The following is a 144,179-nucleotide window of genomic DNA, read 5'->3' as shown; positions in this document are numbered from 1 at the left end:
TCCTGTCTCTCTGTGTCTCTCTGTGTGTATGTTTAGTCAAGTCAACCAGCGTGTTTTTCCCCATACTCCTTTTCTATTCTCTTTTTATAGTCCTCCCAGTTCTGACCCCAGCCTGACTCTGGACTACTTTCCTTCCTGCCCTTTGGTACCTATTGGACTCTGATCTGGTTTTGACCTTTTTGCCTGTCCACGACCATTCTCTTGCCTAGCCCTTTGGATTAATAAACATTGTAAGACTCCAACCATCTGCCTCCTGTGTCTGCATCTGGGTCTCGCCTTGATAAATAATTTGGTCCCTTTCCCCCTCAGAACTTAGCCTACTGTTCTGACTTGGCGGTGCACATGTAGCCTATAGCCTGTTTTAAAGAAATGTCATCATTGAATATTGTAAGAGCTTTCTTTGTCTGCTTATATGTCCCCTTTATTTATTCTACGGTTCTGACTTGGTGTACAGGCAGAATACTGTATGAACGGCCCATGTTCTGAATTCTGTCGCTGTACATTTCAAAGGGGCTGAACAAATAGTTATATGGACTACGTCCATCTTAGCTCACTCATTAATGTCTTAATCGAAATTACGGATTGCCTCTTATCCGCTCATTGTTCCCTTATGCCCTAGTTTGTACATCTCAATTGTTACAGGCCTATTGCTTATAGAGGTCTATCTCATTAGTATCTTTTTCATCATTTTAGGCAATGTTGGAAGGATTTCATTGTTTTGCTTACTTTGTGTATTATAATTAGCTCATGTGCATTTCTTGACGAGGAGGAGATACTATATAATGTTGTTGGGTCTGTAACCATGTTTATCAGGGACAGTCTCTTCTCTTTGAAATATTTGTTCAGGAAAGTTCTTATCGACTTACACAAATCCACAAGAAGTCAGTAGTATCCACATTTGTTTAAGCAAGTCAGCCATATCAGCTATGGTTTTTGAAAAGGCAGTAAATCAGGATGAATGAACTGTTTCGCTGCCAGACAAGGCTCCGCTGATAGCCAGGTGTAGCGGTGGTAAGGATTCACTCCATGGTGCTGAAAGGAAAGCTCTATGTAGGACCTAACAGTTTGTGGGCACCGTTTCTCACTGTTATAGTACAATTCATGTATTGTTTAGTGTTGTGATGTGTAGTGGCTTTGCTGGCACTTTGAATCTTGTTGGCCCACCAAGATTTAAAGTGCATTTGGAAAGTATTCAGACCCCATGACTTTTTCCACATATTGTTACGTTACAGCCTTATTTCTAAAATGTATTAAATAAAACATGTTCCTCATCAATCTACACACAATAAATCAAATCAAATTGTATTTGTCACATACACGTGTTTATCAGATGTTATTGCGGGTGTAGCGAAATGCTTGTGTTTCTAGCTCCGACAGTGCTGTAATATCTAAGAGTAATACCTAACAATTTCACAACAATACACACAAATCTAAAGGAATGGAATTAAGAAGATATAAATATTGGGTGCGAGGCCTCGCAGTCATGGGTGAACAGGGAGTACACAATACCCCATAATGACAAAGCAAAACCAGGTTTTAATTGTTTTTGCGTATTAAAAAAATAAACTTATTTACACAAGTATCCACATTTTGTCATTATGGGGTATTGTGTGTAGATTGATGGGGAATAAAACAAATTCAATCAATTTTAGAATAAGGCTGTAACGTAACAAAATGTGGAAAAAGTCAAGGGGTCTGAATACTTTCCGAATGCACTGTACATGCTCAAATCGCCACTGGGTAGAGCAGATCTTTTTGGGATGCCGATGCTCCTCATTCTGGAAGAGCTGCTTGTCTAGGTAACATGCTGTTACTTTAGCTCTGCCAGTGCCATGTACAGTATGTAGATGCATGAGTTTAAGGGTATTTTGACCCTTTTTTTGTTGTTGTTGTAAATATAACCTCTAGATACAGTCTTATAATAAAAATAATGTGCACCTGGATCTCTGACTCCATCTCAACTGTTGATCCTCCACACCAACTAAATAGGCACACAAACAGTCAGAGAAACGTTCAAACTTTATTTGAGTTGGTTTATAAAGGAACAGTATTACCGTAAAAGATGCTTATAAAAACCGAAGCAAATAAAGAACAAACAAATACAATTTCCGATAATGGCTGTGTGGTTAATACTCATTAAATCCTTGCTTTATTCTAAAAAATTACTTTATTACAACATAAAGCTTTTCATAGAACTGTGTCAGTAAAATGTAGGGCATCTATCAGAGGGAAGAGTGGACAGTAATTAAAATATACTTTGAGACAAAATTAATATCATTGATAAGTACAGTAATGGCATCGTCACCATGGTCAAATCTTTTGCATGCTACTCACTCACTCTAGCCTTTTTCACCCCAAAATAATTATGACCACTGTGAGAAATGTAAATTCTACTTCGATAATGGAATTGACTTAATAAACAAGCTTGTCTGGAGTTGTTTTATTTTCTAACATCCTGCTGCACAAACCTGCCAGTTTCATTCTTAACGACTTCAAAAATGAAATGTACTTCATGCAGGTATCATACGCAAGGGAGCTAGCACCATTCTTCATATAAAGTCTGTTGATGACAAAAGTCTAAGAAGGCTTATGGTTGTGAGATGGTTGAGATGGAAATAATGCTGAGTTCAAGAGTTGATATGGGTTCCTAAGAGCGCAGGGATTTTCTGCCCCAATTCCAAACCAACCATTCCTTCCATTCCGAAGACTTTGTTAAGTCACCTCGTGCATCTGAAATATTTGTATTGGTATCAGCAATGTGGTAATAGCCACACCTAGCTCTCTGGTAGGCTTGGTGGAGTTTCCATCATATTGCGTACACCTATGCAGTCCTTTTCGTTTTACGAAGGGGACTCATAAAGGACATAGGGGTAGTGATGTGGGACAGGTTCATTTAGACCACAGAGTCAACACTCAACCAGACATCCCTATAATGACTCACCTGTCCTGCAGTGTACTCAATCAGATGAAAAGTTCAAATCATTGCAGGTAGAAATATTACTTATAGAACTACAGTCGTTCCCAAGTCCCGAGTCTACAGGCAATCCAACGTGGTGTCAGGGAAATTGGTATGAATCTGTATGTAAATCTGTGACACTCAATTCAGTATGATACATTACGTTACATTACGAATAAAATAGTGGTCGTACAATATCATACGTCTTGGAGGACATATAGTATTGCAAGTCTTTGTCTGAGACCACGTTGCTTGTTGCACTGTAACAACAAAGGACAATTACAGGGACAATTTAAATTGGTGGTTACGGGAACTAACTACAAAGGTTAGGAGAACTAAAATGACAAATGTTAGGTGAATTTACATAGCAGGTGAATTGGGTTAACTTTAGAATAAGGGTTAGCTAAAATGCCGTCGCGACTCGAACATGCAACCTTTGGATTGCTAGACTGTAGGGATCATACCTCTTGGAGGTGCTCAGAACTACACAATTATATTCTGTGCGGCTCTGATGCCAGGCTGGGCAATCATATCTATTCTACACAATACATTTCTATCTGAACATTCTGTAACGTTTGCACCCTCCTGAACAGACCCCAGGTAGTCCTTAGCTGATGGAATATGAATGGAATTGCAAACAGACCAGCTGTTGTTGAAAATATTATGGGTGGATTTATAAGTTGTTTTGCCAATAATAGTCAATAAACAATGATTGAGAACTGACATGATACATTATGGAGATGAGATCACTGAACACCATTAGCGTGCTGAGGCCTGTTTAAAACCAACAAGAGACTTGGGCTTACAGATGACCCCGCACATTGAATGCAATGGCATCCTAGATAGCTACAATGTGGAGCCCGGAACATATCTGGCGAAAAGTCCATCGGTTTACCTGTTTCCAATAATCCTTTTACTGAATTCACATCTACAATCCATACCTCCTTGTCCATCCTTCTGGATTGTCCAAAGTGTGGATATCTTTAAAGAAACCATCTGAACCAAACCGGCACCAGACTTCACCTGTGATAGACAGTGCTCAAGACGAGCCACTGCATATCCTACCACTGTCTGTCTACCACACCTGGGGTTATGTGCCGGTGTGGAGGAAAGTTTATTTACAGATCCACACATTATACAATCCAAATGAACGGACAAGGAGTTACTGATTATAGATATGCCTCAGTGATAGGATTTTCACAGAATATGTTCTGGGTTCTGTATTATAGCGTTCTAGGACGACATTGCAATTCATTGCATCCTATGTAGGGCTACAAGAGACCTTCAAGCCCAGGATATCCCAACAACAGATTCAGATCGATGTGCTTTGGGGAGGACAGTAGGAATGTAAGAGGTTATGCTTGACTGACCCTGTGTCTCAGTACTCTTTCCTTGTCTCCTTTCCTTCAAGATCACCCTATTGCCTTTACCTGTTAAGCCATTTCAGATCTCTGGTCAATGAGGAAAGGAAACTCTTGAAGTGTACTGGGACATGGTATGGAATTTAAAAGTTCCACTTGATGTCCCAGTATTGAGGTGTTTCCTTTGTTGTTTGTGATTCCTCTTCAGCAAGCTGCTGGCTTCCTGTGGTTAGTGATGTTACTCCTACTGTCTGTGCCGTGCTTCCTGCCCCTGAAAGGAAACCCCCAGCACAAAGTTGAAAATAAGGACTTCTGACAAATCTGTTGGATAAAAATGTAGTGTCATTTGTTCACCACTTTCACACATCTATCTTGTTCCTCCTACATAATCTCCGGAGTGAGAACTCCGTCGGATTTAGACACTAGTCTTCTGGGTTGGCTTCGCCTGCTGCTATGGCATTGCCTTGACTTAGGACGGGACTCAGTGAAAGGCACATTTCGACAAGGGCACAACACTGTCAACATTGCGCCTTCTACAGGCAATTCCCTGACAGTCGTGTAGACTGCACTCACAGTAAACGCTGCGAGTGTTGGCTCAAGCGTAAACTACCTTTCGAGTGCAGTGTGCTTGTCGACAATGCGACTTTTGATTGAATCCCAATGACAGATCTTATCTTCCAGAGCTAAAGCAGATTCAGCAACTCCCCACTACAGAACAACAACTGACGTTCCGGTTAAAATCCCCGTCTCCACTCTTAAGCATCTCCTTAATTCATCGAAAGAATCAGTGACACTCGTGTCCTAAATCATGATTCTTCAGTACTTCATTCTTGCTGACAGTCTGTACGAGAGATGAACTGTATCTCAACAACTGTTTTTGAGTCATATTTAGCCATATCAGAACTGCAATGGAAGATGGTCACGAATTAGAGATAAGTGGGTGAGTCATAGAACTGTTCATACCAGGGATGCAGAGGATCTGGGGCTCCTCCCACTTGCCACCCGGCAGGCACACGACCAGAGGGTTTCGTCTCTGCTGGAAGCCCTGGGCACAGTAGTAGCGCACAACGGCGTCTGTCTCGTACCTCTGGCGAATCTTGCCAAACGCGGATGCGTTCCGGACTTTGGGGGGAGGGCCACATGAAGCTGTGGGAGGAGTTACGAAGACTGTAGGTGATAATTGTCACGTTCCTGACCTATTTTTATGTTATTTTGATTATGTTTAGTTGGTCAGGGCGTGAGTTGGGGTGGGCATTGTATGTTGTGTGTGTTTTGGTTAGTCTATGGGTGTTGTATGTGTATGGGATAGAGTAGTTGTATTTATGTTTAGTATAGTTGTCTAGCTGTGTCTATGTTGGGTATAGTTGTCTAGGAAAGTCTATGGTTGCCTGAAGGGGTTCCCAATTAGAGACAGCTGGTTTCTGTTGTCTCTGATTGGGAGCCATATTTAGGGTAGCCATAGGCTTTAGTTTGTTGTGGGGAATTGTCTATGTCTGAACGTTTGTAGCATGTGTGTGTGCACTACGTTTATTAGCTTCACGGTCGTTTATTGTTTTGGTAGTTTGTAAGTGTTTTGTTTCGTTTTGCCTTCTATAATAAAAGAAGATGTCTTATTTTTCACACGCTGCGTTTTGGTCCTCCGTCTCTCACTTTGACGATCGTGACAGAATTCCCCACCATCATCGGATCAAGCAGCGTGTGCAACAACAACAGGACCCACCTACACTGGACTATTGGAATTGGGAGGAAATTCTGGACCGTGAAATACCAGGAGAATATAAACGCCCCAAAGCTGAGCTGGAGGCAGCGAAGGCAGAGAGGCGGAGATATGAGGAGGCAGCAAGGAGACGTGGCTGGAAGCCTGAGAAGCCCGTGAGTACTACCCAAACATTTCTTGGGGGGAGGCTAAGAGGTAGTGGGCCAAGGGCAGGTAGGAGACCTGCGCCCACTTCCCAGGCTAACCGTGGAGAGCGGGAGTACGGGCAGACGCCGTGTTACGCAGTAGAGCGCACGGTGTCTCCTGTACGGGTGCATAGCCCAGTGCGGGTTATTCCACCTCCCCGCACTGGTAGGGCTAGATTGGGCATTGAGCCAAATGTCATGAAGCCGGCCCTACATATCTGGCCACCAGTACGTCTTCTTGGGCCGGCTTACATGGCACCAGCCTTAGGCATGGTGTCCCCGGTTCGCCTACATAGACCGGTGCGGGTTATTTCACCTCCCCGCACTGGTCGGGCGACGGGGAGCATTCAACCAGGTAAGGTTGGGCAGGCTCGGTGCTCAAGGGAGCCAGTACGCCTGCACGGTCCGGTATTTCCGGCGCCACCTCCCCGCCCCAGCCTAGTACCACCAGTGCCTACACCACGCACCAGGCTTCCAGTGCGTTTTCAGAGCCCTGTTCCTCCTCCACGCACTCTCCCTATGGTGCGTGTCTCTAGCCCGGTACCTCCAGTTCCGGCACCACGCACTAAGCCACCTGTGCGTCTCCTGAGTCCTGTACACACTGTTATTTCTCCCCGCACTCGTCCTGAGGTGCGTGCCATCAGTCCGGTACCACGCACCAGGCATATAGTGCGCCTTGAGAACTCAGTGTGCCCTGTTGTTGTTCCCCGCACTAGCCTGAAGGTGCGTGTCCTTAGTCCGGTACCTCCAGTTTCGGCACCACGCACCAGGCCTACAGTGCGTCTCAGCCAGCCATGAGCGTCCAGAGCCGTCAGCCAGCCATGAGCGTCCAGAGCCGTCAGCCAGCCATGAGCGTCCAGAGCCGTCAGCCAGCCAGGATCCGCCAGAGCCTTCCGTCAGCCAGGAGCCGCTAGAGCCTTCCGCCAGACCGGATCAGCCAGAGCCTTCCGCCAGACCGGATCAGCCAGAGCCTTCCGCCAGACCGGATCAGCCAGAGCCTTCCGCCAGCCATGACCAGCCAGAGCCGTCAGCCAGCCATGACCAGCCAGAGCCGTCAGCCAGCCATGACCAGCCAGAGCCGTCAGCCAGCCATGACCAGCCAGAGCCAGCCAGCCAGGATCCGCCAGCCAGTCCGGAGCTGCCGTCCCTCAGTCCGGAGCTGCCGTCCCTCAGCCCGGAGCTGCCGTCCCTCAGCCCGGAGCTGCCGTCCCTCAGCCCGGAGCTGCCGTCCCTCAGCCCGGAGCTGTCGTCCCTCATCCCGGTGTTGCCCCTTATCCCGGTGCTGCCCCTTATCCCGATGCTGCCCCTTCAGTTAGGTGGGTTTAGTTGGAGGGTGGTCATTGGGGGGGGGATACGGAAGCGGGGAGTGACTATGGTGGTGTGGGGACAGCGTCCAGAGCCGGAGCCACCACCGTGGACAGATGCCCACCCAGACCCTCCCCTAGACTTTTGGTGGTGCGTTCGGAGTACGCACCTTGAGGGGGGGGTTATGTCACGTTCCTGACCTATTTTTATGTTATTTTGATTATGTTTAGTTGGTCAGGGCGTGAGTTGGGGTGGGCATTGTATGTTGTGTGTGTTTTGGTTAGTCTATGGGTGTTGTATGTGTATGGGATAGAGTAGTTGTATTTATGTTTAGTATAGTTGTCTAGCTGTGTCTATGTTGGGTATAGTTGTCTAGGAAAGTCTATGGTTGCCTGAAGGGGTTCCCAATTAGAGACAGCTGGTTTCTGTTGTCTCTGATTGGGAGCCATATTTAGGGTAGCCATAGGCTTTAGTTTGTTGTGGGGAATTGTCTATGTCTGAACGTTTGTAGCATGTGTGTGTGCACTACGTTTATTAGCTTCACGGTCGTTTATTGTTTTGGTAGTTTGTAAGTGTTTTGTTTCGTTTTGCCTTCTATAATAAAAGAAGATGTCTTATTTTTCACACGCTGCGTTTTGGTCCTCCGTCTCTCACTTTGACGATCGTGACAATAATGTATTTTAAATCGAAAATAAAGTCGTGAAAAGTTGAAAGATTATTTGTCCGATGGACACATTCAATACAGTTTCGGGCAGGACAATAGTTTGGGACTGTATTGAATGTGTGCATTAAACATCTACGACTACTTCTATAGTCCTCTAAGTTACATCAATGTAATCTATTGCATAGAGGTAGTTACAGGTACAGTAGGTAAAGGAACTTGTCGATTGGTGCTTGTTTGTAGTAACATCATGTCTATTACTTACAGGTGCCTTTCTTGCAGGTGTAGGCCAGGTGGTAGTTGCAGGGCACGTCGCTCCAGCGCCCAGAATCATGCCATACCATCACCACACAGTCCTCTCCAGACAGGAAGTAACTGTCAGGCTGGCCCCTGTACCAGTTCTCATAGAGCTGTGAAGACAAGGTGAGAGACACAGAGCTGTAGTATTTTATAAGCATGGGAGATAACGTCTTGTGTTTCCTTTAGTCTTTGTAGCTGCATGTCATCCTGTGGACAGGTTTTGACCCAGTACTTTTTCTCTGTCAAACTAATCTGGACTCACCAATGGGTTGCCATCGGACCAGTGGAAATCCCCCTCGATGGTCTTGTCGTTCAGTCCAGTCCACTGATACTCCTTAAAGTTATCTGCGGATAGAATAATACATTTGATTTGCTTTTCAAGCAGTAGGCCTATCGCTTCTCCAACAAGTTATACAGTAGGTCTTTGTCTTTGTGCTTCCACTGCTAATATCAACAACTCTGCCAGGGTTTGTATTGCCAAATGACTGGGTTTGAATTGGAGGTAATATGGCCACGTAGTTTAGAACATGCTGAAGCTGCCCACAGCACTTCCATTGTTATTTTGCTAACGTCAGCAGTTGGTGACAGTGGCTGAGTACAGTTTGTCACTCTGGTTGAAGGTAAGTGTGCATGTAACTTATTTAGTACTTTTGGTGAACTACCTCACCCAGATTACCATTAGCATGTAGCACTTCCGCCCAGCAGGGTCAATGGCATGACATTTGTCCTTCCTATGCTAATAAATAGCACACGTAAAACCTTGAGAGCTAGCTATTGTCTTTCCGATGTATTAATGTGCAGTCAACTGGTACACTATGCTAACAAATGAAGTAGCCTATCAATGAAAGAGGAAAGGGGGTGTATGAAGTTTGGTGGCTTGCTGTCACTACTTCCAGCGTACTGTTAATGAAGTCCTTCTCTTCAGGTGTCATGATTGATGCCAGGTGGCCCCCCACCATGCGACAGTGCTGTTCCGCCACCTCCCAGCTCAGCCGCTGGTTGAAGTGCTTGTAGCAGTTCCCGTGGAACTTCTGCCAGCCCACCTCACACTGCTCCAGATCTAAAAGACAGAACAGAAGGGAGGGAGGGATTTTATTAATTCATTTGAATGATTAAGAGGGAAAGGTAAGATTTGTTGAGCTTTTCTGACCATTGAACAAGAAATAAAGAGAAGGGTTGGTTTTGAAAAACAATGAGGTGATCCGAACGAAACTACCTTAAAGACCTTGGCCGGGATTCAATCTAAGACGCATTGTCGACAAGTGCAATGGACTTGACTTTTGAAGGATATTGTTTAAGCTGGAGCCGACATTCAAGTTGACATGAATGTGATCTCCGCGAAGGTCAGGAAAATGGCCTTTGATTGAATCTTTGCCTTACATTTTCCCCTGATTCACGGAGCAGATGGATCCATGAGGTTCATCCATCTAAAGAACACTTCTCATCTCACCTTCTTTCCATCTCTATTTTCTCATCCCTAAATCTGTGTGACAGGAACACAGTGGCATAGCAAGCAGGTCTCAGAGAAAAGCCTGCGTCAGACAGAACTGAAGGGGGACAATTGTTCCAAAAGCAAGGTTTTGTCCTCTTTGAACAAGGTGGGTCTTTGAGTTTGACAGGCTCCTAAAGCCACAGTGTGTAAGATATCCATTTTATTGATTTTGAGTTAGTTATTAATAGACTAGTTCTACAAAACTAGTTATAATAACAAAACAATGAAGGACCTCTTACTTCCTTTTACTTCTTTTATTGGGAAGATGACTGGAACGTGGCTCCACTCATCAGAGCCTGACTTATTCTGCTTTAGTACATACAAACCCCAAAGTCTTTTTTACTGAATGTGGTAATGCATTACTCGGGGATTATAACACTGCTTGATAGCACTCTTACAATTATAGAGGTACTGTAACAGCCGAATGAGAAGCTCACCTGTCTGACAGAGGTCACCTCCATAGCTGGGCAAACAGAGGCATTCGGTGCTCCCGCCCATCTCAACGCAGGTGCCGCCGTTGGCACAGGGGTCCTCCAGACAGGCATCTGAAACACAGCAAGAGGCCAGTCCTGACAGCTCTGATAACCATATGCAGTATGTCTAATAATGTAGTAATACTACTAGTAAATAATAAAGTTGTACTGTTGTACAAATAATAGGTAATATCATACAATTATAGCCTAGTGTGTAGAAGGCAGTGACGGCAGTAGCAGCCAAGAGGAGAAAGAAAACAAAGTTGGTTAAAATATGAATATGATGATAAAAGAGCTGAAGATAGAGGAGTTTAGAGATTATGTAAAGAAAAAGCAAGGTTGGTAAAGGTCTGTAATTCCTGCCCGAATGATGTTCCATTAACTCAGTTTGACCATAGTCCTTGTCATGTTCGCTGAAGATATCACTGTAACCTTGAATGATTCCCACACTATTCTCCAGGTCAAGTACTTGTTAACCCTCAGGGTAATTTCGCTCTCTTCTGGTGAGGATGAGTCATTTCTATCACATCTACAATTATGCTGATTTCAGTGTTGCACTAATTAGAAATGTAGTGATGGTGATGGTGATGTGATATAGAGGGCAAGGGAATTTGTAGTACTGTCTTTATCTGCAATTGATTGCCTAAAATGAACCTGTCATGATGTTTTCCATTGGTTAAACTTTTGCATGTATCTCTGTGTAGATGTAGTTATATTTTGGTCCGGAACATATTACCAAAGTACGGTGTTAAGTTGGCTGACAATTGTAAAAATGAACTAAGACACATTATGGATGCCTCATACCTTATAGTGGTATTTCTGCAATCTACTGTAAATGTAACCTGGGCAGGAACCAGAAGTGAGAGAGTGAGACTTAGACATCAGACCATTTGGGATGAAATTATAAGAACACCAAATATAATCTAATTGAAAGTATCACTTCGCCTCTTGTGTCAGACTGGATGGAGCACACACATGTATAAGACAAGAATACCTCCCTGTTCTCCTTTCCTTTAGTACCCTCCAAGCTCATCATTAAGCTCGGGGCCCTGGGTCTGAACCCTGCCCTGTGCAACTGGGCCCTGGACTTCCTGACGGACTGCCCCCAGGTGGTGAAGGAGGAAAAACAACACCTCCACTTCGCTGATCCTCAACACAGAGGCCCCACAAGGGTGTGTGCTCAGCCCCCTCCTGTACTCCGTTTACCCATGACTGCGTGGCCACGCACGCCTCCAACTCAATCATCAATCATCAGGTCTGACGAGGCAGCCTACAGGGAGGAGGTGAGGGTCTTGGGAGAGTAGTGCCAGGAAAATAACCTCTCACTCAACATCAACAAAACAAAGGAGCTGATCGTGTACTCCAGGAAACAGCAGAAGGAAATGGTGGAAAACTTGGCGTACACATCAATGTGTTCCTCCCTGTAGGCAGCCTACAGGCATGAGTTCCTCGGCGTACACATCAATGACAATCTGAAATGGTCCACCCACACAGACAGTGTAGTGAAGAAGGCGCAACAGCGCCTCTTCAACCTCATGAGGCTGAAGAAATGTGTCTTGGCCCCTAAAACCCTGACAAACTTTTACAGATGCACAATTGACAGCATTCTGTCGGGCTGTATCACCGCCTGGTACGGCAACTGCACCGCCCACAACCGCAGGGCTCTCCAGAGGGTGGTGCGGTCTGCCCTACGCATCACCGGGGACAAACTACTTGCCCTCCAGGACACTTACAGCACCCTATGCCACAGGAAGGCAAAAAAGATAATCAAGGACATCAACCACCAGATCCACGGCCTGTTCACTCCGTTATCATCCAGAAGGCGAGGCCAGTACAGGTGCATCAAAGCTGGGACCGAGAGACTGAAAAAACGCATATATCAGACTGTTAAATAGCCATCACTAGCCGGCTTCCACCCGGTTATGCAACCCTGCACCTTAAGGCTGCTGCCCTATATACATAGACTTGGAATCACTGGCCATTGAAATGATGGAAGACTATTCACTTAAAAAAATAATGTTTACATACTGCTTTACTCATCTAATATGTATATACCTTATTCTGTTATACTGTATTTTAGTCAACGCCACTTCGACATTGCTAGATCGAATATTTATATATTTCTTAATTCAATTCTTTAACGGTTACATTTGTGTGTATTGTTGTGAATTGTTTTTAGATACCACCGCACTGTTGGAGCTAGGAACACAAGCATTTAGCTACACCCGCAATAACATCTGCTAAATATGTGAAAGTGACCAATAAAATGTGATTTGATTTTGCTTAACATGCAGTCAGCCAGTAGATGGCACCAAAGTTCATATATTGAGTTGATACAACACTCACAAGACGTGTAGAGTGCCTTCAGACCCCTTGACCTTTTCCACATTTTGTTACGTTACAGCCTTATTCTTAAATGGATTAAAAAAAATATCCTCAGCAATCTACCCACAATACCCCATAATGACAAAGCGAAAACCGTTTTTTGGGAAATACCTTATTTACTTAAGTATTCAGACCCTTTGCTATGAGACTCGAAATTGAGCTCAGGTGCATCCTGTTTCCATTGATCATCCTTGAGATGTTTCTACAACTTGATTGGTGTCCACCTGTGGTAAATTCAATTGATTGGATATGATTTGGAAAGGCACACACCTGTCTATGTAAGGTCCCACAATTGGCAGTGCATGTCAGAGCAAAAACAAAGCCATGAGGTCAAAGGAATTGTCCGTAGAGCTCCGAGACAGGATTGTGTTGAAACACAGATCTGGGGAAGGGTACCAAAAAATGTCTGCAGCATTGAAGGTCCCCAAGAACATGGAAGAAGTTTGGAACCACCAAGACTCTTCCTAGAGCTGGCTGCCCGGCCAAAATGAGCAATCGGGGGAGAAGGGCCTTGGTCAGGGAGGTGACCAAGAACCCGATGGTCACTCTGACAGAGCTCCGGAGTTCCTCTGTGGAGATAGGAAAATCTTCCAGAAGGACAACCATCTCTGCAGCACTCCACCAATCAGACCTTTATGCCACTCCTCAGTAAAAGGCAATTGACAGCTCGCTTGGAGTTTGCCAAAAGGCACCTAAAGACTCTCAGACCACGAGAAACAAGATTCTCTGGTCTAATGAAACCAAGATTGAACTCTTTGGCCTGAATGCCAAGCATCACTTCTGGAGGAAACCTGGCACCATCCCTATGGTGAAGCATGGTGGTGGCAGCATCATGCTGTGGGGATGTTTTTCAGCAGCAGGGACTGGGAGACTAGTCAGGATTGAGGCAAAGATGAACAGAGCGAAGTATAGAGAGATTCTTGATGAAAACCTGCTCCAAAGCGCTCAGGACCTCAGACTGGAGCGAAGGTTCACCTTCCAACAGGACAACGACCCTAAGCACACAGCCAAGACAGCGCATGAGTGTCTTCGGGACAAGTCTCTGAATGTCCTTGAGAGGCCCAGCCAGAGCCCGGATTTGAACCCGATCGAACATCTCTGGAGAGACCTGAAAATAACTAACAGTACAGCAACACTTCCCATCCAAGCTGATAGAGCTTGAGAGGATCTGCAGAGAAGAATGGGAGAAACTCCCCAAATACAGGTGTGCTAAGCTTGTAGCATCATACCCAAGTAACTCGAGGCTGTAATCACTGCCAAAGGTGCTTCAACAAAGTACTGAGTAAAGGGTCTGAATAATAATAAATGTGATATTTCAGTTTGACATTTTTGATAAATTAGCAACATTTCTAAAAGCGTGTTTTTGCTTTGTCATGATGGGGTATTGTGTGTAGATTGATTAGGGAAAAAACCAGTTAACACATTTTAGAAGAAGCCTTTAACCTACCAAAATGTGGAAAATGTCAAGTGGTCTGAATTCTTTCCGAAGGCACTGTAACTGGCTTCACCTGTGTTACGAAAGCTTGAGGTAGAAATTGTCCTTAACTACAATTGTAGGATCAGATTACCCAACCCCCGATTTTAACCATTGTGCGGATAAAAAAATATAAGATGCTGTGTCAGTAGTTAGGGCAACTTCTACCTAATCTGTCAGGAAAGTAAAGCACCAGTGAGTAAACCAAAAATTAAAGGTCATGTCCTCTAATTTCGATTTTCACCTTTAATGGTTACGTCTCTGTGTAAAAGCACATTTACTAAAATGAGACAGCAAATGTAGCATTTTATACAATTCAGTTCAAGTTATCCAACAGGCTGGTTTATGGTCTGTTGGTTTAATGGTTTTATGACTTGTGCCATCCTGTATGAGTTCATTCCTTAGAGGAGAAAGCACACATGTTTAAAGAACAACCAATGCTGTTAGCTGTGCTTGTGAGATGCTGATTCTGACTCTCTATCTATACAATCACAATCTGCAAAGACCCATTTTAGATTAGATGACATGGAACTAATCATGTCACTCTGATGTCACTTAAGCGTCAAACAATAAACCAGCCTCAATAGTTTCCCTTTTCCACTAAGCAACTCTTACTCATTACAAATGTTTAACATTTTCGGGAAAAACTATGATCAGACTGCCATCTAGGAGGTCATTGTCATTATTCAAATGGTACGTCCTGTTATACTGGGAGATTGATGGCATTACATACATTTGTACCTCAATTAACATCACAAATATTCTGATAGATGTCATTTAGATATCTACAAGACACATTCCATTATTGTGGTTATAAAAGTGACATTCTGTGCTATACAATCTACTATAGACTAACTCAATAGCTGCTGAGTTAGTTTAAAAAAGGTGCTGATGTTTTGTAATCGGGATGCTATCCCTCTATTAAATCAATATTATCTGTAATCTTTACCAATAAAATGTCAGTGGTGTTGCATTTGGGAATCAGTGCTGTTACATTCCGAGTTAGTGGCGTTACAATGCAAGGACAAATGTTTGTCCGTTTGAATAACACAGTTTTTTTTCCATTTGGAATTGTGCTCAAATTAATATGGGCCCCTGGTAAGAGGAAATTGACTGTCTGAATGCTGAAACATTCAAGACGGTGAAGTTGCAAGTTGAACATCAGTCTTACAGGAAGAATAGGAGGAGACAAACAAGCATTGCAATTCTCTTTCATAGAAATGGTGTGTCCGGGCAATACAGTACTTCACAGAAGTCAATCTTTGAGTGAAAAAAAACATGATGCACAGCAAGACTGGTTTGTTTGACAAATGGTAAAAGGGAGTTGTCCCATATATCTGTCAATGACGAGAAGCAGGGTGCTCTTTATCTGGGAGGGAAGGGAAGGAGGGTGAGTGGGCTGCTGAGACAAACAGTGAGACAGACGAAGAGGAGCCGTTGAGAGGCTGGTGGTTTGCAGAAAGTAGTGCAAGGCAGCTTGGGGTGGGAGTGGCCAGGGTTTAGTACATCACGGTGCCGAGCAGCAAGAGGAGGGTGGTTAGGCTGGTTAGGGTGGCTCTAGTGTTACCTGAAATCTTCCTGGCACTGCCCACGGCAGCCCTCTCATTGGGCAACATGAGCAGGGTGGGTGGCTGGGTGAGGCCGAATTCCAGATCCAACCGGCCCTGATCCACGGGGGGCATAAGAGCCGTCACCCTCTCCGGCTCAGATATTTCTGGGGGACCTTGTGTCGTGGAGGTGGTGGGGCTCCAGGTCCGTGTGGCCCACTCTGTGGAGGTGGTGGGGCTCCAGGTCCGTGTGGCCCACTCTGTGGAGGTGTACATGGTGGATGTGGACATGGTGGCTGCGGTGGGACCCGTACTTGAGGTGGACAAGGAGTCTGACCCAAACAGATCAGGTTCTTCTGAGGAGTCTGGAAGATCTGTCTGGGAAGAGGTGGAAAGGGGTTCCCCGCTGTATTCAAGGTCGTCCTGAGAATCTTGGGGTGCAGAGGTGGTGCGGTGCAGATCCCAGCTGGATGTTTGCGACTCAAGGGGGAAGACGGTAACTTTTTCTTCCAGGGATGGTTCATCGGTGCTTGGCTCATGTCCACTTCCGTCTTCTTCAGGGTCCGTGGTTGTGGGATCCATCTCTATTCTGGACATTGTCGTTGTTTGATAGCCCATAGTGGTAAACTCGACGGGCAGCTGGGAGGTGGTGGAGAGGTCTGGAGACTCGGTAGTGGCTATGCCCTCTCCAGACCCCAGGTGCTCCTCATCAGACTCCCCTGGTGCCAGTTCCACTTCTCCTGAAGGTACCAATCTCTCTGGAATGACGATACCCTCAAAATCTAGATTGGTGCGGCCTTCCGGCCTAGTGGAGGAAGTTCCCTGCGAGGTTACTTGTGGATGGCCTACTGTGGAGTACACATCCAGTCCCAGCTCCTCAGAATGATCCGGTCCAGATAAGATGCTGCTTGAATGCATAACTCCTGTCTGCTCCTCACTGGGGATGCTGGTGACTCCAGGGGTGGCAGACATGTGAGTGGTGAAGGAGGAGAGGAGGAGGAGGAGGAGGAGGAGGAGGAGGAGGAGGAGGTGGGGGATCTGTCTGTATGGATTTCCTGGTGGACACCTAGTTCTATCTCTGTAAAGAAAGTACAATAAATATTTTGTTGCATGATTATCAAGTGCTACACGGCTCCACAATGACAAAGTAAATAGAGTTAGGAGTAACATCATGTCATGTATCATAAAGCTATAGCCCTAAGTACTTTAGGAATTGGCTGCCACATTGGCCATACCTTGGGACACATCTCCAGATCCATCCAGGGGCGACCACACTGAGGTTGCCTTTGCGTGGGGGGAGAGGGTAGACCATGCTGGGCGGGGATCAAGCTCTCCCGGGGACTCGGTCGAGATGGATGTCTCCTCAGGCTCTCCCACGATCATCTCTTTGTGTCTTCTCTCTGTGGCACGGCCACGTGCCTCGGTAGCATTCTCAATGGGTTCAAAGGCCATTGTGGTAGTCTCTTTTGTATTCTCCCGATGACTCTGGTTACCTCCTGTTGTGCTGTAGTTGGCTTCCACTTGATCCAACTCGAGATTGGTCTCTGGCATCGGCTGGAAGTGCTTGGAAGATCCTGACTGTTGGTAGTCAGGTTCCTCCGGGTTCATCTCTGGCATCGGCTGGTAATGTCTGTGTGGCTCGTAGGACGGCTCTGGGAATTCTGGGGTTGTTTCCAGCACTAGCTGGTAGAGACTGGAATTGCCTTCGTGGAGAGAGTCTAGCACACTGGACGTGCTGGGTAGTGAAGTAGATGGAAGGGAGGTATAGTCTCCTTCGTGGAAGAAGTCTGGCTCACTGGAGGTGTTGGGTAGTGAACTAGAATTCTGGGAGTGATAGTTTCCTTCATGGAGGGAGTCTGGCTCACTGGAGGTGTTGGGTAGTGAAGTAGAATTCTGGGAGTGATAGTCTCCTTCGTGGAGGGAGTCTGGCTCACTGGAGGTGTTGGGTAGTGAAGTAGAATTCTGGGAGTGATAGTCTCCTTCGTGGAGGGAGTCTGGCTCACTGGAGGTGCTGGGTAGTGAACTAGAATTCTGGGAGTGATTGTTTCCTTCGTGGAGGGAGTCTGGCTCACTGGAGGTGTTGGGTAGTGAACTAGAGTTCTGGGAGTGATAGTTTCCTTCGTGGAGGGAGTCTGGCTCACTGGAGGTGTTGGGTAGTGAAGTAGAATTCTGGGAGTGATAGTCTCCTTCGTGGAGGGAGTCTGGCTCACTGGAGGTGTTGGTTAGTGAAGTAGAATTCTGGGAGTGATAGTTTCCTTCGTGGAGGGAGTCTGGCTCACTGGAGGTGTTGGGTAGTGAAGTAGAATTCTGGGAGTGATAGTCTCCTTCGTGGAGGGAGTCTGGCTCACTGGAGGTGCTGGGTATGGAACTAGAATTCTGGGAGTGATAGTCTCCTTCGTGGAGGGAGTCTGGCTCACTGGAGGTGTTGGGTAGTGAAGTTGAATTCTGGGAGTGATAGTCTCCTTCGTGGCGGGAGTCTGGCTCACTGGAGGTGCTGGGTATGGAACTAGAATTCTGGGAGTGATAGTCTCCTTTGTGGAGGGAGTCTGGCTCACTGGAGGTGTTGGGTAGTGAAGTAGAATTCTGGGAGTGATAGTCTCTTTCGTGGAGGGAGTCTGGCTCACTGGAGGTGTTGGGTAGTGAAGTAGAATTCTGGGAGTGATAGTCTCTTTCGTGGAGGGAGTCTGGCTCACTGGAGGTGCTGGGTAGTGAAGTTGAATTCTGGGAGTGATAGTCTCCTTCGTGGAGGGAGTCTGGCTTACTGGAGGTGCTGGGTATGGAACTAGAATTCTGGGAGTGATAGTCTCTTTCGTGGAGGGAGTCTGACTCACTGGAGGTGCTGGGTATGGGACTAGAATTCTGGGAGTGATAGTCTCTTTCGTGGAGAGATTCTGGCTCACTGGAGGTGCTGGGTAGTGAAGTAGAATGCTGGGAGTAATAGTCTTCTTCGTGGAGGGAGTCTGGCTCACTGGAGGTGTTGGGTAGTGAAATAGCATGCTGGGAGTGGTAGTTTTCTTCTACAGGAAGTGAAGTCTCGTCAAAGGGCTGGAGAATGTCCTGGGAAGAGGCTGTATGGGTGAGGGGGACCTCTGTGCTTGACAGGGCAGTAGGGGGAGTCCCCTGCAGGTCCTCCTGAGCAGGAGCCGACTGGAAGACAGGGAGGGATTCCAGTACACTCTGGGCCTCTCGTTCCACTTGCTCGGTATCCTGGCTCAGATGGAGCTCCTCAGCAGGCTCCATAAGAACGACAATATCTTGTCCGATGTCCTCTGGCTCAGTGGCCATGTAGTCCATGGGGGCATCAGTGTGAGGATTCCCAATACCTGAGAAGAACAGGGGTTAGACAGGGGACTCAGAGAGATAGTTTTATCTCCATTCATATGACAAACACCTTCTCTGCATAACATCACAACAGAATCGCCGGAAGCATGCAATCCGACAAATCTCTGGCAATACTAAAACTATCTATTTTACAATGAATTAGTCCAGTACAATACTCAGACCTCTGAAACAGTAAACATCATGGCGGCTGGATGATTCAGGGAAGCCTGTCTGGTTGCTGTAGCGATACAGAGTCTTGACCCCTGCCTGAGGCCCTCCACAGCGCTCCCTAGGGATGATGATGGGGTACCGCACACTGCCATCAGACAGCCAGCCAGGGTTGCAGCTGTCCAAACCCTTGCTCCATGCAACGTACAGCTGCCCTGTGGTAGCCAGCTCTGCCTCTTCCTTCTCGCAGTAAGCCCGAGCCTCGTCCAATGACAGCTGCTGAGGGGCAGAGCCATGGAACACCTCCCCTACACAAAAGGGTCACGTGTTAGACCCCTAATGGGAATTAGATTCCAGACGCTTGTCCTAGATCCTTCATTTCCCTGCAGTATCTGGAAAAACACAAAAGGCTGGACACGTGGGAGAATGAGACCTTGGTTGGGAAATTGACTTTGAATATGTTACACATAAAAAAAGGTATTGTAACTGTCCTTGGAGGGAAAGTGCTGTCAATGTCTAAAGTGTATGCTGTTTAAATACTAATGATCTGACTCATCTAAAGTGTGTACTCTGTCTACTAGCTAAAAACCTTCCATACCTGTAACTTAAAGGGATAGTTCAACAAAATTACAAAATTATATATGGGTTTCCTTGCCCTGTAAGTAGTCTATGGTCAAGGTATGACAATGACAAGCAATCCATGCTTTAGTTTAGTTTCCCTGGGACTGTTACCACATGCTAACGTTTTAGCATTTGTGGCACAAATCCCATTCAAGAAATGGGACCGATATTAGCATTTTTCGCACATCATGTCCAAATAATCCGAAAGCATCTACAATTGTGAAGCTCACAAAGTCATTTATAGATGATTTGAACATGATGCGTGAAAAATGCTAATATCGGTCCCATGACTTGAATCGTGCCACAAATGCTGAATGCTAAAACGTTAGCATGTGGAAACAGTACCAGGGAAACGAAATAAAAGTATGGATTGCTGTCATACCTTGTTCATAGACTGTTTGCAGGGTAAGGAACCAATATGTTATTTTGTAATTTGGGTGAACTATCCCTTTAAGGAGACCTAACAGTCATTTGATAGAGTGCCTTCAGAACACATGATAATATATGACGACAAAGCATCTGAATTGACAAATTTACATAGAAGACTACACTGAGTGTACAAAACATTAGGAACACCTTCCTAATATTGAGTTGCATCCTCCTTTTGCCCTCAGAACAGACTCAATTTGTCAGGGCATGGACTCTACAAGGTGTTGAACACGTTCCACAGGGATGCTGGCCCATGTTGACTCCAATAATTCCCACAGTTGTGTCAAGTTAGCTGGATGTCCTTTGGGTGGTGGACCATTCTTGATGCACAGGGGAAACTGTTGAGCATGGAAAACCCAGCAGCATTGCAGTTCTTGACACACTCAAACTGGTGTGTCTGGCACCTACTACGATTCCCCATTCAAGTGCACTTAAATCTTTTGTCTTGTCCATTCACCCTCAGAATGGCACACATACACAATCCATGCCTCATTGGCATCAAGGCTTAAAAATCCTTCTTTAACCTGTCTCCTCCCCTTCATCTACACTGATTTAAGTGGATTTATCAAGTGACATCAATAAGGGATCATAGCTTTCACCTTGATTCACCTGGTCAGTCTATGTCATGGAAAGAGCAGGTGTCCTTAATATTTTGTCCTTTATGATTTTTGATGCAATGTCACAGACTTACAAACATACGTTATTGCTCTGTAGAATCACATTTACATCCTTTTTTACAGGGAGCTTTTCACACTGACTTTTTACGATAAGCTATTCACAAGTTGTTGTTTTTTACCATCAATATGCTCCACATAACAATACACATCAAACAGCTCCTCTGATTCCAGTGTCCCATAGTTCCTCAATCCCGGGCGGCCATCCATGTCACCATAGCAACCTTCCCGGGGAACTTGGATTGGATATCTGCAGAATAGGTGCAAGAACTGAAAATATTAGTATTTCCTGTGAATAGAAAGCATTGTACAGACTAACTCTGACAGGTGACGGGCCTCAGTCATTGTTGTATAATCTGTTAGCAAGATTTTTTGTGTTGGAAACATGGACCAAATGCAGTCCCAATCTTACACATGTAAGCCATGACAATACACATGAGGAAATCTAGCATATTTAACACCAGGACTAGAGTGAGCAGGAGGAGGATTCAGCTCCCGTCAGGTCAAAACACATTCTGCCAGAAAAGGGCAACAGCTTCTGCGTGAAATAGTATTACATACAACACAGTGGGCCAAATTCAAAGCCCCAGTAGCCTATTAGACGTGTGAATTAGCTCACTGCTGTGGGTTGTCATTCTATAACCTTGGCACCTGAGCACTTTCTCGTTAACAACTCAGGTAGTCAAAACAAAGTCTAGCAACTTTAAGAAATGTGTCTTTGTATTATAGGTCATGTTGTGGATACTGGGGTTTACCTGACAGATTGGTCAGCGAGCCAGCCTGCGTCACATTGCTCATAGCCATCGTAATAGGCTGCCAGAAGCTGGTCGGGAGTGGCGATGTGTGCCCCAATGCCCTCGCATGCCCTCTGGGCCTCACTGAACGAAAATGCATAGCGGCCAGAGGCGTGTCTGTAGTGGAAGACCACACCTATATGCACACGCGTGTGCACAAACAGAAACATAGACACACAGAGAAATACAGACAGGCTTAGATACACAATATGTGGTAAAAACTGCAAGACAAATAAAAAAACTCACAAAAATTCACAACGACTCCTACAACCTCTGTTACCTTTGACCTTTATCTGTGTGAAATCACTGGCGTCATCCAGGCCTTGCTGCACCTCGCAGCGGTAGTGCCCCGTGTCGCTTGAGCGCAGCTCCCCCAACCAGAGGGAGAGGTCCTCAGGCGAGTCTGCAAAGTTGACCAGGGAGGCTCGTTCTCTGTAGGCCTCATTGACCTTCACCCTTTGACCCCGCGCCACCAGGATCTCTGTCTCCTCCTGCTCCCCCTCATGCAACACGCTCCACTTGATCCGGGGCGGGATGGGGGGCGAGGAGGATGAGGGGGGCCCAGGTGACAGGGACACCAGACAGGTGATTGTGATGGAGCCGCCCAGGTGTGCAGCGGAGATGGGGGTTGTCTTGGAGATGGTGACCTGGAGTTGACGGTTGTTGTCTAGGTCAGGAAGGAGAGGCACAGTCAGTAAACAATGCTACTGAGTAAGTGGCTGGCTATTGACCTCTAGTGGTGGTGGTGAATAATGCATTTTGGGGACAATCTTCAAGATTTTGCAGCAATTTTTATATTCCACGGATGAGTTCCGTGATTCCATGATCACGGAATGGCAGAAAACCAAATACTTTAATCAGGTACGTGTTGAATATATAGAAATATAAATTATACACAATTTATGTTTATCTTAACTATCTCCAAACTCAAGCATAACAGCAACAATTATGCAGCAATTACTACACAGCAACTGAGGCTTTAAATTCTAGTTCATGAGGACCACAGGGCTGCTAAGGTTATTTCTTTGTCTCTGCGTCCAGTATGAAGGAAGTTAGAGGTAGTTTCGCATGCCAATGCTAACTAGCATTAGCACAATGACTGGAAGTCTACAGGAACAGCTTTGACTGTAAGTCTACAGGAACAGTTAGCATACTGCTAGTTAGCAATCAGGCTAACACTAGTTAGCAACTTCTTTCAAACTGCACGCAGAGACATAAAAATGGTATCCACAAGTTCATTTGACTCTGGGGAAGTACATAAAGGAGAAAATCCCGAAGTATCGCTTTAAAATAATAACCTGATCTCAAAATAAAATGTTTAATGCAATGGATTGCCATCTCATATAATAATAGTCCATCAAAAGACACTTTAGAAGATTTGTACCTTCTGAGTATCCTGTTTGGGCGGGGAAAGCCATGGTCAGGTGGCAAACTGCGCACAGAAGGGGGAGGAACCTTACTGGTCTGTGGAGGAGAGGTAGTGAGAGTGAGATGGGGGGAAAATGGGACATATTCCATATACACCCTATGGCAAATGCACCTTGTTTGTACCGCATCGAAGAAACAATCTCTACTTCGCCAATTGGTTACAATATTCTTTTTAAAGCTTATTTTACTCCTACATTATTTACCCTCTATGATTTGAGTATACATAAGGACAGAGGGGTCAAAATGTAATGAATGATGAGTTTTAAAATGTTAGATCAATGCCAGAGGGTAAACAAGTAGATTGAAGGAGATAAACAGGGTCAAACAGATCGATGGAGAGCTGAGAGCGAGAAGGAGCAGAGAGGGGGATATGTGGTGAAACAGAGGATGATGAGATTCAAAGTGGAGTTGATGAAGAGATTAGGGGAAAGCACACGAGGAAAACATTTGTGGGGGAGGACAGAACATTTACCATTTATGGGAATAAAGTAAAGACTAAACGGTCACAATTAAATTAAATAAAAAGATCAGGGGCTTTGAAAGCCTAATACAGGACACAGAGGCATGGGAGGAGCAGTAGCTCAGCCCCCAAAAAGTAGTAAATCCACATCTGACCGGAAGCGATTCATCACCTCCACGAGCAAATTACATGTCTGCATAGCCCAGGGCTGCCTGCCAGTGCTCCTTCGCCAGTCTGGCCCTGTTATTAGCTCAGCAGGCATGGCAGGCCGCTCTCACTGACCTCACACGAACTCACAGAGTCGGCCACGATGGAAAGGGGGGGACCATAAACGTCTACATCACACAAATAAGGGCAGAAGCATTTTTGAGTGAGTACGTTTCAGGAAAGTTAACTGAACAAAGCTTTTACTTTCACCTCACACAAAAGACAGCAGAAGAAGCCTAATTTTTGCCTTCTTTTAATGTTTTTCTAAATACTTTTCAGGCCCTTTTCAGAAGGACAGGGCAACAAACTTTACTACATACTTTTGAGTACGTTTCAGATCCTTCTCCAAAAGGGTATGATTTTACCTTTTGCTTCACATAAATTAAAACAATTACATTTTGTGTGCCTTGACCACCAGTTTAGTCACCTATAAAATGATGATTTCACTCATTATAACATCATTAAGTCATCCCCGTTTTTCTTATATTGCCTAGTTTGCTGCCGTTTGGCTTAGCTGGTCGTAAAAACCTCTCTTCCATCAATGATGAAGATAGAATCTCAATTGGTTTGCTCAACTCCTTGCGACCTCTCCTCTGTCCTCCCCTCTTTTTAAAAAAGGTCAAAGGTAATCAAGCAGAGAACGGGAGGAAACGTGTAAACAAATCCATCTCTTTGAAATGAGACCTTCTTCACTAGCGCTTGACGTTTAAAGGTGTGGTAACCCAAAATAAATGTATGAAGTAGTAAAAACACATTTAGCTAGTTGTGCTAGAGATTTTATAGATACAAGGATAAGTAGCGTATCATTTTTAAATTGGTGCATGCGCAACAGCTTATTCAAAGGGGGTGTGGCAGACTTTTTTTTTAAATGTTCAGCGGAGAATACGTAGAGGACGCACTTCGCAAGAGGAGGCTACTGAGGTGAGGAGGACACTCCTGTGTTCGCCTACTAACGAACTGACACTCCTCGACCACTCAACGGGTTTCCTGGTCATGGAGGAGAGGAGGACGGAGGAATCTCCCTGAACGTTTTGACTGGTAGCCTTAGTGGAGTTGCCAACAAATGGACGTTATCAAGGTAACACTCCATCTTAACCCCACCTTCACATTTACTGGACTGGTTGAACAGTGCAGAAGAGAACCTCCCCTGACAGTTCTTTATTATTGTCAAGACCAGAATGTGGGGGATCTTGTTTCAGGCGTTTCTTTTATGCCTGGCTACGTTAGGTTAGCTCAGGGTTTCCCAAACTCGATCCTGCCCCCCCCCCCCCCACACAGTGGACAATTAAGTCACTTTGACTGCAGACACTGTTTTAGAGACAAGCAGAGTCTGTTAGCTGCCCCAAAAACACAGCCCTGCTCACATTAAATGAAGAAGGTCCTCTCATCAAAATACATATAAATACTGTGTGTGTGTGTGTGTGTGTGTGTGTGTGTGTGTGTGTGTGTGTGTGTGTGTGTGTGTGTGTGTGTGTGTGTGTGTGTGTGTTCATGTTGGGGGAGTTCACTCCTATCCAGCTGGCTTGGCTCAGGCTTTTTTTGTCATTCTATGTGACTGAAATTCTAATAATCAAGCACCAGTTGCACCAATCCACCTCCAACTCAGTTTCACAGAGCTTACTACTAGCCTACTAAATGACCCCCAGACACCCTCAAAACAGAGCCACGTTCATTCGTTTGACCAAGGGCGACCTAGTACATACAGTGCATTCGAAAAGTATTCAGACCCCTTGACATTTTCCACATTTTATTAAGTTACAGCCTTATTCTAAAATTGATTAAATTGTTTTTTCCCCCCTCATCAATCTACACACAATACCCCTTAATGACAAAGCAAAACGTAAAAATGACATTTACATAAGTATCCAGACCCTTTACTCAGTACTTTGTTGAAGCACCTTTGGCAGCGATTACAGCCTCAAGTCTTTTTGAGTATGATGCTACAAGCTTGGCACACCTGTATTTGGGGAGTTTCTCCCATTCTTCTCTGCAGATCCTCTCAAGCTCTGTCAGGTTGGATGGGGAGCATTGCTGCACAGTTATTTTCAGGTCTTTCCAGAGATGTTTGATCGGGTTCAAGTCCGGGCTCTGGCTGGGCCACTCAAGGACATTCAGAAAACGTGTCCCGAAGCCACTCCTGCATTGTCTTAGCTTTGTGCTTAGGGTCATTGTCCTGTTGGAAGGGGAACTTTTGCCCCAGTCTGAGGTCCTGAGCACTTTGGAGCAGGTTTTCATCAAAGATCTTTCTGTACTTTGCTCCGTTCATCTTTCCCTTGATCCCGACTAGTCTCCAAGTCCCTGCCATGGAAAAACATCCCAACAGCATGATGCTCCCAGTTCTGACCTTTCTGCCTGTCCTGACCCTGTACCTACCTGACTCTGATTTGGATTTTCCACGCTGTTTAAAGGCACAGTCAACTTAGTGTATGTAAACTTCTGACCCACTGGAATTGTGAATTACAGTGAATTATTACAGTGAATTATAAGTGAAATAATCTGCCTGTAAACAATTGTTGGAAAAATCACTTGTGTCATGCACAAAGTAGATGTTCTAACTGACATGCCAAAACTATAGTTTGTTAACAAGAAATTTGTGGAGTGGTTGAACATTGAGTTTTAATGACTCCAACCTAAGTGTATGTAAACATCTGATTTCAACTGTAGTATCTGCGCATGTACGGGTGTGCTTCACGGGACCAAAACAGCAGATAAGTTTAGCCTCACGCGTCAACGCTGGAGTCGCTCGCAATTGAGTCAATTGCAGCACACAGATCGTTCATCTATGCTTTTTTTTTTTTCAACCTTACTCTCATCATTGCTGTTACTGTATATCAAATCCAGTCAAAGGACTCCAAACACAGTGCAAACAAACAGACACAAGTGTCGTATAAAACGACACCATGCCTTGTGGTGGAATAAATGTTGTTTGTATTCGCGCCAGCTGGGTTAGCTCCACAGACAGGCAGCCATTAATATTCTTGACTGGAAAACGTCGGACAAAAGGCGAGCGGCGCGCGAGTGGACAGCTGCACACTGTGTTTCACTTTATACCCATTCTCTTACAAAAGTCCACATTGGAAAATTACAGGACAAGAGACACTGGCCCGTTTTCTTTATTTTATGGAAAAAGAAGCCAACAGATACTAGGAATCACTTAAAACGGGACTTGAAGAAAAGCAATGACCACATGAAGAGGACACTAACCAAGGGCGTCTCAAACTGTATCCTTGTTACACGAGTATCCATAAACACAGGTTTGTGTTCGTCCTAATGGCGACAGACTGATGACGGTGAATGAAATGGCCGTCAAGCCTGATTCTTTGGTGCCCCTCTAGGCCACATCTTTCAGAAAGAACGTCCTTGACCAGTTATTGTGCCGTCAGCTTTTCTGCTCTTTTTAATTAAGAAAACAGTGAATAGAACTCAAGCGTGGCCCAGAGACGCCACCAACAGCACTGCCATGTCCAGAAAAAGCTGCCTGTGCAATATCCTCAAGTACATGACACAGTACAAAATAGGGCACTTTCAACCAGTTCTTAAAGCGTAAATCATTGTCCACAGACTCTGAGACGTGTTAGTACTGCATCCCATTGTGACATAGCTACGCCGCTCTGAGACCATCATCCACCGGGGGGGATGCACTGTCCGAATGCGCACCTTCCTAAAATTCCCAACCAACGTGGCTCCATGTACGCGTCCTTTTTTCATTTGAATGTGTTGACCGTTGAAGAAAATTGCATGAGCCGCGTGGAAAATTTGAAAGCCAACGGTCCATTATTGTAGAACACATGGTTTGGACCATGATGGACGCTTTATGCAGACACAAAAAGACAGGCACAATGCAAGTAAACCGCTTATGTAGCTGTTGAGGAGTAATTGTGGGGACTTTGAAAATAGGTTATCACAACCCATGCTGCACTTTATTAGGATATCAAACACTTGTACTGTACAAGAGCCATATCAAGGTCAAATCACATAAACAGCTACAAGCTCTGGGTGTTACAGCACTGACACTTGCAACCATTTTAGTGAGGTTACCTTTTCTGTCACTTCATTTCAAGGTTGCTTAATGGAGTGTTAAGTTTAGACATAATCTTACTCTCCCTCCTTACCTCCTGCTCTCCACTTCCATCAGTATTTGTTCAGGCCCATTCACTTATATGGACACCTCTCACTTTTCTGCTTATGCTCCCACTCCCCATCCCCCCGCTCTTCTCCCCCTATATACCGTGTCCATTACTGAACTGAACTAAAGGAGCCCACAGTCCCCGAGGCTGCGTGGTAAAAGCCAGAGAAACAGAGTGCACTCAGAGCGTCCTGCTCTCGCCTCCTGCAGGGTGGGATGAAAGACAAAAAGGTGCATGATGTCCTGGTTTCCCGGATGAGAAGACTGAGGAGACTGTGTCACAGGGAAAGCAGAGGATTTTAGCAGTCTCTGCACGGCCTAGCAACGGCACAACATCCACATGTTGTTTTATAGAAAATTACAAAAGGAATGTTCTGGCCCAGATACACAAGAGAAGGTTGGCCGCTTGTTTTTAATTCTCTCAGCTCTTAGTCTCTTCATCACTGGTCTAACCTCCGTAACCCTAGTTCATTCGTCTAACTGCCCCTTTATCAATGAATACAGAAGGCTAGTTCAAGTTCCTTTTTTAAAATACTACCTCTGAATCTTCCCTACAACCTTGTCTGTTAAAGGGATAGTTCACCCACATTACTTATTTGTTTCCTTACTCTGAAACAAAAATCCACACTTTGGGTTCAAAGGAAACAATGTAATTTGGGTGAACTATCCCTTTAACAACCATGTAGACCTCAGATAGGGTTTTGCTTGTTCCTCAAACCTGCTTCCTCAAATTCATAAATCACTCATATCTGTTAACATTTAAAAAAAAGTCCCTTCGGGGAAATTTACTCTCCCAACTCCCCCAACTTACGGCCGCATCGTAACTTGAAAATTGTGTGTGTGCTGTAATTCGAACTTTCATGTAAATCAAGTATTGATGTCAATGGGAGATTGATGTCATTGACTTGGAAATCTCTAGTCAGGATTATTCTATGTTCTTTGGGCTGGACTGGAGATTCAATAGAGATTGTAAATGCTAATAGATCTATTGAGTTTATCCATCTATCCTTCCATTTCATTTAGCCATCAAAAAGTGTGTGAATCACACAACCACCCCACTATTGAAATTTAAGCTTCTTGGGTGGGAAACGGTTGGTTGAAAATGTCATTTGATTGAACCCAGAGTCTATCAGAAAGTGTCTTCAAATAAACTAAAAAAGCATTGAAATTGAATTGACCCCAACTCTGGTTTCAACATAGTTGTACAACCTACCAGTGGTTGATGAACTCTTCAGAAGTTCACATTCACAACCAATAGTGGCAATAACATTTGTTTTTCAAGACTGTATCTCTCAAAAATATCTTGGGGGGTGGGTGTTCTACTGTAATGTGGGATATAGACAACAACCTTTGTAGCAACAAAGTACACAAGCTAGCGGTAGTAACAAGTAATATACGCCCACAGTGTCACCAGCCGTTTGAAACCATATCTGGCATCATAGGTTGGCTAAAATGTGCCCTGAAGTTCAATATTGTTAATAGTTTGGTAGTTATTAGCTAGAATCATATTGGTTCCACTAGATTAAAGTTCCTAAGCAGTGCCGCAGGGGTCAAAACCCATCATGTGAATAAGCAACGACTCTCTTTAGAAAAGAGTTCCTGTTAAAATGAAATATCACCACGGTTTTGTCCCGTCACAGTTGCTACTTATTAGGCTTTAAGGTCCAAAGCAGGCATTTTTATTTCTGGGTAAGAATGAAGTACCTTACTGTGAGTGTTTTCAATAAAAATTCTCAAAAAGAAACAAAAATAATTTTGCTAAGACTGTCTGGGAGTGGTCTGAGTGGGGAGTGGAAAACTGAAAACTAGCTGTTATTGGCAGAGAGGTTTGGAGCTGTCTTTCTTATTGTTCTATTGATGATGTCACCAGGCAGGCCAAAACTCCATCCCACCAAAACAGGCAAAAATTTCAGGCAGTCTTTTCAAACAGCTCTTATACTAAAAGGGCATTATCATCCTTTTCACAATTTCACAGTATTATTCCAACCTCATAGTGTGGAAATATATATAAAACACAGCAAAATCACGTTTTTGGCTGCACCAAAGACTGACGCTTATAGCCTGTGATGCCAAAGGCAACATGTCCACTAAGAGACTACATTAGAGAGGGGGACAGAGAGAGAGGGGGGGGGGGGTGAAATAGAGAGCTCACAGGGAGGAGAAATCCCACTGGGCACAGACGTCAATTCAACGTCTATTCCTACAATTTCAATGAAGTTACGTGGAAACAAAGTTGATTCAACCAGTGTGCGCCCAGTGGGAATAGACAGAGTGGGAGAAAGAGGAAGGAAAAGTAAAGAAGAAAGACAGTGAGAGAGGCGTTATTTATGACCCTGTCTAAACTGACAGTACTAGGAGTGGTACTGTACTAGAGGACAGCAAAAACGAAAGTGGTGAAGGAAAGTTATTTTGTGCTTTAATGGATGGATAGAATAGAGATTTTAGTGGTTTAATATATATATATATATATATATATATATATATATATATATTTTATATATGATTTGGTAAAATATTTTATTTGGCGTTTACTACTATTGCCACTAGAAACACATTGAATAATACATAAATGTAAAGAAAAATACAGTAAATCATAAGGAATAAGCTTTTTAAGTGTCAGGAAATATTTTGCATTTTTTTTGGACACATATTTAACCCCTTACTTTTGTTGGCACAAACTACCTCCATACTTCCATTAACTTGTATGAACACCATAGTATTCCCGAGAGTCTCATCTTTCCATAGAGTGGTCACTTTAGTTTCTAGGCCGAACCCTTTTGTATGCTACAGATTTTATTCGTGAGAAGACTGATTTTTGGACATCTCATGGTCTGACAAATACCACTGTATCTTGGCCACCTTCCACCACAGATGCGGAAGGCTGACATAGGTGGATGTGGTCATTGAGACGCAGCCCATGTACACAAAAAACATATCTCTAGTTTAAACTGATGGATTTTAATGGGGATTTTTAAAAATTATGTCACTTAGATTGACGCACGGGTGCGTCAATAGACTCTTAAGGGTTAAACCAACCATGGGCGGAAGGTGTCTCCTACTAAATAATACTGCTGATGAAAGTGCGTATTTATGTGGAAATACAGTTTATGGAACATCTTGCAAAGCTCTGTAGTGTTAAACTTTAAGCTACAAAGCAAAGTTAAAGATGCATCAGTCAAAAGACAATGCAGAGAGATTGTGAAATGAAAAGTTATGCTACTGGATTTATTCTCAATCTGATGAAAAGAGGTTCAAATTACGCATCCGATTTTCACTGTAGAATAAGAAACGTGGAACATTATTCTTTAGAAAAAAACATTCTGAGTGCGCAGGTGAGTTTAAAAGAAATACGACCCTAATCGGTCTAATCCTGCTTGTAGCCCTATTATAGGCCATGTAAATAAGAGTAGGCTAAATTCAGGACCACCGGGGAAGGAAAGCAATGAGAGGAAATAAAGAAAACTGCATGTCACACATAAGTGCAGGCTATATATATACTCTGACAAAGCCAACTATAACTTTCTGCCCTCATTTAAACGCCATCGGTCCAAACTTGTTAGGCTAAATTATCAATAAAACGTCACCTACCGCATTATTTTGACAAACATTTCGATTAATGGTTGTCCAATCCTGGATTTTATAATATTTTTTGGGTTGAAAGGATGGGAAGTCTTTTCGGCATCGGCTCCCTCACTTGGTGCAGTGCGCGCGGGATATTGCGACGTTCAATACTGTACCCAAGAATACTGGGAACTCTATGCAGGTATGGGACGCGTACGTCCGACCGGCTGAAAAGGACAGGGAGAAAAGAGAGCGTTTGAGACAGTGAGGGCAAATATGAAATCTTGAACTGCCCACTTTTTTCATTCAACTAAGAGGATGGAGGATCAATGTGTCCGTCTAAAGCGATGGGGTAAAAGTGGGATGGGATGACACATGGCAATGCAGTTGAACTGTTTGAGCGACGTCGCAACGTAGGCTTATTCGTGACGTTTAATGACGTGTAATGGAAAGTATAAGACATGGTTTTATTGCAAGGGTACAATATAAGAGGAATTCCGTGGGTAGAGAGGAGAGACGAAGGGGGAGAGTGCGTCAGTCAGTGCAGCAATCGGATAAATTGCTGATGCTGCAGGTAAGCAACGAGAGAGAATAGACTAGAGTCGCAGAGAGCATGCAAAGAAGGCAAGATGCAGCCTATGAAAAATGATTTATTGAATATAATGTATGCCTGCAGGTAACCATGAATAATGCATTTACAATAAGTGTATAATGCATTTCAATTGGTTTATTTTGGTCAATGAACATTATACAAATTATTTCGAAATTCCAGATGTGTATATTTAATTATGTGAACGTAGGATTATTTCAATCAAAATCAGTACACACAATGTTTATGTACACAAAAGTTGACAAAGACCTTTGAACTTCACAAAGTTCCTCTTCTGCTAATGATTTCTGAAAGTGTATCAATGACAACATTGTCTTCTTAACCCCAAAGAGCAGTACGCAAAGCAAGCACACATAGTGAGGCATCCCATCCTTAGGGTTAAACTGTGAGTGGATGGTGCTTTGTAGATGTCCTCTGCCATGGCAGAAGTGGCGAGACACAGAGGAATTTGACACTGATGAGACATTGCTGGGACTGTTTAGGCGGGAAATGGCAAAGCAGAAAGGGCTAGGTCGTGTTCATTATGCTTCAAACAGAAGAAACGGACTGAAACAGGGAGAGAATACCTGGAATTGTCCAATAAGAAACATTGCAAAACATGATAAGGCTGTTTTGCTGGCTATGTATGGGATTATTTTTAAAAGCCCAGAAAAAGGTGCCATTTCTGTGGTGAAATTTCAGCCTCTCTCACTTTTAATCAGACAACCTGCCCAGCCCAGAATTATCCTGAGTGGAGTCACACTTTTCCCCCATCCTTTGCCAACCACAGCTGATTAAACCCTTTGCGTTCTAAAATGAAGATCTTGATTGGTTGATTACTGGAGTCAGGTGGGTTAGCTGAGGCTGGGGCAAAAGTGTGACACCAATCAGGACCCGAGGACTGGAGTTGCCCATCCATGAACTAGGCTGTTCAGATTTAGCCAATCTCACGGGACTCAGACTCAACCTTAACAACAACAACATCCCAAATGTTGAAGGCTGTTGTTTCCAGGATTTGAGGGCCTTAAGGATCCACCCCTTTTTAAAAAATTTTGACTAAAATGACAAATCTAACTACCTATAGCTCAGGACCTGAAGCAAGCATGTGCATATTATTGATACCATTTGAAAGGAAACACTTTGAAGTTTGTGGAAATGTGAAAGGAATGTAGGAGAATATAACACATTGGAAAGGTTAAAAGATAAAACAAAGAAAAAAACAAGAGTTTTTTTTGTTGTTGTTCCATCTTCTTTGAAATGTAAGAGAAAGGCTATAATGTATTATTCCAGCCCAGGCGCAATTTAGATGTTGGCCACTAGATGGCAGCAGTGTATGTGCAAAGTTTTAGCCTGATCCAATGAACCATTGCATTTCTGTTCAAAATTTTGTATCAAGACTGCCCAAATGTGCCTAATTGGTTTATTAATACATTTTCAAGTTCATAGCTGTGCACTCTTCTCAAACAATAGCATGGTATTCTTTCACTGTAATAGCTACTGTAAATTGGACAATGCAGTTAGATTAACAAGAATGTAAATTAGATTAACAAGAATGTAAGCTTTCTGCCAATATCAGATATGTCTATGTCCTTCGGAAATGTTCTTGTTTCTTCATGCAAATCACATTAGCCCACGTTAGCTCAACCGTCCCGCGGGGGACCCACCGATCCTGCATAGGATAACCCTTTCACCTCCCACTGGGCACAGATGTCAATTCAACGTCTATTCCACATTGGTTCGATGTAATTTCATTGAAATGACTTGGAAACAACATTGATTCAACCAGTGCGTCTCCAGTGGGCTGACTGCAGGAATGCTTGGTTCATCCAGTGGGTGAAGAACAATAGCCAGGCATCCCGCGTGGCGCAGTGGTCTAAGGCACTGCATCGTAGTGCTGGCTGTGCCACCAGAGATTCTGGGTTCGAGCCCAGGCTCTTTTGCAGCCGGCCGTGACCGGGAGGTACATGGGGCGACGCACAATTGGCCCAGCGTCGCCCGGGATAGGGTGTGTTTGGCCGGCAGGGATATCCTTGTCTCATCGTGCACTAGTGACTCCTGTGGTGGGCTGGGCGCAGTGCACGCTGACCAGGTCGCCAGGTGTACGGTGTTTCCTCTGACACATTAGTGCGGCTGGCTTCCGGGTTGGATGTGTGGTTGTGTCAAGAAGCAGCGCGGCTAGGTTGGGTTGTGTTTCGGAGGACGCATGGCTCTCAACCTTCGACTCTCCTGAGTCCGTACAGGAGTTGTAGCGATGAGACAAGACTGTAACTACTACCAATTGGATACCACAAAATTGGGAAGAAAAAAGGGGTAAAAATTATTATTAAAAAAAAATAAGAACAATAGCCAGACAAGTTATTTATGCTTGGATGATCAAAGCGGCAATAAACTGTTGGACCTCGACATTCTATTGGGTAGACATAGGCTTCTTCTGCTTCATCTCCACCACTTCCTTGGTCCTCCTCACCCTGATGGTGTCCTTTATCTACCTGAGATGGCAGGTGGTACCTCTTCCTGGCTTATCTCCATGACACCAAGAGGAGGAACAGGTGCACACCTCATCAGTACGGCGCCTTTGTCTCAAACACCCAAGATGAGCTCAGAGTTCTGAGGGAGAGTTAGAGGAAGAGCAAGGCTGGAGACTGTCTGTACCATCGGGACTTCAAGACAGGTAGTTGTGTGTGTGTTTGTGTGTGTGTGTGGGGGGAGGGGGGGTCTTCATTTATCGGAAAACAAGTATTTACCTGCTTGTAATTAACCCATTGGTTGTAATCAGTTAATATAATGTCTTCTCAACCAGAAAAGCAGTTTACAACCAGAAAATGATGGTATAAATGTTACCTGCTGGGTGATTCACCTAGCTACAGTGGTTCCTCCTTTAAAAGTTGCGAGCTTGCACCGCGGGACTTCGAGGTAACCAGCGTCACGGCTTCATTGCTCCAGACCACCACAAGGGGGAGTTAGAGCACTCATTATGCATTTGGGTCCCAAGGTTTTTATATGACCAATCATATCGAGTGGTTCCAATGACGAATTTTGACGCGAGCCACAGTTGCCTTCGTGGCGTTCTTCAACAAAGATGGCTGACAAAACATTACGGTGGAGCCAGATGTAAGTTGTTATAACATCATAACGAGTCAAGCAAAACATGTACAATTGAGAGGAATATGTTAGTAAATGTAGAGACAAACAAATATTTTTTGGTCATAAAGTTAATTTACGAAAATCCCTATTTAGCAAGTTATCTGACGAGCTAACATTAGCCAGCCAGCTAGTGTTAGGAGAATGGATTTGTAATTCGTGTTGTTTAATGTTTTAGGCACTCCTGACAAAACCAGCAAACCAGGCTGTCGTCTTGTGAAACAGTGGATGTAAAGAATCTAGCTTGCTAAAGCATTTACTGCAAATTGAATGTACAATTGTGGAAGCTTTCCTTGCAATGCAGCTGAAGTAACATAGCTAGTTAACTATTTACTTGCTTATTGTGTAGTGGAGGATAAAAATAACTGTATGCCTATGGATGTGTAGCTAGCTACAGTATGTAGCCAATCTGTGTATCGTCCCTAAAACATTAGGTTCTGAACTAATATTCATACCAATCTATGAACCTCAGCTATCATAGTTGTTGTATCAACTTCAAGTCTGAATGGCATTAATGAAGCTTATGGATAGAGTAGAATATAATAACTTTATTGTGGATGCAAGTCCTATACACATGTACTGTAGTTATTACCACGCATGAGATTCCCACATTGTAGCCTGTACATTGAATATATTCACTGATCATGTACTCTTCCTTGGCAAACAAAGGTACGGTTCAGGTATGGATCTCTGAGACATAATTTTTCAGTCATATCAAACTCCATTATTTGAATGATTCGGTGTCTGCATGTATGTATTACAATTATACACTTCAACAGTGTTTACCACTCCTGCTCCTGGGACATCAATGATTACACATTGTAACTATGCAAAATACTAGAAACATGATTGATTTGTAATTCATATATACAGAAAAAGAACTACGCATATCGAACTCACTTCATCTGCATTATTCTGAGGACACAGAATAGTATTTCAATGAGATACTTCATTTCAACCAGTGGAGAATGTGCAAAGCTTTATTGAAAGAAGTTCATTATCCAGGTGTTATAAATACATAAATGCATTATAATTATGATAATTGTAATAGGAAACAATGGGAAGACCGCAGAGTTCCAATATTCTTTTTGTTGTTTACATTTTGTTGTTTACATTTTAACTATAAAACAACGTGAGCAGGTCTCACTGCCAACAATAGCGAAGCAGGCATTGTGACGTTGAACAATAACCTGGGAATAGAACGTTCGGAAGGCGAGTTGGTGCCACGGTGCTCAATAAAACTAATAGGAGCTGGCAGGGTGAACAATGCACTAATATAAGGCCTGTTTTTTCACGATTACTTCAAAACGACGGCAAGCACCTGGGAAATATGGTCATATTATGAAACTGGGCTCCACGGCGGATAAAATGAACTTTTTTCAGGCTGCTTACCACTCTCTCCCAAAATACATCATCCAGGAGGATCCTCTTGATGGGGCTGTCCATATCGGCAGACTGTGATATGGCCATTTCTTGGAGAGACTCCTTCCCCTACAGAAGACTGTCAAACATGATGACAACATCACCCCAACGGGTGTTGCTGGGCAGCTTCAATGTGGTGCTCTTATTCTTCACACTTTGCTTGGTGAGGTACATTGCTGCAATAACTTGATGACCCTTCACATACCTAGCCATTTCCTTGTCTCTCTTGTAGAGTGTATCCATTGTTTTCAGTGCCATGATGTCCTTGAGGAGCAGATTCAATGCATGAGCAGCACAGCCAATGGGTGTGATGTGAAGGCAGGACTCCTCCACTTTAGACCAAGCAGCCTTCATGTTCGCAGCATTGTCTGTCACCAGTGCAAATACCTTCTGTGGTCCAAGGTCATTGATGACTGCCTTCAGCTCATCTGCAATGTAGAGACCGGAGCGTCTGTTGTCCCTTGTGTCTATGCTCTTGTAGAATACTGGTTGAGGGGTGGAGATGATGTAGTTAATTATTCCTTGCCCACGAACATTCGACCACCCATCAGAGATGATTGCAATACAGTCTGCTTTCTCTATGATTTGCTTGACCTTCACTTGAACTCTGTTGAACTCTGCATCCAGCAAATGAGTAGATAAAGCATGTCTGGTTGGAGGAGTGTATGCTGGGCGAAGAACATTCAGAAATCTCTTCCAATTCACAGCTCGAGCAAGACATTCATCAGCATTTCTCTGACTATGTTCCTCCATTGAGTCAAAAAAACTCTGATTCCAAGAGGACCATGAGCTGTTGCTATCGATAAGGTGTCTGATTCATCATTTTCACCTTGAATAGAAGTAGAGGGACTTTTGTCAGAGGTTGCTTGTTGTGAGCGCTGAGGGAACTTTATGTACAGTCGTGGCCAAAAGTTTTGAGAATGACACAAATATTAATTTTCACAAAGTCTGCTGCCTCAGTTTGTATAATGGCAATTTGCATATACTCCAGAATGTTATGAAGAGTGATCAGATTAATTGCAATTAATTGCAAAGTCCCTCTTTGCCATGCAAATGAACTGAATCCTAAAAAAACATTTCCACTGCATTTCAGCCCTGCCATAAAAGGACCAGCTGACATCATGTCAGTGATTCTCTCGTTAACACAGGTGTGAGTGTTGACGAGAACAAGGCTGGAGATCACTCTGTCATGCTGATTGAGTGCGAATAACAGACTGGAAGCTTCAAAAGGAGGGTGGTGCTTGGAATCATTGTTCTTCCTCTGTCAACCATGGTTACCTGCAAGGAAACACGTGCCGTCATCATTGCATTGCACAAAAAGGGCTTCACAGGGAAGGATATTGCTGCCAGTAAGATTGCACCTAAATCAACCATTTGTCGGATCATAAAGAATTTCAAGGAGAGCGGTTCAATTGTTGTAAAGAAGGCTTCAGTGCGCCCAAGAAAATCCAGCAAGTGTCAGAACCGTCTCCTAAAGTTGATTCAGCTGCGGGATGGGGCACCACCAGTACAGAGCTTGCTCAGGAATGGCAGCAGGCAGGTGTGAGTGCAACTGCACGCACAGTGAGGCAAAGACTTTTGGAGTATGGCCTGGTGTCAAGATAGGCAGCAAAGAAGCCACTTCTCTCCAGGAAAAACACCAGGGAGAGACTGATATTCTGCAAAAGGTACAGGGATTGGACTGCTGAGGACTGGGGTAAAGTCATTTTCTCTGATGAATCCCCTTTCCGATTGTTTGGGGCGTCCGGAAAAAAAGCTTGTCCAGAGAAGATAAGGTGAGCGCTACCATCAGTCCTGTGTCATGCCAACAGTAAAGCATCCTGAGACCATTCATGTGTGGGGTTGCTTCTCAGCCAAGGGAGTGGGCTCACTGACAATTTTGCCTAAGAACACAGCCATGAATAAAGAATGGTACCAACACATCCTCCGAGAGCAACTTCTCCTAACCATCCAGGAACAGTTTGGTGACGAACAATGCCCTTTCCAGCATGATGGAGCACCTTGCCATAAGGCAAAAGTGATAACTAAGTGGCTCGGGGAACAAAACATCGATATTTTGGGTCCATGGCCAGGAAACTCCCCAGACCTTAATCCCATTGAGAACTTGTGGTCAATCCTCAAGAGGCGGGTGGACAACAAAACCCCACAAATTCTGACAAACTCCAAGCATTGATTATGCAAGAATGGGCTGCCATCAGTCAGGATGTGGCCCAGAAGTTAATTGACAGCATGCTAGGGCGGATTGCAGAGGTCTTGAAAAAGAAGGGTCAACACTGCCAATGTTGACTCTTTGCATCAACTTAATGTAATTGTCAATAAAAGCCTTTGACCCTTATGAAATGCTTGTAATTATACAGTACGTCAGTATTCCATAGTAACATCTGACAAAAATATCTAAAGACACTGAAGCAGCAAACTTTGTGGAAATTAATATTTGTGTCATTCTCAAAAATGTTGGCCACGACTGTACTTGGATGATTCTGCATCTTTGTTGCATTCTTCACGTATGATTTGGCACAGTATTTGCAAATGTACACAGCTTTTCCTTCTACATTAGCTGCAGTGAAATGTCTCCACACATCAGATAGTGCCCATGGCATTTTCCTGTAAAGATTAGATTTTTTTTGTCAAAAAACAACAAAATACAATTCCATGTACAGATAAATAGTTAAGCAGTTAGATTAAACAACTCCTTTGTAAAATAAATGTTTTAAAATTAAACATATGGAAACAGGTGAATTAACACTCCTCAGTTAGCAGGCTCAAGCAAGCTAAAACCCACATGGTAGCAAAAACTAACTAGCAGAAATTGTTAACAAGTTAGAAATTATTTAAACACACTTTGCTGTAGGCTACTATTTACTAGTTAGCCTATCATGTATGTCATATAAAATATATTCACCCCACCCAGTACTGTAATCAAAACTTACCAGAAAGCATGTAGTCCTTGGCTCAGACAGTGTAGTAGTGTGGGCTCAATAGCATCTCATTAGTGTGCAAGATCTTGAGAATCAGCTGTACATGTGTTGGAACAGTGCACTGCACATGTGATGGAAGAATGCACTGTGCATGCAGAGGGTTGCAATTAGATTGATTTGGGGATAGTTTAACCAAAATATGCCACAAGACCTAGAATTGCCTTATGTGTATCCCACAAAAAAGGTTCACTGTTTTAAGCGAACTTTTTTGATGAATTTAAGCAAAATTACAAAATTCCCTGGCTTAACTTCCCATGGAAATTTACCGGAAAGTTTCCGACCCTTTGCAACCCTAAGCGTGATTCATCACCCCAGAGAACATGTTTCCAATGCTCCAGAGTCCAATGGCGGCGAGCTTTACACCACTCCAGCCGACGCTTGGCATTGGGCATGGTGATCTTAGGCTTGTGTGTGGCTGCTCGGCCATGGAAACCCAATTATTGTACTGATGTTGCTTCCAGGGGCAGTTTGGAATTCATTAGTGAGTGTTGCAACCGAGGACAGACGATTTTTTACGCGCTACACACTTAAGCACTAGGCGGTCCCGTTCTGTGAGCTTGTGTGGCCTACCACTTCGTGGCAGAGCCGTTGTTGCTTCTAGACATTTCCACTTCACAGCACTTACAGTTGACCGAGGCAGCTCTAGCAGGGCAGAAATGTGACGATCTTACTTGTTGGAAAGGTGGCATCCTATGATGGTGCCACGTTGAAAGTCACTGAGCTCTTCAGTAAGGCCATTCTACTGCCAATGTTTGTCTATAGAGATTGCATGGCTGTGTGCCCGATGTTATAAGGACAGAGGCGTTTTCCTTTTGAGGACCTGGCTGGTCTTTCAGGCATCCAGGTGGACGACTAAATACACATTGAACGAGGGTGATTGGTGGTCCTAAAGCACAAGACTATTTGTGCCACGTCTCAGAGTGAAAAAGCTTTGAGAATTATTATGTTAAGAAATAAGCAGTTTCTTAGCTTACATGAGGCCCAATGAATGTGCCCAGAAAAAACTGCCACTGTGAATTAATTCAGTTTCAATTCGTGACCAATAATAACCAAATACCCTTCGGTGAGGGAAGCCACGTTAAATGGATCCGACCAAACAAAACCAGATGCATTCCTCAGTTATAATATAAACATTTTCTGACATGCAAGTAACCATAGCCAGTGGAGGCTGCTGAGGGGAGGACGGCTCATAATAATGGCTGGAACACAGCGAATGGAATGGCATCAAACACATGGAAACCATGTGTTTGATACCATTCCACCTATTCCGATCCAGCCATTACGACGAGCCCGTTCTCCCCAATTAAGGTCCCACCAACTTCCTGTGCTATAGACACACAGAAACCATCATCTGGTAGCACACAGGTCATTAAGTGACTCATGGGCGTGATTTCAAATGCGGTTCAACATTGCTTCAGAAATATGCTGGAACTCCTTGAAACAAATAACCTACAATCAGTAGGTAGACAAACATTTTACTTAATCCATGCCTACAGGTGGGATGCATTTGTTTTCCATGGACAGGCAGGGTTACCCAAGTATATCACCTAAATTAGAAGGAACCGAGTTGTGTATATTCGAAGTCTGTAATTTAGCCCATCTGAGTCACTCTCAGCGGTCTTATTTAACTGTTACAGTTCCTGCTTATTTACCACATAAAGGAAAATACAGGGTGGCATATTTTATAGGTCACTTTTATCATTACTGTGCAGGCTCAAAGATGGGTTGTTGGGAAATGTTTTTTCATTTGTAATGACAATTAAATATTGAGAATTCCAGATAGGGAGAATTTTCTGTCATCGTTCGTACAATATGTCCCTCCCTATACGTTTGCTTTGGTAATGTAAGTTATTGCAGTATCCATGCCAATATAGCTTCTTCAGTTGAATTCAGAAAGAGCGACAGAGATCTCACAACACACAGGCAAGAGTTCTGTCTGCTATAGGCCTCCTCTGACTCTCCATATTCCTACGCTGCGATCCATAATGCACTCACACGACAGTGGGAAAAGAGGCCAGCTGTTAAGTCATTTTCCCCATTCATTCCTTCCCTTTTAAAGAAACCACAAAGCCAGACTTTTAGCTGACTCGCTGTTCTTTTTCCTTGGATGCAAATAGCGGTGGAAAACTGGATAACCGGGAAAAACCTGGGCAAATAACTGTGCTTGTCTCACTTACAGTAAGAAGCTGACTGCTCTGGCCAAACCTCTGGCTAGTCATACTCCCAGAAGATGATGGCAATTCATTGGCCAAGGGAGGATATGGATGACCATGAATGAGGTAATGATGTATTTATATGACACGTGACACATCATTTCTCTTGTCTCACCGGCTAGCGGTGATAATAGTTTCTCCTGCAGTTGGAAACCTAGGAAGCACTTTTCCCTGGGAGGATATGGAAACCAGTGAATATAACATGTCAGCTGTGGTGTTTGGAAGAATAATATACATTAGGGTTATGAGGGTTTATAGCCACACACACGTCTGGTTGATCCTGAGAGTCAAACAGAAGATGATTCATGGCAGACCACCCCGATAGCATAGCAAACTGTGGCACAAAAAGTGTGCATGTGTGCAGTCTGCATGTGATGTATTCCTTTGTTCATAGTGCAGAGTATGGCTACAGAGAAAATGGGATATTTTAAAGTGGACAGACAAGACAAGCTAGGCATTTAATCAAAGACACACACGCATGAAAATTGACAAGTTAATAACCAAGAAGACACACAGAAAGCCACTTGACAAAAAGGGAGGGAGTATAATGCAAATTATAATGTGAGTTCTGGAGACGGGATGTCTTTAGGTGAGGTTTGGCAGGAGGGTTTCTTTATGAGCTTCAACTAATCTAAGCATCACCTGGATCTACAGTATACATTTATGAAATGGATGCATCCATATTACCTTTGCAGCTGCTATTTTAAATTATGTAAATAGTCAAGCAGGATGTCACAGTATCTAGGTTTCCATCCAATTTGCGATAGATTTGCATGCGAATATTCGAAAATCCGCATAAAGAAAATATGCGCAATTTCCCACCAATGGTGTTTCCACCAAACGGACTTGTTGCAGATAAAAATCTGTGCGTGATGACGTAATGTACACAATGTACTTTTTCATGTAACGAATAAAAATCTAATGTTCAATGTGTTTTCCATAGCATTTTCAACTCAACGGATAGTTTTGTCACAACGTCTGTTGCGTTAAATTGCGAATGTGCCTACTCTGGTTTTGACATCTACGCTCTAGCCAATAGCTCGCAGATACAGTTCGGGTAGGTTGGTCTTCATGATGAGGTTATTAAAGAGCAATAATATTTTTATTTGTCAAACGGCAGTCAAGCATCATTCATCATGTCACCAGAATAAGACCCTCGATATGTATTGAAAAGCAGCACCAAGATCCCCTTGCACTTTCACAACCCTGTGAAGTGCGTCATAACTTATTTTCTCTGTAGCCTAATAAACGACATGGTTTCTGAGTCTTATTGGGAGCACCACACACCATGTCATCACGTGACTCCCAAGTATACTTCCATATGATCTTTGATATGATGGTTAATATATCCATATTTCTGCATGAAGGCGTTTCCACAGCCATTTCTTGCATAATTAATTTTACCAACACAAAAAGATCCCACCATATCATACGAACAAATTATCTGTTGGCATTTATAAAATTGTACCGAAACTTCCTGTTTCCATCACAGCTGTCCTGACTTGTTTTATATGGTATGATTTTATTCACATAAAAACTGTGGATGGAAATGGACTTATGAAGACTGCTTTTCAGTTGACTAAGGAAAACAGTAGGTTTTCCTCTATTGACCGACAGAATATGATTAATCAATTGTAAATCCTGGTTTTTCAACAGTTCAGTACATCACTATTGTTTTTTATGGGGCTTTCCCCTTCTTGGCCATCATCTAAAACTTGGAGTGTTTTGTGCACCACCTTGTGGTAAGAAGTTTGAATAACGTCACACATATCCAACTTCCCATAGAGGTGACGGTATTTTATTTATTTTTATTTATTTCACCTTTATTTAACCAGGTAGGCAAATTGAGAACACGTTCTCATTTACAATTGCGACCTGGTCAAGATAAAGCAAAGCAGTTCGACACATACAACAACACATAGTTACACATGGAGTAAAACAAACATACAGTCAATAATACAGTGAAAAATAAGTCTATATACAATGTGAGCAAGTGAGGTGAGATAAGGGAGGTGAAGGCAAACAAAATATATATATAAATAAATAAAAATATAAAAAGGCCATGGTGGCGAAATAAATACAATATAGCAAGTAAAAAAAAAAAACACTGGAATTGTTGGTTTGCAGTGTAAGAAAGTGTAAAGTAGAGATAGAAATAATGGGGTGCAAAGGAGCAAAATAAATAAATAAATACAGTAGGTAAAGAGGTAGTTGTTTGGGCTAAATTATAGATGGGCTATGTACAGGTGCAGTAATCTATGAGCTGCTCTGACAGCTGGTGCTTAAAGCTAGTGAGGGAGATAAGTGTTTCCAGTTTCAGAGATTTTTGTAGTTCGTTCCAGTCATTGGCAGCAGAGAACTGGAAGGAGAGGCGGCCAAAGGAAGAATTGGTTTTGGGGGTGACCAGAGAGATATACCTGCTGGAGCGCGTGCTACAGGTAGGTGCTGCTATGGTGACCAGCGAGCTGAGATAAGGGGGGACTTTACCTAGCAGGGTCTTGTAGATGACCTGGAGCCAGTGGGTTATATAAGTGGTATATAAAACGACACACCCTAGTCCAGGGCTCTCCAACCCTGTTCCTGGAGAGCTACCCTCCTGTAGGTTTTCAATCCAACCCCAGTTGTAACTAAACTAATTAAACTTGTCAACCAGCTAATTATTTGAATCAGGTGTGCTAGATTAGGGTTGGAGTGAACCTACAGGACAGTAGTTCTCCAGGAACAGGGTTGGAGAGTCCTGCTAGTCAAATGAGGCAAGTGTGGGCCTATTGAGAAGACTTCCCGCTCCATGCCACTCCCTAGCTAGGGATTTACTTCTGGAGTTTCTTCATTACTTGGTCCTTCGCCTCTTTCCTCCAGACAGATTGGAAAGAGAGACACAGACATTTGTCTTAAAGTTTAACATGGCTAAAGGCCATTATTACACCCTGGCCCCAGAAGTATAATATATCTATTTTTAACATATAATAAATGGCCAAAATGGCTGTGAGCTTTCCCAAGATGAGTAATGACTTAAGGTATTTTCTGCTTCAGCCTCCCAGACCCTTTTACAAGAGGCTGGCAGCTTATTTTTTTCCCCTGCCGCTGCGTTTGCTTTGGCTCGACCATTAGAGCCTTGACATCTTTGTTAACTCTGATTTCAGACCGTCTGTCAAATTCGGAGCTCTCTATCAGTCAAACTGTCCCTCAAATGCCAAGTTCTGCCCTGCAAAGTAAACCCCTGTTTAAAAAGATTTAGTTAGTTGCTGATTGTGCAGTTTTGGTAACAACGAGACGTCATTACAGCTTCACACATATTCATCTAAGTCTCAGCCGTAGGTTTGCTTAGGGATGCTTTGACAAGACCACTTGTTCAACATCTGAATGGATAACTAAAGTAGACAATTCTACAACAAGTGCAGATGTAGCATTTACAGCGTTGTACATCCTCAATTTGTAGCACAGAAACATGAGGCTTATTTCTGTTGTTCATTTTTGATTTCCCATTATCTAGGAAAACGTCAAGTCAAATCAAGAACAGGATTGTGTATTGCTTAGACACATATTCATGACATGAATACGAATCAAAACATGTAAGACAAACTCTGAAAGCATCATGAATATTGAATTCTGCTGAATGTCTGCCTGAAACAGGATCAGTAATCCAGTTTCATATCTGTGTGCATATGATGGTTCCCATCACGTTACTGTACTCCCTCAACCTGTTTCCACTGATATCCATCTAGACTGAGCGATGTGGAACTGGTAACATGTCTTTAACACACAGATATAGGCCTACAGTAAGTCCATAAAGAGCAGTCAGTCATTTTTTCTCCCGTTGTGACCAATGTGGAAATAAGAAGGGGGGGGGAGACCATGGATGCAATTCCCCAACCCAACCCGTGGCTGTGTGGCCCAGACACCAGAGGGTCTCGCCCCTCAGTACCAGTAAGTCTTCCGGTTCCTCCTGGGCTCTTCGATGCCCAGCTTCTCCATCACCTCCTCCTCCAGAGTCTTGAGGGGGGGCGTGTAAGTCTTTTCCAGTGTGTCCTCCGGACTAGTGTCCGTCTGGGATGGCAGACATCAACCAAAAAAGGGGATTCCAAAATTAGGGGTGTCAATTCAGAAGGAAGGGTGTGTATGTATACTTACACTGAGTATACAAGCATGTAGCTGACCCAACTCACCTACAGTGCCTTCAGAAAGTATTCACACCCCTTGACTTAATCCACATTTTTTTTGTTTTACAGACTGAATTTAAAATTGATCAAATTAAGATTTTTTTTGTCATTGGCCTACACACAATATAGCATAATGTCAAAGTGGAAGTATGAGTGAGTCAATAAGTATTCAACCCCTTTGTTATGGCAAACCTGAATAAATTCAGGAGTAGAAATGTGCTTTAAAAGTCACATAAGTTTTATGGACTCACTGTGTTTAACATGCCTCAGTCAAACAGTGAATTTCAAACAGATTCAACCACAAAGATCAGGTAGGACTTCCTCCCAGACCGCCCTAGCAAAATTCTAGCTTGAGAAATGTTTTTTTGCTAAAAAGCAATTTTTTTTTATTTTTGACAATTGTAATGGAAAAATATTACAGAAAGGTACTAAATTGTTACCCAGAAATGATTTGATATTGAGATCTGCAGTTGCTACATGAATTGTTTTACTTATAAATTACCCATTGAACAATATAATTTATTAATCCCTCATGATCTTAGTTCAACAGTCCCATCAGAACCCAAAATATAGCTTGTGTTCTGCTTTTCTACTCACTCATCCTGACCCTAATTTTTGACAAGCTTGACTCTCAACCTCAATCCATCTAGATTTCTTTGCGCTTCCTCTAGCCTCTGGTTCCTCCCTCCCCATACGCACACTCACCGTTCTACTGCTGCGGTACGATGCCATCTCTGCGCTGGAACACTGGTTTGGGGACAATGCGGCCCGTCCTGAGGGAGACGCGCACCTTCTCCCCCTCCTCTGTGAACCTCCACTCCACCTCGGTCGGTTTCCTGATGGAGCAACAGACAGGAGTCAGGCTTGGTATCAAACTCAGTACTAAAGTAGTCGGGATCAGTCAGGGTTAGGATCAAAGAATTCACTAACTATTTAAATACAATAGAAATGTGGATACATCTGTGGACAAAAATCCTACTTATTGCACCTTTAAATCCAAGCCCTGCACATAAAATCAACTGAAAATCGAAACTCTGAGCATGGAGTGGTTCTGGATAGCTACTGGGTGAGCAGGCTGTTGTTCCGCTCTTAGCGGGGCAGTCGTTTCAAATTTGCATGGGTGTTTTCTACACCACCCTGTGGTAAAGGTTTGAATAACATGAAATATTCAAAATTAATCCCTGGTAACTGAATAATTTGTTTAATACTGGGCTGTTACCAAAGCCTGCACACCCAGCAACTATCTAGGAACAGGGTTGGTAACCATGGGCTTAGAACAATGTTAGAATCTGAACTTCCCCATACTGCTCTGGGACTCACCTGTCAGTGGGGTCGACGAGTGAGATGTCTCGGAGTAGGAGGGGAGCCTCACTGGCAATGTAGGTCCCCGGGTAATCTGCAGATTTCCCAATGTACCTGAAATGCCAAGATTGAGAGATAGTGGGTTCATTTGATCTATTCAAACATTGCAGAGATAACGGCACTGTCCGCTGTCCCTGTAACACAGCCTGACACTTTTTTATATTATTAAGAGTGGGGTTCAACATAAAAAATGCAGTGTTTGTTAACGGAAACATGCCATACTTGTTTATCATCATAGGCCAAAACATGACAATGGATTGTCACTTTTGCCACAAAACCACAGTTATAACAAGCCTGGGCCCGGTTTCCCAAAGGTATCTTCAGGCTAAGTTCATAGTTAGAACCATAGGATCCTATGCTTCTAACGACGAACTTAGCCTGAAGATACCTTTGGGAAACCGGGCCCAGGCTTGTTATAACTGGGGCTTTATGGCAATCTCACCAAGTCACTCCTGGTTCTAACAACGAACTTAGCCATAAGATGCCTTTGAGAAACCGGGCCCTGGTCTTTGCTTTTGCAACTGTAGCTTGGCCTGTGAAGCTATTGAGAGGGCTACACAGGTTCAAAGACAGTGCACTAGAAACTAGTATGATAAAAATGTTAGAAGGAAGCCCATTAAGCAATTGAACTGGGCATTTATGAAGCTCCTCTTTGGTAGTCAGGACAGTATTCTAAAATGCAAAGATAAAATAAATAGGTGACTGTGCAACAACAACCATAGCTGGCACTATCTGTACCCTGTATCAGCTGGCACTATCTGTACCCTGTATCAGCTGGCACTATCTGTACCCTGTATCAGTGTATCAACTGGGTTATACAGTATATATGTTTACAGAATAGTATACAATTGTTGGGTGCTTATACTGAATTTAGTGTATGCATGTGTTCTCTTATGGAAGTGACAAAAAATACCCTCTCTTACAACCATGACTGGGATTCTTACCGTGGTCAGCCCGTCCAGGATGACCCAGTTTCTGTGTCTGAAGACCTGGGCCACTTTGCCCTGTTTTCCTTTGTCCTTCCCAGAGAGGATCTCAACCTGGTCATGTCTCCTGGAGATCAACATACTTTGGTGCGAAAAGTGCAAATCAATCCCAGAACAACAGCAAAGAACCTTGTGAAGATGCTGGAGGAAACAGGTAAAAAGGTATCTATATCCACAGTAAAACGAGTCCTATAACGACATAACCTGAAAGGCCGCTCAGCAAGGAAGAACTTTTTGGAGAAATGTCCTCTGGTCTGATGAAACAAAAGTTGAACTGTTTGGCCATAATGACCATCGTTATGTTTGGAGGAAAAAGGGGGAGGCTTGCAAGCCGAATAACACCATCCCAACCGTGAAGCACGGGGGAGGCAGCATCATGTTGTGGGGGTGCTTTGCTGCAGGAGGGACTGGTGCACTTCACAAAATAGATGGCATCATGAGGATGGAAAATTATCTGGATATATTGAAGCAACATCTCAAGATATCAGTCAGGAAGTTAAAGCTTGGTCGCAAATGGGTCTTCCAAATGGACAATGACCCCAAGCATACTTCCAAAGATGTGGCAAAATGGCTTAAGGACAACAAAGTCAAGGTATTGGAGTGGCCATCACAAAGCCCTGGCCTCATTCCCATAGAACATTTGTGGGCAGAACTGAAAAAGCGTGTGCGAGCAAGGAGGCCTACAAACCTGACACAGTTACACCAGCTCTGTCAGGAGGAATGGGCCAAAATTCACCCAATTTATTGTTGGAAGCTTGTGGAAGGCTACCCGAAACATTTGACCCAAGTTAAACAATTTTAAAGGCAATGCTACCAAATATTGATTGAGTGTATGTAAACTTCTGACCCACTGTGAATGTGATGAAAGAAATAAAAGCTGAAATAAATCATTCTCTCTACTATTATTCTGACATTTCACATTCTTAAAATAAGTGGTGATCCTAACTGACCTAAGACAGGGAATTTTTACTAGGATTAAATGTCAGGAATTGTGAAAAACTGAGTTTAAATGTATTTGGCTAAGGTGTATGTAAACTTCCGACTTCAACTGTACATTTACATTCTAGACAAGTCTATGCTTCCAAGTTTGTGGCAACAGTTTGTGGAAGGCCCTTTCCTGTTTCAGCATGACAATGCCCTCGTGCACAAAGCGAGGTCCATACAGAAATGGTTTGTCGAGATTGGTGTGGAAGAACTTGATTGGCCTGCACAGAGCCCTGACTTCAACCCCATCGAACACCTTTGAGATGAATAGGAACGCCGACTGCGAGCCAGGCCTAGCTGCCCAACATCAATGCCCGACCTCACTAATGCTCTTGTGGCTAAATGGAAGCAAGTCCCTGCAGCAATGTTCCAACATCTAGTGGAAAACCTTCCCAGAAGAGTGGAGGCTGTTATAGCAGCAAATGGGGACCAACTCCATATTAATGGCCATGATTTTGGAATGAGATGTTCAATGAGCAGGTGTCCACATTATTTTGGTTATGTAGTGTATTTACCTCATTCATGGAATGACAGGAACACTTTAAATTTTCCATTCATTTAAATTAATGAAGTGTGTGACTATGTCAAATGTGTTACTAAAGTCTGGCATGGATATGGCCATATTATGAATCCAAAAAGGTGTAATGTGAACTCATCCCCCCCCCCTAAAAAAAGAAAATACATGTAGCGTAGCCGCAAAGGTCCTGGCATGTGTACAATACATACAGTGGGGAGAACAAGTATTTGATACACTGTCAATTTTGTAGGTTTTCCTACTTACAAAGCATGTAGAGGTCTGTAATTTTTATCATGGGTACACTTCAACTGTGAGAGATGGAATCTAAAACAAAAATCCAGAAAATCACATTGTATGATTTTTAAGTAATTAATTTGCATTTTATTGCATGACATAAGTATTTGATCACCTACCAACCAGTAAGAATTCCGGCTCTCACAGACCTGTTAGTTTTTCTTTGAGAAGCCCTCCTGTTCTCCACTCATTACCTGTATTAACTCCACCTGTTTGAACTCGTTACCTGTATAAAAGACACCTGTCCACACACTCAATCAAACAGACTCCAACCTCTCCACAATGGCCAAGACCAGAGAGCTGTGTAAGGACATCAGGGATAAAATTGTAGACCTGCACAAGGCTGGGATGGGCTACAGGACAATAGAAAAACAGCTTGGTGAGAAGGCAACAACTGTTGGCGCAATTATTAGAAAATGGAAGGAGTTCAAGATGACGGTCAATCACCCTCGGTCTGGGGCTCCATGCAAGATCTCACCTCGTGGGGCATCAATGATCATGAAGAAGGTGAGGGATCAGCCCAGAACTACACGGCAGGACCTGGTCAATGACCTGAAGAGAGCTGGGACCACAGTCTCAAAGAAAACCATTAGTAACACACTACGCCGTCATGGATTAAAATCCTGCAGTGCACGCAAGGTCCCCCTGCTCAAGCCAGTGCATGTCCAGGCCCGTCTGAAGTTTGCCAATGACCATCTGGATGATCCAGAGGAGGAATGGGAGAAGGTCATGTGGTCTGATGAGACAAAAATAGAGCTTTTTGGTCTAAACCACTCGCCGTGTTTGGAGGAAGAAGAAGGATGAGTACAACCCCAAGAACACCATCCCAACCGTGAAGCATGGAGGTGGAAACATCATTCTTTGGGGATGCTTTTCTGCAAAGGGGACAGGACGACTGCACTGTATTGAGGGGAGGATGGATGGGGCCATGTATCGCGAGATCTTGGCCAACAAACCTCCTTCCCTCAGTAAGAGCATTGAAGATGGGTCGTGGCTGGGACTTCCAGCATGACAACGACCCGAAACACACAGCCAGGGCAACTAAGGAGTGGCTCCGTAAGAAGCATTTCAAGGTCCTGGAGTGGCCTAGACAGTCTCCAGACCTGAACCCAATAGAAAATCTTTGGAGGGAGCTGAAAGTCTGTATTGCCCAGCGACAGCCCCGAAACCTGAAGGATCTGGAGAAGGTCTGTATGGAGGAGTGGGCCAAAATCCCTGCTGCAGTGTGTGCAAACCTGGTCAAGAACTACAGGAAACGTATGAACGCTGTAATTGCAAACAAAGGTTTCTGTACCAAATATTAAGTTCTGCTTTTCTGATGTATCAAATACTTATGTCATGCAATAAAATGCAAATTAAATACTTAAAAATTATACAATGTGATTTTCTGGATTTTTGTTTTAGATTCTGTCTCTCACAGTTGAAGTGTACCTATGATAAAAATTACAGACTTCTACATGCTTTGTAAGTAGGAAAACCTGCAAAATCGGCGGTGTATCAAATACTTGTTGTCCCCACTGTACATTAGAATTATAATGAATGAAGCACAAAGCCTAGAGTCTTATTTCCATTGTGATCCTTTTATTTAATGCTATTTAAATATTCAAATGTCCAGTCGAAGCCATTCAGCACTGGAAGCTGTTCGACAACTGTATCCACACAATTTGCCCAGTTTGTGACTTTTCATTTCATACTTTGATTATTGGCTGGTTTGACAGTTTGATATTGAATATATCCAACTTACTGATTTCACTATCTTGAGCCTCATGTCATGTCCCATGTTTAACCATCAAAATACAACTGACAAAATGAACTAGATCGTTACTTTGCTGTAATGATCACACGAAAACTAGATTGTTTTATATGTGTGTCAATGCTTTACGTTTTATGAGAACTAGTTTTTCCAATAGTCAGTCGTTTCAGGTCCCCACTGGATTCCTCTGTAAAGATCCAGAGAAGAGTGTTGGGGATCGAGAACTTGTCGTTTGTGGCCTCTACTGCACATTCTGCAAACAATGTAATATCTTCCAGGTGTTTACAGCATTTTCAGGAGAACAGTCCCTGAGGACAGCCCGTCTGCTCATACTCCTCTTCAGGGCAGTCCATTTTAGAATCTCTGCTTGCCCTCACACAGAATCCAGACTGTATGGTTTCCCTTTCTTCAGTCAACAACTCGTACATTTTTCCACTCACTATCGGGATGATAACCTCTGCCACCTTGAGCCTAGCAGCGGGCATGCCTGTTGCAGGTTAGACAAAAGTAATCTTGCTTAGTTGGGCTGATGCTTTGCTGCAAAGAATTGATTGTTAACCTTTTGAAAATACTTAAGTCACAGTGAATTGTCTCTCCTCTGTAAATCTACAGAATCAATTTTCAGGTATTGAGTGAGACAATAGATTGTAACACCCCAGTGCTCACAGCAGTCTCATGTCCCTGTGAAAATACAAACATACACAGAGTTAATGATATCTTGTGTGTGAGACAGTTATTACCAGGCATCCTTAGTCTATCTATTGATGTTATTTTCTTCTAAGTATCATGATAAAACACACATGGTTAATGTCAGTGCAGATTACTGAATATTACCTACTATACATCTAGTTTGAATCACTTTGTGATGATGGCAAGATTCCAAGACTAATGCTAAACTGGTGTCTGTTGAGTGGCTGTTTGTGTGTAGTGGTCGCCACCCAGTGGACAAACGGGAAAACTTCATAAATTACCTACCTACAGGATATGGAGCCAGTTCAGTTGACAGACTAGTCTATTACATCAAGTTACTGATGAAAAGCAATCTGATCATGTTGAGTCCAGTCATCTTATCAGTTCATTGTAGCAAGCCATAACATGTATCCATCAAGCCCATCTAAGTACCTTTTTGCATATGGTACTGAGGCTGCGTTTAAACAGGCCTACAAATTGATACATGGTCAGTCTTTTGACTATGAAGACTTACGGAACACAAGCATATCTTTGTTAAAAAACTGTTTCACAACACAGCACAATGGCCAATTTATATGGAGAACAGCCTGGAGCCATTTTCTGTTAAATCCTACTCAACGAAGCTTACATTAATAGCATAATACTGTGAAGCTTTCAAATGCGTTAATGAGATTTACGGTAGGCCTAAATTCAACAAATGACACAGATTTTGGTTTTGGACAAATTGAACTGTTTATTTGCAACATTAGAACAGTAAGATACGATTGTATAAAAATAAAGACAACTTATTTTAAAAAAGTGGTTTGTGATCTGTACCAAAGACAATAAGTACCATATTTGTTTAACTATTAGTCTTCCTCATCTAAAGCAGCTTAAAATGAACCACCTTTCATCTGTTTTCAATCTACGAATAGCTGTCTAGCAAAAAACATGTTTGTTTTCATCCAAAATGCAATTTTGGCAATTTCACAGTTTTCAAAGTGATTTTCAGATTTCTGTCCAGTTAATACACTGACAACAAATTAACAAAACTAAAAGTCTCTAAACACCAGAATAATCTTGTTTGTTCTGGAAGAGATAAGCCTACAGTGTCAAATCAACATCATGTTCTCATGGCTTCACAGACTGCAGGATTTCCCAAAAATGTGCGTTTGGGTGAGAGAAAAAGAAAAGCAAGTTGGAAACACTTGAAGTCATTGGCAGCACATTCAATAGAATGATAAAAAGAAACTGGCAAAAAATAAATAAGAGTGGAAAAAGCCGTGCTCCGTAACTTTCGCTGACGCTGCAGAGTAAGAAAGTGGTTTACAATGTAGACCTGATGCTACAAAAACACTGTTCGAACAGAAAAGGCTGTTTTTGTGTTCTTCGCGATATGCATCCACACTGCCTGGGATTTGAGTGGACACATTAGTTAATAGTTAAGAACCAATTCAGTTTTTTTGGTGGCAGTGTAGAGACAGTCCTTCATGTACATTCGATACATCGGCTTTCTTGGCTCTTTCATTAAATACACAAAAACAGTCTAGTCGATTGATCCTCAAATCAAAAGTATATACAGCACAATATAATACACAATATTACATAAGAGCAGTGAGAGTGATGTTTATCAGTCTGCCCATTTGATTCACACAGGCTGGTATCGTACCAGAATAAAACAGTGTCCTTTTAGTTGAGTTACCACAGTCTATCAGGCCAAACAGTCTTTCTCCCCGCCATGACAGTCCACACAATTCAGAGTGCTGCAGTTAGCCGTGTTGATGTAAAATCCCATGGCTCAGAGCGACCATGTAAAAGCTTCATTGCTCTCAGGAAGAGTGGATATGATACTGTCAATAGTCAGGGTGCGATACGGTTGACTGTGCTCAGATAGGGGTGTTTGGCAGATGCCCGTTGGAGCCCTTAGGCGTGCCGTTACACACAACCCCATTGGCTTGGCCATTGTGAGCCGCCTGCCCTTCCCGCTTGCCGTTGCTGCGCGGTGACTGACCCCCCCGGAGGGCCTCCCGCTCCTGATGGCCACCCCTCTCCAAGTCCCTCCCTGGGGCGTTGGCTTGGGGCGCCGTCCTACTGCGGCAGCGCTGCCTCATGCCGTACAGCGCAATGGTTAGCAGGATGCTAACGCAGCATGCTAGCAGTACAGATACCACCACCAGCTCCTTCAGGTAGGTTTGCCCCATTGCCAGCTGCAGCCTGTCCCCTCCCAGCGACTTCACCTCAGTCTCCTCCGACTGCTCCACCCAGAAGGTAAAGTTCCTGCTGGTCCGCCTTGTGGTGGCCTGAGTCTCACTTGACGGCGCGGTGGGCTTTGGCTCGGTCTGCTTGGGCCACGTCAAGGGCGGGGTGAGCCATCCTCCTGAGCCGGCCTGGGTGATTCGGGGGAGGGCCCGGATGGTTGGGGGGAGGGCCTGGGTGGTTGGGGGGAGGGCCGGGCTCTGGGGGCGGGTGGGCGTCACGCCAGGGGCAGTGGCCTGGGTGGTGGGGCTGCTCTTCTGCTTTACCTGGTAGATGGCCAGGTTCTGCTGGAAGCCGTTCTCTGTGGAGAGACACAGGTAGTGGCCCAGGGTGGTGGGCGTGGCCAGGAAGTTCAGGCTTCCGTCCTCCAGCTGCAGGTAGATCTCCGGGGAGAGGCGGCTGTTGGGTCGCTCCCAGTGGCGGTGGGCCAGGCTCGAGGTCTCTGGACACTGCAGTCGCACCACCTCATTCAGGGACACCAACACCAGCTCGCCTGGGGGAAAGGAGTCTAACAGAATTCAGGAGTCACTGACTGAGGCCCAAGTTCAGATCGAGCCAGATGCTAGTTATGACAGACAGCGGCTAGCCCACACACATACAATGCAGTGTGTATCCATCTATAGACTAGTCTGGCAGATAGATAATAGGATAAGCATGGAGATGTTTGTCTACAAAGTTCCCTGTAAGCATGAGGGCTGTTTACACTAGTGATTCTCACCTGCGTTTCCTTTGTGCAGTCCAAATCTGGATCTGGGCATCATGGGCGACACACACGCCTCCTGCACATTCCCTCCATCCACATCCTGGCCTCTGTAGAAGAGGAGATAAACACTGTCAGTGTGTGCATTTTTTTTTTTTTTTTTTACGTGTGTGTACAGTGCATTCGGAAAGTATTCAGACCCCTTGACTTTTTTCCACATTTTGTTTCTTTACAGCCTTATTTTAAAATTGATTAAAATTGTGTTTTTTCCCATCTACACACAATACCCAATAATGACAAACCAAAAACATGTTTTTTGAAAATGCAAAAATACAAAACTGGAATATTACATTTACATAAGTATTCAGACCGTTTACTCAGTACTTTGTACCTTTCCAAATCATGTCCAATCAATTGAATTTACTACTGGTGGACTCCAATCAAGTTGTATGGAAGCTACAATCTGCAATATTAAAGCTGATCTCGAGGATGATCAATGGAAACAGGATGCACCTGAGCTCAATTTCAAGTCTCATAGCAAAGGAATACTTACGTGAATAAAGTATGTTTTTATTTTTTTATTAATACACTTGCAAAAATTTCTAGAAAACTATTTAGGCTGTCGTCATTATGGGGTATTGTGTGTAGCAGAACGACAGATTTGTACCTTGTCAGCTCGGGGATTCGATCTCGCAACCTTCCGGGTTACTGGCCCAATGCTCTAACTACTAGGCTACCTGCCGCCCCAAATGGAGATTGCATGGCTGTGTGCTCGATTTTATACACCGGTCAGCAACGGGCGTGGCTAAAATAGCCGAATCCACTAATTTGAAGGTGTGTCCACGTACTTTTGAATACATAGTGTATGTATTCTACCTATACCCTAAATAATTACCCATTTAAATGTTATTCTGTTTTTTCTTAAATATTATGTGCCGGTTTTCAAGAAACATTAATCCTACTCCTGTACTAAGAAGCATGTTCAATGGAGATTATCCATTTAAAGCGCTTGTGTGTCAGGGAATCCAGCCCTGAAAGAAATAAATGAATTCCATAAAATCTAAAAATGTAACAGCCTTTATCCAAAAGTAATTTCTTACACCCGGCTCTACGCAAGTTGTATATTACTCTTGCCATGGTACATTCTTTAAATCCTACAGTGTATTGGCGTTGTGCCTGCTGGGTGGAGTGGTTGTAATGGAACGTGATGAGGTGTGACACTCACACGTTGTCCTGGATGCTGGTTGCATCGGTACAGACTTTGTTGGAGGGGTCCCAGCCACAGAAAGGATCCCGGGACAGCACACACTCAGCACAGCTCCTGTAGTAGGAGCAGTTGGAGACCGGGACCCTCACCACACCTTCGGATGAGCCCACAAACACCACACCCTGTGGGGGTGAAGGATAGCATTAGTCCTAAGTTGCTAATGTTAGTGTACAGCAGGTCACCAACCTTTTCTGAGTTTTGAGTCCAAAAGCAAGCCGAGATCTCCCGCCCAGATTGATTTATATTTTAAACGTTCGTTTTTATTTTGCTGGATTAATAGCCTGCACCTAATGGGTCAGTCTAAAGGTAGGGAGGGCGTGAGCAGCGGTGAGGCTGCCTCTCCCGTGACTCACCTTCCCTCCACTCTCTCTTCCTCCGCTGAGAAAAGAGGATAGTCTTCCAGCTGATGGCGAAACTCATGTCGCACTGTATTAATTCTGCCTCAAGCAGCATTTCATGTTACTCCTAACAAAGACAAGCCGCTAATATTAACAAGGCAAGCCTATCGGAGCACTTTGCTGTACTCATTCATTGCAGCTGCAGTGCTGGTTGTACAGCAGTAAGTGGAAGTAGAGGGCTTATATATATTTTTTTATTACTTATAAAAACCGCAGCTTTTTGCTGTATTCATTGAGTCTCCAGCTGGTCATGATTTTAAAAGTTTTGAAATCTCACAATATCAATTTTGTTGTGTGTCCAAAGCTTATTTTTACAGTCTATGGCTCGAGGAAACTGTGCAGACATGGTGATCTGAGCTATCTGATTGGCCAGCGGTAGGCCTGTAAGTGCACTTGATTTGCTCTCTGGGCCTGCCGGGTAGGCGGAGATCTACCATCAGACACATGAAATGCTTCAAAATGGGAACACTTTCCTTCCCGGCATTAGGGCTGCTGATTGAAGTGCACCTACCACCAACAGCACAAAAATAAAGAAATAAAACAATACTTTTTTTGGAAAGCAAGAGTATTGTTTTTTACAGAAATGTTTGGTGTTCGACTAGGAATGCTTTGGAGATCAACCAAGTTGGTGACCACTGGTGTACAGCTATGGCAAACAACATACGGGGATATGGATAGAAACATGTTAGCATTAGTATACACTTACATGAACAAGTGTACAAACTGATTTATTGGGTAGTAATTACGAGAAGGATTAATTGAGGCAAATTTTAACAGTTAGTCTTGGTTGAAGTGTGTTGCTCTCAACACTGGGGTTGTGGGTCTGGTCACGTACTGAATATAAGCACTTCTTCAACCGATAAAAGTGTCTGCTAAATAACCATATTTCGGTTCAGTCAGAGAACAAAGATTCTCTGCGACGTGTGTTGTGACCCCTGCCTGACATGTACAGTACATTATGTCTTAGCTACATAAATAAGTGATGATTTCAACAGACAGCACACGCATGCTGAACTAGAACCATACTGCACACACAAGCTGAACCATACTGCACACACGCATGCTGAACTAGAACCATACTGCACACACAAGCTGAACCATACTGCACACACGCATGCACACCTTGAATACATTTGTCACACTGAAGCGCTGCGTCATGAACACACATCCTAGACAGACAGCTCTCCAGCTTATTTCTCTCACTCTCGTGCAGCAGATCCGAGAGAGAGGGCTTATCGGGGCTAATACCGTCGCCTTCTCTACGGTCATCCTGTCTCGGACACACAGTCCTGCAAAAGCTTACCAGCTTCTGTTCATTTAGCCTACACTATGGTCTACACTGTACACTTAACAATAGTTAAAAACAGTAATACAACATTTTTTTTAAAGAACATATGTATTTGTCATCAGCGTTTCATTATTTGCGAAGGCTGTTAGATAAAACCTTAAACATCTTTATTGCCACTGCATATAATATTTCAGAGTTTCTGCATGTGTAATTGACTTTGTGTCTATTCGTTGCTAACCAACCATCTCGCACTTCACAGAAGGCATGAAGCCATTAAGGGACACACTCCCCAGGCCATATCCATCTGTCAGTCACCAGCAGATGTGACGTGATTGGTTTAGACCTCTTGGCATATTGGTGGGGTTCGAAAGCAGACGAACCCAGCACACACAAAGGAGATGACAGGGGAAGTCAATGTAAAGGTCGCGTGAGAGCTTTGGCGACAGGGAGATTCACTGGTTGCGTCGTTCGCGGCTGAAGTGCTAATGTTAAGTGCCAGCAGGCCCCTGTGGTGTAGAGGCCGATTAAAATGTGATGTGACAGCGAAGGCGAGGGTAAAGTGGGATGAGTACCTGACTTGAGATGGAGAATACCTAATGACTAGAAAGGTACCTTGGCTATTGAGAGCAGGAGGTTCTTTACGGGCTGAGGCTGCTTGAAGACCTGGATCTCCTCAATGATGTGTGCACCCTTCTCCAGCAGCACTGCTTTGTGGAGGTAGCCTGATTCTGAAAGCAAGCGTTTGAAAGAAATGACTAAACACGGTAATGGTGCGCACATGCATACATGTACTGAGTAACACATTGATATTTAGGTCGATTCCAGTTGAAAACAATGTCCAGTACCTGTGAGCAGGAAGAGGATGGTGTAGTCCTTGCCGTTGGCGGCCTGTACTCTCTGGGTGACCACGTGGCTGTAGCGCTGGTCAGGTGACACCATGGTCAGGCTCTTCCCCACAGGGTGTACGCTGTCGTCCGCAAGGAAGTTCTCTTTGACAAAGCGAAGGGTGTTGTCTGAGGCGTTGTGCAGGCCACACTGAGAGGAGGGAGAGAGGGATTGAGCCAGGTACACCTTGATAAACATCCAGCTGTATGCCAAATTGTCCTGAGTCATCCACAACAAGTATGCTAAGGAGTTTGAAGAAACATTGAATAAAAAGAAGATTAAAGTCGCAAAACGCCGATATCACATTTGTTATGCCAAGTTAAATGTGTGGAAGTTTCTTCATCATTGAACATCAAACCAGGCCAGGCTTATGATCTTAGGCATGGCTGATTGATCCTCAATGCAATACATCATGGGGAGACAACACCATGGGGAGACAACACCATATGTAAACAAATCAGAACCTTAACTAACATTTACCTAGGCAAGGATAAACAAGGCATTCTCCCGGCATTGTTTGGTCTGAGTAGCTTTTGTTCTGTTGGGTCTTCAGAAGTTGTTTTTAATTCTTAATTATATTTTCCTTTCATCCAACTTCTTTGAAGAAGTCAACATTTTCTAACAAGCCAATTTATTTCTGCTGACCCTCAGGGGACCGCTGTCATTCGAGACGGAGACACCGCTTACCTCTCCCGGGTTGGCGACCTTTTCCTGAACTCGCATGCTCCACCGTAGTGTGTCTCGATTCAGGACCTTGTAGTTGCCTGCGAAAACTGCTTTGATGTCGCCCAGGCGGAACGCACACACTGCCGACCGCCCTGAGTTCACCGACCTAGTAGTGCACAAACATCAAATACACTTGCGGTCACAACCATGCTACAATCTGGTAGCAGCTAAATAAGTAAAAACTTGGCAAAGGAACTTGTCATGCAATTTTAAAAATCCCAAACACCCTTCTGAAACACACTTCTTGTTTCAAAAACCCTCGACACACCAACCAGTAAAAATAAAAAATAAAAAGTGGTCTTGTTTGACAAATGTTTTTCTGGGATTCAAATATAATTTGGAGTTCATAATACTATACTATAAACGACCGGGACTGGTCATTCTCTAGCAAGGTACAGGTAACTGCCAAAATAAAGGAAACACCAACAGTCTTAGTGTGTTGTCCACCACGAGCCGCCATAACAGCTTCAATGCTCATTGGCATAGTTTCTACAATTGTCTGGAATTCTATTGGAGGGATGTTTTTGTTGTTGATGGAAGGCGCCGCTCCCCTGAAAGTGTTCCCATAAGTGTTCAATTGGGTTGAGATCTTGTGACAGACCTGTAAGACCTGCTAACAAGAAACAACGGTTGCCATTCGTACAGGAGATGTCAGATGACTTAATGCCATTCATAGCGAATGTCTAAACTACTGACCACTGAGAGCTGAAGATGCCGAAGAAGAGGGTGTCGTCCACTGGGGCGCCCTCAGGTGGCGGGAGGGTGACGATGTCCTGGATGACGTTATAGGGCAGCTCGTTGTCAGACTGGCACAGGAGCTGGGCTTTGGCAAAGGTTGTCCAGCGTCGCTGCAGGGTACGCTGGCCCCCAATGTCACTCTGGGACAGAGAGGAAATGGTTGAGAGGATTATCATTAACATGCATCTGCACACACGCAGATGTACAACCACACAGTAATGCATCTCTTACCGTGCAGACTTGGGCGATCCGAGATACAGTGAACTTGTTGATGAAGTCGTACTCGCGGCCCACCTCGCTGAAGAAGAAATAGATCTTCTCCTCACTGGGGACAAAGTTGGAGCTGATGAAAGTGGGATCTGGAAAAAAAGATTGAACAATTGGCTAGACTAATCGAGAGATAAGTGTGTTACTGAAAGCTTGTTAGGCAAATTAATTAAAAGGAATCATTTGAACGTATTCCAGACGTATTGGTTTGGAGGCTTAACCAACGCCAACAGATTTATAAACTACTTCCTTAAATGTAGTCCTTTGAAATGTACACTTCCTTTTAGCTGTACTTTGTGGAAATGTACAGTACCAGTCAAAAGTTGACACCTACTCATTCCAGGGTTTCTATATTCTTACTATTTTCTACATTGTAGAATAATAGTGAAGACATCAAAACTATGGAATCATGTAGTAACCAAGTAAGGATTAAACAAATCCAAAAGTATTTATATTTGAGATTCTTCAAAGTAGCCACCCTTTGCCTTGACAGCTTTGCACACTCTTGGCATTCTCTCAACCAGCTTCATGAGGTAGTCACCTAGAATGCATTTCAATTAACGGGTGTGCCTTGTTAAAAGTTAATTTGTGGAATTTCTTTCCTTCTTAATGCGTTTCAGCCAATCAGTTGTGTTGTGACAAGGTAGGGGTGGTATACAGAAGATAGCTCTATTTGGTAAAAGACCAAGTCCATATTATGACAAGAACAGCTCAAATAAGCAAAGAGAAATGACAGTCCATCATTAATTTAAGACATGAAGGTCAGTCAATGCAGAACATTTAAAAGAACTTTGAAAGTTTCTTCAAGTGCAGTCGCAAAAACCATCAAGTGCTATGATGAAACTGGCTCTCATGAGGACCGCCACAGGAAAGGAAGACCCAGAGTTACCCCTGCTGCAGAGGACAAGTTCATTAGAGTTACCAGCCTCAGAAATTGCAGCCCAAATAAATGCTTCACAGAGCTCAAGTAACAGACAGTGTGCAAAGCCGTCATCAAGGCAAAGGGTGGCTACTTTGAAGAACCTCAAATATAAAATATATTTTGATTTGTTAAACACTAATTTATTTGGTTACTACATGATTCCATATGTGTCATTTCATAGTTTTGATGTCTTCACTATTATTCTACAATGTAAAAAAATTAAATAGTTAAAAAAATAAAAATAAAAACCTTGAACGAGTAGGTGTCCAAACTTTTGACTGGTACTGTAGGTATTTCTCCCTCTAAAACGTATTGCTAAATATCCAACTGAATGTACAAAACATTATGTACACCTGCTCTTTCCAAGACAAACTGACCAGGTGAAAGCTATGATCCCTTATTGATGTCACTTGTTAAATCCACTTAAAATCAGTATAGATGAAGGGGAGGAGACGGGTTAAAGAAGGATTTTTAAGCCGTGAGAAAACTGAGACATGGATTGTGCCATTCAGAGGGTGAATGGGCAAGACAAAAAATGTAAGTGCCTTTGAACGGGGTATGGTAGTAGGTGCCAGGCGCACCGGTTTGTGTCAAGAACTGCAACGCTGCTGGGTTTTTCACGCTCAACAGTTTCCCATTATGTATCAAGAATGGTCCACCAACAAAAGGACATCAAGCCAACTTGACAACTGTGGGAAGCCTTGGAGTCAACATGAGCCAGCATTCCTGTGAAACACATTCGGCACCTTGTAGAGTCCATGCCCCGACGAATTGAGGCTGTTCTGAGGGCAATGGGGGGAGTGCAACTCAATATTAGGAAGGTGGTCCTAATGTTTTGTACACTCAGTGTATGTAAGCGCCTTGGGGATGTGTGTAATACATCATGAGTAGTTTGTTGCAGACACGTACCCTCCAGCCAGCCCAAAGTGTCATCCAGCTTCAGATCAACATGGCTGCCCTCGCTGAGGTGGCGGGAGATGACCGGTCGGTTTCCCATGTAGTCCGCTACTGTTCCAGTGTACAGCTCTCCATCTGAACACACACACACACACACACACACACACAGTGAGCGTCATCCAGTACAAGGCATGTGAATCTGAGTAAACATACAGGAGAATTACATAAGAGTCAAAGCTGAAAAATTCCTCCACCATTAACAGTCCAATACCTTTATTAAATGACAGAGTTAAAGAAATGTACTGGCTTTGGATTACGTCATGGTCAGAGGAAAGAAAAACTATTATTGAACAGTCCGTGCATGTAATCATTATGTAATGTACTGGAAATGGCCTTGCACTTCAAGACACAATGCCTTAGCAGGTGATGACAGATTCTGTCAAGACTTGATATTTATTGCGAGGGACATGACCCAAATACAAGATGTGTGCAGTGTTAACCATTAACCTTGCGTAGTACGTGTCAGCTGTCATAAGAGCAAGCTCTGCTGGGGACAGATTCTCACAACCAGGGACATTTCAAACATCCCCCTCTCGGTCAGTGAAGTCACAATCTCGAAAACATAAAATGTTAATTATGGCCAATGACAGTAGCCAATAGGCCTAATCAGGATACATATCTTGCCCATAAACCTCCTCTACTCAGTACTATAAATATTTGCTCGCAGTTACATCTCGCCTACATAAAAGGTAAAGACATCAGAACAAGGGTTCATGGGCAATATGATTATTAGCATCTGCTCCTCCTCTCTCTCAGACACAATCAGATTAAAACACCACCACATTATCACCACCTACACTGCACACTACTCTTAACCCCCACCCTACAATGAGATGGGACAAATATGACAACATCGAAGAGACTAAGAATCGCACACGGTTCCCTATCCCCCTAGGCACTCCTGTAGATCTGAAAGGATTGGATTTCTTTCAAGCAATGTTTTAATTTCTTCATGTTGCCTTCTCATTAAATGTTCACCATACAACTCAGACCTATCAAATCCTTTCAGATCTAAAGGAGTAGACACCAGTATACCATAACATGTCTGATATCATTGGTTCGTAATGGCACACTTCCTGGAGAATGAGGAAGGCTATGATGTCATCATTGCCCTTAGCCAATTACATTTCATTGTCTAAAGGAAATGTCCTGTGGTTCTTTAACTATCCTCCACTTCCTGTGAGTCATCTCTTACCAACGGTGATGGCCGAGTTACGTTGGTAGGGGTCATAGGGGCAGCGACCTCTGCCCTCCTCTGGCTTTCCGCTGGGGCTCGTTACCAGGGAGAACGTCTCAGAGTTCTGTAGGGAAAACAGCAGACTAGAGTCAGGCTTGGAGGGAACCAAAAGTAATTCCACTACCTAAGAATAGTAAGTGAACCTTTACTTAACTGGGCAAGTCGGTTAAGAACAAATTCTTATTTACAATGAAGGCCTACCGGTGGGTTAACAGTCCGCCTGGGAACAGTGCGTTAACTATCTTGTTCAGGGGCAGAACGACAGATTTTTATCATGTCAGCTCGGGGATTCGATCCAGCAACCTTTAGGTTACAGGCACAACGCTCTAACCACTAGGCTACCTGCCACCACAGTAAAGGCCCCTTTACTGGCTCAAATAGCCGACCAATCAGCCTGTTACCAACCCTTGGTAAACTTTCGGGGGGAAAAATTGTGTGACCAGATACAATGCTATTTCACAGTAAACAAAATTACAAACTTTCAGCACACTTAAAGGGAAGGACATTCAACAAGCACTGCACTTATACAAATTACAGAGAAATTGATGATTAAAAGATTGTGGGGGCTGTTTTGTTAGACTTCAGTGCGGCTTTTGACATTATCGATCATAGTCTGCTGCTGGAAAAACACCCCCTGCTATATTGTGGATAGAGTTACCTGTCTAACAGAACACAGAGGGTGTTCAATGGAAGCCTCTCCAACATAATCCAGGTAGAATCAGGAATTCCCCAGGGCAGCTGTCTAGGCCCCTTACTTTTTTCAATTTTTAGTAATGACATGCCACTGGCTTTGAGTAAAGCCAGTGTGTCTATGTATGCAGATGACAACACTATACACATCAGCTACTACAGCGACTGAAATTACTGCAACACTTAGAGCTGCAGTTAGTTTTAGAATGGGTGGCAAGGAATAAATTAGTCCTTAATATTTCAAAAGCATTGTATTTGGGACAAATCATTCACTAAACCCTAAACCTCAACTAAATCTCGTAATGAATAATGTGGAAATTGAGCAAGTTGAGGTGACTAAACGGATTGTAAACTGTCATGGTCAAAACATATTGATACAACAGTAGTTAAGATAGGGCAAAGTCTGTCCATAATAAAGCGCTACTCTACCTTCTTAACAGCACTATCAACAAGGCAGGTCCTACATGCCCTACTTTTGTCGCACCTGGATTACAGGTGCCACAAAGAAGGACTTAGGAAAAATGCAATGGCTCAGAACAGGGCCAGCCTGGATGTACACAGAGAGCTAACAATAATATGCATGCCAATCTTTCCTGACTCAAAGTGGAGGAGAGATGGACTTCATCACTACTTGTATTTATGAGAGGTATTGACATGTTGAATGCACCGAGCTGTCTGTTTGAACCACTGGCACACAGCAAGGAAACCCATGCATACCCCACAAGACTTGCCACAAGAGGTCTCTTCACAGTCCCCAAGTCCAGAACAGACTATGTGAAGCACACAGTACTACATTGAGCCATTACTACATGGATTACCACATCAAGCAACTGACGCAAACAGTAATATTAGATTTTTTTTAATGTTAAAAATACACCTTATGGAACAACTGTGACTGAAGCAACACAAACATAGGCACAGACACCTACATGGATTTTTTTTGTGTTGTAGATACAGTGGGGCAAAAAAGTATTTAGTCAGCCACCAATTGTGCAAGTTCTCCCACTTAAAAATATGAGAGAGGCCTGTAATTTTCATCATAGGTACACTTCAACTATGACAGACAAAATGAGAAAAAAAATTCCTGAAAATCACATTGTAGGATTTTTTATGAATTTATTTGCAAATTATGGTGGAAAATAAGTATTTGGTCAATAACAAAAGTTTATCTCAATACTTTGTTATATACCCTTTGTTGGCAATGACAGAGGTCAAACGTTTTCTGTAAGTCTTCACAAGCTTTTCACACACTGTTGCTGGTATTTTGGCCCATTCCTCCATGCAGATCTCCGAGAGCAGTGATGTTTTGGGGCTGTTGCTGGGCAACACGGACTTTCAACTCCCTCCAAAGATTTTCTATGGGGTTGAGATCTGGAGACTGGCTAGGCCACTCCAGGACCTTGAAATGCTTCTTACGAAGCCACTCCTTCGTTGCCCGGGCGGTGTGTTTGGGATCATTGTCATGCTGAAAGACCCAGCCACGTTTCATCTTCAATGCCCTTGCTGATGGAAGAAGGTTTTCACTCAAAATCTCACGATACATGGCCCCATTCATTCTTTCCTTTACACGGATCAGTCGACCTGGTCCCTTGGCAGAAAAACAGCCCCAAAGCATGATGTTTCCACCCCCATGCTTCACAGTAGGTATGGTGTTCTTTGGATGCAACTCAGCATTCTTTGTCCTCCAAACACGACGAGTACCAAAAAGTTATATTTTGGTTTCATCTGACCATATGACATTCTCCCAATCTTTTTCTGGATCATCCAAATGCTCTCTAGCAAACTTCAGACGGGCCTGGACATGTACTGGCTTAAGCAGGGGGACACGTCTGGCACTGCAGGATTTGAGTCCCTGGCGGCGTAGTGTGTTACTGATGGTAGGCTTTGTTACTTTGGTCCCAGCTCTCTGCAGGTCATTCACTAGGTCCCCCCGTGTGGTTCTGGGATTTTTGCTCACTGTTCTTGTGATCATTTTGACCCCACGGGTTGAGATCTTGCGTGGAGCCCCAGAACGAGGGAGATTATCAGTGGTCTTGTATGTCTTCCATTTCCTAATAATTGCTCCCACAGTTGATTTCTTCAAACCAAGCTGCTTACCTATTGCAGATTCAGTCATCCCAGCCTGGTGCAGGTCTACAATTTTGTTTCTGGTGTCCTTTGACAGCTCTTTGGTCTTGGCCATAGTGGAGTTTGGAGTGTGACTGTTTGAGGTTGTGGACAGGTGTCTTTTATACTGATAACAAGTTCAAACAGGTGCCATTAATACAGGTAACGAGTGGAGGACAAAGGAGCCTCTTAAAGAAGAAGTTACAGGTCTGTGAGAGCCAGAAATCTTGCTTGTTTGTAGGTGACCAAATACTTATTTTCCACCATCATTTGCAAATAAATTCATTAAAAATCCTACAATGTGATTTTCTGGATTTTTTTTTCTCGTTTTGTCTGTCATAGTTGAAGTGTACCTATGATGAAAATTACAGGCTTCTCTCATCTTTTTAAGTGGGAGAACTTGCACAATTGGTGGCTGACTAAATACTTTTTTGCCCCACTATGTGGTCGTGGCGTAGGGGCCTGAGAATGTTAAATGTATTGTCATGTTTTTAAAATTGTGTAACTGCCTTGTTTTTGCTGGACCCCAGGAAAAGTAGCTGCTGCCTTGGCAGGAACTAATGGGGATCCATAATAAATACACCAAATGGGAGCCAAAGTTATGCGTTTAGTGCGGTTTTATCTAACATCATAAGTTAGACATGCTACACTGGACTCGTAATTTTTGCCAAGCATAAACCACGAGTGATACTGTAGTCAATGAATCCTGCTACAATGGCCGTGGTTAGCGAAGTGTAATTTTGAACCTTGAAATTTTTCTCTGTCTACTTTCTGCTAATTGACCATCGGCTCATGAGGGTAAATACTTGATTAAGTGGCTTGTACTTCCTCTGGGATACACTTCTAGTGTAGCTGCTAAAAACCTGCGAGTGCAACACTACTAGAGATCCTTACCTCGAATGTAAAACCGGGCCCATATGTAAAATGGTTACTAAAGACATGCCTCTGAGGCTAAAGGACACTTTGTTCTAGCTAAGTATATAAAGTATATATTTTTTCAAATCACCTATACCACAGACACATACAAGTGTTTCCCTGTCTTGGGCATCATTATATGTGAGGGATGTCCTGTCTGAGTGGCCTGGCTGGCATTGGCTATGTGAGTGTAGTACAATAAAGCTGTGAGCATCAACATTTACATTTACATTTAAGTCATTTAGCAGACGCTCTTATCCAGAGCGACTTACAAATTGACATGACCAGAGTTAACACAGGCTTGACTGGTGGTTATTCGAGGATCCATTTTCTTAATCATCACACAGAAATGGTCTTCCACACACACTGTCTCAGCCCGTGGGCATCAGATTAAGGGGGCGAGCCAGCAGAGTACGAAAACATTGCCGGGGCTGGTCGTTGAGCCTAGTACCGCACATAACTGGATTATGAAATTATCAATCTCGTGTGAAGCACCGGCACGCATGTTTCTGGGCAAAAAAAAATACCTACTGCCGTGATGTGCTTGGCACTAATGTCTTTGCCATTGGATAGCAAATATCTATTATGGGTTTACTGTACAGCCCATGACCAAGCACCATTACCCTCTTTACAGAGTTGGAGAAGATACTCAGTGGGTGGGAGATATGAAGGGATGGATGGAACAAAAACAATACAGAAAGGGTGAGGGAGCAAATGTGGGAGGAATAGTACAAACATGTTCATTTCTTGTTGTCCTCACTGTATTTGTCCTTGAGTACACGGATTCATACATTTGGTGACCATAAAGCTTGTTTTTAATTTGAATATGGAGTATGAGAAAAGTAGAGGAAATAATATTATGTAGGTGTGTGTTCCAGTACACTACAAATATATGTCATGCCAGTAAAAGCTAGTTACAGTAAGAGAAACATGGAGAAAGAGAAAAGGATTGCTTTGAAAGAAGAGCATCTTACGATGTAGGTGCAGCGTGGGCTGAAGGCGAAGGTTCCACAGGCGTAGATGTGCGTGGAGTTCAAGAACTGCAGCACCCGGATGAAGTTGGGACAGTCCGCCTGAAGGGGGGACAGAAAGAGAGGGAACACAAGACAGAGAACATGTTAAGACAGTGCAAATAACTAGGTATCGTCCTTAGAAACGTGGGTGCAGGGAGAGATGGAGAAAGCGGGTAGACAGTGTTGTAAAACATTTTCCTAATCCTGGTCCTTGAGGCACACTGTGTGCTACAGTCTATCACGCCAGTCTAAACAATACTCATGTTCTAGGAAATGTAGTATATAAACTTTTGCCAAGTTTGATAGGTGATAGCCAAACCTAATAAATAAACCTTCAAACCCAATGAACTTCAGAACCAGAACTTGGTGACCCTGCAGAAAAGCTTGGGTCAGTCCGTCTAGAGAGAGCAGGTCAGGGGGAGGGAGCACCGTTAGCACCAGTGAGCTAACAGCTCTGGTAACCCTGATCTCATTACTTAGTTTAAATGGGGCCACACGTGGAGGCTTACTTCAAGGGAGGCCTACATTAAAGGGACTCTCCGGTACTTTTTTGTAGTTTTAGCCAGTAGTTGTGAAAGTAGCACTCACGAGCCAAAAGTGGTTTGTCAATACAGTGCATTTGGAAAGTATTCAGACCCCTTGACTTTATCCACATTTTGTTACGTTACAGCCTTATTCTAAAATTGATTTTGGCCCTCACCTATACGCAATACCCCATAATGACAAAGCAAAAAATATTGAAATATTACATAAGTATTCAGACCCTTTACTCAGTACTATGTTGAAGCACCTCTGGCAGCTATTACAGCCTCGAGTCTTGTTGGGTATGACGCTACAAGCTTGGCACACCTGTATTTGGAGAGTCTCTCCAGATCATCTCAAGTTCTGTCAGGTTGGATGTGGAGCATCGCTGCACAGCTATTTTCAGGTCTCTCCAGAGATGTATGATCGGGCTCAAGTCCGGGCCACTCATGGACATTCAGAGACTTGTCGCGAAGCCACTCCTGCATTGTCTTGGCCGTGTGCTTAGGGTTGTTGTCCTGTTGGAAGGTGAACCTTCACCCAAATTGGAGGTCCTGAGTGCTCTGGAGCAGGTTTTCATCAAGGATCTCTGTACTTCGCCTCGTTCATTATTGCCTGGATCCCGACTGGTCTCGCAGTCCCTGCTGCTGAAAGCCACCACCATGCTTCACCGTAGGGATGGTGCCAGGTTTCCTCCAGACATGCTTGACATTCAGGTCAAAGAGCTTAACCTTGGTTTCATCAGACCAAAGAATCTTGTTTCTCATGGTCCGAGAGTCCTTTAGGTACCTTTTGGCAAACTCCAAGTGGGCTGTCATGTGCATTTTACTGAGGAGTGACTTCCGTCTGGCCACTCTACCATAAATGCCTGATTGGTGGAGTGCTGCAGAGATGGTTCTCCAATCTCTACAGAGGAACTCTGGAGCTCTGTCAGAGTGACCATCGGGTTCTTGGTCACCTCCCTGACCAAGGCCTTTCTCCCTGGATTGCTCAGTTTGGCCGGGTGGCCAGCTCTAGAAAGAGTCTTGGTGGTTCCAAACTTCTTCCATTTAAGAATGATGGAGGCCACTGTGTTTTTGGGGACCTTCAATGCTGCAGACATTTTTGGTACCCTTCCCCAGATCTGTGCCTCTACAGTCGTGGCCAAAAGTTGAGAATGACACAAATATTAATTTCCACAAAGTTTGCTGCTTCAGTGTCTTTAGATATTTTTGTCAGATGTTACAATGGAATACTGAAGTATAATTACAAGCATTTCATAAGTGTCAAAGGCTTTTATTGACAATTACATGAAGTTCATGCAAATACTAAATATTTGCAGTGTTAACCCTTCTTTTTCAAGACCTCTGCAATGCGCCCTGGCATGCTGTCAATTAACCTCTTGGCCACATCCTGACTGATGGCAGCCCATTCTTGCATAATCAATGCTTGGACCTTGTCAGAATTTGTGGGGTTTTGTTTGTCCACCCGCCTCTTGAGGATTGACCACAAGTTCTCAATGGGATTAAGGTCTGGGGAGTTTCCTGGCCATGGACCCAAAATAACGATGTTTTGTTCCCCGAGCCACTTAGTTATCACTTTTGCCTTATGGCAAGGTGCTCCATCATGCTGGAAAGGGCATTGTTCGTCACCAAACTGTTCCTGGATGGTTGGGAGAAGTTGCTCTCGGAGGATGTGTTGGTACCATTCTTTATTCATGGCTGTGTTCTTAGGCAAAATTGTCAGTGAGCCCACTCCCTTGGCTGAGAAGCAACCCCACACATGAAAGGTCTCAGGATGCCTTACTGTTGGCATGACAAAGGACTGATGGTAGCGCTCACCTTGTCTTCTCCGGACAAGCTTTTTTCCAGAAAGGGGATTCAGAGAAAATGACTTTACCCCAGTCCTCAGCAGTCCAATCCCTGTACCTTTTGCAGAATATCAGTCTGTCCCTGATGTTTTTCCTGGAGAGAAGTGGCTTCTTTGCTGCCCTTCTTGACACCAGGCCATCCTCCAAAAGTCTTTGCCTCACTGTGCGTGCAGCTGCACTCACACCTGCCTGCTGCCATTCCTGAGCAAGCTCTGTACTGGTTGTGCAACGATCCCGCAGCTGTATTAACTTTAGGAGACGGTCCTGGCGCTTGCTGGATTTTCTTGGGCGCCCTGAAGCCTTCTTCACAACAATTGAACCGCTCTCCTTGAAGTTCTGTATGATCCGATAAATGGTTGATTTAGGTGCAATCTTACTGGCAGCAATATCCTTGCCTGTGAAGCCCTTTTTGTGCAAAGCAATGATGACGGCACATGTTTCCTTGCAGGTAACCATGGATAACAGAGGAAGAACAATGATTCCAAGCACCACCCTCCTTTTGAAGCTTCCAGTCTGTTATTCAAACTCAATCAGCATGACAGAGTGATCTCCAGCCTTGTCCTCGTCAACACTCACACCTGTGTTAACGAGAGAATCACTGACATGTCAGCTGGTCCTTTTGTGACAGGCCTGAAAAGCAGTGGAAATGTTTTTGGGGGATTCAGTTCCTTTGCATGGCAAAGAGGGATTTTGCAATTCATCTGATCACTCTTCATAACATTCTGGAGTATATGCAAATTGCCATCATAACAAACTGATGCAGCAGACTTTGTATAAATGAATATTTGTGTCATTCTCAAAACTTTTGGCCACGACTGTACACAATCCTGTCTCGGAGCCCTACGGACAATTCCTTCAACCTCATGGCTTGGTTTTTGCTCTGACATGCACTGTCAACTGTAGGACCTTATATAGACATGTGTGTGCCTTTCCAAATCATGTCCAATCAATTGAATTTACCACAGGGGGAATAAAACGTGCAGTTGTCACAACACAATGCCACAGATGTAAAGTTGTGTGGGAGCGTGCAATTGGCATGCTGACTGCAGGAATGGCCAACAGAGCTGTTGCCAGATAATTGAATGTTAATTTCTCAAAGTAGTTAATTTCCACAAGCTGCCTCCAACGTTGTTTTAGAGAATTTGGCAGTACTTCCAACCGTCCTCACAACCGCAAACCACGTGTATGGTGTCGTGTGGGCGAGCAGTTTGCTGATGTCAAAGTTGTGAACAGAGTGCCCCATGGTGCCAGTGGGGTTTTAGTATGGGCAAGCATAAACTACAGACAACGAACACAATTGCATTTTATTGATGGCTATTTGAATGCACAGAAACACCGTGACGAGATCCTGAGGCCCATTTGAGGACCATTTTTTAAAGCATCTGTGACCAATAGATGCATGTATCTGTATTCCCGGTCGTGTGAAATATATAGAATAGGAACTAATGAATTTAGAAAAATGGACTGATTTCCTCATATGAACTGTAACTCAGTAAAATCTTTGAAATTGTTGCATGTTACGTTTATATTTTTGTTCAGTATAATATGACTAGGATTGTGCCATTGGCTTCTGGACAATGAAAGACATGTTTATGAAAACCAATAGAACAGTAGAGAAATTATGGCAGGAGTCTTCATAAAATAATTGCCTCCACGTTGATAGTTGGGTTTTGGCAAGGCTACTTTGAAGCAAGGTAAGACATTCTTCATTATTTGAAGTAAAACATCCAGGTTTCAAACAATTATACTGCCTCAAGCTCATGTTGTAAAATGGTGGACGACACGCTGATAGCCTGCCTACCGTTGACTATAGCCTATGCACTCGAATGGCGAATGGGAAGCGCGATTGAATTACGAGTTGAGATTGAGAAATTCAAATAGCTCTTTTTAAAATCGTGTCCATCAAAACATTTTGACACGCCATTGCGTTTCGAATTGTTATTTGTTCCACAACGATTTCTAAAAGCATTTTGAGGTGTTGCTCTCGGAGGAGGTGCTCTCGCCTAACAGGTGATAGGCTATTCATCTCCTCAAACTGGGCTCTGTATGCTGTGCACGTGTGATAAGATACATGACGACTAATGAAAATACACACACGCCAACTTAAATTGCACTAAATGATGCAAATTAACGTATAGACCGATAAGCGTGACTTGTCAAATGCATTTTTCGGCGGCTAACCGATTAACGGTTAACTGTTAATATCCCTAGTTGAATTCAAATTGCTAGACGGCTGGCCCACGTAGGGGAAACTTCAGGGATAATGGCGCAGCACAGCTTCTTGAAAAATAAAATAGGGATTTCGTGGCTGAGGTAAAATGGTAATTATTCTCATAGATTATGTATGTATGAACTACATATTGACACATCCTGCCCAAAGCTTGAGATTTAAAAAAGACTTTGTTGTTGCCAAAGTTTCGGAGCATGTCGTTAACCCATGGCATTTCCTTGTTTCTGCCCCACCAACATTCATTCTAATGAAGGCCATTGGCAGCCAAAATGTTTTTAACTAGAATTAGATAAAGCATCAAGATTTTAATTGTGAGATTAAGGCCTATTCACACCCACCATACACAACGTGCACACGCACACACTCAGAGCAGCTTGCTTCGTATTGTTTCGTTATCCCTTTGTCAGATAACTGATCATAGCTCATTCTGAATCATGGGACGTGGGCCAAGTCGGTAATGTTGACACTTAAGAATAATTACCTTAGCGTATAAACTGTGCAAGCTACCTTAGTCTATAAACTACCCCATAACCTTTAGAGAGGATCAACTCTATATTGTACAATGGATTGGTCTTTGTATGCATGGCAATTATGGTCACTGTTCATCTGATTTATACTATGGACGTGTATAAAATGTCTGACTTGAAACAAATGAAAATGCGTTAAATTTGGCTAAGCCCATTGCCACTGATGCTACGTACAGGCCCATACTGTAGGTCTGCTAATCCCGATTGGCATAAGACCATCTGGCATCGACTTCCTCCTTTTGTATCGCTAGCACATTGACGGCCAGAAAGACGGTTAAAGTTATCCAATTAAAATAGCTAAACAATTCCATTAGAGAATTACAGTCTTGGTGGGGTGGCTGTTGGTGGAATGCAGTGACAGCTGTGCCTCCAGTAAGTAATTCTTCTCCTCCCATTACTAGACAGACCAGAACCCCCTTGCACAGCCTCATCCCATCCCCCCCACCTACTTGTGTTGTTGTATTCATTTCTTATTCTAACGGATTAAGGTATAAATTGAAGTTCAAATGAAGTGCTATTGAAAAATCTTGCAACGGAAGCCCTGGAAATTGACTCAGGGGCCTAAACTGCACGTCTAAGATCAAAACTAGGGGAAACACTGGCAGCATGCGGCATTAATAATGCCAATGAGCGGATTGGCTGAGCTAGGGTTAACTTGCCTTTTTCTTGCCCTTCATGGAGCATTCGTCCAGGTCCATCACTGAGGGGGACCAGTCCAACTGGGAGGAGAATGGAGGGAGAGAGGTCAGTGTTAAGACTGTTGAACCAGCTGTGTTTGTGTTTCACATGACAACCGCTGAATTAAACCACTGGAAGGGGGACATTTTCTGCAGCGTTGAATATTTCCGATACAGCCTGAATGAACTGTAGGGCTTAGGTATTTTCCAACCAAATCTGGTGGTCTTATGCATGAACTTACAGGGTTTATACAGATTCATGAAGTCCCAAAGCTGATCATACTTGCTAACAACTTTGTGATTAGACGGGTGTAAACGTCAATGGTAAAAGGTCAACCCCACCTTGCTCCTCATCGCAATGGCGTCCTCCTGGCTGACATCCAATGATAGAACTGCATCCCGCGCTCCCACAAACAACGTGTCTCCGTCGTCGCTTAGCAACAGTGTGGTGGTGTTGCCAACGTCCGAGCTGTCGAAGTGGCTAAGAGACCTCCCGGGTGTACCTGTCACGCAAGACAAGAAAGTGGCAGGCGTTAGGTTTCCCTTTCACATTCAAAATTAAGTGCATACAGATACAGTTGAACCCTCATATCATGCGGACTTCCACACGACGCAATGAGTATTACACGGCTCAGATAGTTGCAACATGCTGTCGACGCCAAAGGTTGTGGGTTCGAATCCTGCATAAACTAGCCACGTTGGATTGGAGTCACTCGTAAATGGTCAAAAATAATATTCATAGGCCTACATTTTCAGCAACAGAAACGTAAAAAACAAAACGACTCTGAACAGAAGGCTTTTAAAACATTACACCGGTCCTCAAAGACACTAGATTAAGGGTTAGGTTAAAATAGACTTAATATAGATGACATATTATTAATATCCCAATACAGTCCGCACCCAGCATCCAAACACCCAGAAAAATATATTTTTGACTGCTCGAACCACAAGAGGGCAAACTTGGCACTGAACGTAGGCCAGAATAATCATTATTCAGCACAGAATATTTATAAAGATTTAGGATTAAGTCTACTCCAGGGAAAGTAAAATGGAAAGAGTAGTGTCACTCCAATGGTTCAATGTTGAACAACTGCAGCTATTTTCACACGACGACATGCAATATACTGGCGTAATAATGAGCCCACATTAACCTGCTCAGGTGGACTGTCGAGACAATTCATGAAATGTCAGTTCTTCTTCCTCTTTTCATTAACCTTTTCCATACAATAACAGGGGGCGGCACCCCCTCGTTCCACGCACACTCCAATTTCATTTGGACTGGAGGCCCTCAAGCAGGGCGCTATGAAAGATGGGAAATAGCACGTGCACACACGCACATAGTACTGAAGAATGCACAGAAACTCTTAAAGACCATCCCCATGGCGTTTAACCAATTACAATAACTCAACCCACTTGCCTATTACGTAGAGCCATTTCAAACTCTCTGTAGGAATATTCTGGAAAAACCTCTGAACAGGGTTGTCATGTTTGAATTCCCTTCCAACATGGGGATATGTGCGTGAGTGAGAGACTCAATACATGGCAGGGTGTGTGACCTTGTAAGGTCATGATTTTGACTTTCTGTAACCCCTACTAGTGACGTCAAAGATTTCAACACAGTTAAGATGATATGGTACAACATGACAGCAAAGACGACATTTTGGTGTAGCATAATTAAACAAACTTGGGCAGAGAAATTGTTAAACGTTTAAAATGTTTTATTATACTATAGTATTGTTCACTGGAGGCAAAAAGCACAACAATCAACCTAACCTCATAATCGGAATATTGGCTACTTCTCAAATGCTACCAAATCAATCAGCAAGCAGGACTGTCTGGAATTATACATTTTATTATGATGGTGTGATTCTTGGTCTAATCAAGACTTGGCAGCAGAATTTTAGACAGAGGCTCTACAGAGAGGGTATGAGCACATGACGAGCATAATCCTGTGCTGTCGCTATGGTTTCCATACCCATGGCACCATTGGGGACAAAAAAAAGGGTTGGGCTTGGATATTAAATGGGCACAGACCTACACTGACAGCTTTGTGTTGTTCAGTGATTGTGAAAGGTGCCTGTGAGCTGCTGAATAATGAACAAAGCCACTTCCTGCTTGAGGCAGTATCGCTAGAGAGGAGATCTCTGGGTTTTCTAAGCGATGAGAAAAAGACATTTAGAGTGATGCGATAACAACAGCGGAAACATCGGTGTACCGCGGCACAACTATAGAGCTACTGTCTACGTGTACAGAAACATTCACAGGCCATACTTAAAACACGACCACACATACAGTGGAGTCGGAAAGTACTCAGACCCCTTGACTTTTTCCACATTGTTATATTACAGCCATATTCTAAAATGGATTAAAACTTATTCTCATCAAACTATACACAATATCCCATAATGACAAAGCAAAAACAGGTTTTTAGATGAATTTTTATTTTTTTATTTTACATAAGTATTCAGACCCTTTACTCAGTACTTTGTTGAGGCACCTTTGGCAGCGATTACAGCCTCAAGTCTTTTTGGGTATGATGCTACAAGCTTGGCACACCTGTATTTGGAGAGTTTCTCCCATTCTTCTCTGCAGATCATCTCAAGCTCGGTCAGGTTGGATGGGGAGTGTCGCTGCACAGCTATTTTCAGGTCTCTCCAGAGATGTTCGATCGGGTTGAAGTCCGGGCTCTGGCTGGGCCACTCAAGGACATTCAGAGACTTGTCCTGAAGCCACTCCTACATTGTCTGGCTGTGTGGTTAGGGTCGTTGTCCTGTTGGAAGGTGAACCTTTGCCCTAGTCTTAGGTCCTGAGCACTCTTGAGCAGGTTTGTCGTCAAGGATCTCTGTATATTGCTCCGTTCATCTATCCCTCGATCCTGACTAGTCTTCCAGTCCCTGCCGCTGAAAAACTTCCACACAGCATGCTGCCACCACCATGCTTCAGCATAGGGATGGTGCCAGGTTTCCTCCAGAAGTGACACTTGGCATTCAGGCCAAAGAGTTCCATCTTGGTTTCATCAGTCCAGAGAATCTCGTTTCTCATGGTTTGAGTCGTTTAGGTGCCTTTTGGCAAACTCCAAGCAGGCTGCCATGTGCCTTTTACTGGAGTGGCTTCCGTCTGGCCACTCTACCATAAAAGGCCTGATTGGTGGAGTGCTGCAGAGATGGTTGTCTTTCTGGAAGGTTCTCTGGAGCTCTGTCAGAGTGACCATCAGGCTCTTGGTTACCTCCCTGAACAAGGCCCTTCTACCCTGATTGCTCAGGTTGGCCGGGCAGGCGGCTCTAGAAAGAGTCTTGGCCATTCCAAACTTCTTCCATTTAAGGATGATGGAGACTAGAGGTCGACCGATTAATCGGAATGGCTGATTAATTAGGCCGATTTCAAGTTTGCATAACAATCGGTAAGCGGAATTTTTGGACACCGATCATGGCCGATTACATTGCACTCCACGAGGAGACTGCGTGGCAGGCTGACTACCTGTTATGGGAGTGCAGCAAGGATCCAAGGTAAGGTGCTAGCTAGCATTAAACTTATCTTATAAAAAAACAATCAATCAATCTCAACCTAATCACTAGTTAAACTAGTAATATCATCAACCATGTGTAGTTATCTAGCTTATCCTGCGTTGCATATAATCGACGCAGTGCCTGTTAATTTATCATTGAATCATAGCCTACTTCGCCAAACGGGTGATTTAACAAGTGCATTCGTGAAAAAAGCACTGTCATTGCACCAATGTGTACCTAACCAATAACATCAACACACAAGTATATATTTTTAAACCTGCATATTTAGTTAATATTGCCTGCTAACATGAATTTCTTTTAACTAGGGAAATTGTGTCACTTCTCTTGCGTTCATTGCACGCAGTCAGGGTATATGCAACAGTTTGGGCCGCCTGGCGTGTTGCGAACTAATTTGCCAGAATTTTACGTAATTATGACATAACATTGAAGGTGGTGCAATGTAACAGGAATATTTAGACTTATGGATGCCACCCGTTAGATAAAATACAGAACAGTTCCGTATTTCACTGAAAGAATAAACATTTTGTTTTCGAAATTATAGTTTCCGAATTTGACCATATTCACGACCTAAGGCTCATATTTGTGTGTGTTATGTTATAATTAAGTCTATGATTTGATATTTGATAGAGCAGTCTGACTGAACGGTGGTAGGCAGCAGCAGGCTCGTAAGCATTCATTCAAACAGCACTTTCATGCGTTTGCCAGCAGCTCTTCAAGCATTGAGCTGTTTATGACTTCAAGCCTATCAACTCCCGAGATTAGGCTGGTGTAACCGATGTGAAATGGCTAGCTAGTTAGCGGGATGCGCGCTAATAGCGTTTCAAATCGGTGACGTCACTCGCTTTTAGACCTTGAAGTAGTTGTTCCCCTTGCTCTGCAAGGGCCGCGGCTTTTGTGGAGCGATTGGAAACGATACTTCGAGGGTGGCTGTTGTCGATGTGTTCCTGGTTCGAGCCCAGGTAGGGGCGAGGAGAGGGACGGAAGCTATACTGTTACACTGGCAATACTAAAGTACATATAAGAACATCCAATAGTCGAAGGTATTTGAAATACAAATGGTATAGAGAGAAATAGTCCTATAATTCCTACAACCTAAAACTTCTTACCTGGAAATATTGAAGACTCATGTTAAAAGGAACCACCAGCTTTCATATGTTCTGATGTTCTGAGCAAGGAACTTAAACGTTAGCTTTTTTACATGGCACATATTGCACTTTTACTTTCTTCTCCAACACTTTGTTTTTGCATTATTTAAACCAAATTGAACATGTTTCATTATTTATTTGAGGCTAAATTGATTTTATTGATGTATTATATTAAGTTAAAATAAAAGTGTTCATTCAGTATTGTAATTGTCATTGCAACAATTGTTGTTGTTTTTTAATCAAAAAAATATGTTAAACTTTTTTTTAATTTAAAAAATAAATAAAAATATGCCGATTAATCGGTATCGGCTTTTTTTGGTCTTCCAATAAAATCGGGATCGGCGTTGAAAAATCATAATTGGTCGACGTCTAATGGAGACCACTGTTTTCAATCAAATTGATTTAGAAGCCCTTTTTACATCAGCAAAGTGTCAAAGTGTCAAAGTGCTATACAGAAACCCAAACCCTAAACAGCAAGCAGTGCAGATGTAGAAGCACAGTGGTTAGGACAAACTCCCTAGAAAAGCAGGAACCTAGGAAGAAACCTAGAGGAACTAGGCTCTGAGGGGTGGCCAGTCCTCGTCTGGCTGTGCCGTGGGGAGATGAGTACATGGCCATTTAAGGCCAGATTGAACATCTTGAGGAACAAACGGTCATAGATGACCAGCAGGGTCAAATAATAAAATCACAGTGGTTGTAGAGAGTGAAACAGGTCAGTACCTCAGGAGTAAATGTCAGCTGGCTTTTCATAGCCGAGCATTCAGAGTTCGAGACAAGCATGTGCGGTAGAGAGAGAGTGAGTCTTGGGGACCTTTAATGCTGCAGACATTTTTTGGTACCCTTCCCCAGATCAGACAATCCTGTCTCAGAGCTAAACGGACAATTCCTTCGACTTGGTTTTTGCTATGACATGCACTGTCAAATGTGGGACCTTATACAGGTGTGTGCCTTTCGAAATCATTTCCAATCAATTAAATGTACCACAGGTGGACTCCAATCATGTAGAAAAAAACTAATGCATGATGAATGGAAACAGGATGCACCTGAGCTCAATTTCGAGTCTCATAGCATAAGGTCTAAATACTTATGTAAATAAGGTACTTCTGCTTCATCATTATGGGGTATTGTGTGTAGATTGATTGAATTACATGTTTTCCTCGTCAATTTTAGAATAAGGCTGTAACCTAACAAAACATGCAAAAAGTCAAGGGGTCTGAATACTTTGAATGCACTGTATAAACAGAGGTGTATACACACATGCATAGGCCTACAAAATGGCCTCAAATTTAACACACAGGCCTTGATTTAAATACCTCACTGTATACATGTGCAATTGTGTGGATGCCTGACAAGAACATCAGTTCAGCGTTCTTAAATTGTTCTACAACTTCTGCTTGACCACAGAAGCAATGATATCCAGAAAACTGCTGGTCTCATCCGTTACAATGCTCCTGTCAAGAGAGAAAGTATAAGCCCTAGGGCATCAGTAGTTTTGCTCAGCCGCGAAGTGTTAGGCCACACAAGCTCACAGAACAGGACCACAGAGTGCTGAAGCGTGTAGAAATCGTCTGTCCTCGGTTTTAACACTCAGTACCGAGTTATAAACTGCCTCTGGAAGCAACGTCAGCACAAGAGCTGGGAGCTTCATGAAATGGGTTTCAATGGCCGAGCAGCCACACAAGCCTAAGATCACTATGTCAATGCCAAGCATCAGCTGGAGTGGTGTAAAGCTCGCCTCCATTGGACTCTGGAGCAGTGGAAACGCGTTCTCTGGAGTGATGAATCACACTTCACCATCTGGCAGTCTGATGGACTAATCTGGGTTTGGTAGATGCCAGGAAAACACTACCTGCCTGAATGCATAATGCCAACATCAACCCCATCGAACACCTTTGGGATGAATTGGAATGGGGACCAACTCCATATTAATTTCCATGATTTTGGAATGAGATGTTCAACGAGCAGGTGTCCACATACACTACATGGCCAAAAGTATGTGAAAATAGTATGTTTCTATTTTTTGAGGTAAAAGATGGAGGAAGATAATTGTTTCCAATGACATCGGTGTGGAATTGTGTGATTTTGACCAATTGTGAATAGGTATTGCCTACTAATTGGTTGATGTCATTGTAAATACTTAAATCATCTTTTTACTACAAAACAGAAAAGTTCCATTTTCAAATATGTCAATGTTGGGGTGGTGATGTTTGACTGGTTTGTGAAATTGAAACAGAGTTTGGGGGAACCATTTACGTCAGCCACTATACTTATCGCCCTAGAGTCAGTGTGATGATCATACGACTGAATCGTAAGGATGTTAAAAATTACGCAGGGATTTATGAGAAGTATTCGTCTTTAACTTTGAATTCCCTTGCATTGAAAACAAACTCTGGGTCCACAAATGGTTAAGCAATTTTAATATTTTAAGCAAATTAGTCATCCTGTATTCAGCCAATAAATGTTTTGAACAGACCATGAAAAATGTGTGATTTCAGTTGAAAATATTTGTGATAGTGTAGCAAAGGTAGTTAACACCTGTCTTTAGGCCTCGGGCAAGGTTAATCATAAAGCAAGTACAGCTCAGCACACTAACAGGGTCTGAACTTGCACCAACAACCCCAAATGATCAGTCACATTGGTGCCGTGACTAGCAAACTGTTGATGTTCCTTAGCCGCAATGTTTGCTGCAGAGGAAGTGAAAGATAACTATGGAGCTCTGAGGCAACATACCAAGCTTGTGTGTGCAACTTTTGATTGATAATTGATGACTCATGCAAGCTCCTAGTGGTAACTGCTAATGCCAAATCTTTAAATCAAAGAACTTATGTGGTCGAGTCACGCTGACGACACAGATGTAACATCCAGCCGGTTAACTTGGCAGCCCTAGATTGCTTCAGGAGCTTTGCCATCCCTCTCTAGTTTAACACTAGTTTCACTGTGTGGAAAGTCACCTTTCACCACTCCACTTAGTCGTTCTCAAAGCTCTGTTAGCGGGAGACATCTCGCAAAAGAGCAGGCTCAGGGATCAAGGTAATTGTTTTTCCTCCATGCCCACCCACCTACGAAGTGGCTCTTTCCAGGCCATGGGGACACAGTGCTCCTTTGTTGCGGAGGTCATGAGAAAACCACATCAGCTGAGGAGTTGGTGGGGGACGTGAAACGTCAAAATCAAACTGTTGCTTGTTTGTCTGGGCAAGGCCTTCTCTACACGGCCTAACTCAGGACCCCTGTGTGTCCCGTGCCAAGCTTAGAAGGGGTTGCTGACCACATTTAGCTTGAACGATTGCCAAGGACTGTTTGCTTCAGTACTTCGGACCTCATGAAACTTGATCTGTGTGAAGTCGTGCTCTGCAGAGAGTTCACGTCTCAGCGCGGGCCTGCAAGGGTGTTGAGTCTGATGTTTCATGTGGCCATGCATGGGTGTGTGTTAGAGAGTGCAAGAGTATGGCATGTTTGTGTTCAAGGTTTGTGAGGGATATCGGCCAACGGACATCATTCATAACCACCCCAGTGAGTCAGAAGAAACGTGTGGGTGTGCGTATGTGTGAATGTTCGTTCTGAGTGTAGAGGAACTTTGAGGTTGTGGGAGAATCTCCTAGTGTGCTTTCTGCCCACCCCAGGGAGAGGGAGATGTGCCCAGTGATGATGAGTGTGGTCTGAGAGGCCTGTGCTTCAAAAGGGATAAGGTCCTCCACTGGGATTCTTGCTCAGTCACGCAAGTGGTTGCTCCAGGAAATGTGTGGATGTCAATACAGGTGAATGAATATGAGACAGACGACCTCCTGAGTTGCGCAGCGGTCTAAGGCATTGCATCGCAGTGTTGCGGCGTCACTACAGCCTGAGGTTCGATGCCAGGCTGTGTCATTACGAGCCGTGACCGGGAGTTCCATAGGTGCGATGCACAATTGGCCCAGCGTCGTCCGGGTTAGGGGAGGGTTTGGCCAGGGAGTCTTTACTTGGCTCAACTCCTTGTGGCGGGCCAGATGCTTGCAGACTGACTTCGGTCGTCAGTTGAACTGCGTTTCCTTTGACACATTGGTGCAGCTGGCTTCCGGGTTAAGCGAGCGGGTGTTAAGAAGCGCGGTTTGGCGGACACATGACGTGACCGTCGCTTCTCCAGAGCCCGTTGGGGAGTTGCAGTGATGAGACAAGGTTGTAATCATGAAATAGGGGAGAAAAAAAAAGGGGTACCAAATATTTTTATATCAAAATGGTGTCCTGGGCAAAAACGGTTTGGGAACCACTGATCTATGGCCTTGCCTGGGAGGATGAGAAGAGACCATTGGTTGTGACAAAACACTGCTAACAGGCACGACTCCAACATCATCATTAAATTTGCCGATGACAACAATGGTAGGCCCGATCACCGACAACGACGAGACAGCATATAGGGAGGTGGTCAGAGACCTGGCCGGTTGGTGCCAGGACAACAACCTCCCTCAATGTGATCAAGACAAAGGAGAGGATTGTGGACTACAGGAAAAAGAGGACAGAGCACGCCCCCATTCTCATCGACGGGGCTGTAGTGGACCTTGGTGTCCACATCACCAACAAACTAACATGGTCCAAGCACACCAAGACAGTCGTGAAGAGGGCACGACAAAACCTATTTCCCCTCAGGAGACTGAAAATATTTAGCATGGGTCCTCAGATCCTCAAAAGATTTTACAGATGCACCATCGAGAGCATCCTGCTTGGTTGCATCACTGCCTGTAATGGCAACTGCTCGACCTCCGACCGCAAGTCACTACAGAGGGTAGTGCGAACGGCCCAGTACATCACTGGGGCCAAGCTTTCTGCCATCCAGAACCTCTATACCAGGCAGTGTCAGAGGAAGGCCGTAGAAATTGTCAAAGACTCCAGCCACCCTAGTCATAGACAGTTCTCTCTGCTACCGCACGGCAAGCGGTACTGGAGCGCCATGTCTAGGTCCAAGAGGCTTCTCAACGGCTCCTACCCCCAAGCCATAAGACTCCAGAACATCTAGTCTGGGTAGCCATCTGAATATTTGCATTACCCCCCCCCCCTCTTTACACCACTGCTACTCTCTGTTGTCATCATCTATGTCACTTTAATAACTCTACCTACATGTACATACTACCTCAACTAACCGGTGCCCCCGCACATTGACTCTGTATCGGTACCCCCCGGTATATAGTCTCGTTATTGTTATTTTACTGCTGCTCTTTAATTACTTGTTACTTTTATCTCTTATTCTTTTTCATTTTTTTTTAATGCATTGTTGGTTAGGGGCTCGTAAGGTGCGCCTGTTGCATGCGCCTGTTGTATTCGGCGCATGTGACTAATAAAATTAGATCTGATGATTGGTGCTGATCAAATGTTCAATCTCGGACCTGTAGTCTGGTCCTCTAGCTGTGTGTGTGTGTGTGTGTGCGTGTATGTGTAGACGGCACTTAGAGCACAGATCTGGAACACAAATGGCTTGGCCTGAATCCAGTTCTGACTGGATCAACCAGAACTGAGCTCTCAGAGAGCCCATATCAGACCCCATGGCGAGGGGGTGGGGGGGGATTCGGGAACAGGTACAGTATTTTAACTCAACACAGCTGGAGTGGAAGACGGGGCTAAAGCGAGGAATTAAGTTTAAAGACTTCACTCGAAATAGTTAAAGATCTAACTTGTGTCAAGGCAAGTGTGTTGGCAAAAACAGAGAAGCCCAAAACCTCTGAGCTCTTTATCTGTGAATAAAAAAATGAAAAACAAGTATACACTTAAGTTGATTAGAATTTAGACACTTCATATCGTAGAGTTGGCCATGTGAGACATTTGGCAGAGGGAGTGACTACTGCATTTCCGTACTATGGTGTGGCTCTATGGGTCATGTCTCATGTGTGGGTTACTCATGAATGAGCAACGGGCTGGGCTACTGTGTGAGCAGTCACCCATTTAGAAAGAGTGTGAAGTGGGGGATGGGTGGGTGTTGCGCAACACGGCAGATAAAACCTGCCATCCTGGGGATTAGGAGGGATCCCGTCCCGTACCTGTCAGCGCACGTCATCATCCCTCCGCTGCCTACACACACGGGGTTGAGGCTCATCTCAGTGAGGACAGTGAGGAGATGAAGAGGCCTCAGTGGAAGTTAATCCTAAGAGATTTTCTCACACTCACACAGTTGTGAATACAGGACTCATATGTTTCTCTTCGCAATTTGATGCCATTTTGAATCTAAATAACTACCGTAACGGCCATCCATTTGTAATGATATCGACACTCGTGTGATTCATTGCGTCACACTCCATTAAACGTCAATCATTAAAACGTATGGATCTATAAAATGTGTGTGTGGGTGTGTGCGCACGCATTTGTACACAACTCACATTGTGCATGTTGCGTGATGCCAACTATCTTAGTGGTTGGCTCCAGATGACTGAGGCCCCACTGCCTGAGGCTGAGTGGTTAACTAAAGCCTGCAGGAAATGGGGATGTGAGTGTTTGCTAACAGCAGAAATGCGCTACCCGAGGACACTTCCTCAAAACCAATGAGACGAGGAACTCCAAATATCCGCATGTCAGCATAACGAAAATGAGCGAGTTCTGTAAAGCTTAGTGAAAAGTGATTGGTTTAGGTCCTCGCCAATGGCCAACTCAAACACTATTCTGTGGAATTCCAAACAGCACAGAATGGGGTCATGGGCTGTTTAGTTTGTAAACACACAAAAATGGTCATCGGTCTCAACCATGGCACTATCAGAAAAGAGTAAACTCATTTAGCTAACAGACCGTGAGCAGAAAGCACATTCTTCACAACTTAGGTGTTCAGGGCAGGTGCAGAAACAGAGGTAAACATTTCTACACCACATTCTTAAAGCCAGGCAATTCTCCTGCATTTGTAAAACATCATAATTTAAAAAAAAATGTATCCAACTACAGCAGAGGTAGACCAGATACTGAGGTCAATAGGCTATGCCTGGCCAACTGGGAGAAAAACAGTAATGACCTAGCATACTGATTTGACCACTGGTCTCACATAAGACAAACTGCTTTTGAAAGTTAGGCGACTCCCGTACACAAACTCCTCTAAAGCAGCAGGCAGGTTTTAAGGCATCAGCCTGGCAGGCTTTCTTGGTCATCCCAGCTACAGGTAGCAGAGCTAATCAACATTGAGCCGCATGGGAGGACGGGGACGCCACAGGCTTCTATTAAGTCCCCTAATCCGCTGCCTGCCACCAACCCTCCTTAAGTGAGCTCTGAAAGGAGAAAAGACCCTGGAGCAGCTTGGTTTACTTTCACCTCTCAAGAAATGATCAAAGATCAGCACCCCAGACCCCAATCCCTTCTGACCCTAAACAATAAGTATTATTGGAGATGCTTATCATGGGTCCCGAGATGGAGGAAGTGTTGTCAACTTTAAACTTAGTGTTTGTGTTGTTCCATTGAGTGTGGGGAAAATGGGTCTTGAATGGGGTACTGGCATCGTCTAAGAGGATGGACATTTTTCCAGTAGTTCAATCCAGGCTTCCAGGGAAGCCTAAAAGCTTACCCTTTTCACACTAATGAGCCGAGCTTAGCTGTACTGCAACGGCCTGTTGCTGAAACCATGCTGAAAAAGGACAATGTGATTAGATGCCAGCAAAAAAATGGTTTGGGACGGCACAAAACTGTAAAAAAGGGTGAGTGACCCCATTTGTACTATTCCTGAGCAAAACATACGAACACAGTCACGCAACCTAATCTGACACTGTGCCCAAACGGAACAAAGCCACAGAGAGGAATCAAAACAAAAGGCTTCACCTAAGTCTGCAAATGTATCCGCTTTCACATGTATTTCTCTCAAATCAGGTCATCTTCGCTTCCTTTTCTTCTAGTCAGACACAGTTTGGGCTTCCGCTTGTGTTATACAGCGGGTCCTCTTCAAAGTGAACTTCGGGCCCTATAAAATCTGTTGCGGACGAAATCACGGAATCCAGACAAAACAGAATTCAACAATATTCAAAAATGTATTGAACTTAGTAGACATCAACTCAATGTATTAAGCTAAATTATTAGAATTCATTTCCCCAAGTCAATCATAAGACATGAACAAAATACATCAGTGATTTGTATTTTCCTGCAACTTTCTGAAGCAGGCACAGGAATGCCTCGGTCTGTGTGTGTGTCAACACTTGTGTAGCCATTAGCGATGATGCTAATGATAACCTTCTTATGGTAGAGATGGAAAGACGCTCCAAAAAACCTTCTCGTTGAAATGTTAGCATTTGGCAGAATATGATTATTTGCATCAATACAGTGGCCATTTGTTTTGCAAACTCTGCAATCACATGTGCGCAACATTGCTAACTAAACAACGGTGTCTTGCTGGTGTGCACTGGCATTTAAAGGGTAACTACACCCAAAAATCTAAATGCACTAATATTTTGCCCAGACTTCCAAAGTGGTCTCCTGATATGGTTTTAAGCATTGTTGTGGACTTAGAAAAGCAACTACAATGGATAGGGATGCACAATATCTCGGAATTGGCAGATATTAGCTAAAAATGCTGACGTGCATACCTATATAACGTAGCTTAGCGATGCACAGATACGCCATTTTTGTCCGATACCCGATATTTTCCTTGCCATACAAAAACCCGATACCGATAACCGATATTTAAAAATTTTGCGGCCTTTTAAGCATTCTAGTACAGCTAAATAGTTGAAACATACACACCAAAAAGTTATTTGGTTGGCATTTACAAATGTCCCCATTACCAGTAAAACATAATCAAAACCTATTTCTTTCACTTACTTGCTGTGCTGTTTCGTTGTTCATTCTCAACCAGGATTTCATCATACTGAGCCGCCATTCGAACTACTGACTCGAGAAATAAGCTCATCAACTGCGTCTGCAGCAGACCCTGTCATGGCATTGAAACGCTCAACAAAACTGCCGACACAGACAGTGGGGTTAAAACTTGCAAAAGTACACTACTAGAGGCTGTAAACTAGAGGTCGACCGATTATGATTTTTCAATGCCGATACCGATTATTGGATAACCAAAAAAAGCTGATACAATCGGCCGATTTTTTATACACTGCTCAAAAAAATAAAGGGAACACTTAAACAACACAATGTAACTCCAAGTCAATCACACTTCTGTGAAATCAAACTGTCCACTTAGGAAGCAACACTGATTGACAATAAATTTCACATGCTGTTGTGCAAATGGAATAGACAAAAGGTGGAAATTATAGGCAATTAGCAAGACACCCCCAAAAAAGGAGTGATTCTGCAGGTGGTGACCACAGACCACTTCTCAGTTCCTATGCTTCCTGGCTGATGTTTTGGTCACTTTTGAATGCTGGCGGTGCTCTCACTCTAGTGGTAGCATGAGACGGAGTCTACAACCCACACAAGTGGCTCAGGTAGTGCAGTTCATCCAGGATGGCACATCAATGCGAGCTGTGGCAAAAAGGTTTGCTGTGTCTGTCAGCGTAGTGTCCAGAGCATGGAGGCGCTACCAGGAGACAGGCCAGTACATCAGGAGACGTGGAGGAGGCCGTAGGAGGGCAACAACCCAGCAGCAGGACCGCTACCTCCGCCTTTGTGCAAGGAGGTGCACTGCCAGCGCCCTGCAAAATGACCTCCAGCAGGCCACAAATGTGCATGTGTCTGCTCAAACGGTCAGAAACAGACTCCATGAGGGTGGTATGAGGGCCCGACGTCCACAGGTGGGGGTTGTGCTTACAGCCCAACACCGTGCAGGACGTTTGGCATTTGCCAGAGAACACCAAGATTGGCAAATTCGCCACTGGCGCCCTGTGCTCTTCACAGATGAAAGCAGGTTCACACTGAGCACATGAGCACATGTGACAGACGTGACAGTCTGGAGACGCCGTGGAGAACGTTCTGCTGCCTGCAACATCCTCCAGCATGACCGGTTTGGCGATGGGTCAGTCATGGTGTGGGGTGGCATTTCTTTGTGGGGCCGCACAGCCCTCCATGTGCTCGCCAGAGGTAGCCTGACTGCCATTAGGTACCGAGATGAGATCCTCAGACCCCTTGTGAGAACATTTGCTGACACATGCACATTTGTGGCCTGCTGGAGGTCATTTTGCAGGGCGCTGGCAGTGCACCTCCTTGCACAAAGGCGGAGGTAGCGGTCCTGCTGCTGGGTTGTTGCCCTCCTACGGCCTCCTCCACGTCTCCTGATGTACTGGCCTGTCTCCTGGTAGCGCCTCCATGCTCTGGACACTACGCTGACAGACACAGCAAACCTTTTTGCCACAGCTCGCATTGATGTGCCATCCTGGATGAACTGCACTACCTGAGCCACTTGTGTGGGTTGTAGACTCCGTCTCATGCTACCACTAGAGTGAGAGCACCGCCAGCATTCAAAAGTGACCAAAACATCAGGCAGGAAGCATAGGAACTGAGAAGTGGTCTGTGGTCACCACCTGCAGAATCACTCCTTTTTTGGGGGTGTCTTGCTAATTGCCTATAATTTCCACCTTTTGTCTATTCCATTTGCACAACAGCATGTGAAATTTATTGTCAATCAGTGTTGCTTCCTAAGTGGACAGTTTGATTTCACAGAAGTGTGATTGACTTGGAGTTACATTGTGTTGTTTAAGTGTTCCCTTTATTTTTTTGAGCAGTATATATATATATATATATATATATATATATATAAATATATGTAATAATGACAATTACAACAATACCGAATGAACAATGAACACTTGTATTTTAACTTAATAATACATAAATAAAATCAATATTGTCTCATAGATAATGAAACATGTTCAATTTGGTTTAAATAATGCAAAAACACAGTGGAGGAGGATAAAGTAAAAGTGCCATGTAAAAAAGCTAACTTTTAAGTTCCTTGCTCAGAACATATGAAAAAGCTGGTGGTTCCTTTTAACATGAGTCTTCAATATTCCCAGTTAAGAAGTTTTAGGTTGTATTTATTATAGGACTATTTCTCTCTAGACCATTTGTATTTCATAGACCTTTGACTATTGGATGTTCTTATTGGCACTATAGTTTTGCCAGCCTAATCTCAGGAGTTGTGATAAAGCTTGTCATAAAGTCATAAACAACACTGTGCTTCAAGCATTGCGAAAAGCTTTTGGCAAACGGAGGAAAGTGCGTTTTGAATTAATGCTTACGAGCCTGCTGCTGCCTACCACCGCTCAGTCAGGCTGCTCTATCAAATCATAGACTTCATTATAATATAATAAACACACAGAAATACAAGCCTTCGGTCATAAATATGGTCAAATCTGGAAACTATCATTTTGAAAACAAAAAGTTAATACTTTCTGTGAAATACAGAATCGTTCCATATTTTATCAAACGGGTGGCATCCCTAAGTCTAAATATTGCTGTTACATTGCACAGCCTTCAATGTTATGTAATAATTATGTAAAATTCTGGCAAATTAATTACAGTCTTTGTTAGGAAGAAACGGTCTTCACACAGTTCGCAACGAGCCAGGCGGCCCAAACTGCTGCATACCCCCTGACTCTGCTTACACTGAACGCAAGAGAAGTGACAATTTCAGGCACTGCATTGAGTCTATGCAATGCAGGACAAGCTAGTTACACTAGTAATATCTTCAACCATGATTGATTTTTTTTATAAGATAAGTTTAATGCTAGCTAGTAACTTACCATGGCTCCTTGCTGCCTGCACTCACGTAACAGGTGGTCAGCTTGCCACGCAGTCTCCTCGTGGATTGCAATATAATCGGCATCCAAAAATGCCAATTACCGATTCTTATAAAAACTTGAAATCGGCCCTAATTAAAATGGGCCATTCCGATTAAATCGGTCGACCTCTACTGTAAACAAGCGATTTGGTGGCATTCTCTGAGCCTCTTTAATGTTTCAACACCATGCTCAATGCTAGGTACAAGGACCGCTACTTTGCTGCAGACAAGAAACAGGGTTTACGTGAAATGTTACAGACAGCTGGATAAGATGGAAATGGACACAGCGACAGTGCGCACAGACGAAGAGGGCCCACGACAGGCCACGGACAGACAGAGCTGAAACTTCACTGCTTGACATGTATGATGAAATCCTGATTGATAATGAAACGACTGAACAACGTAACAGCAAGTAAGTGAAAGAAATAGGTTTTGATTATGTTTTACTGGAAATGGGAACTTTTTGGTCAGTGTGTGTGTGTGTGTGTGTCAACTATTTAACTGTACTAGAATGCTTAAAAGGCCACAAAAATGTTAAATACCGGTTATCATTATCGGCTTTTTTGGCAAGGAAAATTTAGGATATCGGTATCGGCCAAAAATGTAATATCGGTGCATCCCTAACATTGGCTGACCTATTAAAAAAAGTGGGATTTTGAGCGAACCCCTACATTTTTTGGGTGCAAATGGAATCCTGGAAAAACAAATGGGAGAAAACAGAATTTGGGGTAAAACTAAAAAGGTAATCAGGCAACAAAACCCCCCAGATATGATAGGGCCCTATGAACTGCACATTATTATGGGACCTGAAACGGTCTGCCAAATTGTGCCAGTGTCCTCATCTTACCCCGTAATATTTGCAAGTCAGGGCCTACTCGATTCCATTGATGACACTGCAAACTATTTCCCTGTTTGACTGAGTAGTTCTCGTAACGCACTTCCGATGTTAAGTATAAATCCATTAGGGCCTCGGTCTCAATGGCCAACACAGCTTTTAAACGAAACACAAGCCACTGAAATGGCCATAGAAAAAGCAAAGCAGAGATAAGTGAAAATGGTTCAGCAATCTGCACAGTAAACACTGATGACACATTGAACTGAAACCTTCAGGCAATCCCTTGAGGTTAGCTGCATCTTAAACATAAACATAAGGAATACAGTTTGAAATTCCAAACATAGGTTCAACAGCTGAAAGAACTGGAAGCTTAGAGGATAGGCTACATTTCTATTGGAAACTGTGCTTTGTGTGATATTTCAGCAGGAATGGAGACATTTTCAGTGCAAACTAAGGCAGGAACAGTATTGTTATACAAACAAATGGCCAACAGTTGATACTATTTACTTTGTTACAACTTCCAACACTTAACTGGAGCAAAAACTGAAAGTTTAAAAACCATATTACAACATTCCGTTTTTTTTTTATGTTAATGCCCAGCCCCTTCAAGGGGAACTGACAGTGTTTTAGCCACATTAAATCTTATTAAAATATGTTCATAATAACCACCTTGGAAGAATATGATACCTTTTTATTTGATATTTTCTGAAAAGCGAGCACTGTTCGTTCCTTTTCACGGTTTCATACTTTCATACATTTTTTGGGAATGACAGTAAAGCATTTGTGAATATTCTATGGTAATATAGTGGGAAAGCACTGCAGTAAATAAAACCTAATAAAAACATGTCATATCTGCAAAGTAGTTCAAACGCTGTCAGTTCCACTTGAATGATAGTAATGAATACAAGCTTTGAAGACCATGCAACCGAACAGTTCAAATCATTGCGATGTCATCTGCTGGCTGCTTCGTTAACCATAATGCTCGTCTCATTAGTACATCGTTAGTTGGGGCAAAACTCGGGAGCTCTTCTTAAGACTGGAGAGAGCAGTGCTTTGTATGAGAGAGACAACAGCGCATCGATTCAGCTCAACTTTCATTCCCCTCTCCAGAATATCCACAAATGATGGATGGCAACAGACCACTCAAAGTTATTCCACGTGAGCCTGTGATAGGCTCATGTGGGACAACTTTGGAACTAACTATACAACGTGCACATAATGACAGCGTCACCATAAACAGATGGCAAAGGTGTGTATTTTGGTCTGAAGTAATCATCTCTGCTCAGAGACAAGTAGGCCGTCATTGTAAATAAGAATTTGTTCTTAACGGACTTGCCTAGTTAAATAAAGGTTAAATCAATTTTTAAAAGTACCAATGAGTATTGATCATTCGTAAGTGATCTATTCTTGAAAACGGACTCAACTTAACGCTGAATCGGCCTCACCCAGTTAGAGCAATGTTTAGCAATGCGTGTCACTCATGATCGCATTTCCCCCTGTTAGCGCTGTTGCACTTCTGACCCTTCGTTGGTCCCGTTGAACCTCTATCTAGTCATATTAGGGACACAATTACTACCAGAGCTACAATGGTGAGAACAATACTTACCGTGCCATTCCAAGTCATTGTCATTTTTCATATCATGATACGAGTATAGGAGCATAGTTAAATTGGACGTAACAAAAGTCTGTTGACTGGGGTGGTCTCTCCAGCCCAAGCAGGGCATGATAGACAAGCATTCACACCAATAGTGTCTTTCTGATCTGTTCTTAAGTTAAAAAATATAAATAAAAATGATCCATAGCTAGACACAGTCACTGGAGAGTATTCACAGTTGCAAAGTGACTGTCACTTTAAGACAGTGAGACTAAATGAATGCATTGAAATACATCACTGGATTTCAAAGTTCATATTCACAATCGAAGAGCTAACAAGATCATTAAAAGTGATGACTTACCCATAGGAAACGAGACCCGGGGGGTAAGCCTGGCCAAACATGTACCCATAACCACTAGAATGACCACGATTATAGGGAGTAGGCCTTGGTGTTCCATGATGACCCAAAGAGGGATGAGAGCAAAATCAATGCTTGGGAGAAAGCGTCTGGCGAAAAGTGTCCGTTGTTTGTCTGTGTTAAAGACTGGTTCTGTAGGGGGAGCACAAAAGCCACTTCCTCTTGTCTCTGGAGCCAGCCGTCATCGCATCTGAGGGAGAGAGAAAAGAGAGAGAGAGAGATGGAGTCAGGGGAGGGAGGGTCAGAGAGAAAAGCAGTACTCCCTTGGCACTGTAGAGTTGTAGGTGGACAGAAAGCCTGCTAGCAAAGGAATGACTCATTTCTCATAAGTCTGCACTAAGAGGAACAAATAACTTCTGGGATATCCCAGAATTACTTAATGGACAAGTAAATATTTCATGTACAAGTAGGCACCACCTACACAGGCTGTTCAGCAAAAAAACGTTACAAGAAACCTTACAGAAAAACCCAAAAGAAATAAATGATTCATGCAGTGTGAAATCATTTGGGTTACAACTAGAGAAACACCTGACAAACTGATATCACTTTGAAATTCTATTTGACCTAAGGAACATCATGGAGATTCAGTGAGAAATACAGATAAGACCTACTTTACTGTAGGTTGAAATGACTGCTACTCACAACAATATGAACCTTTTGATAAAGGGAAAGGTATTACCAACATGTTCACTGATATCCATCGTGCAACGTAATTAAGGACCTAACATACATTTTATTTTTTGCCTAATTCCATTTTGTTTCTCCAGGTTCCAGACTTTTCCCTGTATTCAGGCATTCGCTCTTAAAAATCATACTTTTTTAATAGAAAAACAACATTTGATGTCCTAAGTCAGGGTTCCCCAACTGGCAGTGCTTTGATTTGGCGCCCGAAGTTTGAGCATTTTTTTCTATATTTTTAAAATGTTGGAAATCTGTTCCAAAGTATTCCCATGAATGGTAGAATGGCGCCTGAGAGGATGGCAGACATTTTATGTGCTCCTAACCAACTGTTATTTTGTTAGTTTCTTAAATGTATTTATTAAATGTGTGTGTGTGGGGGGGCAGAAACTGTTCAGGAGTCTTATGGCTTGGGGGTAGAAGCTGTTTAGAAGCCTCTTAGTCATAGACTGTTCTCCCTGCTACCGCATGGCAAGCGGTACCGGAGCGCCAAGTCTAGGTCCAAGAGGCTTCTAAACAGCTTCTACCCCCAAGCCATAAGACTCCTGAACAGTTTCTCCCCCCCCCCCACACACATTTACACTGCTGCTACTCTATTATTATCAATGCATAGTCTAACAACTCTACCTATATGTACATATTACCTCAATTACCTCGACTAACCGGCGCCCCCGCACATTGACACGGTACCCCCTGTATATAGCCTCGCTATTGTTATTTTACTGCTGCTCTTTAATTATGTTACCTTTATTTCGAATAATTTTTTTGTTTTTTTACACTGCATTTTAGGTTAGGGGCTTGTAAGTAAGCATTTCACTGTAAGGTCTACCTACACCTGTTGTATTCGGCACATGTGACAAATAAAATTTGGTTTGAATATATATATACACACACACACACACACACACACTGAACAGAAATATAAACTCAACATGAAATAATTAAAAAAGATTTTATTGAATTAGAGTTCATATAAGGAAATCAGTTAATTGAAATGAATGAATTAGGCCCTAATCTATGGATTTCACATGACTGGGCAGGTGCGCAGCCATGGGTGGGCATAAGGCTACCCACATGGGAGCCAGGCCCAGCCAAATCACAACAAGTTTTTCCCCACGAAAAGGGCTTTATTACAGATAGAAATACACCTCAGAAATATTGGCCAGTCCTTGCCTCTCCAACTAACTGTCTCCACCCTGGGTTCTCTCGCCGTGTCAATCTATTTCTCCCTTTCAGTTTCTCTCTCCCTCACCCTATTTCTAACTCTCTGGGCAATGTTGTGAAGGATGCTGGTATCTCGTAGGGTGAGATGTGCGCATGCGAGGCTGCATTCCAGCAAGGCACTAATAGAAAACAGAGCGTTGTCTGGGGGATCTTTATCAGAAGACTGGGGCGAGGGCCACAGCATTATCAGAGACCAGCTTCTGCAGAACCGGTTTCTCAGGCTCGGTAGACAAGGTTACATCACTGGGCTAGCTGGCCAACATCAGGGTTTTTCCACCACCTAGATTGATCCTGTAGTACTGGGAGATATGACCAAACATCGTGATTTTTTTCAACCTTCCGGACGATTCACATCGAAATATTTTCTCTAAATAAGCTTAGTTGTACAACTAAAAAGGTAAAATACACTGCATTTCAAACAGTCAGCAAAAAGCTAATGAATTCAGTGCTTGTGAAACTATACCTAGGCTAAATACAGTGCCTTCAGAAAATATTCATACCCCTTGACTTATTACACATTGTTGTGAAAAAGCCTGAATTCAAAATGGGTTAAATATAATCCCCCCCCTACACATAATACCCCATAATGTCAAAGTAAAACATGTTTTTAGAAATAATTGCACATTTACTAAAAATGAAATTCAGAAATATCTCATTTATACAGCTATGAGTCTTTCTAGGTAGGTCTAAGAGTTCTCCACACCTGGATTGTCCAAAACTGGCCCTTTATTCTTTTCAATATTCTTCAAGCTCTGTCAAAATAGTTGATCAGAAATATTTTTCTGGTCTTGCTGTAGATTTGAGCAACTAACTCGTACACTCAGGAACAGAAGATGAGTCCGGAAGAAATGGCAGCAGTTTTACGGATGCCTAACCAATTGTGCGATTATGTGTTCTTTTGCGTTGTTTGTAACTTATTTTTTTACACAATGTTTCTGCCACCGTATCTTATGGCAAACAAGAGCTTCTGGATATCAGGACTGCTTTCACACCTTGGATTAGATTTAACAAAATTATTCAACAAGCAGGACGCACAGGATGTACTTCAGACACCCGACAAGTCCAATATCCCTGTCATTGGCAGGAGAAAGAGACGCAGGTATGGAGGACACAGGGCGGGATGCATTGTCAGGATCTGCCGACGGCGAGTGGGGAATCGGTCTTTACCATCAATATTACTTGCCAACGTACAATCATTGGACAATAAATTAGACGAGGTACGGTCACCAATATCCTACCAACGGGACATAAAAAAAACAGTAACATCTTACGTTTCACTGAAACGTGGCTTAATGAAAACATGGATAACATTCAGCTGATGGGATATACGCTGCACCGGCTAGATAGGACAGCACACTCCGGTAAGACGAGGGGGGGGGTATGTGTATATTTGTAAACACGAAATCTAAGGAAGTCTCAAGATTTTGCTCGCCTGAAGTAGAGTATCCCATGATAAGCTGTAGACCACCGTGAAGCATGGAGGTGGTGGTGTGATGGTGCTTTGCTGGTGACACGGTCTGTGATTTATTTAGAATTCAAGGCACACTTAACCAGCATGGCTACCACAGCATTCTGCATCGAAACACCATCCCACCTGGTTTGCGCTTAGAGGGACTATCATTTATTATTCAACAGGACAATGAACCAACACACCTCCAGGCTGTGTAAGGGCTATTTGACCAAGAAGGAGAGTGATGGAGTGCTGCATCAGATGACCTGGCCTCCAAAATTACCCAACTTCCTACCCAAATTGAGATGGTTTGGGATGAGTTGGACCGCAGAGAAGGAAAATCAGCCAACAGTGCTCAGCATATGTGCAAACTCCTTTAAGACTGTAGGAAAAGCATTCCTCATGAAGCTGGGAGGGAATGCCAAGAGCGTGCAAAGCTGTCATCAAGGAAAAGGGTGGCTACTACATGATTCCATGTGTGTTATTTCATATTGTTGATGTCTTCACTAATAAAGAAAACCCCTTAAACTACAAACTTTTGACTGGTACTGTATGCCAGTTAATCCGCTTTACAAGGTGTGTAGAGCCTAATGTGCTTAATTTTAAGGAGTTATTTGGCCACTTTAGTTGTGATACAGACCTTATTAAAACATATAGGCCTATGGGCGAGGCTACATGAGGTGTGTGACTATGATTCGGACAAGTCGAGAAGAAAAATTCATTGTTTCTAATGCTGGGCATCATTCACAATTGCTAATATATCATTCACAAGTGATAGGCAAATATTGTCACCCATCAGACTATTCTTGATTTAATCTTGTCTTTACATATACTATATACACTTGTGTGAAATTTGTTTTGATTTAGAATGGACCATTATCATGCACCTGTTTCGATACAGGTGCAGCAGGATAAAATACATGTCATCTATACACTTATATAGCGAATGGAGGACGCTTTTGCCGTGGTTCATTTTCATGCCAGCCAGGTAGGCTATACTCCGGTTGTAAATATAACCATTGTGCTTAATCTTAGGAAAGTTGAGAAATAAAATACACTAGGCCTAGCTGATGGGATCCTCTTTTTAGTAGTTTAGTTGTTTTCTCAAGCAATTGCAGAGCCTATAGAAATGTTGCGCAACATGAGCTCTCATGAAGCATATGATTACATTTTTGAATACATTTGCATTTGTCAGAGTGATTTAGAGGGACAATAGAGTGTTGAGTACCAGGCAGTTAGAACGTTTGGTAGGCTACTGATGACCAGCATCAGAGCTCAGAGAAGACCAATTACCTTGATTAAATGGTCATGTGGAATTTGACTGCCTTCATGATCGCCAGTGTGGTGGTAACATGGTCACCGCAACAGCCCTAGGACCATACAGATAATTGTATGTGTGGGGTACAGTGATGAGGTAGTCATTCAAAAATCATGCTTACACCATTATTGCACAAGTCCATGCAACTTGTTAAGCAAATTTTAACTCCTAAACATATCTAGACTTTCCATACTAAAAAGGGTTGAATACTATGGGGTATTGTGTGTAGGCAAGCGATAACAAATCTCAATTTAAACTATTTTACATTCAGGCTGTAATTATAATATGTGGGAAAAAGTCAAGGGGTGTGAATACTTTCTCAATGCAATGTATAAGCTTTCCACAACCATAAGACCCACGAATAAATGTAATTATTTTATCAAAATACAGAACAACTTCAAAGATTTTACTGCGTTGCAGTTCATAAGGAAATCCGTCAACCAAAATAAATTCATTACACCATGGACTTCACATAGCTGGGAAAACAGATACGCATCTGATGGTCACAGACGTTTTTATTTATTTTTAGGTAGGGGCGTGGATCAGAGAACCAGACAGTATTTGGTGTGGCCATCATTTGCCTCAAGCAGCGCTACATCTCTTTCGCATAGAGTTAATCAGGCTTTTGATTGTGGCCTGTGGAATATTGTCCCACTCCTCTTCAATGGCTGCACAAACTCGAACACATTGTTGTACACGTCGATCCAGAGCATCCCAAACATGCTCAATGAGTATGCAGGCCATGGAAGAACTGGAACAATCCAAGAATTGTGGACAGATCCTTGCGGCATGGGGCCGTGCATGATCAAGCTGAACCACGGCGGCAGATGAATGGCACGACAACGGGCGTCAGGATCTTGTCACGGCCACCATGGGGCACTCTGTTCACAACTTTAACATAAGCAAACCTCTAACCCACACGACACATTACACGCTGTCTGCCATCTACCCGGTACAGTTGAAACCGGTGAAGTGCACACTTCTAAAGCGTGCCAATGGCCATCGAAGGCCAGCATTTGCACACTGAAGTCGGTAACGACGTCAAACTGCAGTCAGGTCTGGCATGGTTACACGTGGTCTGCGGTTGTGAGGCCGCAGTCCAGAGAAATGAACATTCCATTATCTGGAAACTGCTTTGGTGGACAGTCCTGCAGTCAGCATGCCAATTGCACGCTTCCTCAAAACTTGAGACATCTGTGGCATTGTGTTTTGTGGAAAAACTGGGATGTCTACAAATTTGTGCCAAAAAAAATTAGAAATAAGCTTGTGCTAATGGAACATTTCTGGGATCTTTTTTTTCAGCTCATTAAACCTGGGACCACTACTTTACATGTTGCGTTTATACACACACACACACACGTATGTGTATATGTGGTCACCCCTTCAAATTACTGGATTTGGCTACTTCAGCCAGACCCGTTGCTGACAGGTGTATAAAATCGAGCACACAGCCATGCAATCTCCATAGACAAACATTGGCAGTAGAATGGCCTTACTGAAGAGGTAAAGTAAAAATCCAAACTCGTCTGTGCAACAATACCGGTATATAGTAAAATATGGTATACCACCCTGCCTTAAATATAATAGCCATCATCCGATTTGGACCAAAGACGATTGGACCAAAGCCACCCCCAAACCTTAGGGTAGACTATGGCAAGATCCAGTTGTTCAGGGTGAGTTATAACTTTACAGGCAATATAATTCCAGCATAAAACCCTCATTCTGCAAGACTGAGAAGAGACAGTAGCAAGGCCCCTGACAGTAGCCAGAGTGCCTTTAAAACGAAAGGGGGAGGTGGGCTTAAAGAACTAATCCACTAGTTCCTATCATTTACAGCGTTAAATATTGTGAGAATTTTTTATTTATTTTGTTATTATAATAAGGTTGGTAGCAACGTGAAAATCGTTATGGAAATCTTCTGCAGCTCAAGTTGACTTCAAAACCCACAATGCAATGCTCGCTCTATGACTGGCTGGCTAGCTAGCACGCAAACGTAGCTACACACATTAATATCAAAGTCAATACCAGCAAGTGAAGTATCTAGCTAGCTGTAAAAAATAAGAAATAAAAAAAACTGCATTATCGATTTAGGGGTCTACAATCTCAATATGTTCAACCTGCAGATTGATGTGTCTCGCTGAGTGGAGTTTTCGCAACGGCACCATGCAACGTACCCATGGAGAATGATATAGGCCTCTAGTGGCCAAAAGGCAGAATTAGCATGGGCAGCACCATTTTAATGTTGTCAACTGGGTGGGACTTCTGACTTCATTGGCTGAACCCTCCTGGTGGAGTCATGTCCAACCAGGTCATCAGGAGGGTTCAGCCAATTGTGTGTGTGTGGGTCTGGGTCGGGGTTCAGCCAAAATGTACTCAATGTCGTTGCCCCTGCTGTCACAGATTCTATAAATGGCACAGATACAAAGATGATTCCTCATATCTCTTTATGTATGCACCCTGGACTGAAGAGGCAGACAAATAGGGGAAATGTGATGGACCCTCTTAAATGATACATTTCTCAAGGTAGGAATATTGCAAAAAAAGTATCAATATCTCATTCGAGAGAAGACAACCTCATGCGTTATGACATTGGCCAGTATTGAAATCTGACATGTATGATAGACATTTTTGCGATGTAAAGTAGTAATTCCTATTAACTTCCAGTGCAGTGAGCGGCTTTATCGCAATGCTGTGTCATACCGGATGAATTTCTGCCTGCTTAAATGGCAATATCTCAGATGCACATGAAAACGTGAAATGACCGCTGGAATCTATAGAAAATCGCTCAGAGATGCAATTGTTTTTTATGTGAATATTTTCTTTAATTAATAAGCAGAGGCAAAATTAATCTTCAAATACTTGTCATTCCACAGTAGAATTCTAATTTACAAGTTTACTTTGGTGCGTAAGTCTGAACTGGGGCTAGACAGAACTTTATCTTTAAATAAAAATACATTTTGTATGCAGCTTTCCCAAATCAGTCAAAAGATAATGATGCAAAACAGAGCCATCAAAACAAAGGAATTAGGCGGAAAAACAAAGCAAACGGAAGCGAAGCTTTCCTGTGTGAGAACTGCTTCATTACCAACGTGAGTTGAGTCCACCGCGACAATCGTTCATGTGGTTATAATGTCAAAATGTGTGGGTCAAAACCATCAAAGTTCTGGCCCGGGTATAATCTGAGACAAAATTGGGGACTAGGGTTATATGAAAACATCACAAGGACTCATTGTGGTAGGGGTAACCCCAGCTGCAAAGAAAGAGGAGAAGAAAAGAAAGAGAAGACTCGTCTTTGTCCAAGCCAGGCTACAGATATGACATCGAGAGAGCGGGACAGAGAGAGAAAGAGAGAAGAAAAGAAGAAAAGAAAGAGAAGACTCGTCTTTGTCCAAGCCAGGCTACAGATATGACATCGAGAGAGCGGGACAGAGAGAGAAAGAGAGAGAGAGCGAGGCAAATCTCCAGCAAAAGCTTTGATCCCCTAGGCCTGTGGGGTTGCCATGACTACAGCAGATCTGACCAGCCCGGAGCATAGAATGGCGAGGAGGAGGAGCTCCGCAGACCCTCATATCAATTAAGGTCTCGTGTCAATTAACTTGTGCCATTCCTGGATTACTCAATTAACTAATAAAGTCTGCAACAAATACGATAGTGCGTTTAAAAAAGGTTAAGTGTACAATACTGTTTACATATCTGGCTGTGTTGGCAAAATCACTACATATCCCATCGAGCCAAGCGGTAAGAGGCTAACCGTTGCCACAGTTCCAAGAACAGACAGAAACTTCCAGCTAACCTTACAACTATGGATCTCAAACCCGAACTTGGATCCGTGTTAAATAGCAATGATATCCTTCGCTGCCGTTGTCTTACGACAGATACCTCAAACCAGTCATGACTATTTAAATAAATCATTTAAGTTTCTTTCCAGCGAATTTCTTGGTTACATGATTTTATAACAAGCAACAGTTTTGAAGTGTAGGGTGCAGTTTTTATGACCTTTAGCAATGAGGGCGAAAACTAGCATAGTTCAGTTAGCCAGCTAGTTCAGCCAGGGAAAACAAGCTTGGCACAGGATATAGCTGGGCGCACATGCCCACTAGGCTAATTAAGGACAGAGGTTATATTTTTTATGCCCTGATATCTGGAGCTGGCGGCGAAAAGTTTAAAAACGAACACATTAGATGACGGATGTATATCGATCAGCTGTAACTGCTGTAATCAGCTGTAACTGTCAACAGTAAAACAAAGCTTCAAATTATGTTTACGTGAACCTGAATACAGAAAAGAAATGGCAAAAACACAGCAGACTAGCTGAGGTTGAGTGTGCTTATATACATGTCTAATTGCGTGTATCGGTGTGTGTGTGCATGTGAATGAGCACGCCTGTGTTTTTCCAAGAACAAGCCAATTAACTAGGCTGCAACAGCACCCCCCGAGACTGCCTGGTGACACCAGTGTGCGAACGAAGCATACAAAGCCTCTTCAATAGACAGAGACCACTAGACACCTGCACTTCTGCCCACCACGCACCTTCATCTGCTTTCACATATTTCTCACTGACTCATGATATGAGGATCTGAGGGAAAAGCCCCCCATTTATGAACAATACTGTCAGACGAAAGGGTTGGACAACTTCAAACTACCAGCCAGGTTATAAAGCATCAGCATGTCCAGAGGCTGAAGCTGACTTCAAACAAGATGATTGTGCTGTGCCGGCTTTGGTTTCAAGAGCCGTGGAGATCCTCCTCCAATGACAGAAGGAGGCTTGAGCGATATGGCGATTCTTTTTTCAAAATACAGACGGTATGATTTTCAATACCGTAAAAAATGTTGTATATATATATATAGTGTGTGTAATAAATATGTAGACACCTTCAAATTAGTGGATTCAGCTATTTCAGCCACACCCGTTGCTGACAGTTATTTAAAAATCGCGCACGCAGCCATGCAATCTCCATAGACAAACATTGGCAGTAGAATGGCCTTACTGAAGGGCTCATTGACTCAATGTGTCACCGTCAACTTTACAACCAATGTGTTCGTCAAATTTCTGCCCTGCTACAGCTGCCCCGGTAAACTGTAAGTGCTGTTATTGTGAAGTGGAAACAGCTAGGAGCAACAACAGCTCAGCCACAAAGTGGTAGGCCACCCAAGCTCACGGAACTAGACCGCCCGAGTTCTGAAGTGCCTAAAAATCATCTGACTTTAGTTGAAACACTCACTACCGAGTTCAAAACTGCCTCTGGAAGCAATGTCAGCACAACAACTGTTCGTCGGGAGCTTCATGAAACGGGTTTCCATGCACGAGCAGCCGATCACCATGTGCAATGCCAAGTGTCGGCTGGAGTGGTGTAAAGCTCGCAGTCATTGGACTTTGGAGCAGTGGAAACGCACTCTCTGGCATGATAAATCCATCTGGCAGTCCAACCAACAAATCTGGGTTTGGCGGATACCAGGAGAACGCTACCTGCCCCAACGCATAGTGCCAACTGTAAAGTTTGGTGGAGGATAAATAATGGTCTGGGGGTGTTTTTCTTGGTTCGGGCTAGGCCCCTAAGTTCCAGCGAAGGTAAATCTTAATGCTACAGCATACAATGACATTCTAGACAATTCTGTGCTTCCAACTTTATGGCAACAGTTTGGTGAAGGACCTTTCCTGTTTCAGCATGACAATGCCTCCGTGTACAAAGCAAGGTCCATACAGAAATTGTTTGTCAAGATCAGTGTGGAAGAACTTGACTGGCCTGCACAGAGCCTTGACCTCAACCCCATCGAACACCTTTGGGATGAATTGGAACGCTGACTGCAAACCAGGCCTAATCACCCAACATCAGTGCACGACCTCACTAATGCTCGTGACTGAATGGAAGCAAGTCCCCGCAGCAATGTTCCAACATCTAATGGAAAGCCTTCCCAGAAGAGTGGAGGTTGTTATAGCAGCAAAGGGAGGGGACCAACTCCATATTAATGCCCATGATTTTGGAATGAGATGTTCGAAGAGCAAGAACTTTTGATCATGTGGCATATATAAAATGTGTCAAATAAATGATATCCAGCTCAGGGCTCCAGCTATGCATTTGGTTTGCTAACTTGCTAGTTAAGAGGCTAGATGTCAAGATCAAGCTTCTTGGTTACAGCAGAGACATTCAATCCCCTCATGCCTTTGTCTCTGTGTGTGTGTGTGTCCAATTGTTTTGTTTTGTGAAATAGCATCCCTTGTGTGCACATTCGGTAATACAGTATATCCTGGTATGGTACAGAAGCGGTATAACTATGAAAATCTGGATACCACCCAACCCTAGACAGAATAAATAGTTTGTGCGCCACTGATGCACACTTCAACCATCTATCCAATTTTCCATCTGAGTGGGTAAGAGCAAGACAACCCTCCCTCTCCATCCCTTTGCCACAAAGACAACAGTCCGTCAATGACTTCCTTCATATTTGCAGCCAAGCATGGCTTTCCGTTGGCATTAGATCTGTCACAGAATAACAAAAAGGCATTAAAATCACTTTGTAACACAAATGTAGCCATTTCATGGGTTAGTCTATATTGCATGGGTATTCTCCATCTCCAAGCAGCAGTGAAAACGGAATCAGGAGGTAGACTCACGTTTGAGAGCGCATAGACAATCCTAACCTACATCTTTAAGATGTTATTGACCCAGTCAAATAAATAGATTTATATTTGTCACATGTGTCAAATACAACAGGTGTAGATCTTACAGTGAAATGTTCACTTACAAGCCCTTAACCAACAATACGTTTAAGAAAAATAAGTTAAGTAAAAAAAAAAAAAAGTTTAAAATTACATTAAAATAATTAAAGAGCAGCTGTAAAATAACAGAAGTGAGGCTATATACAGGGGGTACCGATACAGAATCAATGTACGGGGGCACAGGTTAGTCGGCCTAACTGCGCATGATTGGATATCATAAGGTGAATGCACCAATTTGTAAGTCGCTCTGGATAAGAGCGTCTGCTAAATGACTTAAATGTAAATGTATTGATTGAAAACGAACAGACTGCAGTAGTTAATGAGTGGTTTAGGTCTGATACGGTTGGTCAGTATATCAACAACTGAAAAGTTTCACCAAGCTGTATGAGTTTGTTTGGCCAACTTCGCTGGGCAAACACAGACAGACAACCAAGTCAAAGGTTATGAACTAGTGAATATAGCTTATTATTGCACTGCTGATATTATTCGACACCCACAAACATTGGATTCCAGAGTGAACGCTGCAACTGAATTTCATAACAGTAAAATAACAAAGTACAAGACAAATGGAAAACAATCCCCACATTCCACTCCCAAAACATTCCACAGCGCGAGTCAGCCAGAGGCAAGCACGTGTTTTCCAAAGTTCATCCCATAATTGTTGCTTTCTCTCGGTTTACAACACCCAGGGCGCAAAAGGCATTAAGAATCGTTTGCAAAATTACAAACGTGTATTATCACAAATGTTGTTTTGTTCCGTTGCCATTTACAATGCAAATTCGAGAAACATATGAAGGCTACCACGAGAGTAACGTTATGCTGGCTGTAACATGGGCTGTTTACAATCAAAACACTCACAGAACAAAAAGCTAAACTAGCAAAAATGTTCAGGCTAACAACGTTAAGTGGTTGTGCTGGTTGAAATGTACTAATTTAAAGTACATAGCTAGCCTATCTAACGTACTTTACTGCAAACAAATCGAAAAAGCCTACTAAAAGTGCCTACTCGACACAGCGTTCTTACCGACATGGCAGAGAACAAGGTATCTTCACGGAATGCGTTTATGCGCGTCTTCTCCCAGCGTTTTTCTATCCAGCGCACCCTTGCGTTCAGGTAGGCTGGATCGGATTGGTGTAGTAGTTTACGCCGCTCAGGTAGCAAGCTCTGCTCTCGCTTCCGAACGAAATAAGTCGTGCCCACAAAAGGAAACCGCTGACCGTAAACATTTGCTCTTGGAGCTCCCAGTGAAAAAACGCCTGTCTGCCTGGCCTGCCTCCTCCCATATAATTGTTTGGCCCCCTCTCAGCAAAGTGAACACACCGTTGATCAACAGATTACCGTAGACTATCTCTGGTGATCAACAGGCGCCATCTATAGGAGGAAACCGGTAACCAAAGATTGTATTGTCCTCTGCTGCTGATAACACAATATTATAGGCTATACAGACAAATCCACTATGTTGCTTGTGGTCACATCATTACATTTTCCCTTCATTACAATTAATGTTAACACATTTTTCTCAATGCCTTTGTCAACTTAAAGCCCATTCTGGCTTTTACTGGCATCATCCACTACTAACTTCAGCAAAGCATTCTGGCAGACATATTACTTGACCCTATGTTTGTTCCACATATCCAGGTTTTTGTAAATAACAATGCTGATTATAATACGTCTACTGTAGTATATATATAAGCAATATGGCACGAGGGGGTGTGGTATATGGCCAATATACCACGGCTAAGGGCTGATCTTAGGCACAGCCCTTAGCTGTGGTATATTGGCCATATACCACAAACCCCCAAGGTGCCTTATTGCTATTATAAACTGGTTATCAACGTAATTAGAGCAGTAGAAATAAATGTTGTCATACCCGTAGTATATACAGTCTGATATACCACGGCTGTCAGCCAATCAGGATTCAGGGCTCCACCCACCCAGTGAATAATTAAGCTATAAGGCCCGAGGAGGTGTGGTTTATGGCCAATGTACCACGGCTGATGGCTGTTCTTACACACAACGCAACCCTGGATACAATCCGTAGCTGTGGTATATTGGCCATATAGTCTACCACAAACCCCTGAGGTGCCTTATCGCTATTATTAACTGGTTATCAACGTAATTAGACCAGTAAATATAACTTTTTTTGTCATACCCATGGTATATGGTCTGATATACCACAGCTTTCAGCCAATTCAGGGCTCGAACCACCCATCAGCATTCAGGGCTCAAACCACCAGGTTTATAATTTGGAATAATTAGGCCTAGCCAAATTGAATTGAACAAAACCAGAAACTAAGATGGCCACATGATATCCATAAAATTACAGAAAAACATTTAATATCCTAAGCTATTAACTACACGGTTTTTGTAAAACATCCTTTTGGCCTATGCAAGTTAAAACCATTGGGTAGGCTCTTCACACATACCTTGCAGTCAAAACCACCCTGATGATACCTGGATGATTGTAGCCTATAACATGTAAATAAATTACCTGGAAAAAGTTACATTTTTTATCCAATCATTTGTTTGATATATGCTGGATATGAAACAAAACTGAACTTACACAGCACAGGATCCATTAACCCACAACATCTGACTACAACCCTGCACCTCAGAGTTCATTACATGTGCAGACATGTAGATCAACAATCCGTTTTACCTGGTCACTACTTGATCTTGCACCCTCCACAGAACGGTTTCTGGCAATTCTCGGGTGAAAATTCGAAAATGCTCTTCCCTCAGCCTTCTTGTTGGGCCGGTATAAGGAAGGTCATTAAGGAAGGAACAAGAGAAACGCTTACTATAACAAACCATCATTTTTTTCATCGTGTCATTTAAACCAATTTGCCACCTCAGACGCTATATTTGATAGACAGATGGGCGTTGCATGCCTATGCCAGCGGCAATTTAGAGGCAGTTTAACAACTGCTAAAACATATCTCGCTGTATCAACGCTGAGAACCCCCCAAGAAAAAGTGGACCAAAAACGAAATAATTTATTTTTTGTTTCTGTGTTTTTATAATTCTCCTTCAATTCGCAAGCGACTGAATGTATCTCACAGGAGAAAGCATCCGAGCGAGCGAAACAGCGCCCCTCTGTCTCTGTAGGTGTAGGCCGTCTATGATGCTGTCTGGTCCAAAACGAGTATGACATTGCTGCCTCCCATAGCGTTAAAGGCAAGGGAAACCAATCAGCGTTGAGCTAAACTTAGCGAGCTCAACTGTGAATGGTCCAGTCGCACCAAAAAAAAGTGTCAAGGGAAGCCAGTGTGGATTTGGTGGCACTCCTATTGAGAGCATACCTCATTGACAGAAACAACTTAAATTGTTGCAACTCGTTGTGTTGTTGTCCTCCAGTGGCTAGCTAGCCAGCTAGCTAAAATTGTCCCTTTCCTAAATTAGCCATGGATGGAGATAGGGATTTGGACTTGTGGTTTTACTTAATTCTCCATACAGGACAATGATTATAACAGCGATTCTGATCCAACCATTAATTCATATATTGTTGTGCCCCTGGCCTGGGAGGATGGACGTTCAATATGTAGCTAGATATAGAAGGCTACTGTTAACTTGCTAACATTGCCCATGAATGGAAGTTAGGCTAGCGAGCAAGCTTTTAGCCAGGTAGCCTAAGACAACAACAAAAATAAAAGCATGTACTGTATGACAGAGTTATCGACCGTTTTGTCAGCACGAAAGAGAGGGTGGCATTGGTGTTTCTCTACAAGTAGGGTGAGTCATCACATTTTTCTACTTGCACGAACGCACACAGAAATCAGAACCATGGACAGCCTGATTATTTAGCTTACGTTGATTGTACTAAATTGTTATTGGTATCTTTTAGTTGTGACTGTATTAGACTAAGCAGAGGTGATTTGATGATGTTGAAATGTTGAAGTTGAAATGGTGTTGGAATAGTGGAGGCAGCACCTGTTTTCTTTGCGACTTGCGGTAACTCTCTGTGGTTCTAAATCAGTAGTCGTTTAGTGGTCCGAAAATGACGGAAACATTAACTTGCTTGACCATGCTGTAGGTCATGTAACTGCCTGTTACTGTACATTTAATATGCTTAATGGACTTCATTGGTCAGAGGCTGCTATCCGATTTTGTGATAAAACAAAGGTGTCACTGTCTTCTTATTGTCTCTGCCTTTAGGCCTATATATCAGGGCCGCAAGGCATATGATTGAACAGGTTACGGAGCAAACAACATAATTACCACATAATGGCTTTAATATGTTTTTTGGGGGAGGGCTTGGCGTCCCAAGTGATTTTACCCACGCACTGCTCTGCGAATGTCCAATATAAAACACATTTTACCTTGGTAGTTGACAATACCAAAATGTATTTAACAATGTACCCTGCAGCTTTACTTCCCATATCTCAATAGGTAGGTCATGAACACAGCAAGGAAAGGAGCTGGTAAGATGGATAATAATGGAAAATAGCCTAAGATTTGAGTCTTAGCAGCTACCTTGGAACACCTCTTTGCGCGAATGGCAATGTTTCAAGCCTCTGCAGGACTTAGCACAGTTTCCAAATATACAAAATGATAGGTGAGTGTATTGACAGCACCTACATATATTGGTCTATAGCCTACATCTTATCTGACAGGATAAATAAACGGTGCATGTTGCCATAACACAGTATTCACTAGGTCTGCAAACTCAAGCAATTATTACAATCTAAAAGTAAATACCATGTACCAGGCTGTTAATTTATACGTTTATAATTTGTATTTGATAGGCTAAGTCATGGCAGTGTCTTCCCGACTCTCTGCGACTCGAGAGTCAAGGCAAATGGTGGCCTAACCTGCGTGCATAGCATAAATGTTTACCAAAAGAGGGCGTGCGCGCATTGGAGTTCGAACGCACTTGTTTGTGGCCATTGTGGGTCTTTATTGCATTAAATTGTCCCATATAGTTTAGTTGGTAGAGCATGGCGCTTGCAACCGTTTAAAAACTACAGCAATTTCTGTACATAGTCCCCACATTTTATGGGCGAAAAAGTGTTGGGACAAATGTGTATTAAAGTTGTAAAAAGTTAAGTATTTGGTCCCATATTCATAACACGCAATGACTACATCAAGATTGTGACTCTACAATTCTTTTGGATACATTTGCTGTTTGTTTTGGACTTGTTTCAGATTATTTCGTTCGCATTACAAATAAATGGAAAATAATATTATGTGTCATTTTGGAGTCACTTTTATTATAAATAAGAATATGTTTCTAAACACTTCTACATTAATGTGGATGCTACTGATTAGGGATAATCCTGAATGAATCGTGAATAATGATGAGTGAGAAAGTTACCAATGAACAAATTTCATACCCCCAAGATATGATATCCTCTCACCATTACGATAACAGGGGGAACCTGGTCCCAGAGCATTTCGTATTATTTTGTACGTAAATCCGTAAATCCGAGAACTTGATTTAGTATAATATGTTATGTTTGGTATGGTTACTTAAGACGGATGGTTGCTTAACGCAAAAACGAAAGTAACGTGAATGTCTAGTAGCCCAAAGGTTGTGAATTCGAATCTCATCATGGACAACTTTAGCATTTGAGCTAGTTAGCAACTTTTCAACTACTTACAACATTTTAGCTACTTTGCAGGTCCTTAGTATGTTAGCTAACCCTTCTCCTATGGTATTTGTGCATCTGTAACTTTCTCACTCATCATTATTCACGATTTGTAGTCACAATCTCGATGTAGTCATCGTGTGCTATGAATATGGGGCAAATACTTAACTTTTAATTGTTTTAATACAAATACAAGTGAATGTGTCCAAATACTTTTTATGTACAAAAAGTGCTGTAATTTCTAAATGGTTCACACAATATGGATGAACTTTTGAAGTATAGAGCCAAAATAAAATAAAAAATACTTTACTGTCCCAATCATTAAGGAGGGCATTGTATCTACAAGTTCACTCCCAATCATTGTAAGTCCATATGTTTTATTTTAATAAATTTACTAACAACAAGAAGCATCTCTGTGAATGTTATGGGAACATATGGAGTTCACAGTTCAGCATCAGATTCAGTCAAACACTGCATCAAAGACTTCATGCATAATATTACCTCTTGAAAGCCTCTAACTCATAATTGTGTTAGAAATGCTGATATTTTTAACCAAGACAGAAAAGTGGATTTTTATGCACGAATGCAACATCAACGGATTTAGCTCCATCAACAGGCCGCCTTTGCCTTTACCACGAAGACAAAATGCTCCCTTTACTCAGACCTATAATCTCACATGTTTTAGCCTAAAACATTTTATTGTCATTTCATCAAACCTCTTTGTCGATTTCCGGGAATATGTTTAGACTGTCTTGTTCAGCAATGTCAGCAGTATCTCAAAGTTTCCATGAGCTTAGTGGTCTAGAAACCCCAATGGTAAATAGGTAGTTTGTGTAGGCGCCGCCTCAAGCTATTTTTCCTCGCTCGGTTGCAACATCGCTTGCGCCCTTTGAGGTTAGATCAAGGTGAGCAACGTTAGAATAAATGGCAGGAGTTTACGAACATACATTTATATCAATCTGTATGGTCATAGTTTTTAGCAATATACCTATATTATTTTTCCCCCCCCAAATTAAACATCACAATTGTTGTTTTGTTATATAATACCCAAAAAAGCATGATGTAACACTGAACCGTCTGTATTTGAATGTAGGCCTATCTAATGTTTCTCTTATCCACTTGTTCTACTTTCCCTTCTGGAATTAAAACAGCCAGTAATGCAAGTTTATACCAACATGTAAATTGACTTTGGCTTGGAATCCATCATTAGTAGAATCCAGCGCCATAAATAGAGATAAGGCACACATCACATGGCAGAATCTCAACAGACGTTATGAATTATATTATGTTCAGATAATTAGGCAATGTTAACAATTATAATAATATATCTATAGAATACAGGCCTAACGTTTTTAGTGATGTATTGTTTAATTGGCTAACGATGATTACCGGTAAGATAAACAATTATTATAATAATGATAATGATAAAATAGCTAACGTAGCCTAATAATAATATTGAATTAAGCCAATTTCAAGTAGAATTCTGAAAAGTTAATTGGCCTACTACTTTACAGAGAACCAGGCCAATAGCCTAATAGGCTATATTCTTACAGAGTGAGTTACATTCTTCTTACATTCTTTTTTTGTTCAAAATTACATATTTTATTACTTTTTGTACAAACTGGGGTTATAGATCACGGACGTGAATTGATTAAAACAAATCATCCTTGATGTCATCATGTTTATTCATTCATCCCAATATAGCCTAGCTGTAATTGTCGAAAATAGTCAGTTCTTTTGTGAGTAAATTCTTAAATTTATCTTCGTTGCATTCAGTCGGTGCAATCTTCTCAATTTTGCATTTATTCTAAGTTTTTTGTTGTAGAGGCCTTTGCTGGAATATTACCTATCTTTCCTTGCTCACAGTTTGAGTTATAACGCAGGACACTTTATATGTTCATTTCCGGTGAGATGTTGTCAGTCTCGCTTTCTGCGACGTAGCAGGGCTATGTGCGAGACACCTTCATCTCGTCAAGGTGGCTGAACGGACTCAAAGAGATGATGCCCTTCAAATTCCGTGAATCTAAAATGCCAGGGCTCCTGATACTTCTGCTGTGCTGGAGCTATGTTTTGAAAGGCAAGTATGACTCTCTATTCTGCACACTTTGTCAATGTGTCGAGAATAAATGTAGGAAAGGTACATTTATTTAGGAAAACTAATAATGGTAGTAAGGGGTTTAGCCTATGTTTCATCATCACTATGAATACATTCATTTATTGCAATAAATAAGCCCTTAACCACAGTATTCTAGTAAATTATAACTTTTTAATAAACTTGTGTGAGAATAAATGTTGATCATGTCAATGAATCTGTATCCTGGCTGTAATGCGGGCTAGTTCATTTTATAATCTAGCAATTTCAAGATAATTCACATCTTAGGTTAGACAAAGCAGGCCTATAAAAGTTTCTAAATCTTTTTATATGTGGACAGAGAGTAACTTTTTTTTCTCTGTTTGACATCCACGCTTGGTATTCAGAAAAACAAAGTTATGAAAATTCACCAAACATGCTAACAGGAATTAGTTGAAGTATATGTTATATTCTTGTTATTCCCATTTCTGTTTTTAGCTACACACACATCCATTATCGCCCAGATGCCAGGGAGGGTGATGGTGAAGGCTGGTGATACAGTGACCTTGAAATGCTATTTGGTTGAGCTTATCACCTACTGCTACTCTGTGAATTGGATGAAAGTAGACCCCAGGACTGGAACACTGATTAAGATTGCAAACTTAAAGATTGATAACAACTCTGAGGATGGAGAAGGGAAACAGGACAAACTATGTTCTGCTACAATCACCAAAGCAACAGTGAGCGACTCAGGAATGTACTATTGTTCAGCTGTTCAATCCGACACGATCCACACGGGCAATGGTTCTAGAGTTGTTGTGACAGGTAAATTGAATGTCTGGTATTTTCATTCACAAAGTTGACTGATAAAAAAATACACAGATGTGTTAAAACATGTAAATATACACTTACAAAAATAAATCTTGTGGTCAAAAAATCTAAATAGCCAATTGTAAATATAGCATAGAATTTCTGTACCCTTTGAACATATTGAATGAGGTTGCCTGTATGGTCGAAAATGAAGAATCGTGCATTCAGAGTGTAGGCTATGTTGAACAACCTGTAGATCATTTTAACAAGTCATTTAATTGTTTACAATTCTGACAATCTTTTCCCCAGAGAGAGAGAGAACACAGAACATCACTGAACCCCCAGCCATCAAACTCCTCTCTCCATCGGACGGTGACGGGTCTGTTGTGTTGACGACTCTATACAACACAGCAGAGTCCTTCATACCTCTGCTGTGTTTGGTGTTGAAAGTGGTCCCATCTCAGGTCCACGTGTTCTGGCTCATAGACGGGAGAGAGTGCAGTGGACTAACTTCGTCCATTTGGACAGACAACAGTGATTCAGCCACAGAGTTCACTATGAACCAGATTCTAGTCCAGGCAGAGGAGTGGGACAGAGGGGTTCAGTGTACGTGTGTGGTGGAGTTTGAGGGAAATTCTATCAACAAAACCCTGATAAAGCGCAATGGTAATTGCATCAGTGTATCTCAAATACTCACTTTTTCTGTTAATTTCAACAGTCTCCTCTGCAAAAAGCCATCCATCATCCTAAATCAGAAGCATTTCTAATCAATAGTAGCCTATTAACTTTTCTTACAAAGATATGAGAAAATCTGAGGATGGTGAGGATGAGCATATTATACTACAGGAAAGGCTCAATTATAGTTTCACATAAAGGGCAATACACATACACTGTAAAACACATGTTTTATATTACATCATATTGTGTGAGAGTGTGTCCCCACCCTAATCATTTATATTTCAATAATAGCAGTTATCACTTGTATTTAGTTATATATTTTTCCAATGTGACAGAGTTTGTGATGATTTTCCTTTTCCGATTTAAACGTTGTTCTCTTATCAACTTCTCATTTACAATGTACATTGTGTATTCTTTCTTACATGTATTTATGACCTACACCACAGATTCCACTGGCATGTGCACAATGGTGCTGTATTGGATATCTGCAGCTGCTCTCCTCACCATTATAGTGGCTGTCACTGTCGCTGTGTGTCGGTACCGTGGTAAGTTACAACTAATCAATAATTGGACAAAACTGTATGAAACAAATACCAAATTACCTTGTGGAAGACAAAGTACTGAATGTCATTGTCCTCAGCAGAGGCATTATAACCATTGAAACCGAGGAAGGTACATGCCCCATCAATTTAATCAATTTGTAGGATACAAATGTACAAGATGTAGCTTATTATGTAAATGATCAGTGCCTCCTCAAAAACATTAGGGGTATGACGTGATGCCTATGGTCATGGCTAGGTGTGTAAGTAGGCCAGTTCAGTCGTCAAACTAAGATATAGGTAAAGGGTCTGTTTTTACTACCTATATAATAGGTGACCAAATGTGGGGGTGACGATTCTATTCCATAATGTCCTTTTCTGAGCAAATGGAATGCAAAAGGATATCTACTGTATATTTTCTCTTGCACAGGAAAGTTAAGAAAGATTATTCTTGTCTTTGTTCCTTGGGCTTTCTGTGATGGTTATAGAGATCGTTATGTCAAGTGTCTGCGGCATATAGACAGTTCTGCCTTTGCAGTTTTGATTTGACTACAGCTGAACTGCAGCTGTAATACACCTACCCCCTCCTGACTGACAATTATTTCAACATTGACAAAGAAGAACTCAGTCTTAAAAGCAGAGAAACTGAGCCAAAGTCACAAACGACGTAGTTACTGTATCTTCATTCACTCTACAACAATGTCAGAAATAGGAATTTTGGAAATATGCAATTTTAGTAGTTCTTCCTTAGTTGTACAGTTTACTCCCTCTGCTTTTGAGATCAGATCATAGAGTGAATTTGAACAAATGGCAAAGAACATTATCATTGATTCATAATGTATCCTTCAACTTGGATTTTAAATGTGGCGTTTTTATTGCTTTTTCCTATAGGACATCCTGTGGTTACTGATGCGGATACAAGGTTTGTGTCTGACTGTTAATCTAACATTTAATTTGAGAAGTCAGTGATCGCTGGAGTGCTAATGTGAAATACTCTGTTTCAATTTCAGACAAAGAGGCACAGGCACAGAGAGCAGGCAGCATCAATCTGGTAAAATGTTCTAATATTTCTAATTTAGGATTAGAAGGATTTTAAAACAGCTTTTATCAGCTTGGTGGTATTTAGTGGGCGAAAATGTTTTTGCGTTTTCACTATCTTTTTAACTATTCAGTTGAAATAGATTGAATAAATGAGCTTACATTTTTTTTGTTCCCCAAATTTCTGCTGTGAATGAGGAGTTGGGACATTTTTTAGGGGACTCTGTTTTACATTTGAGTGTGAGAGATGAGATCAAAATATTTCATAGAGAAGTAAATGGGGTGCCATTGGCGCACTTTGAGACACCGTTAGTTCTCACAGCATCTCTTGATGGAGTATGCAAGGTTGGTTGATTGAAGGATTCCAAAACGTTTTGAAGTACACTAGTTTATCGGGGATGTCATGGCTGTATTGGTGTTTGTCATGATCTGACTTGTAACGTTTGCAGGGAGACTTGGAGAAGCAAGAAAGGCAGTTAGATCATCCGTCTCGGTAAGTAGCTATTGTATTTGGTTTAGAATTTTTGGTGAAGGTGCCAAATGTTTTTTATGTTGCATACTTTTATAATCCATTGCCGTGCTATCAGATTTTCTCAGGTAGAACTTTTAAATCACCATTTCAGCCCAACTTAACTCTTGGGGCCAGTTTCCAATCCTGGACATCGACTAAGCCAATAGTCCTTGACTTAAAAACATTTTCTATGGAGATTGTTTTTTAGTCCGGAAGTAGGCTTAATATGTGTCTGGGAAACTGGCCCATAGTGTATCCAAATTGAAAAAAACACTGTAAGGCCAGGCACCACAGGATAAAATTACATTTTTGCATGTACAGTTGAAGTCGGAAGTTTACAAACCATAGTTTTGGCAGGTGTTTTTCAACCACTCCAGAAATTTCTTGTTAACAAACCATAGTTTTGGCAAGTCAGTTAGAACATCTACTTTGTGCATGACACAAGTCATTTTTCCAACAATTGTTTACAGACAGATTATTTCACTTATAATTCACTGTATCACAATTCCAGTGGGTCAGAAGTTTACATACACTAAGTTAACTGTGCCTTTAAACAGCTTGGAAAATTCCAGAAAATGATGTCATGGCTTTAGAAGCTTCTGATAGGCTTATTGACATAATTTGAGTCAATTGGAGGTGTACCTGTGGAAGTATTTCAAGGCCTACCTTCAAACTCAGTGCCTCTTTGCTTGACATCATGGGAAAATCAGAAGAAATCAGCCAAGACCTCAGAAAAAAATTGTAGACCGCCACAAGTCTGGTTCATCCTTGGGGAAATTTCCAAATCGCCTGAAGGTACCACTTTGATCTGTACAAACAATAGTATGCAAGTATAAACACCATGGGACCACGCAAAGTGCAAATCAATCCCAGAACAACAGCAAAGGACCTTGTGAAGATGCTGTAGGAAACAGGTACAAAAGTATCTATATCCACAGTAAAACGAGTCCTATATCGACATAACCTGAAAGGCCGCTCAGCAAGGAAGAAGCCACTGCTCCAAAACCGCTATAAAAAAGCCAGACTCCGGTTTGCAACTGCACATGGGGACAAAGTTCGTACTTTTTGGAGAAATGTCCTCTGGTCTGATGAAACAAAAATAGAACTGTTTGGCCATAATGACCATCGTAATGTTAGAAGGAAAAAGGGGGAGGCTTGCAAGCAGAAGAACACATCCCAACCGTGAAGCACGGGGGTGGCAGCATCATGTTGTGGGGGTGCTTTGCTGCAGGAGGCACCACTTCACAAAATAGATGGCATCACGAGGACCAAAATTGTGTGGATATATTGAAGCAACATCTCAAGACATCAGTCAGGAATTTAAAGCTTGGTCGCAAGTGGGTCTTCCAAATGAACAATAACCCCAAGCATACTTCCAAAGTTGTGGCAAAAGTGGCCTTCACAAAGCCCTGACCTCAAGCCTATAGAAAATGTGTGGGCAGAACTGAAAAAGCGTGTGCAAGCAAGGAGGCCTACAAACCTGACTCCGTTACACCAGCTCTGTCAGGAGGAATGGGCCAAAATTTACCCAACTTATTGTGGGAAGCTTGTGGAAGGCTACCCAAAACGTTTGACCCAATTTAAAGGCAATGCTACCAAATACTAATTGAGTGTATGTAAACTTCTGACCCACTGGGAATGTGCTGAAAGAAATAAAAGCTGAAATAAATAATTCTCTCTGCTATTATTCTGACATTTCACATTTCACATTGATCCTAACTGAACTAAGGCAGGGAGTTTTTACTAGGATTAAATGTCAGGAATTGTGAAAAACTGAGTTTAAATGTATTTGGTATGTAAACTTCCAGCTTCAACTGTACTGTATTTCTTTGGATTTTGGTCCATTAATAGTAGTATTTTCAAAAAGTAAAAATGTCAAAAAGTTGATAATTTATTTTTTCATTAATTTATCATACTACCGCATTTTTTAATGGACATATACATCCATAATTGCAAAGCTCACTACATTGAATCACACATAATTTCAAAGCCCATTTCACAGAGAATATTGCAAACTGGGCAAGAGGGTGATTGGGTCTAAATTGGTAGTCTAAATTTCAGTGACCTTGTCTTTAAATACCATTTCTCAAAAGTCAGACTCTTCCTACCCGCCAACTCATTTTTCTCATCCTCAGAAGCATCTGCATTCACTAAATTGTGTGTGTTATCATTAGAAATATTCTCTGGATTGTTAGTATGTTGTCAAATGTTAATTCTAGATGACATTTTCTTCTAAAAAATTTACCAAAAATGCATTTTATGTCACTTTCTTTAGTATTTTACAAATAGAAAGATAAATACTTTCTTTCATCTACAATCGGCTGTGTGTAAGTCCAGTCCTGGATTGTCCTAACAAAACGAAACCAAAATATGTAGGCTGACTTTATCCAGTGTCCAGAAAAATGTATTTGCGTGATATGCAAATATGTGCATATTTAATGAGTTACCACTTAATTTGCATATATGTATACAATATTTCAGAAAAGATGTAAAACAGAAAGCCTTATTTGTGTCCACATTCAACTGGTAAAAGTTTATTGTGATATGATTAAGGGGGGATACCCTATTAGGGTGTGGTGCCTGGCTGTAGTGTTAAGATCTGAACATAATGCTCTGAAAATTTCTCATGTCTCATACTGGCGTATTACTTGGTAAGTATAGTGTAATTACAGTACTTATTGGCGATATACCTTGTGGTTTGTGTAAATACAGATTGGCATTTTTATATGGATTATATTTGTATACAAACTCTAATGAATTGAGGCTAAACCTACTCTCACCCCTAGAATGATTGTTTTAGATTATTACTCAGTTATCTTCAATGTGAATGTATTGATTGAGATTGACTGACTATCCTTTCTATGCTGTGAATAGTCACAAATCAGACCCTGGTATACATTTGCAGTATTGCTGCCACAATTCAGTCCACATGAAGTGTTAAAGCATTTTTGTATTTAAAGCAACAGCAACAGCTATACCTATTTCTGATTCCCTGAGAAACAATGTTCCTATAATGAACTCCCTGGTGTTGATCGTTCCACAGGAGGTCCAGTATGCGACTTTGGACCACATCCAGTTTGGGAGACGCCCAAATACAATTATCCAATAATATTTTGAAGAAGAAATTGCATAAGAGTGTTCAGATTATTATGTATGTATTTGTGTATAAAGCAAGAGCCAGTGTCCGCAATTGCTAAGTGCCCAGAGCCAATAGTGCGGCACAGAGCTCTTTCTTTTATATTGTAATTCAACTGTTGAAAAGCCTCCCATTAGTCATTAATCTGTCCCAGTGCTAAAATGTTTTCAAAGGTCAGGTTGGAGCCCTTCCGTGGGAAAACGTGTACAAGCCTACATAGGAAAATGACTGAAATAGTCTTGAATTTTGTATTGATGATATATTTATCGTGGTGTAGGCTAATTGGCTGCTTATAGGCCCATTTTTCCTGTGTATTTTATTTTATTTTTTACCTTTATTTAACTAGGCAAGTCAGTTAAGAACAAATTCTTATTTTCAATGACGGCCTAGGAACAGTGGGTTGTTCAGGGGCAGAACGACAGATTCTGACCTTGTCCTGGTTTTGTCCTACACAGAGGACCACATTGGAAATAAGTGTTCTTAGCTATCCTGTCTCACCCTCAGGGATTATTTGTAAATGAATGTCTTGGTTTTTTCTTTGTTTTCATTTTATTACCTCTTTCATTACCTCTTATCTAATTTACAATTTTCCTGGAACTGTTGGTGCCAACACTGCCTATGTTTTTGAACACATGTTTAAAAACTTTGCTTGAATGCTAGAAAAAATAGATTCCAATTCTCAATCTGAAACGCACTTTGACGAACTCTGTACAGCTTGTTTCTCTGACCAAAATGAGAAGGCTCACTGTTTTTGACACCTGTGAGTTGTTTGATCCTGCACAGACTGCAGATTGTGTAACATATGAGAAAGTGTGACAGGTGCAGGACTGCAGCCTTCAGAACAGAAGCTGACCACATACCACAGTAGTTTAAACTTTAGCTGCCTAACGCTCTCCTGCACACACACACAATCTGTCTCTCGCTCTCTCTGCGAGGTGTGGTATTCTCAGTATGATATGCCTATGGACAGACACAGCTTTGGTCAAATCTGTTCCTTGCTTTTAACAAACCACTAGCAAATTCTATTTGCTGGCTTTTTTCACCCAATAGCACATTATGAGAGATGAACCTTTTTACTTTTGTGATATGCTATCAGCTATCACTTAACCTAACCTCAGCAGCTTTCACGATATCAATGAAACTCAGGCAATAGATGGAATGTACTGTTGTCATTGTATCAGTTCATTTTACACAACAACATTATTTTAAAGGGTTGGAAAATAGTTATGCTCCTGCTTAGTCCTGAATGGAAAATAAAGCACCCTGGCTAAATAATGAAAATGATGTGTTTGGATTAAGTCATGGTAAAATCAAGTAAGTAATGGCAAGACTGAACAAAAGTATTACCATTTAGGTAATGAAATGTTAATACTCGCAATACAAAGTACAGTAGTCATTTTTGTTAAATAAAAAGTTACACTGATTTTAGTCAACTGTAAAAAATAAAAATAAACAATTTAACACTTTTACACTATGATACAGCATGGGGCAATGTAGACCCATCACAGAAATAATAATTTTGTAAAAAAATGATGGCTAGTTTGTTTTAATGTTGATGCAGATAACTTGGTTAATGGAGTTTCCTACCTGATGTTTTAGAATAGTTTAAAAAAGCTCCAGCCTATCTCAAATCAAATTTTATTTGTCACATGCGTCGAATACAACAGGTGTATGCTTACTTAAAAAAAAGTTACAAATAGCTCAAAAAAGCATACACAATAGCACAGTTGGTTACGGGATTATAAAATGGCAGCCATCTCCTTCGGCGCCATTCCTCATTCAATCAGTGTCACTACAATGGACGCACAAGTGACAGGAAGTGTAGATTGTAGATTTTGAGTAAACACTGATATCTACTGGATGTTTTGAGATGGTGACACAAGATGAGAAAAAAATAACATTTCATCACTACAGTACTTAAAGGATATCACTTTATGGAAGCATTAGGCTATTCTAACACATTAGATTTTTTATGCATATTCCTTATCTGACCATTTTCATGTAATAAAATCAAAAGCAAAGTGAATAGGAAAAAAATTGAAAAGAAGTCACACAAAAATATCCTATAGCCTTTTGACACCCAGTGAAAATATACTACATACTTAACGTCTCCCTAGTTGGTATGAAGCACTCTGATTCACTCAAAGCACTCAAATTCTGAATGTTGGTTTCCTGCAGTTTTCACAATGAAGACAGAATCCCAAAGCCCTCCTTTTCTTTAGTTTGGGGGGTTTCTGTTGCTTTTCTTACGCTTGCCTGAAGAAAAAACAAACGAACACAGTTAGCACTTTTAGTTAGTCAAAAGTAAAAAAGAAAGAAAAATGTCAAACAACACGTAACTATACTGAACAAATATATAAATGCAACATGTACAGGAGCTGAAATAAAAGACAGCAGAAATGTTCCATATGCACAAAAAACATATTTCTCTCAAATGTTGTGCACAAATTTGTTTACATCCCTGTTAGTGAGCATTTATCCTTTGCCGGGATAATCCATCCACCTGACAGGTGTGGCATATGCACCTTGTGCTGGGATCAATAAAAGGGCATTCTAAAATGTGCAGTTTTGTCACACAACACAATGCCACTGATGTCTCATGTTTTGAAGGAGTGTGCCATTGGCATGCTGACTCCAGGAATGTCCACCAGAGCTGTTGCCAGATAATGTAATGTTCATTTCTCTACCATAAGCCACCTCCAATGTCGTTTTAGAGAATTGTGTAATATGTCCAACCGGCCTCATAACCACAGACCATGAACATTTAACCACGCCAGCCCAGGACCTCCATATCCGGCTTCTTCACCTGCAGGATCATCTTAGGCCAGCCACCCAGACAGCTGATAAAATTGAGGAACTCATTCTGATTAGCTCGAACTGGCTCCCAAGTGTGTGGGCCTATGCCCCCCCAGGCCAACCCATGGTTGCGCCCCTGCCCAGTCATGTGAAATCCATAGATCAGGGCCTAATGAATTGACTGATGTCCTTATATGAACTGTAACTCAGTAAAATCGTTAAAATTGTTGCATGTTACGTTTATATTTTTGTTCAGTATATAATTAACTATCATACAAAAATACCTCTTACCTGAATTGTTGCTCTTGCCTGATAGTTGTACCCGTGCAGTCAGTGTAAGGAGAAGAAGAAGAGCGGACACAATTCCCAGAACCCTGTAGAGACTCACTATGGTGTAACACATTGTGGAGAAGTCTGACAGGACACACAATAACATCTCATCAAAGGGAATGGTACAGCTCAATACAAAACAAGTTTCAATATCTTCAAATTCACAGCATTTATTGTCAAATTAATGTTACTACATGAACATACGGTCAATATTATTACAGTAGTGCTAACTAATGATAGTAAGAGGAAGAGCAGTTACCATTGTGTTGCACGGTTTTGTTGATATACTGCCCTTTGAACTCTACCACACACGTGCATTCTGCTCCTCTGTCCCACTCCTCTGCTTGGACCAGAATCTGGTTCCTAGTGAACTCTGTGGCTGAATTACTGTTGTCTGTCCAGGTGGACTCAGTAAGTCCACTGTCCTCTCTCCCGTCTATGAGCCAGAACACGTGGACCTGAGACGGGATCACTCCTGACACCAAACACAGGAGAGAGACAGAGGAATGGTAGCTGTTCGGCGCTTTCAGGATGTCGATGGTTGGAGGAGCTTTGGTTTCATCTACATGAAATAAAGGGAAAAATTGGGGAAGGAAATAAAAATGATGTTAGATCATTTGGAAACTGATTTGATCTTCATTACAAATGCTGCATCAGTGACATAGCTCATTCCTGTGACTCTTACAGAACACAAGTTAAAGCTTGAGATACAACACATCAAGATCATGCGAAATCAGGTTACAATAAAAAGGTCTATGAAGGTTTTGATAATTAAAATGCCATAATACTAACCTTTAACAATCACTGTGGTGCCGTTGCCTAAGTAGATCTGCTGGCCATATATGACAGCACAGTAGTAAATCCCAGAGTCGGTGACAGTTACGTTGTAGATGGACACTGGGCACATATGCTTGAAGATTTCATACTCAGATCTGGTGTTGATAACGGTGTTCTTGGGGAATCGCAGCGCCCCGGGTTGTTTGGGCAGTCTTATCCAGGCGACAGTATAACAGTAAGAAGTCAACCCCTCCAGAATGCAGTTCATGGTGATGTTGCCGCCAACTACCTCCTCAACAACAGGTGGATACTGGATCACTGTTGAGTCCTCTGACATGATGGACCCTACACCTGAATATGGAAACATGATACTGAACCAAATGCCTTGCATAGATTCATATGGGGTTAAAGTCATACACTACATGACCAAAAGTATGTGGACACCTGCTTGTTGAACATCTCATTCCAAAATCCTGGGCATTAATATGGAGTGGTCCCCCCTTTGCTGCTATAACAGCCTTCTGGGAAGGCTTTCCACTAGATGTTGGAACATTGCTGCAGGGATTTACTACCATTCAGCCACAAGAGCATTAGTGTTGTCAGGCACTGATATTGGGTGATTAGGCCTGGCTTGCAGTTGGCGTGGAACGCCATTCCAAAGGTGTTCGATGGTGTTGAGGTCAGAGCTCTGTGCAAACCAGTCAAGTTCTTCCACACCAATCTCGACAAACCATTTCTGTATGGATCTCGCTTTATTCACAGGGGCATTGTCATTTTGAAAGAGCAAATTGTTGACACAAAGTTGGAAGCACAAAATCATCTAGAATGAACAGCCCCAGACCATTATTCCTCCTCCACCAAACTTTACAGTTGGCACTATACATTGGGGCAGGTAGCGTTCTCCTGGCATCTGCCAAACCCAGATTCGCCCGTCGGACTGCCAGATGGTGAAGCGTGATTCATCACTCCAGAGAACGTGGTTCTACTGCTCCAGAGTCCAATGGTGGCCAGCTTTGCACCACTCCAGTCTACGCTTGGCATTGCGCATAGTGATCGGCCATGGAAATCCATTTCATGATGCTCCCGACAAACAGTTCTTGTGCTGACGTTGCTTCCAGAGGCAGTTTGGAACTCGGTTGTGAGTGTTGCAACTGAGGACAGACGATTTTTAGGCGCTACGCGCTTCAGCACTTGGCGGTCAGATTCTGTGAGCTTGTCTGGCCAACCACTTCACGGTTGAGCCATTGTTGCTCCTAAATGTTTCCACTTCACAATAACAGCACTTACAGTTGACTGGGACAGCTCTACCAGGGCAGAAAACTTGATGAACTGACTTGTTGGAAAGGTGGCATCCTATGATGGAACCATGTTGAAAGTCACTGAGCTCTGCAGTAAGGCCATTCTACTGCCAATGTTTGTCTATGGAGATTACCATGGCTGTGTGCTCGATTTTATACACCTGTCAGCAAAGGTGCCACTAATTTGAAGGAATGTCCACATACTTTTGTATAAACAATGCATTGGGAAATTATTTAGACCCTTTCCCTTTTTCCACATTTTGTCACGTTACAGCCTTATTCTAAAATTGATAAAATAATGTTTTACCTTATTAATCTACACACAATACCCAATAATGAGAAAGCAAAAACAGGTTTGCAGACATTTTTGCAAAAAACAAACAAAAAACGAATCAAATCAAACTTTATTTGTCACATGCGCCGAATACAACCTTACAGTGAAATGCTTACTTACAAGCCCTTAACCAACAATGCAGTTCAAGACGAGTTAAGAAAATATTTACCAAAAAATGTTAAATTAAAAATAATAAAAAGTAACACAATAACATAACAATAACGAGGCTATATACAGGGGGTACCGGTACCGAGTCAGTGTGTGGGGGTACAGGTTAGAGGTCATTTGTACATGTAGGTAGGGGTGAAGTGACTATGCATAGATAATAAACAGCAAGTAGCGGCAGTGTACAAAACAAATGGAGGTGGAGGGAGGGGAGGGGGGGTCAATGTAAAAGTCTGGTAGCCATTTGATTAATTGTTCAGCAGTCTTATGGAATCGGGGTAGAAGCTGTTAAGGAGCCTTTTGGTCCTAGACGTGGCACTCCGGCAACACTTTCCGTGCGGTAGCAGAGAAAACAGTCTATGACCTCGGTGACTGGTGTCCCTGACAATTTTATGGGCTTTCCTCTGACACCGCCTATTATATACACTACCATTCAAAGTTTGGGGTCACTTGGAAATGTCTTTGTTTTTTAAAGAAAAGCACATTTTTTGTCCATTAAAATAACAACAAATTGATCAGAAATACAGTGTAGACATTGTTAATGTTGTAAATGACTATTGTAGCTGGAAACGGCATATTTTTTATGGAATATCTACATAGGCGTACATAGGCCCATTATCAGCAACCATCACTGCTGTGTTCCAATGGCATGTTGTGTTAGCTAATAAGTTTATAATTTCAAAAGGCTAATTGATTGAACTCTTTTGCAATTATGTTAGCACAGCTGAAAACTGTTGTCCTGATTAAAGAAGCAATAAAACTGTCCTTCTTTAGACCAGTTGAGTATCTGGAGCATCAGCATTTGTGGGTTAGATTACAGGCACAAAATGGCGTGAAGCAAAGCCATTTTTCTGAAACTCGTCAGTCTATTATTGTTCTGGGAAATTAAGGCTATTCCATACAAGAAATTGCCAAGAAACTGAAGATCTCGTACAACGCTGTGTACTACTCCCTTCACGGAACAGCGCAACTGGCTCTGACCAGAATAGAAAGAGGAGTGGGAGGCCCCGGTGCACAACTGAGCAAGAGGACAAGTACATTAGAATGTCTATTTTGAGAAACAGACGCCTCACAAGTCCTCAACTGGCAGCTTCATTAAATAGTACCTGCAAAACACCAGTCTCAACGTCAACAGTGAAGAGGCGACTCTGGGATGCTGGCCTTCTAGGCAGAGTTCCTCTGTCCAGTGTCTGTGTTCTTTTGCCCATCTTAATCTTGTCTTTTTATTGGCCAGTCTGAGATATGGCTTTTTCTTTGCAGCTCTGCCTAGAAGGCCAGCATCCCGGAGTCGCCTCTTCACTGTTGACGTTGAGACTGTTGTTTTGCCTGTACTTCTTCCATTTAAGAATGATGGAGGACACTGTGTTTTCTTGGGGACCTTCAATACTGCAGACATTTTTTGGTACCCTTCCCCAGATCTGTGCCTCGACACAATCCTGTCTTGGAGCACTACGGACAATTCCTTCGACCTCATGGCTTGGTTTTTGCTCTGACATGCACTGTCAACTGTGGGACCTTATATAGACAGGTGTGTGCCTTTCCAAATAATGTACAATCAATTTAATTTACTACAGGTGGACTCCAATCAAGTTGTAGGAACATCTCAATGATGATTACTGGAAACAGGATGCGCCTGAGCTCCATTTCGAGTCTCATAGCAAAGGGTCTGAATACTTATGCACCATCGAGAGCATCCTGACTGGTTGCATCGAGCAACTGCTCGGCATCTGACCACAAGGCGCTACAGAGTGTAGTGCGCACGGCCCAGTGCGTACGGCCCACTATACGGCCCAGTACATCACTGGGGCCAAGCTTCCTGCAAGCTTCCTGCAATCCAGGACCTACACATACCCAAGAAGACTCGTGGCTATAATTGCTTCCAAAAGTGCTTCAACAAATTCCTGAGTAAAGGGTCTGAATACTGAGTAGTGGCTTCTCTGCAGCACTCCACCAATCAGGTCAGACGGAGTGCTGACCTGCTCCAGAGTGCTCAGAACCTCAGACTGGGGCAAAGGTTCACCTTCCAACAGGACACTGACCTTAAGCACACAGCCAAGACAACGCAGGAGTGGCTTATGGATAAGTCTTTGAATGTCCTTGAGTGGACCAGCCAAAGTTTTGATTTAAACCCTATCTAACATCTCTGGCGAGACCTGAAAATAGCTGTGCAGTGACGCTCCCCATCCAACCTGACAGAGCTTGAGAGGATCTGCAGAGAAGAATGGGAGAAACTCCCCAATACAAGTGTGCCAAGCTTGTAGCATCATACCCAAAAAGACTCGTGGCTGTAATCGGTGCCAAAGGTGCTTCAACAAAGTACTGAGTAAAGGGTCTGAATACTTATGTAAATCCATCTTGAATTGTGTAGAATCAATTAAATACAATTAGTGAATATAATTAGATGTAGCTTACCTTTCAAAATGTGCATGTAGCACAGAATCAGAAGCGGAGTATACATGTCGAACATCAGAGGGTTGAGAGAAATTGCTCGCTCCTCCAGCTAAGTAATAAAGACATTTGACAGGATGGAAGAATAGCTTAGCCCCCCCCCCCCCCCCCACACACACACACACACACACACAGACACGCACACAAACACATACCAATGGGCAATACCTAATGAAAGTATTTCAGATAATTGCTGCAGATAGAAAATATTTCAGCAAAAGATAAGCCTTTAGTACGTTAATTGACAGGTGATAATGGGGTACTGAATTAGAAATAAAGAGAACGCTGAATGACAATGAAGGTGTGCTTTTAATTTCCAAACAATTTCTGAAAGATATTACAGAGACATTTATGTAGTTTTGTAGAAATCTGTTTCTCGATGCAGCCCGTGACAGATTCAGGAGGATGTTATATTCTAAGGCATTTTTCAGTCCAAGTAATTATAAGCAGAAATGGTTTGTTTACATCAGTATATCTTTACAAGGTACATCTTTACAGTTTATACACTCTTCTTTAGCTAATTCAAAGTGGCTTTATTTATTTGGCATGTCAACAACAATTGAATCAAAAGTGGACACAGACACAAATGCTCTCCTACCTAAATGTGCAATGTGTGGTCTTTTCTTTGGCCTGATTAAGGTTGTGAGGCCATGCCACTGAGTAAAAATGGACTGCAAGACAACTGATGCTACCATTCTGGTTAGCAACCTCAATACAAACACACCTTTTAAAATGAAGAGGTAGTTAGTGGTCTCCATTGTTTCAACGCTAGTCAGTGCCGGTTGCCTAAGTAAAAAAAATCATATTTAATTTAAATGGAATTGACAAATGATGATGATGATCATTACCGCTGTATTTTTTTCAAAATGATTTAGTTGGGGGTGATAAAAAAAGGGTTTATAAAACACCCCCTAGTGACAAATAATTCCAAATATTTTGCAAAAGCACAAAATGTCACAACAATTGCAAAAGGGGATTTTTTTTCATGAGTGCATGAATTCTTCCGAAGTCAACCTATGAGATTTACCTTGAAAGCCCACCTCAGTCAGTGTCGCCTCTTCAAACCACAAGCCGCTGCTGTACCTCCTGACTTGATGTGTGTTTCTTTCTGTCCGCTGTTCTGGCACAGTTAGGAACAGAACGCAAACCACATTTAGGTCTACTCTGCCACTAAGTTTCATACTCAGCTACAGATCTCCCATTTTTTTCAGCAATTCGGAAAGTACTCAGACCCCTTGACTTTTGACACATTTGGTTACGTTACAGCCTTAATCTAAAATTGATTAAATCGTTTTTTCCCCTCATCAATATACACACAATACCCCATAATGACAAAGCCAAAGCAGGTGTTGAGAATGATATATTTTGTCTTCCAGTCCCTGCCTCTGAAAAACATATCCACAGCATGATGCTGCCACCACCATGCTTCACCGTAGTGATGGTGCCAGGTTTCCTCCAGACGTGACGCTTGGCATTCAATCTTGGTTTCATCAGATCAGAGAATCTTGTTTTTCATGGTCAGAGTCCTTTAGGTGCCTTTTGGCAAACTCCAAGCGGGATGTCATGTGCCTTTTACTGAGGAGTGGCTTCCGTCTGTCAGAGTGACCATTGGGTTCTTGGTCACCTCCCTAACCAAGGCCCTTCTCCCCCGATTGCTCAGTTTGGCCGGGTGGCCACCTCTAGGAAGAGTCTTCCATTTAAAAACGATGGAGGCAACTGTGTTCTTGGGGGCCTTCAATGCTGCAGACATTTTTTGGTACCCTTCCCCATATTTATGCCTCGACACAATCATGTCTTGGAGCTCTAAGGACAATTCCTTCGACCTCATGGCTTGGTTTTTGCTCTGATATGCACAGTTAACTGTGGGACCTTATATAGACAGGTGTGTACCTTTCCAAATCATGTCCAGTCAATTGAATTTATCACAGGTGGACTTCAATCAAGTTGTAGAAACATTTTAAGGATTATCAATGGAAACAGGATGCATCTGAGCTCAATTTCGAGTCTCATAGCATAGGGTCTGAATACTTATGTAAATAGTGTATTATTATTTTTTATTTCATAATACATTTCTAAACATTTCTAAAAAACTGTTTTCGCTTTGTCATTATGGGGTATTGTGTGTAGATTGATGACGATTTTAGTGATTTAATCCATTTTAGAATAAGGCTGTAACGTAACAAAATGTGGAAAATGTGAAGGGGTCTGAATACTTTCTGAATGCACTGTATACCAATCTTTCTACTTTTCCATATGAAAATGTTATTACTCCATTTAAATTAGCCTGTATGTTTTAACTCCTCATTTGGAAACGGGTTGAATGAAATGGCTCTTCATAGTCTATGAAATGTAGGGCAGGAAGGAAGAGGAGGCCTCTATGTTATAAACTGACAAATCTGTGGCAACCCCAAACATTGACATAGAAAACATCTGGCAGTTCATTCTCTGAACGAAATCATGCTCTTCTCCATTAATTGACCTGGCAATGACATTTAAAGCGATAGTTTCACTCAAATAACAAAATTCATTCATTCATTAATTTCATTACCCTCAAAGTAGTCTATAGAGAAGGAGAGACTGCAATCCATGCTTTGGAGTTGCTGACCTAGCCACTGTCACAGACCGCTAACTGTATAATTAAAAAAAAATCAAATCCAATTTTATTTGTCACATGCGCCGAATACCGTGAAATGCTTACTTACAAGCCCTTAACCAACGATGCAGTTCAAGAAATAGAGTTGTTCAGCAGTCTTATGGCTTTGGAGTATAAGCTGTTAATGAGCCTTTTGGTCCTAGACTTGGTGCTTCGGTACCGCTTGCCGTGTGGTAGCAGAGAGAACAGTCTATGACTTGGGTGACTGGAGTCTTTGACTATTTTTTGGTATATAGGTCCTGGATGTCAGGAAGCTTGGCCCCGGTGATGTACTGGGCCGTACACACTACCCTCTGTAGCGCCTTACGGTCAGACGCCGAGCAGTTGCCTTACCAGGCGATGATGCAGCCGGTCAGGATGCTCTCGATGGTGCAGCTGTAGAACTTTTTGAGGATTTGGGGACCCATACCAAATCTTTTCAGTCTCCTGAGGGGGAAAGGTGTTATCGTGCCCACTTCACAACTGTCTTGGTGTGTTTGGACCATGATAGTTTGTTGGTGATGTGGACACCAAGGAACTTGAAACACTCGACCCGCTCAACTTCAGTCCCATCCTTTTCCTATAGTCTACGATCAGCTCCTTTGTCTTGCTCACATTGAGAGAGAGGTTGTTGTTCTGTTACCACACTGCCAGGTCTCTGACCTCCTCTCTATAGGCTGTCTCATCGTTGTCGGTGACCACTGTTGTGTCGTCAGCAAACGTAATGATGGTGTTGGAGTCGTGCTTGGCCACACAGTCGTGGGTGAACAGGGGGTACAGGAGGTCTCTGAAAGGGTTTGTGAAGCTTAATGACTTGGTTTAAAGTTACTTTGACTTGCTTTCAATGACGAAAGCAAAACGACAGACACCATCAATAATCTCCCATAGGACACGTTTACACATTTAGTCTGTTGGACTAAATAAGATGATTCGGATAAGCGACGCTGCTGCACACTGCTTACTTCCAAAGTTTCACGTTTTCATTTGAAGGACAGTTATTGCACAGCAATTGCAATTATTTTAGCATAAAATATGCACGTGTCTGTGTTACTATTTCCTTTTTTTATTTAGCACATTTTTAAAAAACGTTTTAACTCTGCATTGGTGGGAAAGGGCTCGTACGGAAGCATTTCATGGTAAAGTCCACACCTGTTGTATTCGGTGCATGTGACAAATAAAATGTGATTTTATTTGATTATCTGATATGCACTTATTAAGAGAAAGAGTTGGGTGTCATGTCTCTCCTTTACAAGTTAGTAGTCAAAATAGATGGTGAGGATTTCTGGAAAAGTTTCTTACTTTAGCAAATAAGCCAGTAACAACATAGCATGAGAATAAGGAATGAAGCAACACTATTGCATTGCATCTTTTAAACATGGACATTTTCTTGAAATTGATTCATTCGAAGTCTCTAACTACACAGCTGCCTGCATGAACCCGAGCAAAGTGTGGTTCACAGAGAGGAATTCAATAACATCTCAATCACTCGCTCAAATGTTTCGAATAAGAAAAAAAAGTGGATATCTGACCCAGGACTTGTAATGAGAGAGCATTTACAGTGGATAATAATTCGATATGAATATGTTCTATGAGAAGAATATAACTGCAATTTGAAATTCTAATTAGCTATTTTCCAATGTACACTTTCATTTTTGAATAGTTAGCAACAACAACAAAACATAAACAACTTTTCCCAATGGTCTTAACACATGTCAATGCTACCAAAATGACTTTGTACAAATGGCAAACTATAAAACCTTTTTATGATGAATTATGCCTTCGTCCCCTGTTCTTTGAGGTACCATTCCTCTGAACACCTAAGTCACAAAATGGAAATAAAGACTCAAAACAGTGCATGTCAAAACAGATGAATTATTCTACTGTTTAACTGAACCATTACAACGTACAGTACATTTGTATATTTGTATTATTACATGCTATTCTATTCATGTATTTGGGTCATTCAGGACCTATGTCAGTATTTATACATACCTCTATTTTTGCCCCTGCATGCTGCCACAGTGGTAGCCATGATCAACAGCAGAAGCCAGGCAGTTATTCCCAGGAGTCTGTATATCCACACTGTGACGTAACACAGCACGCCAAGATCTGAGGATATGATATACCATACACAAAGATAAGTATGTAACTGTACTAAGTAAGTAAGGTAACTGTAATCTGCATAAATATTCTGTGCCTTGTTATGGACATTGTTAAGAGAATTCTCTAGCAGTAAAACAGTCGTTTTGTTCACTGCAAGGGTGCAATTGGGAGGGGAATGTTGACCATAATGTCCCAAAAAGCATATTTTTTACGTACCTATTCTTTGCACAGTTTTGTTGATAGAATTTCCCTCAAACTCCACCACACACGTACACTGAACCCCTCTGTCCCACTCCTCTGCCTGGACTAGAATCTGGTTCCTAGTGAACTCTGTGGCTGAATCACTGTTGTCTGTCCAGGTGGACTCAGTAAGTCCACTGTCCTCTCTCCCGTCTATGAGCCAGAACACATGGACTTGAGACGGGACCACTCCTGACACCAAACACAGCAGAGCGGCGGAGGAGCCGTCACTGTCTGATGATGAGACCATTTTGATGTTTGGGGATTCAGTGCTGCTCTCTGTAATGAGAAGAATAGCTTTCAATTATCATTTGGGGAGAATCCTTCCGCCTTGTTATTTGCAGTGCAGCTTATATGGTGTTGATATTAGCAAATGCATAGTTGTATTTCACCTGTGACAATTAGATTGGATCCGTTGCCAGTGTGGACCGCCTTGGAGTGAACAGCCGAACAGTAGTACATGCCAGAGTCGCTCACTAATGCGTTGGTGATGGTTGCCGAACATACTCTGTCCCGTTTCCCTACCTCAGAGGTCGTATTAATCTTTACGTTAGTTCTTGTGCTCATTGTTCCAGTCCTGGGGTCTACTTTCATCCAACTCACTGAGTGGCAAAAGGCGAGAATCTGATCAACATGACACTTCAAAGTCACCGTGCCACCGGCTATCATCTTCACCATACCTGGTGTCTGGGTCACAATTATTTGGTTTGTCCAAGTAGCTGTAAGCAAAAACATGAATTATGAAACTCAGAATTATGCAAACTGTCTGATTGGTAGATGTGACGGAAAAGCGAATCATTTTTTTGTTGTTGCCAATGTTTGGGTTAAGAATTTGCCATAAAGGAAGCATTGTTGAAGTGGTAATAACACAAGAGTTGGAAATGAATTTACCTGAGAGAGTACTCCACAACAGAAAAAGGCAGGCGCGCATCTTGACACATCAGAAAAATGACTGTCTCAAAGCGTTTTAACCATATATATCTACCCTTCAAATCGAAATGCCGGAAACCTTTTTTCTTCTTCTTTTTTTACACCTTCAGGTGTCCCTATGTTAGATAAAAGAGGTAGGATTAAAAGCTTACACCAATCCTTCATAGTACATAGAAAACACTTATAGGGATTCTTAGGGAGTATTTTGGGAGTCATTTAAGGAGCACTTTGACTCTAATTCCAATTTTGCTGTATTTTTCATGATAGATAAACCTCAACACATCCATCGAAATATGGTATAATGGTTAGTAATGGATATTTCAGTAATTATCACAGATTTTTTCCTTGTAAGTAAGATTATTCATGTTTATGTACTGTATGTGTTTGCAAAACAGCACAGGCTTCTACAGAGGAGCTCACACTGTTTGTAAGAGTTAGCTCAGAGTCACTCTCCACCTCTAACCACACGACCTCATATCAAAAACAAGGCTGTGCTCTCTGCATGGGCCTGTGTTTCCTGTCCACTTGTCTGTTTAAAGCAGCAAACACACTGACTATTACAACATAAGAAAACGCCTCGGTAGAATCATTGCATCTCACATTTCAGCTACAACTAGCAACTATTAACTGACAACTCTTTTCTTGTTTTAGTTGCTCACAATGTATGACCGAAAAACTGGTTAAAGCAAGACTGATCAACGTGAGCAAGTATTGACAACACAAACAAGCGTACACTAATTGTATACTATACTTTCTTCTTTGAATTCTAATGTCTTGCTGTGTCCTTTAAGGGTGGTTGATGTTGAATGTTGAGCATTTTAATCGTTTTGTAGTTATGCCAACTAAAGGAAATTGCATTATGTTAGTGTATTGTACTATATATCCTATTGTTTAATGTGCCTAACAATGAATGCCTTTGCAGTGCCTTTGGAAAGTATTCAGACCCCTTTACTTTTCCCACATTTGTTATATTACAGCCTTATTCTAAAATGGATTAAATAAATAAAAATCCTCATAATGACGAAGCAAAAACAGGTTTTAAGCATTTTTTGCAAATGTATTGAAAATAAAAAACAGAAACACCTTATTTACATAAGTATTCTGACCCTTTGCTATGAGACTCGAAATTGAGCTCAGGTGCATCCTGTTTCCATTGATCATCCTTGAGATGTTTCTACAACTTGATTGAAGTCCACCTGTGGTAAATTCAATTGATTGAACATGATTTGGAAAAGCACACACCTGTCTATATAAGGTCCCACAGTTGACAGTGCATGTCAGAGAAAATACCAAGCCATTAGGTCAAAGGAATTGTCCGTAGAGCTCCAAGACAGGATTGTGTCGAGGCACAGATCTGGGGAAGGGTACCAAAAAATGTCTGCAGCATTGAAGGTCCCCAAGAACACAGTGGCCTCCATCATTCTTAAATGTAAGAAGTTTGGAACCACCAAGACTCTACCTAGAGTTGGCCGTGCGGCCAAACTGAGCAATTGGGGGAGAAGGGTCTTTGTGAGGGAGGTGACCAAGAACCCGATGGTCAATCTGACAGAGCTCTAGAGTTCCTCTGTGGAGATGGGAGAACCTTCCAGAAGGACAACCATCTCTGCAGCACTCCACCAATCAGGCCTTTATGGTAGAGTGGCCAGGCGGAAGCCACTCCTCAGTAAAAGGCACCTGACAACACGCTTGGTGATTGCCAAAAGGCACTTAAAGACTCTCAGACCATGAGAAACAAGATTCTCTGGTCTGATGAAACCAAGATTGAGGACTGAATGCCTTGCGGTGAAGCATGGTGGTGGCAGCATCATGTTGTGGGGATGTTTTTCAGCGGCAGAGACTGGGAGACTAGTCAGGATCGAGGGAAAGATGAACAAAGCAAAGTACAGAGAGATCCTCTAGAGCGCTCAGGACCTCAGACTGGGGCGAAGGTTCACTTTCCAACAGGACAACGACCCAAACACACAGCCAAGACAATGCAGGAGTGGCTTTGGGACAAGTCTCTGAATGTCCTTGAGTGGCCCAGCCAGAGCCCGGACTTGAACCTGATCAAACACCGACCTGACAGAGCTCGAGAGGATCTGCAGAGAAAAATGGGAGAAACTCCCCAAATACAGGTGTGCCAATCATGTAACGTCATACCCAAGAAGACTCGTGGCTGTAATCGCTGCCAAATATGCTTCAACAAAGTACTCAGTAAAGGGTCTGAATAGATATGTACAGATATTTCTTTCTTTTTTTTTGTAAATTAGCAAACATTTCTAAATTCCGTTTTTGCTTTGTCATTATGGGGTATTTTATGTAAATTGATGAGGGAAACAAATGATTTAATCAATTTTAGAATAAGGCTGTAACCTACCAAAATGTGTAATAAGTTAAGGGGTCCGAATACTTTCCGAAGGGACTGTATATCCAAATGTAATAAATAACCACTATGCATGTTTGTTCTTATTTGTCGTACTGCAGTGCTTCTCAGTCACATTTCGGTTCTAGCCCAGCACTATTAATACACTCGCTTCAACAATTCAAGAGTTGAGTGATTAGTGAGTAGTCAAGCAGTTGAGTCTGGTGTGTTAGTGCTAGGCCTTCTGGGTCCCACAGGAATAGATTTAGAAAGACTGTAGTACTGTGGTCAATACACGAACCAACAAAATAAGTGAAATAGATCAGAATAATCCATGTTACAGATATGAATCAGTTGATTGTCCCGCAACTGCTTTTATCCTTTTTGTCAAGTAATGCAAATGCATCGGTGGATTTGAAGACTTGTTTTTTCCTTTTTATAACAGTTAGCTGCACTTCCAAAAAACATAATATAGGCATCATTGAGATGTAAAGTCCACGGAAGTATTACTTAGAATTGACTAATTCAACATCTTTAGGCCTAGCAAAAAAAGTGATTTAGAAAGGAATCATATAATATCACAATTAATCCCGAAAGCAGAAGATTAGAAATAAACTCAGCAAAAAAAGAAACGTCTCTTTTTCAGGACCCTGTCTTTCAAAGATAATTCGTAAAAATCCAAATAACTTTGCAGATCTTCATTGTAAAGGGGTTAAACACTGTTTCCCATGCTTGTTCAATGAACCATAAACAATTCATGAACATGCGAACCTGTGGAACGGTCGTTAAGACACTAACAGCTTACAGACGGTAGGCAATTAAGGTCACAGTTTTGAATACTTAGTACACTAAAGAGGCCTTTCTACTGACTCTGAAAAACACCAAAAGAAAGATGCCCAGGGTCCCTGCTCATATGTGTGAACGTGCCTTAGGCATGCTGCAAGGAGGCATGAGGACTGCAGATGTGGCCAGGGCAATAAATTGCAATGTCCGTACTGTGAGACGCCTAAGACAGCGCTACAGGGAGACAGGATATGGACAGCTGACCACGTGTAACAACACCTGCACAGGATCGGTACATCCGAACATCACACCTGCGGGACAGGTACAGGATGGTAACAACAACTGCCCGAGTTATACCAGGAACGCACAATCCCTCCATCAGTGCTCAGACTGTCCGCAATAGGCTGAGAGAGGCTGGACTGAGGGCTTGTAGGCCTGTTGTAAGGCAGGTCCTCACCAGACATCACCGGCAACAACGTCGCCTATGGGCACAAACCCACCTTCGCTGGACCAGACAGGACCGGCAAAAAGTGCTCTTCACTGATGTGTTGCGGTCTTGTCTCACCAGGGGTGATGGTTGGATTCGCGTTTATCAACGAAGGAATGAGCATTACACCGAGGCCTGTACTCTGGAGCGGGATCGATTTGGAGGTGGAGGGTCCGTCATGGTCTGGGGCGGTGTGTCACAGCATCATCGGACTGAGCTTGTTGTCGTTGCAGGCAATCTCAACGCTGTGCGTTACAGGGAAGACATCCTCCTCCCTCATGTGGTACCCTTCCTGCAGGCTCATCCTGACATGACCCTCCAGCATGACAATGCCACTAGCCATACTGCTCGTTCTGTGCGTGATTTCCTGCAAGACAGGAATGTCAGTATTCTGCCATGGCCAGCAAAGAGCCCGGATCTCAATCCCATTGAGCACGTCTGGGACCTGTTGGATTGGAGGGTGAGGGCTAGGGCCATTCCCCCCAGAAATGTATGGGAACTTGCAGGTGCCTTGGTGGAAGAGTGTGGTAACATCTCACAGCAAGAACTGGCAAATCTGGTGCAGTCCATGAGGAGGAGATGCACTGCAGTACTTAATGCAGCTGGTGGCCACACCAGATACTGGCTGTTACGTTTGATTTTGACCCCCCCCCCCCCCCCCCCTTTGCTCAGGGACACATTATTACATTTCTGTTAGTCACATGTCTGTGGAACTTGTTCAGTTTATGTCTCAGTTTTGAATCTTGTTATGTTCATACAAATATTTACACATGTTAAGTTTGCTGAAAATAAACGCAGTTGACAGTGAGAGGACGTTTCTTTATTTGCTGAGTTTATGAAGTAATTCTTTGTTGAAAAATGAAAATGTGTGATGATGTGCCTGAGTCATTGCCACGTGCTTGAGTCATTTCCCTTCATTTTCCCCACACAAACTGAGACATTAACATTAACGTGTTAATAATAAGTAATGTTCATTTTAATGTCAAGTGTGTAATGGTAATGCCTTTCTAGGGTGATTATCACTTAATGTACCTGTTTCATTGTCTGAGTGGTCTATGCCAGGTTAGGGCAGGTCCTAGGATACCTGTTCTCCTCATTCAGGGGAAGCTGCACTAATAGTAACATTTACTTACAGACTTTTATCAGATTATACTCAGCTTTGTGTGTTTTCATTGACAGAGTCAGCTATACACAAAAAGCGTTCCAAAAGGGTTCTGTCCCCATAAGAGAACCTTTTTTGGTTCCAGGTAGAACCATTTTGGGTTCCATGTAGAACCCTCTGTGGAAAGGGTTCTACCTGTAACCAAAAGGGTTCTTCAAAGGGTTGTCCTATGGGGACAGCCGAATAGCTTAGGTTATAAATAGCACCTTTCCTTTTTTTTCTGAGTGTACTATTTTGGCCAAGTAAGTTTATTGTTTTTGAAGTTAATTATTTTTGTCAACTCTTTTCATTAAATCTGTCCATTATGTAAACACTCAATGCTAGATCCAGCCTTCTTCATTACTGCCTGCACTGTAAATAAATACAACCTATTTTTGCACCTGAACCTCTGACTCAGTCTCACGTATTGCTGCTCCACACCAACTTAAAGGCTGCCGGATCCTCCATTTTAGCTAAATGAAACATCAAAAAAATATTGGCGAATTTTTAATATACACACTTTATTTCTATGTTTGCTAAAGTTTGCCAGCATCCAATAACTTTTTTATATTGTTTTTAACATCTGCCACTGCTACAAAATATTATAGAATAGATCTGTATCAAATTGGGTCAATTCAACTTGATCTATTTACAAAGTATATACAGCACATCAGTCGCTATGGGCTATTAAGCAGAAACACACAGTAGTAAATGCATTTTACTTGTGACAATTACCCTTCATCCATTGCCATGTGGACTATGGTCCATAAACTGAAAAACAGTAGCCTAGTACAGTGGTTCCCAACCTTTTTTGGTTACTCTACCACCAACTGAATTTTGTTCTGCCTGGAGTATCCCTGAAGTGCCCCCTCATGTGCATTTTACCAGTCAGCCTATGGCAAAGTACCCCCCATGGATAGGCCTGGTTGGGAACCACTGGCCTAGTACATGTCAGAATCCCTCACTGTTACGTTTGTTGATTGTAGCTCTACATATTCTGATCCGTCATTACTTTGTCACTTTTCTAGCGAGGGCCTCATCTTGTTGGTGAGAACAGTCAGAGTCTCTCTCCATCTCTGACCACACGACCTCACATCAAAGACAAGGGTCTGCTCTCTGCAATAGCCTGCCTTTCCAGACCACTACCTGTTTGAAGCAGCAAACACAACTGACTATTACAACATAAACACGTCAGTAGAATCATTGCATCTCTCAATTACAGCTACAATTACTACTAACTGATAGCTCGTTCTTGGTATTTTAGTTTCATCATTGATTTTTATATAGCAGCTGCATACAACCACAGTCCTCGTGGACCACAGTGTTCATGCCTTTGAATCGGTCTCTGGGAAATTAGTGACAATCAATCAAGTGCAGGGGGAAATTAAAAACAGCAGGATTGCAGATTGCCTGAAGATTGGAGTTGGGCATCTTTAGATAATTATATAACAGTGATAATGCTGCTTGTTCTGTATTTAAATTGTACTACCTACTATTGCACTGTAGGGTGCCTCATGTTTCTTCAAGTGTAAAGGATGAGGGTAGCAGGAAATCTATGAGTGCATCTCAATAATCTAAAGCGCCTTCCTCTTCAAGTCTCCTTTCCTTCATTTGCACTGATGTGAAAGAACTGGACAGGTAAAAGTATATTCCCGGTCGGTGCTGAGCCACACATTCATTGCAGAAATGTCTATGGCCAAGTATGTAAACAATACAGGAATATAGTAAATTCACTATGCTGCAAGTTTCAACAGGTTCTGGAATTCCGTAATAATGACGTGACTGAAGCGAGAATAAAAGTGGTTTAGCCGGCGTTTTTTGTTGTTGTTTCGCTTAAAAAATGGAACAGTATCTCTCTCTCTCTCTCATAGTGTAACAGAATTATGATTTAAGATATACATGAGATGAAGTCCTTGTGGAAGCAATCAAAATGTTTACATATTTGAACAACCTGGTAAGCACTACAAAAAAAGTTGAAATACTGGGAGTGTGGTTAGACTGTTTGCCTTGAGAGCGAGACCAGGAGTTCGATACAAGCCCCCAAAATCGCTGCACCATATCTCAACTATGAGTCTCAGTCATTTAAGGACTCATGACCATACAAGTCATATTTTGTCCAAGAATTGAAAGGTAGTTCAGGGACTTAAAATTAACCCAGTTCAAGTCACTTTTTCAGGCTTGTCAAGTAAACTAGTTTACATAAGGTTCAACTGCAGTAATGACAAGAATTCTGTCATAGATGTGACACACATGTAGACACACACAGACACACACACACACACACACACAGGTTGGCACACCAATACATGCAGAGACAGAGGAATGAGACCACATATAAAAAGACTATTACAACACAAAGGGCATGACTGTCTGAAAGTGAATTATGTAGAAGACTAAGAATGCGTTGAATTGCCTGTGCCACAGCGTATGCCTGTTTCCTTCCCAAAATCATATCCGTATATGAGTAGCTTGTATAAGTTATGTACTCATACTGAACTTTCGTTCATTCATAGGGAGTTTTTCATCTTAGGGTCATTAAAGATCATTTGATCATTAATGCCTAATTTGACTACTGTTTTAAATAATAGCTATACTGTACGGCACGTGTCAAACTCATTCCGAGGGCCGAGTGTCTGCGGGTTTTCGCTCCTCCCTTGTACTTGATTGATCAATTAAGGTCACTAATTAGTAAGGAACTCCCCTCACCTGGTTGACTTGGTCTTAATTGAAAGGGAAAAAACAAAACCAGGAGACACTAGGATGACAGATGGGCGTAAGCATCTGCCTCTGGTCAAGCATCTGACTCTGGGTGCCAAGGTTGCACGTTCGAATTCGGTGATAGAAAGTGGTTTTTGCCATCAAGCATCTGCCTCTGGTGACAAAGATTGCATGTTCGAATCCAGTGATATAGAAAGACGTTTTTGCGATTTTTGTTTTAAGACAATTTCAAATATTAACCCTTACCTTAACCCTTCGGCGTTAATGCCTAACTTTAAGATTACGGAATTAATGCTTAAACCTAAATTTAACCTCAACACTTTGAAATTTGACATTTGGAAGAACTTTCGAAATGTGACGTTTGAGAAACATGGATGAACGTCTAATTCTGACATGAGACTGTGGGATCTAGTGGTTTCTAGTGGTTTCTAGTGGGATCTAGTGGTTTCTAGTGGTTTCTAGTGAGATCTAGTGGTTTCTAGTGGTTTCTAGTGGGATCTAGTGGTTTCTAGTGGTTTCTAGTGGTTTCTAGTGGGATCTAGTGGTTTCTAGTGGTTTCTAGTGGGATCTAGTGGTTTCTAGTGGTTTCTAGTGGGATCTAGTGGTTTCTAGTGGTTTCTAGTGGTTTCTTTTTTTTTAAACAGTATTTTTATTGGAATTTCACAATTTTCACCCATATTAAGAGATACAACAACAGAGACAAAGCAAAAAAACAGCACTCACTTACACATACCTGCGCATATATATATATACATATACATACACACCCACACACACGTACACCATTTTCCTCTCCCCTCTTCTCTCACCCCATCCCCATCATTGCGTCTCTCAATACATACATTTTAAACAAACTTACAAACAGAAATTAAACAAAAAAGCTAAGTTTAAACTAAGAAGTTAGGTTCCACACATGGAACGTACAGTGTAATTCTGAAATACATAGATCACCACCATTCTAAGAGAATCCTTGCAGCATAATAGCTGATACCTCAGGTTCTAGGTAATTTAGATAGGGTTCCCATACTTTGTAGAACTGATCTGTTTTAGAATGCAATGTACATGTCAGATATTCCATAGGCACCCATTTAAATAGTGTCTTATGCCAATCTTTAATAGCTTGAACATTATCACTAATCCACTGTAAAAGGATGTTTTTCCTTGCTGCAAAGGTACGGATAAAGCCTTGTAAAACCTCCTCTTACCCACAGAAGTAACATGCCTACTAGGGAGACCCAACAGTAAAGAAACTGGGTCCAATTCTAGATCAACCCCTAGGATCTTTTCAATTTCTTGCAGAACACCAGACCAGTATCTTTGTATTTTGGTACATGACCATAAACAATGTGTTAGGGTGCCTGTATCAGGTTTGCATTTAAGACACTGAGGAGAAGAGGAAGAGGGGCTAAAAGCATGTCTGCGATTTGGGGATATATGCAATCTGTGTATTATTCTTAATTGAATTGCTCTAGTACGATTACATATAGATATTGTTTTTGCATATCTCCAAATGTCCTCCCACATCTCTTCGTCAATAGTAACAGACAATTCTTTCTCCCACACTTGTTTCACCCTCTGTGTGTCGAAGGACCTTAAAGCATCATAAAACAGACTTACAGACATTTTCCTTTGTGGAAAAAAAAGCATTCTTTCAATGACAGACATATCAGGGTTACCAATGAAGGTGGTGCTCTTCACAATATAATGTCTTACTTGTAGGAAGCGGAAAAAGTCCTGCTATGGGAGTCGATATTTCTCCACCATCTGCTCAAATGACAATAAAATCTTATCAGCAAATAAGTCATTTAGTCTGCGTATGCCCTTATTAAGCCAAAAGTTAAAGCCAGCATCCAGCAATCCTGGACCAAAATCTGGGTTGTTAAGAATTGGGGTAAGAGCAGAGGTTAGTTTGGACCTTCCCAGGAAGCGCTGAACTGACCTCCATACTTTGAGTGTGTTAAGTGTAATAGGATTATTGCAGTGATCTTCTACAGACTTGAAACTTCTGAAAAATAAAAGATCCTGTAAGGGGTATTTTGAAAAAGAAGTCTCAATGTCTAACCAAATAGAGGAGTCATCGTTTGTGATCCAATCAGAAATATAACATAGGTGGGCACACCACTGATAGAACCTGATATTGGGCAGATCCAAGCCCCCCATAGAACTTGGCAGCTGCAATATTGCCATCTTAAGTCTTGGCTTGCGTTTACTCCATATAAAGGAACTTAGCCATCCATTTACATCCTTTATTACCTTATTGGAGAGTAATACTGGGATCATTTGGATTGGGTAAAGTAGTCTAGGTAAAATGTTCATTTTCAAGAGGGATATTCTACCCAACCAAGAAATCGGGAGAGAGTTCCAGCGCTCCAGATCCTGTCTTATTGTATCAAACAAGGGAACAAATTTGGCTTTGTACATTTGCTGGAATTTAGGAGTTACAAATATATACCCAGATACGTAAAACCTGAGGGAGACCATTTAAAGGGGAAGGGGGGAGAAGTATTAGGTACAGAGTGAAGATTACCAAGTGGCATAGCCTCTGATTTAGTTAAGTTAATCTTGTAGCCTGAGAATTCGCTGAATAATTCAATAATATTAATAAGAGATGTAGTTGAAGTCTCGGGACTAGAGATGAATATCAGGACATCATCAGCATACAAGCTTATTTTATGGTGAACATCACCAATGAGCAGCCCCTGTATAGCAGGCGTTACCCTGATGGCCTCGACCAGTGGTTCCATAACGAGTGCAAATAGGGGAGGGGACAAAGGACAGCCCTGTCTGGTACCTCTGTATATAAAGAAGCTATTTGACCTTAGCCCATTAGTAAGGACAGCA

General features: G+C 42.5%; 5 protein-coding genes and 1 gene segment (V, D, J or C); 1 reads left to right on the top strand and 5 right to left on the bottom strand.

Annotated features, from left to right (window-relative positions):
- Positions 1 to 2,001: 2,001 nt before the first annotated feature.
- On the bottom strand, positions 2,002 to 32,000 carry LOC139554799 (brevican core protein-like). The gene is given in 15 exon segments (XM_071367954.1): positions 2,002 to 4,588; positions 5,281 to 5,463; positions 8,451 to 8,595; positions 8,748 to 8,830; positions 9,387 to 9,545; positions 10,415 to 10,522; positions 15,877 to 16,825; positions 16,828 to 16,934; positions 17,092 to 19,179; positions 19,360 to 19,653; positions 21,192 to 21,319; positions 21,825 to 21,999; positions 22,144 to 22,530; positions 23,248 to 23,327; positions 31,673 to 32,000. Coding segments are annotated over 15 exon segments (5,019 nt in total). The 5' UTR covers positions 31,678 to 32,000; the 3' UTR covers positions 2,002 to 4,460.
- A 13,038-nt stretch (positions 32,001 to 45,038) lies between these two features.
- On the bottom strand, positions 45,039 to 48,577 carry LOC139554315 (large ribosomal subunit protein uL24m-like). Its single transcript, XM_071367073.1, has 5 exons — positions 48,456 to 48,577; positions 47,469 to 47,573; positions 46,862 to 46,984; positions 46,785 to 46,794; positions 45,039 to 46,035 (listed from the first exon to the last, which is right to left on the bottom strand). Exons 1-5 carry the CDS (start codon positions 48,575 to 48,577, stop codon positions 45,907 to 45,909), a joined length of 489 nt encoding a protein of 162 aa, XP_071223174.1. The 3' UTR covers positions 45,039 to 45,906.
- A 4,864-nt stretch (positions 48,578 to 53,441) lies between these two features.
- On the bottom strand, positions 53,442 to 108,123 carry LOC139554796 (semaphorin-4A-like). 5 transcript variants are annotated; one of them, XM_071367950.1, is made up of 15 exons: positions 108,104 to 108,123; positions 93,999 to 94,245; positions 75,226 to 75,386; positions 74,866 to 74,925; positions 69,040 to 69,138; positions 64,313 to 64,418; positions 63,070 to 63,192; positions 61,203 to 61,330; positions 60,930 to 61,111; positions 60,195 to 60,339; positions 59,468 to 59,657; positions 59,235 to 59,350; positions 56,895 to 57,058; positions 55,688 to 55,779; positions 53,442 to 55,477 (listed from the first exon to the last, which is right to left on the bottom strand). In XM_071367950.1, the coding sequence occupies exons 2-15, from the start codon at positions 94,093 to 94,095 to the stop codon at positions 54,600 to 54,602; spliced, it is 2,541 nt and encodes an 846-aa protein (XP_071224051.1). In that variant the 5' UTR covers positions 94,096 to 94,245; positions 108,104 to 108,123; the 3' UTR covers positions 53,442 to 54,599. The 5 variants fall into 5 exon arrangements, with proteins under 5 accessions (XP_071224051.1, XP_071224049.1, XP_071224052.1 ...); XM_071367948.1 differs by lacking the exon at positions 108,104 to 108,123 and adding an exon at positions 106,468 to 106,756; XM_071367951.1 differs by lacking the exon at positions 108,104 to 108,123 and adding an exon at positions 106,468 to 106,756 and having other exon boundaries at positions 53,442 to 55,462.
- Positions 108,124 to 110,537: 2,414 nt separating this feature from the next.
- On the top strand, positions 110,538 to 121,086 carry LOC139554797 (uncharacterized). The gene is made up of 8 exons (XM_071367953.1): positions 110,538 to 113,109; positions 113,602 to 113,928; positions 114,223 to 114,579; positions 115,038 to 115,136; positions 116,022 to 116,052; positions 116,141 to 116,181; positions 116,618 to 116,661; positions 119,723 to 121,086. The coding sequence occupies exons 1-8, from the start codon at positions 113,031 to 113,033 to the stop codon at positions 119,786 to 119,788; spliced, it is 1,044 nt and encodes a 347-aa protein (XP_071224054.1). The 5' UTR covers positions 110,538 to 113,030; the 3' UTR covers positions 119,789 to 121,086.
- Positions 121,087 to 121,439: 353 nt separating this feature from the next.
- Positions 121,440 to 128,024, bottom strand: LOC139554798 (tyrosine-protein phosphatase non-receptor type substrate 1-like). The segment is given in 5 exon segments: positions 121,440 to 122,071; positions 122,903 to 123,025; positions 123,201 to 123,503; positions 123,734 to 124,069; positions 127,928 to 128,024. Coding segments are annotated over 5 exon segments (855 nt in total).
- Positions 128,025 to 130,539: 2,515 nt separating this feature from the next.
- LOC139554795 (immunoglobulin lambda-1 light chain-like) lies at positions 130,540 to 133,699 on the bottom strand. Its single transcript, XM_071367945.1, has 4 exons — positions 133,331 to 133,699; positions 132,915 to 133,217; positions 132,588 to 132,704; positions 130,540 to 132,412 (listed from the first exon to the last, which is right to left on the bottom strand). The coding sequence occupies exons 1-4, from the start codon at positions 133,671 to 133,673 to the stop codon at positions 132,357 to 132,359; spliced, it is 819 nt and encodes a 272-aa protein (XP_071224046.1). The 5' UTR covers positions 133,674 to 133,699; the 3' UTR covers positions 130,540 to 132,356.
- Between the last annotated feature and the right edge of the window lie 10,480 nt (positions 133,700 to 144,179).

The sequence above is a fragment of the Salvelinus alpinus genome, chromosome 26 (assembly GCF_045679555.1).
Source record: "Salvelinus alpinus chromosome 26, SLU_Salpinus.1, whole genome shotgun sequence".
NCBI lineage: Eukaryota > Metazoa > Chordata > Actinopteri > Salmoniformes > Salmonidae > Salvelinus > Salvelinus alpinus.
Note: the sequence above shows the minus strand (reverse complement) of the source record. Positions and strands in the feature narration are given on the sequence as shown.

Coding starts and splice junctions, on each gene's coding strand:
- LOC139554795 (XM_071367945.1), bottom strand. CDS start 133,673: ATGTTTTTGCTTACAGCTACTTGGACAAACCAAATAATTGTGACCCAG. Junction 132,705..132,914: donor CAAAACTGTGCAAAGAATAG/GTACGTAAAAAA, acceptor TCATATCCTCAG/ATCTTGGCGTGCTGTGTTAC. Junction 132,413..132,587: donor ATGCAGGGGCAAAAATAGAG/GTATGTATAAAT, acceptor TTTGTGACTTAG/GTGTTCAGAGGAATGGTACC.
- LOC139554797 (XM_071367953.1), top strand. CDS start 113,031: ATGATGCCCTTCAAATTCCGTGAATCTAAAATGCCAGGGCTCCTGATA. Junction 115,137..116,021: donor CGCTGTGTGTCGGTACCGTG/GTAAGTTACAAC, acceptor TTTTTCCTATAG/GACATCCTGTGGTTACTGAT. Junction 116,182..116,617: donor GAGCAGGCAGCATCAATCTG/GTAAAATGTTCT, acceptor TAACGTTTGCAG/GGAGACTTGGAGAAGCAAGA.
- LOC139554796 (XM_071367950.1), bottom strand. CDS start 94,095: ATGGAACACCAAGGCCTACTCCCTATAATCGTGGTCATTCTAGTGGTT. Junction 75,387..93,998: donor CCGGGTCTCGTTTCCTATGG/GTAAGTCATCAC, acceptor CTTGCGTGACAG/GTACACCCGGGAGGTCTCTT. Junction 57,059..59,234: donor TCCTGCTCTCAATAGCCAAG/GTACCTTTCTAG, acceptor TCACCCCCACAG/GGTGTGGTGTTTGTGGGCTC.
- LOC139554315 (XM_071367073.1), bottom strand. CDS start 48,577: ATGTTGATCTCCAGGAGACATGACCAGGTTGAGATCCTCTCTGGGAAG. Junction 47,574..48,455: donor ATCCTGGACGGGCTGACCAC/GGTAAGAATCCC, acceptor CTCTCAATCTTG/GCATTTCAGGTACATTGGGA. Junction 46,985..47,468: donor CTCGTCGACCCCACTGACAG/GTGAGTCCCAGA, acceptor TTGCTCCATCAG/GAAACCGACCGAGGTGGAGT.